The 122,964-nt window shown below is 40.8% G+C and overlaps 5 protein-coding genes across 5 annotated transcripts; 1 reads left to right on the top strand and 4 right to left on the bottom strand.

The window, feature by feature from the left end:
* The first annotated feature begins 34,755 nt into the window (after window positions 1-34,755).
* On the top strand, window positions 34,756-43,828 carry galnt5 (polypeptide N-acetylgalactosaminyltransferase 5). Its single transcript, XM_033618321.2, has 10 exons — window positions 34,756-36,307; window positions 36,386-36,552; window positions 38,663-38,782; window positions 39,761-39,896; window positions 39,999-40,118; window positions 40,209-40,326; window positions 41,466-41,795; window positions 42,115-42,195; window positions 42,559-42,711; window positions 42,937-43,828. The coding sequence occupies exons 1-10, from the start codon at window positions 35,193-35,195 to the stop codon at window positions 43,072-43,074; spliced, it is 2,478 nt and encodes an 825-aa protein (XP_033474212.2). The 5' UTR covers window positions 34,756-35,192; the 3' UTR covers window positions 43,075-43,828.
* On the bottom strand, window positions 43,824-48,298 carry ermn (ermin). The gene is made up of 2 exons (XM_033618322.2): window positions 47,477-48,298; window positions 43,824-44,686 (listed from the first exon to the last, which is right to left on the bottom strand). The coding sequence occupies exons 1-2, from the start codon at window positions 48,012-48,014 to the stop codon at window positions 44,292-44,294; spliced, it is 933 nt and encodes a 310-aa protein (XP_033474213.2). The 5' UTR covers window positions 48,015-48,298; the 3' UTR covers window positions 43,824-44,291.
* A 1,910-nt stretch (window positions 48,299-50,208) lies between these two features.
* On the bottom strand, window positions 50,209-53,857 carry cytip (cytohesin 1 interacting protein). The gene is made up of 8 exons (XM_033617121.2): window positions 53,429-53,857; window positions 53,042-53,091; window positions 52,832-52,886; window positions 52,596-52,698; window positions 52,284-52,377; window positions 52,094-52,160; window positions 51,629-51,695; window positions 50,209-51,405 (listed from the first exon to the last, which is right to left on the bottom strand). Exons 1-8 carry the CDS (start codon window positions 53,594-53,596, stop codon window positions 50,936-50,938), a joined length of 1,074 nt encoding a protein of 357 aa, XP_033473012.2. The 5' UTR covers window positions 53,597-53,857; the 3' UTR covers window positions 50,209-50,935.
* Window positions 53,858-56,935: 3,078 nt separating this feature from the next.
* acvr1c (activin A receptor type 1C) lies at window positions 56,936-78,851 on the bottom strand. The gene is made up of 9 exons (XM_033615406.2): window positions 78,515-78,851; window positions 71,383-71,613; window positions 64,658-64,900; window positions 64,326-64,556; window positions 64,057-64,224; window positions 63,559-63,715; window positions 62,618-62,742; window positions 62,260-62,390; window positions 56,936-60,607 (listed from the first exon to the last, which is right to left on the bottom strand). Exons 1-9 carry the CDS (start codon window positions 78,582-78,584, stop codon window positions 60,482-60,484), a joined length of 1,482 nt encoding a protein of 493 aa, XP_033471297.1. The 5' UTR covers window positions 78,585-78,851; the 3' UTR covers window positions 56,936-60,481.
* Window positions 78,852-82,697: 3,846 nt separating this feature from the next.
* LOC117251361 (activin receptor type-1-like) lies at window positions 82,698-119,187 on the bottom strand. Its single transcript, XM_033617596.2, has 12 exons — window positions 118,845-119,187; window positions 103,135-103,208; window positions 102,400-102,654; window positions 100,476-100,748; window positions 97,612-97,875; window positions 94,908-95,113; window positions 91,758-91,857; window positions 89,076-89,222; window positions 88,236-88,511; window positions 86,507-86,704; window positions 85,835-85,965; window positions 82,698-83,812 (listed from the first exon to the last, which is right to left on the bottom strand). Exons 2-12 carry the CDS (start codon window positions 103,199-103,201, stop codon window positions 83,678-83,680), a joined length of 2,052 nt encoding a protein of 683 aa, XP_033473487.1. The 5' UTR covers window positions 103,202-103,208; window positions 118,845-119,187; the 3' UTR covers window positions 82,698-83,677.
* Between the last annotated feature and the right edge of the window lie 3,777 nt (window positions 119,188-122,964).

Here is a 122,964-nt window from a genome sequence, read left to right on the forward strand (position 1 = left end):
TGATCTAGCTCTGACTGACGACCCTTACGGACTGAAGGAATATGAATAACTTCCAGGGTAACCAAGGAAAGGACACATAATTTGAGGTAGCCAACCACCTGGTTTTATACATACGGAGAACCTCTATAAAAAAAAATGAACTGCTTGGTAACCAGACCAGGCTTCTAATTGAGACAGGCCTTTATTTGTCAAAATGTGTAGCCACACCAGGGTACTGAAAGGGACTTTCAAAGGGCCTTTAATTGGGACCAGGCTTTTAAGTGGTTTTAAGGTATATACAATTGAAGTGGCAAAGATAGGAAACATAATGCAAATTCTGTTTTCTATTAACAAAAATGAGGAAATGTTGCTAATTGACGTGCGTGGCAAGTTGCAAAAATGTTGATTACTGCCAAAAAAGGCAAACTTACATTACAGTATCCACTCACACTGACTGTAGCATTATTTTTTATTAACTTTTTTAATAATATTTAACTGAAATCAGGATCTTTCCCTAACCTTAACCAAGGTGCTTTTGTTGCCTAAACTTAAGACAGGAGTCTGGACACGAACCCAAAGTTCTGGTGTCGAGGTGCTGCACTTCATATGGCTGCCATCCTTCCAAATTACCTCATCATGAAACCTACGAGTTACATGAATGTAGTGTTTCATTACCTTAAAGACATGTTGTCTCTGAGTTTAATCCAGGTAGTGATAACACAACAACATAATTACGAAGACAGTTAAGTAATGTACAAACAATTTCTCTGAGACAGGGTCGCCATGATGCATCATCTGTTGTTTCTAAAAGTCACCTTTGGACAAACATGCACTCTATCTGTAGGGAAATAAAACATAAAAAGAAACAAACAATTATTCTGGAAGTGCTACCAAAGCAATAAATCTCGTAATTATTTTACTGTTTGGCTGAGAGAGCATCTTGTCTCTTAGATAAGGACCCAGAGTCAGAGGCTGGTCCCAACATGAGGGTCCCCAGGGAGGGGATAGTTCTGTGGCCCAGTGGAGCAGTAGAGTGCCTCTGTCTGTGTCTGTCTCTACACCTCCAGTCGCAGACAGAGGACGTGCGTGAGGGATGGGCCTCATCGTCCAGGGGAAACGGCTTGTGTCGGCCGCCCACACTGCGCCTCCTCTGTGTGAAATTGGCTGAGAGGATGTAGACATATTCCACGCACTGATCCATGGCTGAGTATAAACAAGAGAGGATCTCGCTTTCACTCCTAGAAGGTCAGGAAGCTTCCCCGTGAAACAGTAAGTGACACTGCCTGTTCTGCGCTCGCTAACAGTCTGACCGGTGGAACTTGACCCTCCCTTCCCCACCCTCCTCGCCCCCCTCCGCCGTAACCCTCCTCTGCGAGGGTGTCCTGTGCACAACCAATTCTTCCACTCTCAGCGGGGTGCACTGATATTTAGTGGCTGGGTATGCCAACTTAATCAACAATTCCCGGGACAGATACTCAAATTCACATTGAGGGACAGAGCGGCAGACAAAGCGTTGAGCGTGTGACTGAAGATCCATGACCAGCTGGAAACACCTGTAATATCTAACCTCTAAACACCACCCTGAGTCATACATCATGAGCGAAGATAGACAGACAGAAAAAGAAATCTAAAAATCATGTTGGATCCTCATCTCGCCACCAGCAGCGTCCAAACGGTTGAGACAGAGGCATGAGATCCGTGCATGAAATCTGATTGCGGCTGCAGTAAAATGGACTGGGGAAGGCATGAATGTAATTAAAGTGGCTGACACTTTTATGCTGGGTAATGGGAGTCCAGGGCCCAGCTATTCCCTGACGAGCTCCCCTCACAGTATGGAGTACATTTTAATACCACCCTGCACAATGACTTAAATGCAACTCTCTAGGCCTTCATGGAGATATAATATTGATGTGTAAATAGGATAAATGCAAACATCCTGGGGTTTAGGGGACACAGTAAATAAACTCTACCTAATACAAGAAATATATAATACCACTCAGGCATCTAGAAACTGCAGGAATGAATGAGAGGAGAGTGTCTACCTTTAGCACACTACAGAACATTACACACCTACAATATGACATAAATATAATCCTCAATGTAATTAAAACCCGAGATATGACACAATATTTTTGGGATTCACATGCAGGAAAAATCCTGAGCATAAAACTTTGCATTGTTTTTGTGTAGCTGCTGCTGGTTTTACACAAAACCATCTACCTGAGCAAAAGAAACCGAACTTCTCGACGTGAAATTAGGCTTAATGAAATCACAGTCTGCCCTAAGTAGAAGAAACAGATGACTTGTGTTGTACACGGGCACTTATGTTGAGAAACAAATGCAGAGAGTGGAAAAACAGTTAGGCATTGTCTAATCAGTAATGTATTTGTTAACGCAGGTAGGAAGGAGGGAGCTTTTAGATCACAGTGGGGCAGATAATGAAGAAGTTAATAAGAGGAATGGTACTTTGAAATGTTCCTCAACCACCCAGGTCCCACAATTTAATCTGTAATAAATAATCTCGCATCATTGCAAGATGGCATCTCATAATGGCAAATGAAATATGCTGGTATGATAGGTACAATAAATCTGGATTTTCCTATGGTTCCCTCAGGCTAGGACAATATGCAACTATAGTGCTCTCTGTCAGGAAGAGCAGATCTCAGAGCCGTCATAAAATCTAAATGGGCACTAATTAGGCAAGCCTTCCCTCTCACACTTACTATTTCTATTGACATTTTCGGCGCGCCGTCCCCCCTCCCCCTGCACTACCATAAGTCACTGAGAGAAGAACTCCCAGGATTGCAGAGCACAGGGCTGTTAAAGGGAAGTTCAACTTAGTGGTAATGAATAAATTTGCCCTCCCATGCAGTACTGTTTCTTTTGTCTTGGACCCAAGCATATTCATGCATCTAAATGGTAATTTGCTTTGTAACAACCGACCTCACTATGGCAGATATCAGAGCCATAAATATACTTTATAATTGCCTTTGATTAGTAACTCATTGTCATTTTTTTAAAAGATGGCCAGAGGAAAAGAGAATGTTTTAATTGTACGTTCATTTTCTTCAACATAATATCTAGCGAGTTTACATTTTCTGATTATATTAAAATGCAACAACTATAAATATCCTATTACTTATTAAGAAGCATGGCGATATTTTTTCTTGCAGCAAACACCAGTAGAGTCTAGTTAACTTCTAAAGGGAGCACTGGGGTTGAGGGTTGGCGAGGAGTGGTGGGATCACGTAAATATATACGTATGCATTCCTGCCTGCTTCAAATTAATAAAAACCTAATGCGTGCTTGGCACAGGACTGCTTGTTGAACATATGCTGCAAGCATGGCTAAGCCATCTGGCTCAGAGTCAAGTATTCCCACCAACTGTAGTCTTATGCTACCTGACAGTGGAAAAGCTTTATTCCCCTGGCATCAGGGGCACAAATGGAGAAATATTATTGAAATGATTATCTGCATCAAGACTCAGATTTGGGCTGACATTTCGCTGGCTCTGTGTAATCCGAGGGGTTGTCTAGGAGAGGGCGGAGAGGGGGTTTGCCAGTAAGCCTTGGCGGGATGATTAATGAAGCCAGGATACTGGGTGGACCCAGCCCACCTCCACTCAGACCCAGGGGCCGAGCCCCGCATATGAAATTGGCCTATGCTGCTCATCTCCCTGGGAGAGAGCCAGTGATGATCCTCCCGACACCGCTCTATACCTCCAGTCACCAAACAGCACTCCAAAGCCATGCCAGATCCAGGCTTAGGAGATGCTCTCCTCGCACTGTGTGGCTGTAAGGGAGGGCTACGTGGTGAAGAACAGCATCCATACTCCTGCTCTTCTGTCAAGCACATTTCACTCAAGCCATATCGTGCTCTTTTTTTTTTCTTTCAGCATGACAACTTTTCCGCAGTGCTCAATAGGTGTCATTTTAAAGCAGCTTTACATTTAAGTTTTGTGTTTTACAGTAGGTGAAATTTATCTCAGAGGAATAATAACCCCTGTGAACTTTTGCAGAAACAAGTGACGTTTAACGTATTTGGAAAAAAAATACACTGTCACCTTTAGAGATACATCAGAGAGCGTCACATAATGTCACACCGCGTGGCAAGTCTTGCATCTCTATATAAAACCATGCTTACCTTTTAATAACCATGAATCCTTCACTGCTTTACACCACTGCAGCAGCGTTGTCGAGGCTCTCCCTCAACCCCTTAGTCTTGATGGATGGGCCTGTGAAAGCCTCTCAGGACGCTGGTAATCGGATAACAGCAAACCGAATTCTTGACCAAGAAGAAGGGGGGAAAAAAGGCAGCGACTCATGAATGAACACGGACGAAGGGGAAGCAAGTAATTCAAAAAAGCGAGGAACATCTTTAATCATTCTGTGTCGATGATTAGTCATAGACAATGTCGCTTTGTTAAAAGTGTGCAGTAATTAATAACTGGAGCAGGACAGAACAATTGAGGGAGCGAGTGTCATGTGTTGTACAATACTAGAGAGGTGATTTCTAAATAGTGTAAATTAGGTGTTTACCTATTGTGATCCAGCCTGTGACACTGCAGCCTCTTTTTTTTTTCCTTGAGAACAAGACCAAAGAGAATGATTAATTGCGAGCTCACTGGGTTTTACAGCTTCAAGAGTAAATCAACTTCTAAGAAGTGCTAACTTGCTAAAATATAAACTAATTTTAGGCCCCAGATATTAAAATATAATCCATCTTCTTCCTCCACAGGGAAAGCTAATTAGAAAATGTGACTGGCATAAGAGAGGAGAGGTGGAGGAATGGTGGGATTAGGCTCGGGAGCAGAAAATCACAGTCTCTTGCTAAATCTTGGGATTTCTATACACTTCAAATCAACTATTTCTCATTGTGCCTCGCTGCTTGTCACATTTTCAAAACAAAAGCTTGAAAATTATTTTATTCTACAAATAGCACTTTAAAATAATTTATTACCAGAGGATTTCTTTAATTGTGTATCAATAAAAGGATTTTTTTTTTTTTTACCCTCGATTACAGATATTTATGCCTTTTCTCCATCTCTCTGGGTTTTTATTTGAACATCTACCTGACACACTTTCTCTTTAATGCAATAGCCAATAAACAACAGTTGCCCAAGGCAAAGAGGCTACCTGACTGAGGCTCGACTGGCATTCAGCTCCTGTGTTCTTCGCATGTATTGACCTTATGCGGTAAAACATCCACAGCCTATTGTACAATGCAATTCATATGCTTAAGGAACAAAGCAGCTTGAAACTGAGGAATATTGGTCTCATTCAAATGTAATAAAACTGTAGAAATGTTGTGATAACTACACTTGAATAAAAGTCTGATTAACTGATTTTGTAATTTAAAATTTTAAACATGGACAGTTCTTATACAGATATTACAAATGTCAGAGAGGGGGTTTTATGTGTTTTAAATAAGTGGAAAATGAGCAGTATGAGAGTGCATTGCTTCGCAACATGACACAGTAGCAGTGTGCAACAGAGCTGAGTAGTCCCGGCCAGCCGAGCGCTCTCTCGAGTCCCAGAAGACAATCCCCTGAGAGAAGAAATGCTCTGAGTGGTGACAGCTTAAAGGCAATAAGCCAATAATAAAGACCAGCAAAGTGGCCATGGGAGAGAGTTCTGTTCCTGCAAGCTTCAAAACAACAGAGCAAACAAGTGTCACTCAAGAGTCTGCAACCAGGTGTGCAATAACTGATGTCTTTTTTTTTTGCAACTTTCTTCTATTCTTTAATTAATGAAACTGTTGTGTCTTTACAGTTGTGAGCTTTTTTTTTTTTTTTAAATCACCAAGCATGTAATTTTGCCATTTGAGTGGCAAATTGACAATTTATTTTCAGCAGAGCTGTTCTGTTAACTCTTTCAGTATAGGACATAACTTCATAATCCATTTCCAGAGGCACATTACAAGTGTTTTAGTGCTATAATAGCTGTCCAAGTGCTGCCCTGCTGGGTGTCTATTTGGCTGCACCAGATGCATTGAAATGCTTTCCTACTGACTGTAACTACTCAGAAACACTCAGGAGAAAATCTTCTGAGCGCCAAATAGCACTTAACCTAGCTAAACTTAATTTCATAGAGTATGGACATGATATACGAGGTGATGGTAAATGTATTTAAAAGCTGGAGTTGTAAAGGACAAAATAGTTGCTTTATTCATAATTACAGAAATTGCTCTGTGTGATAGAACAAAGTACTCGCAAGACTGAGGAAGAAAAAATTAAATTCTGATAAAAACATGTACCTGAAAACTATAAAGGGAAAATTTCACTAAGAGACAAAGCACTAATTGGATACTAAGTAGCACATGCTATGTGACAGGAGGGAAAAAAGTGCACTCAAAATTCTGTGGCCCAGTTCCTTCAACCTATCACACCCAAACTTTGTCTTTTCATTCGACCTCTGTGTAATCAACTTTTCTGGTTGGAACTTTAGTGGTCGACTCGAGCGTTATTCCTACACTTCAGTGCAGTTGTACCCTGTGAGGATGACGAATTTCTGGGCTAGCTTAGAGGGGAGAGTGCTGCAGGGGAAGGCAGTGGCCAGTCTGCGATGGGGGGCCCACCAGTAGAAAACTCATTTGGAATTCAGCACTGCAACATTGCCATCTTTTGGCCAGACTGTATACTCTGAGAAATCCCAGGGATACTCCATCTCCAAACCCACACTGAGGTCCAAAGGCAGCTTGACACAAAGGTACGTAATGGATTTAATCTTTCATTGCAGACAGAGGAGGAATTATCTTGTGGCTAATAATAAGACAATAAATAAAACAGGATTGATGGATGTTTTATGGGTAAAGCCTAATTATTCTGTTAGAATGACATCAACATCTTTAAAAAATAAATCTACACTCAGTTTCCTCATTCAAGACAATACAACCTTAATATCACATATGAATTAAAATACAGGAGCCAGGATACAACAAAAGTCCTGAAAATAACTTAACATTGACACCACAATTTAAGCTTTAAATTGACAAGATTTCCTGCTTGTAAAAACAAGTGGATACATTTTTTTTTTGCTTTTAATCCATCATCTTCTTCCGGGAGCAAATTTACAAACATGAAGTGAACAGGAAAGCTTGAGTGGGTCTACTTGTCCTCCACCTGAATAAATATTTGTCTGAAGCGCCCGTGCTGTCCTGTTTTCCCACGGTGGTGTATGGGACATCATGGATAAGCGAGAGGATGGGCTCTGACAGAGAGTGACAATTCATCCCTTCATCCCCCCTAACTGACATGTCACATTCTCTGATGACTTTATTGTGCTCCCTGTCACTGCACTTAATCTGTGTGTCAGTCAAGCCGGAGCAGCCCGCACCACCACCTCCAGACAGCAGAGCTAATACCCACCCTTTTAATGACATTAGATTTGGAGTAATGCCATTCAGTATAGCACTGATATTATCTTCTATTTGCATCATTCAGCCAGTGACACAGGCAGAGCTCGGGCCGATAGAGAGCTGGTCATTTCCCCATCCATTTCCACTCGGATGACAGATGTCAAGATGGAAACTGGCTATTATTTACTGTAGCCATGTTTTTATCACAGACAGACATGATGTCTCACTTTACTCCAAGCTGTCAGCCAATGAATCTTTTTTGTGATATTGGGAGAACAGAAGTACAAAGTATACATTTTGTTACTTGTTTTTTTTTTTATATTATAAAAATAACTAACTGTCAGGAGGTGAATTAGAAGCGCTGATTGGCCAAATCAGCAACTGCATGATGAAGTCTACTGCGTTAAACTCAACTTTCTACCTAAAAAGACCATCAGTTTTATCCTGGCAAGAAAGATGCAAAAACACATCATCAGCTTATTACATCTCACACACAACATATTGCTCTATTTGTCAATCTCTTTAACTTGATAATGCATTTTGTATTCTCTGCAAACATCTCAATGAAGGGCGATTAATAATACCTGCTCAGGCCCGCCAAAACCTGCTCAGGAAAATATTCCTTCTCTCAATAATCGTCTGCTCTCTCCTCTTCAGGTGCTATGATGACATTGTAATGAACGTGCCACAAATGATTTTGAGTGATTCAAATTCCCTCCGCAGTGTGTTTGGTCCTCCTGTCATTGAGAATGAGTAAGCAGCATTACCAGCCTATCAGCATTAGAGGTAACAAAATTTTTTTTTTTTTTTTTTTTTTTTAACTGACAGTGCATTTTCTCTCCCATCAGAGCTCCGCTGCCTAATTAAATGTATTTAGCATCATAAATATTCCAGGGGGACAGGTTGACACAATGAATTAATGTCTCGCCTCAATACCAGAGCCTCTCTATTGGCTGTGGAGAGAAAGTTAGCCCGATGCCAGGTAAATGCTGCTGCTTGCATGTCTTGTTATAAATCAGTGCTGCATTTGTTTTCTAATACCGTGGAACTGAAAATACATTGATACTGATTAAATCAAAGGACCAGAATAACCACCAGTGACAAAAACTGTGAGTGGACAGGCACCAACTCATACTAAATGTTTTGTATTGTTGATTGGATAAAGCTTTCTATTTAGTATTTATTTTTTGTTTTATACTGTGGGTATATGCCTTTTCTTTTCTTTCTCATATCTGTCTGATAAATACGGCGCCACTGCAGCTATCAGCCTGTTAGCTTAGCTAGCTTAGCTTAGCATAAAGACTATTAACAGGAGGAAAGAGTACATAGGAGAGGTTTTCCTTGCACCCTTTCCCCCAGAAAGCACTTTCTGATAGAAATCCATTAATTTTAACCCAAACCATGACTTTTTTCCAAACCTTAACCAAGAGATCCTTCTGGTAGAAAGCCTTCAAGGAAAATTTCACTTAACTGCGAGGAAACAACTAGCCTGGCTCCGTCTGAATGTAACAAATTATAACAGCACCTCTAAAGTTAAACACATATCTCATATGTTTAGTCCACACTGAAACCACAGCGACTGTGTCTACATGCACACCGATGTTACGCTATCAATCCAAATATGACAATATTCGGAATTTGAATACGGGTCATGTAAACGACATATTTCAAATTAGGCCTTATTCCAAAAGTAGCATTTTCCGATTAAGACGCGGGATATGTCGGTATTATTCAGGTTTTATGTGCATTCTTTGGACATGTATACAGTGCGTTTGTAACATGCGTTTCAACTGGGGCTTTAATCAAAGCTTGTGACACATGGCCACTGCGTTGATGATAGACAACATGTTAGGGCATGTTATTCGAAGCATGCACCAGGCCCAGAGGAAGTGCACCAGACTATGAAGCCAGTTTGGGATAGTAGTCAAACTGTGTGACTACAATTTCTGGGTCCATCAAAGGATGCCACTGGGCCCAAAAAGATTTACCCATAGAATTACAGCAAAAAAGATGTCTGTAAATCAGCGGATACATTTTTTTTAAGTGTCACAACCCCCTCGAAATGACTCAATTCACTGTTGGGACTTGATTAATTTAGTCTGATAATGTTTTGAAAGTCTTGAAGAGCCACAAGATTAAATCACTTTATCCCTACTCAAGTTAGCAAACGTCTAAACTGCAACTTTGCCACTTGGTCATCTAAGTCTCAGGTAGGCCAACGTTTCAGAAGATCAAGGTCATTTTACACCCACTGAGCAACTTGAATGGGGCCCCACCTCCAACACTGTGTCCAGTTCTCTTTATACATCCATGGTATGTATGGCTGCATGTAAACGGGAATATTAGTGGACCAATCATTTTCATTAGTCATTCAAACAGCTTAGTAGGAATATTACCTTGTTTTGGAATAAGCTGAAATATTATGTGCATGTAAAAGTGATCACTGTCACCATGAGGTTTCCAGGCAACCAGCAGAGACTCCAGGAAGTTATTGTGCCTGAACAATGAATAGTATGGCACAGAACCCCTGGAAACACCACATGATGGTTTTACACTTCCAATGTTTGTGCTAAGCTACGTGCTAAGTGAATAAGTGCTTTTTCCAAAATGCTATACAAATAAATTTATTGGCGATTACAGTGAGCAAGATTAGCTACTCTACGAGATTATCTGAGTCCATCACTAACCTCTTACAGTTTCACACAGAGGAAAGTGACTTGTCCTGGTGGGTTTTTTTATACCAATGTGCACCAGCCATAAGCCGATCACTGCTGCTAGCTTGGTGTTTTTCTGTGGTTGAGCCTCACCTCACCCTGCTGGTACATTCACCAGTGTCCTCTGCTCAACAATGCCCTCCACAAGCCCCTTAGGAAGACAGCAGGGAATTTTGGATGACGTCCTTGGGGTTTGAAGCCCTTCCCAAGTCCTCATCCTTGAAGAGGGAAACGTTTCACAGCTTATTTTCCTTGCATGAGCAGCGAGGAAAAGTGTACTAGTCTGTTAAGCCACCACCAGAACAAATAGGTACAGCTGCCAGACAGGGCTGAGGGGGCTGGAGAGGATAGAATTACACGTTATTATGTTCATTTTAAATCTAGATATTTTTCCTAATTTTCTCACATTTTCTCTTGCCTGTGAAAACGCATAGACATCACTTTTCTCCCCCCAACACGTGTAATTGCAATTTGCAAGAGCTAAACTAATTTTACGACACAGGAACACCTGTATTCATCTCCATATTAATAGAAAACAGGAAGTATAAATCCCAATTTTCCAGCAGCCAGTGTCAGTGAAGATGTTCCTTGAGGGAGAAGGCTGTCTCCTCTCCATTAAAATATTGGTGCTCTCCCCCCGCTTTCCCTCTAGAGCGTCCCTTTTGAGCCGAAATCAGATATCATAATTATGAATGGCACCCAATCTACATCACTGGGCTTGACACTTCTAATATCCATATATGCCAATGCACATTTAAGTTTCCACTGTTAAGGTGTTCTCCACGTTGAGTTATAGTGCTATGTGGCGTCGCTCTAGAATACAGGCCCCTGTGAGTCTCATTTAGCTGTGGAAAGGGGAGGTTTGACTGATAGGCTCATTTGGATTAAGCACAAGGCCTGAAATATCTTTTAGAAAAGAAGAGAACTAACTTTTACACTACTCTCGAAGCCACTAAAAATCTCTTAATCTCACACAGTCAGCCTCAGCTATTAAAAGAGGAACTGGGTGCGATATAAATCAACAGTTAACATATTAATAAAAGAGGACATATAGCACTAAACATGCCCATGCTTCTTTTTGTTTTTAATGATCATTAAATTTACAAATTTAATCATTAATGAGTGCAGGGCTGTGTTCCTGTATCCCTCTCTGTGTATGTCATTACACCATACACAGGAAAGCACAGGAGCCATTGTCAGGTCAGGCACTACAAAGCTATGGCTGATGTAGGTGGTCTACGTCGCCTCATTAGTAACAACATGAGCAGTGGTCTAATGAACTTAAGACAATGCTAATTAATGGAAGAGAACAAAGGCTTAACATTTTTAGAAAGTGTGAAGCACTGAGTCTGCTTGTATGACAGCGTTTAAGCCACCTTAATCCGCTTGTGATGCGGTGCATGGTGCCTCAACCGCGTGGTGCCTCGACCTCGCGGCGGCGGGGCAGGTCAGAGGGAGCAGCTCCATACCTCAGCTGATATAGTCACCTGTGACAATCCTTTATGGGCTGATAAAGTAAGGGAAGTCTCTCAAGGAACGGTGCACTGACTTGGCGGAGGGTCTCCCCAGGGAGCAGGTGTCAGGGTTGTCTATCAGAAGGCTGAAAGGAGAAAAGGGACGTGTTACCGGGCTCTATTGTATCCCGGTTGTCATTGACTGATCGGGTCCATTTAGCTGGCTTTCACAGTGAATGAAACCACCTGAATAGATGAAAGCGAGACAGCCTTCCCGACAAACAAGGAGCCCTGGAATATTCATGGAGGATCTGTGAGGAAAAGATTAATGTATTAGAAATTAAAATGGGGCCCGGACGTATGATCTTGCTCTAACACTTGGCCAGACCTGTGTCACCCGCCGCTAGCGCCTGAAGTCGGCACATGCCGCTGCCAAGGTGGAGAGGAATCATTAAGCACCCTGCCATTGTGTGAGCAGAATAATCAAACTTCACCCCCCCATTCTTTCCCGCAGCACTGACAATGAATAATTCTGGAGCCATTTGCAATGTTAACGGCACCTATCTGGGCCATCCATGCCTTTATGATAAGAGCTCCAAATATGCATTTCAACAGTCTGAACAGAAGCTGCTTCACTGGCATTTCAAAGGACACCTGTCAGTCATCTGAAAGAGCTGTCAGTCTCTGTCACGCAACGGTGCCAGTGAAATGGCCCAAAAGATAATCTTTACTCTCTCTCTTTCTCTCTCTCCACCTCTCTCTTTCATATCAGAGCAGTTACATTTGCAATAGAGTGACAAGTGATTTACACTGGAAAATGGATTGTGTTTAAACTGAAAAAAGAGGGGGGGTTATTCTTTTAGGCTGCGTTATTTTTTGCCGTCATACAGCTGTATCAAATATGCTATCATAAATGTGATCTGGGGTACACTGAATGTCATTATGTTTGATACCATGAGCACTAGACGGGCTACTGAGCTCAAAGGTGACTTTGATAATTCCTATCTCTCTAAACAGAGCTCTGAGAGGAGTAGAAGCTGAGACGTGCTGGCTAAAACAGATTTGTGTTCCAAAAAAGTTTGACCTTCTGTTGTTTTAACTGGAATGGGTTTTAAAATCGAGCTCACATCTGTGTGGTTTACCTACCATGCTGGACAACAGTGCTCTGTCACCTCTATAGATTTTCACTTAATAAAATCTCCCTTTTTTTTTACATGAAAGACAAATTTAGTGGTGTCTAGTGGTAGGGATTTGCAGATTGCAACCAGCTGAAACTTCTTCCTCTCCAAAAAAAATCAGACCTGGTGATTAAAACCAGTAAAAAGCACAGACTAAAGCAGTTTCACATTACAAATTAGTGACTCTGACGCTGTTTGGCTCATTGGAGAGGGGTCTGCCCATCAGTCCGACAGCCCAATATTCCAACATCCCAACATCTGGTTAGGTTTAGGCACAAAAACCACTTGGTTAGGGTTAGGAAAGGATCATGGTGTGGGTTAAAATGAAAAAGAAAGTGGCAAACACATAAGCCGTGAGCCTGCTTCGCCTTAAGCCTTTCCCAGCTGACCCAGAGCCGGTCGCGGAGCCGCTGGGAGCTGTTCAGCACTGCGGAGAGCTCCCCACACAACCCGGACCCCAGAGTCAATAACAGGAGGTTATGGTGTTTCATTCTCTCCTCTCTATGACACTTGTATCTCGACCAGTAGCCTACTTTAGTTGCGTTTGCTGATCCTCTATGGTACACAAATACAGTATAGCCTAGTATAATCACATATCGGAACAACGGGACGTCGGACTAATGGGATGTCGGACCAATGGGCTGTCGGACCAATGACATGGAGCCCATTGGAGACAGGCTGCTAGCCCAGGACCTGCTAATGTGTGCTAACTAAAGATCCAGACATTCAGGAGGTTTTTACCAGGAGCCCCTGATCCACAGACGTCTCTTCCTCTCCAAAACAAACGCTGGTGATTTAAACTGGTAAAAACACTAAATAAAGCAGTTTCACGTTAAAAAAAAATCAGTGTTTTTTCTGGTAGTCATAAAAAGGGGGATGCTAATGCTAATGCTAATGTGAATGACCCTATCTAGAGCCGGTGTTTGGTTTGTCCGTTTTGGGCTAGCGTAGAAACATGGTGGTGCAACATGTAGGTGGATGGGGCCCGCACTCTAGATATAAAGGGCTCATTCTAAGGTAACAAAAACCGAACAATTCTTATTTTCAGGTGATAAAACAATAAAGAAAACATAGTTATTATATTATATTCCATTCCTGCCGATATATCCCTCTAAATCTTACACACTGAACCTTTCACTCCATAAACCAGTTTGTAGCAGATTGTACTTGCATGGCCACTTTATTGGCAAGGAGGCAAGTGAAGCCCCCTGCCCCTCCACATGTAGGCCAGTAATTTGTTAAGCACGACTAACTTGCGTGCCACCAGCTGTTGGTGATATTTACAGCTGAGTGCAGAGGATGTGTTTGGACCGAGGCTTACAGGGCCAGGGCAGCACTAGGCCCGGTCCCACTTCCCTTATGGCCACTCCATGGGCGAGGACAGCCAGCACAGACCACGATACCATATAATCACAATACAGAGGTGTACAGAACGAGACCAAACTAAATTTTACATACCCTGGACAGCTTGCTGGTTCAGCGGAGCAAGGAGTAAGCCATGTGCTTATGATACTGTGAGTCTGAATCTGGAGAATGACCTTTATGACAAGTCATCCTCTCCAAAATCTCCTCCAATATGTCCTATCCAATAAAGCAAAAAAAGGGCCGCTGTATGGGTGGCCCAGTTGTTTCCCCACAGAGCACCACTCTCCCAATCATCAAGAGATCACAGCTAAGTTGTGGAACATTATATCATGCATAGCGGACATCAGTAGTACATTTTGATCACTGAAGTCTGCTACAACTGCCTGAAACTGTCTTCAATGTGCTCCTGGGAACCCTGCCAAGAGCCAGAGTCACTTCAGTTCATCCAGCACAAGCCAATACAAAGCTCTGTGGAAACCCTTATGCTTACCCATCCAAAATTCTTTGTTGTTTTCCAGCAAATCGGGCCATTTTCACACAGAACAAACAGCAATTTAATGAGGAATTTAAATTTTGGGCACTCCTCTTTGTCACATAGTTTCCACACCATGTCCGCTCCTCTAACAATCTCCTCATTGTCGCTCAGGGAGGACATGGTTCAAGAAGTGAGTCACTCGATGAATGTTCACTTTCATTTCAGAGCGCAGTAGGCTGGCATAATCCCTGATACTGAACCCTGACTCACCAGGTCTCTTTTAGATTGAGCGTTCTGTCCTTCTTCCATTGTGAAAAAGGACTTGTGCTCGCACTTTTGACGAGATAAAGTTCATCCGCACGCTCACTGATGAAATTGCATGTGTCAGAAAGACAACAAGGCCGTTGTGAACAAAAACATTGCAAGGAAACCCACCGAAGACAAATGAGCACATGTTCAAATAACTCATGAGTGAATGAAATGTTATGAGTTAATCAAATGAAGTGAATAAAGGAACAAAAGCGAGTAGTTATCTTGTCTGCAGTTTTTTTTTCTCCTCCCCATTTTGAAATCCTCACACAAATGAATGTCAATAGATGTGCTTGTACAACAGCTTTCTTACAAATTATTCAGTGACTACAATTTTGCAGTTGAAAAAGTCACACACAGAAAGCCATTTACCTGAGTCACAAATGAGTATGTAATTGAGTCCTCAGGGAAAATAACTCAGCTTAACTACTGGAAATAATGTGTAAATTCAATACATTTCCTAATGAGCTCATTTGAGTTTGCTGCAATTATATTTGCTAGTCTAGGTGCAGATAGGATTCTGCAGCTGAGTTGAGGTGAATAAAAAAAAAACAAGCTCCCTTGTATTCATTAAAATTAGCATATGGACCTGTCAACACTTCTCAGAGGCACGTTGTAACAATGCCATTTAGCCCTGCATCAAGCAATGCCAATGGAATGAATGCATGTGGTGGGTAAATGCCTCCCCACCCCTAGCGACAGGGGTGGAATAGGACTGGCAATGCTGGCTCTGACGCACAAAAGAGGCTGCGTTTTAACAGCCAGGCCCTGGCCTCTGACCAGGGGCCATCCACATCAACACTGCTTACACTCCACCATACCTCCCAGCTACTGGCCCAGCCAACCAGCTCTATACACACACTGAGACAGACAGGGAGAGGAACAAGGCTGGAGAAATGAAGACCGCGAATATGTGAGCATGCACGTGTGTGTGTTTGGTAGGCGGAGAGCGGTGGGGGCAAGGGGCAAAGATAGAAAAAGGATAGGTAGGTCTCTGCAAAGTGAGTCTTCCCTTTAACAGCTCTCTGTGGATCTTCCTCCCTCTTTTAATCTAAAATAAAACTTTAAAAATAATTATTTTCTATAAATACCCAGAGCCTACAGTATCTCTGGATAAACTTAAAAAGATATTCTTATCAAAAGGTGGCAGGAATGAGAGGCCTGTGGAAAAAAAAGAGCGCCTTTATTGTTGTTTGTCATCATTACACTGAAGCTGCCAGTGAGAGAAGGTATTGTTGCTCAGCGGAGCACACAAGGCCCTAGTTGCATTGTTGTGCCAGGATTTTAAAACAGGCGCGAGTTATCAATAGACCACAGACTATTCGACTCACTCAGCTGTGCCTCTCGATACACTTCAGAACCTCGCACGCTCAACAGCCAGCTATGATCTCACACAATTGGGCTGCTTAACTGACAAACACTTTGTTTCCAGACGGATCCAGGTCTATGTCTAATGGATAGACGGCACCATCACTCCAGAGCTCTCAGATTTCCTTTCAGCTCTTTATTCTTTGTAAAGAATATGAGCTGAATATCATCAGTTGGATGACACTTTTCCAATTAATGAAATCTCATTAGAATTTGCCATTTTGGATATTAGTAGCCACACTGTATTAAGACATAATTAACCTTGCGATTTGCTTATGACAGCAGAAATGGAGTCGGTGAATTCAGCCCCATGAAAAGAGGACAGAGGAATAAAAGACAGGCTGAGGAGAAGACAAGGCCTCAGCTGTGCTCCGCACTGATCTACACACTGTGATTACCTGGAGCAGAAAACCGAATGTAAAGGCCTTGGGCTGGCTTTGATATTTCCATCGTTCGTTTGTCTGCTATGACCTGGACTACATCTAACAGACCCAGACTGGAGGTCAGTAGGAATCAAGGGAGAGGAGAGGAGAGGAGAGGAGAGGAGAGGAGAAATTAAAATTATTCCATTTCTTTTTTTTACCCCAGATGCTGACTCTCGAAATGGCCAAGTACAGACAGGGTTTTCCTCTCCCTGTCCATTTCACACACACACACAGACACACACACAGACACACACACACACACACACACACACACACACACACTCATTACAGTTACCTTTTGTCTAGTATTTGGTGCCATTACCACTCCCACCACAGCACTAAAAGAACCGGGACCAACTTTATTCTGTCAGGACGCTTATTAAAAGTTTACATGTTCACACTTCTGTGACCTTTAATGAGGATGAAAGGAGACTCTTACAGTGTGTCCTCATGTTGTGACAAACTATAGGCAATAAGGTGTAAATGAATTTTAAAAAGCCACCCTATAGTCTGGGCATGACTACTCAAAAATCAGAGAAGGAACATATATCAAGGGTTGGATATTTAGTCTGGTGTCTGGTAGCATTCAGAATAAGGCTGTTTTCTTTTTTTTACTTGGCTGGCATGCTTTTTAAAAGTCACACAGATGTAAAGACAGATAGATTTGCAGATGGGGGGTGGTGGCTGAAGCACACACAGGGACAGGGGGCATTTAAGTCTTGCCCCCACCGGAGGGAAGAACAACTCCTTGCTCTGCACTGACTTATCGCATGATGGTGCCTCCTTGTCATCTGCAAGCAAACAACAACAAAAAAAATCTAAAAGCTGCTCTATGGTGTGATGCACTACCACTATAATAAAGAATCCACAACTAAGTTTTTACAAGCTGCTGAACTGGAAAACTCTGCTTTTAAGCAATAAGACAGGAGGCATCAGCAGGAAGAAAACTGGCATCCTGACACTCAGTCTGCCTACATGCAGCAAGAATGTTGCTAAGTTGGCCAGACAAACTGTAGAGGGTGAAGCTAATGTATGTAATGTGTGGTTTTGATCTTTATTAGGTTAAATAATGATCTTACCTGGTGACTTGATCAAACAGTTGTGAGTATTAACATATTTCACTTTGGCCATTCAGTAGTATCATTTGTCCAAGATAAGCAAAGTAAAGAGAAGGGACACTGAGCTAGACCAACAATAATGCGTTTGGCAATGTAGTTCTTCCTCTCTGACAGACATAAGGTGCTAAATAATCCTTTGACATACTGATATGTTTTAGCTGGCTACAGGTATCTTGTTAGCATTTCAGCCCTTGGTCGCATAGTGTGGTGCTGATATTTTTTACTCTGTCAAATGTCAAATGCAATTGTGCAAAACCTTGCTTTTGTCAATTATTTTTCATGCTTATCTTATTTAAGTGGGTTATAAAGTAAGTAAAACGAACAGGTAGCATTCAGTGAAAAAAAGAATTTCAGCAAAACAAGTGCAGGTGTCTCACAGACTCCCCCAGGCAAAAAGTCTGGTAGATGTGTCTGCCTCATGACAAACCAACTGAGCCAACTATAGGTGACACAGCAAAAAAATACTGTTTGAGACATTGTTCACCAAATATTGTACAGAACCAGGATGCTCTGTGAAATGCTGTATTTATAAGTGCTTAGAAATATCCTCCATGTTATGTTGCTACATCCCACTGAGACAAAGTGGCAACATCCAGTGCTGAAAAATGAAGCCAACATGGACGTGCCAAAAACTGCAGTTCATGTAAAGGCCAGTTGAGGCTGGCTCACCAACTTTACAGCAGAAATAAACATTTTTACAGCCTGGTACAAAAATATGGTTTTGGTCTCTAGAGCTAATTTCCCCACTCATGACAACTGTACATGGGGTGAATTTTTATATAACTCATCTGTTTACATTTTTGATTAAAGGCGGGGCCACTTTACATAACAGGCTGTCTGCTAGCCGTCACCCCAGCTCCACGCTCTTGTCCAAAGATGGTCACTTCTGGCTCTAAAAATCTAAGATGGCAGCGAAAATGCCAAACTCGAGGCTACAAAACAGGAATCCACAAACTAATTGTTGATGTCACAGTGGCTATGTCCATTATTTTTTATACAGACTATGACTGAGATGTGAAAATTAAATGAAAACTAGTCACAAAAATGACCGAGAGGTTTACAATTTTATTCTATTTCATTTTGTTTTATTTTATTTAACCCTTATTAAACCAGGTAAGTCCCATTGAGATCAACAATCTCTTTTACAAGGGAGCCAAGACAGCACAATGACTGTAATGAACTGCAAAAAAAAAATAGCTGACTAAGTGAATGTTAGGACATCTTTATCTTTATTCATACGACATGTTGCCAAAGGGGTAGAAAAAAGAGGTAGCTTGATAGATCGATAGATCAATAGAGATATGATATCATATGATGATTGTATATTTAACTAAGGTTGCAAGATGATGATAAATTCAATAAATGCACTCATTCAAACTTGTACAACAGCAATTTAAACTCTACATTAATAGGAAAAAAGTTATTAAATGGATCAAAGCTGGTTACTTGGTGGGAATTTAACTGCATTTTAAATCCACCATGGCTCCCAATGACAGCTCACAACCGTTTCTCAAAACATGTTTTTGTGTGTAGAGTAATACAGCCGAGCTCAAATTTCTCTCGTCCCTTCAAGCGCAAAATACAAAAGGCCTAGGCTGCCACCACCTGATTCAATCAAGTGTGTTACATTGTATACCCATGGGCAACAAGGCAACTTGTATTTTAATTAATAATGTAATACCCTGGTCTCAATGCCTTGACCCTGTGGCATTCTTGCTGCCTTTTTTTTGTAAATACTCTCAAGATCCCAGCGAAGATGCTGGGAGCATTTTTCAACACACTCCAGCTCATGCAACTGGATTTGATAAATAAAGCTTGAAACTAACACTGTAGCATTTTGAAGCAGCATGTGAGTGTTTCTTTTAGCATTATGTGAAAGCTCAGAAAGGAAAAGTACAATGTTGCACATGCCATTAATTAGAAAAGGAATAATTAAAAGAAGAAATCAACGAAGGACTAATACTGGGGAAGGAAGAGAAAACTGCAGAATAAATGTAATGGCACTTGAAAACAAAAAAGGGATTGGGATATGAAAACATCCCATGTGAGCAGAGTACATGGTGTGAATGAAAGTTAATGTTCAGGGCTATGAAGACAGAGACATGGCCGTGGGTGCTATGTTGTGAGGAATAACATGCACAGTGAAGGGTAAACACACGCTTCTTTGGAGATCCTGGACCGGAAAGAAGCCTGAGGGAGCTCAAGGGCTTGTGGGATACGGGCTGTATTCAACCTTTCTCTGCAGCCACACACACCACAACAAGAAGAGGGAACGATGGCACTTTTACAGTATGCCATGAGAAGCACTGACTCATTCATTCACACATAACAAAAATGTTAACTAAACATATAAAAGTAAACGGCTGACTCATGTGAAGTCATGGGAAAACATCAGACATGAGTGCAGCCATGTTTTTAGCCATGGCATAACAGATTTTTGTGGTCATTTTCACATGCAAAAAAAATAAAAGATCAATCACCTGCCAAGGATTTATATAATTTCTATATATATAGTTTCATATTGTCATTTCATTAGTGTTTTTTTTAAAAATATTCATAATTTTTAAACCACAACTGACAAAATATTACACAAGCAACTATAAAACAAATTTCCAAAATCAAATGTTTTATTTTTAATAGAACAAACATTTTAATTAGCTAACATGAGCTCAGCCACAAGTAAATCTAAAGTGATTATTCCTGCCCTTAGAGAAAGGCTGTCTCCCTGCGCTCTGTCAAAAGGTCAATTATGGCCCCAAACCGGCATGCAGTGACAGTGACCTGGAAGCGCTACTGATGACCCCACATCCAGGGGCCCAAAAGAGTTGATCATCTAACATGCAGGCTGCCCGGAGCCATGGAAATCTGACATTTGTCCTTATTCAAATGAACACAAACAATATGCATCTCATGCCTCTCCCTAACCTGTGCCAAATCTAAGGCATAGGGACCAGCAGTCTTAATGCATTGTCCTCCAATCCAAGTCCATGCCCTTCCCTGTGAATACAGCCACACGGCAATCACACACAGAGCCTGCAGTAAGAGCGGGCTGCAAAAAGGCGTCATCTTCACCAGCGTCTACACTAACACTGGTTATTATTGTTCTAGTCTACAGTAGCGGGGTCACAAAATGGACTGAGGTCATACAGTAAAAGAAAATGTTAAGGGTGAGAACAATTCGAGTTATGCGTACTGAAAAATAAGAAATGACAGATCTTGATGCTGGCTGTCATTGAAACATCTAAAATGTAAAACCTTAAAGAGGCTACAGCTGATATTTTTATAATAACAATAAACCAAATGACACACATGCCCTCAACTCTTTATTGCTCACCTTTTTGCACCGCTTATTGTTTTGGTTTTCCACCATGCAACTTTACTGTTTTGGTTCAGTCTCACTGCTATCTTAAGCTGGAGATACCCTTGCTTTTAACTACTCATTCCAACCTGGTCTCACTTCAAAGTCGTTCAAATCCAGCGCTTAGGCAGTGACTTGCAGGCGAAAAAGACATCCTTTAATGTCGGCATGATACACAGCCGGTCGTCGTTATAGTTTAAGGGTGCTCAGCGGCATCAGGAGGAAACACCGTTTGACACAAATGAAAGTTTAAGAGATGAAAATCCGAGTAGGCCAGGCACAGACTTTCACCATGGAGAGCAGTGTTCTCGTCCCATAAGATTATGAAGCCAAACCATATTCTTTTATTCTAAACCCAACCATATGCTTTTGTTGTTGAAGGCAAAAAAAACGTCAATTCATGGTGCTTTACTGACATAGTGCGTTTATTTTGAAAGAGGCCATATATAAATGGCAAATTTTCTGTGTATTTTGAGAGAAGACAATGCATGTAACAGGCAGAACTTGACATGGCGTCCCAGAAGGTCAACATCCAACTCACCCAGGGTACCTTTCATGTTGTATCGGGATGTAGAAGGTCCATGACTAAACGTTAATATGTGACGAGGTCAGAGTGTAAATGTGTTGCTCATTCACGTGTGCATGATGTCTACCTTGCGTAGCCTGCATCTGTTTGGAGTGTCCACAAGCTGCAATACCCACATAAACAGTAGAGGCAGTAGAGGGCAGCATGGTTATGACGCAATGAGCTGCTTGGAGGGCCTTATGGACCATCTCTGATCACACTGCTGTCACTTTTTCCACTGTGACCTCAGAATTACCAGTACAGTAGCCTCTTCACGTTTTTGGTATGTTTATTGTTTACGTCATGCTAGTCTGATTCAGCAGGTGTAGACTGTGGCTACAGCCTGCCAGTGGGGCGCTGATTTCATCTAGCATTCTCCCTTTCTTTGACTTTTTGTGGAGGGAAGGGATTTGGAAATCCCTCTCGCTACAGGAAACAAAAACAACAACTTCTGAGCTAACAACTTACAACTGAAAATGGCATGACTTGGATTGTGCAATAAGTCATGCCTGCTTTGTTCTTGTGAACGCACTTTGGAAAAGCCCAGACTCCATCTTGCAAGACTTGTGTCCGACGTCGAGCCATTTTCTGACAGTCAGTGGCAATTGCTGAGCCACATCTTTTAACTCTGGCAGTGGCATGCACCAGTGATGGTGACTTCACTAATGTACCAATCCGTTTGACTTCACATGAGCATCTGTGTTATTGTCGTAATAATGTTTTCCTCAATCCACATACAGCCAGCAAATCATCTGGAGTTTTAATGAAACTAGAAAGCTCCTTGAGAGCTTAAGTATAGTCATGCTTCACCTCTATGGCACCAATTATCAAATTATGTTTGCCTTTTTTATCAGTAAAAGTTGAATCATAAAGTGAAGTTTGGCTGTTAATGTTTTTGTGGTGTTTTCTTTCGTGGGACCAATTCAGTTACAGTGTTCGCCTCCCCACATGTAAATGTTCCACCAAAACAAGTTCAGCCTGAACACTATTTTGCAAGAGCACTGTCACTGCATCCTGGGCTTAGTGCTGCCCAAGATGACTGTGATTGTTTTAAAGAAACAAAAAGAGTGTTTTTTTCCCTTATAGCCTTTCCCCAGCGCTGACATTGTTGTGGAGATCCGTCTGGTTACACAGCACTGACATCATGCAAATGTTTTATGTTTTATACAGTTTGAGTTCTTTGGTTAGCCCTCTAGTGGCATCCTCCGGTAATACGCTTAGTATTTGAACATATCTGTTCAATACGCAGCCCTCTGTCGTTGTGAACGCGTGGTTAAAAATCTCCAGCCATAGTGTCTTTTTCAGACGCAAGCTACACACTATCTGCTCAGCAACCAACATTAACAACTAGCTGGGGAATACAGTGCCGTATTAGCAGCCAAAGAGACAGATATTTCCAAACACAGTATTAATTTTGCTCCGTGTCTGCTGGATGTGTAAATAGGCAACAGTTTTCTAACTAGTTTGCCACATTCACTTAAAAGGTGATAATATGTCAGTGCAGTGTTTGTAGCTTGGTTCCGCTGCCCCCTAGTGGCCGAAAAAAATCTGTTACTGTAGATTTTGAATAATGCATCTAAATCTAATTCATATGGCTGGTGTTATACTTTATTTTTCTGACTGTCAGCACACTTTAAGTTTGGTAAGATACACATATCCATAATGGACTGTCTCTTCATGCTAAAGCCAACATGAGGCAGTTTACTATGCTGGAGTAAAAAGCTTTACACAAACACCTCTATAAGAAGGTTATTGCCGTAACACCGGTGTATACACAGTAAATTCCCCCTGAATAGCACTTGCCTGGAGCAACACCTACCATAGTAAATGCTTATCCATGTGGACTTCCCATCTCATGCTGTTTTGTCTGTGTGTGCAGAAGGTAGCAGCCTGGCCTGGAACTGTATGACACAGAGCAAGGACTCTCATGTCTTCAGGGTGTTCCACAGAGCATGATCATGAAAAGCAGAAACATGAAGAAAACGGCAAAAGGTTGAGCCATGGAAACGTCTTTCTTCTGCACGTCAGTTAATTTCCTCTTTTTCCCTTTGGTTCCACATCACTTTTCTATTATGTTTTGAACACAGTGAAAACATAATACAAATCATGCTGCTGGAAAAAAAAAAAATCTAATCATTACGCCCTCAAATGAAAAAATGGATACCAGTGAAAAATGTAAGGGAATTGTTATTTTTCACATTCTAATTCACATCACAAGGAACCGAAAAGAAACACATGCTGTATATCAGATTGGTTTGGTGCCTTTTGCCCCGAGCCATGCAGCACACACTGATATTAGTTTTAAATACAGATTGCTGGCAATAATAGAACAGAAGAGTCCATGCCTGCCACATATAGGCCCGGTCTGGACTGCTTCACATTGCCGGCTTGCCAGGACAGCCTCAATCAAAAAGCTCAAATAAATGTAGTTCTTTGGGCTCTGTCAACTGTAAACTGTTATTGATCCCAACAAATGAAATTTGTTCACGTTGATCGATCAAACACATTATCTGTGTTTTCCAGTCTATTACCAGCAAGTGGAAACTCAGGAGGCATCAATAAATAGAGTTGGGTCACCCCGGGTAGATTCCTTTCAAGCTGGAAGGGCTGTAAAAACAGGCGACCACACATAAGTACTTGTACTTAAAGGTAATGGACCTGCATCCTGACTAAACGCTAAGTGCCTGGGGTGTCTAGATGTGAAAAGCACTTCTCCGGCACCTTCAAGGTCTAGAGACACTTGTGTATGTACTGTATACTTGCCCTACTGTCTTCTGCCCTTGCTAATTCCCCCCCTCCACGCTCATGCACCAACATATGAAAGCCTTCCAGCTGGCATGCGACGCCTGTACTTGGCAGGTCGGGGGGAACATGAGAATTAAACCTATATCGCCCCAGCTACCAGTTCTCAAATATCAGTGGAGTCCAGCACTTCACCAGGGACTGATGAGAGGAAAGCATGTCAATGGAACAAAAAGCTCCTTCTGGCACTTCTCCACTCAACTGCTCCGCTCACTGCTACCACAGGAGTTAAGTTTTCATAAGGAAGTAGGTGCAAATGATCCTGTGAGGAAGGAATCCATCTAACAGTTGGATGATAAAGTGACGCATTTCTGCATCCAACGTCTGTTTCATGGCTGAAATGTAACCAGCCCAAATAATTACAACAATTACCGTCTTCCTTGCTACTTTGGCCTCGGCGTTTTCCACTGAATTATAAGTATTAACTGTGACAGAGAAAAGCAGAGAGTTGGATACACTGTTGCCAGTTTATTAGGTACACCTAGCTGAAACTAATGTTATGCAGTAGGTGATGTTTTAAGTTCAGTTTCTGTTTGAGAGGTTTTGATTCAACATTGGGATCATTTTTGAAGGGTTGAAGCTTGTGGTGCTTGTGGGTTATACAGTGGTGAATGGGTGAATACTTGATTCTGATTGGCTGCAGGGTGTCCATTAATTCCTGATATCGGACATCTAGTTCCACTGAAACGGTCTGTTCACCGTTCTAAATGAATGTGTTGGCCACATAGTATCAGCCTGTGGCCTTGTCTATACTTACACGGGTGTTGAAATTGTAGCCTTTTGGTTTGGCATGCTCTTGACAGCGCTTTAAATGTTTTATGTGTTTTCATTTGGGAGTTTTTTACAGTGTTTGTGTGGACAGGAATTTTTTGGAAAACGGAGGAGGTAAAAAAAAAAAAGTTTTCAAAAATACCTGTGTCCGTGTGGACTAGTCCTGTATGTAAAGTGAGTAACCATAGCAAAAGGGAGACAGTCAAACCCCCCACTTCGAATTTCTTTACAGCACTTAGCATTATCCTTCAATGCCTCATCCTCTGAACGCCACAGGATGGAGACTGTAATACACAGGCTGCAAGCAGTACAAATTGTATCATGTAAGTGATCATTTCACATGCCGTTTGCCATTCGACTCGCTATTTCTGGCTGTGGCCAACAGTAACATTACACGTTGCCTATTTTTTGCTCATGAAAATCCTGATATTGATTTGGGGACATGGGTGGATTGCTAGCTATACTTGTTGTTGAACATATTGTTAAATTATATTTACTTTTTGTCAACCATACGCACTGTTATTGACTTTCTGGGGTTATGGCCATAGCTGAACCAAAGGGTTCTATGAGCAGTATCTGAGATTTGTCCTATTTACGGGAGTAGTGAACAACGTTTCTATTGATAAGAACCTTATGGGATGGTAATGATTGTTGCAGGTTATTCAAACCATCAGGTGTAACCAGAGAAAATGAGTTATGGCTGGTGAAAAACTTTAGGATTTGATTGCAAGACATATGAAAATATAAATTAATAGTCTTAAGTTTCTTTCTTTGGCAAATGACACTGGTATTATTGGAATAATGCTCTTCGAGGTGTCAGGAATCAGGAATTAATAGACTCCATAGGGGCAATCGTTCTGGCCTCCCCATCATCAAATATTTCGTGATAATGCGCACTTCACTGGGCAATATTCTTCACAATAATATCGGCATGTCATCAGTATAGGCAGATATTGGCTTTAAAATGACTTATTGGAATCAGCCAACATGCTGATGATATCGGAACATCATCTGTATCAGCCAATATTGGCTTTATAATTAACTATTAGCATCAGTCAACCTGCTTTTTCTTTTTTCATTTTGCACAATGAATGAATATTACATACATTGAAAAGCATTCAATTTCATGTCTCCATCTGCTGGTGGGCCATTACGATAAGATTATGCATGCATAATATGATGTTAATCTACTACAGAAGAGACTTGATGATCACTTAAATTAGGTGGGGAAAAAAGTGGACATATCAATATCGGTATCGGTTATCAGCCTAATAAGTTGTTACGTATCGGCATATCAGATATCGGTAAAAAAAAAAATTCAATATCATGCATCCCTAGTAAATTGGGTTGACACCTCTGAATAATAAAAATGTCAAACTGGCAACTGCGTTCTTCTCGGGATCTAAAGATGTGTTTCTTCGGGAAATGAAGAACATGAACTCTTTAACCTTGAAACTGAAAATGTTTTAAAACATCTGTATGGAGTAATGTGCTGCTTCAAGAATTGTATAAGATCAGGAACGTAATATCAGACAACTTATTAAAAGAGCTCTGTTATGATGATATGAAGTAAAGTATCTCGCAACTCCTTCCAGGTAGTTATGTATACTTGTTTTATTCTCCCTGTGTGAAGTTCACAAACCTCAGCTGAACTTTGCTCAAACCATCTTCAGGCCTTTTGCATTTCCTCAGACTAACAGGAGAGTGACAGCTTGTCCACAAACCACGGGCAGCCTTACTAGGAAAAGGAATATCCGCCCCTCTACAGTGATAGAGCAGCTCTGATAGCTCCTTTATTATGGAAAATTATTTTAAACAGCATAAAACGGCAGAGGCTCATTTTTTCCATGTTTCTGCCACTATCACTCCAGCTATTGATAAGATGTCTAAATTTATTGCAGAATAATTCTGCAGGAAAAGAGATAAAAGGTTGCTGAATAAAATATGAGGCGAAGGCTGTAAATTGTAGCAATGCATATCATTTCATTCAAATGTAGGACGCAATTACCATCTGCTACACTCATCAGTCCCCTCCTTTATGACTTAATTATATGTTTAATGCTATCAGATCAAGGAAAGGGCAAAACAGATGAATGAGAGAGAAAGAGAAAAGATTCCGCAACAAGACAAAAGGCAGATGAAAAGTAACATAAAAGGATGGAATTGATTTCATTCACCAGGAAATAGAAAAAGTTAATTTAGATACAATGTTCCCTCATCTCCTGCGCCTTTGTAAGATAATAAGCCCAGCGCGTTGCCAATAGGTCTCATACCAGCCAAACAAAAGAAGTCAAGTTCCTCAAAACTGAAAGACTTCCTGCGTTCATGTTGAGAAGACGGTGAGTTGGGGAATTGTTCAAAGTGTTATATGATCATTGCAATAATTTCAGTCCATGACATCAATGTAATATATTCATAAAACTCACAGTTCAGCAGTGGTGAGTCACAGAAGACTATAACCTATTCTCCATTATTTAACTTGTCTTTTAAAAGCAGCTGTGCATTTATATTGTTTTCTATTGTATTTTATATATATTATTATTCATTATCTAGCTTTAATTGAGCACTATAAAACTAAGCGTCTCCTGTTTTAGTGTCTTTTGTGTGACTTCATTGCCAGGGTGAAATGAAACTTCACAATACTGAAACTTTTTGTTTGGATGCAAATCGTGTACGGCAGTGTTCACAAAGAAAACTGGGGTTGTCCAAATGGCTGTGGGCTAAAAAGCTAGCCAGTGGGCATCCCAGGTGCCAGCGGGCACTGTCCTAACTGTGTACCTTTGGCCAGAACTCATTATAGGGTGACATTTAGGACTGCTGCTGTCCATGCCAAGTCAGCCCTCTGGATTGAGACAAATTATGTAGTTATTTTTTATGTCAGACATTAAGTCATGTCCAGTGGGAGCCAAATCAGTATCACCTTCATGTCACCTGGAAAAAAAAAATGATAAAGGCTTTGGACACCTTAAACAGGGGCGTTAGTCAACTTGTTTTGTGAAATATTTGGTCGTACAAAACAAGATTGAATTATGATCTGGGGTGCAGATGCTTCAACGGTAATATGAAATGTTAAATTATCAGCTTTTATTATTTTTAATTTAATTACTTATTCTCACAACATTCATTAAAAACTAAATCACAGTCCTGTTTAACTGTGAAATCCTAATTCTCTCTGTCTGTCTGCGGATCCAAGAAAAATAGAGATACAGTCACATCATAAAGGAAATTTTCTACCTGCAGAAGGTGCAGTGGCTTCCTTTGCTCTGTGGCGAATATTTCTTCCACACCTGAAGAAACGCACAAAATAAAAAGAATTAGTTAGCAGCCTAAAATTTGCTGTAAACGAATTACTAAAGCATCACAGGGGTTTATAACACAAAAAACTTTAATCTCAAGAGGTGCATGCTATGACATAAAATAATGCACATACACTTATCACATCATTGATGACTCTTTTTATGATAATCTTGGCTTTTTACACATTATTAGTATCCATAAAACCATATTTCAGTGGTGCATGTCAACACTTTAAGCCTATTTTACAGCTACTGGATATATTGCAAAGGGAATAAGGCAACATGAGTCCTTGCTGCAGATTCCTCCATGAAGCCAAATGCTCACCATCTCAACATAGTGCATAACATGAACAGAACTAAAGCTCCATCTTGTGGACTAAAACAAGTACAACAAACAGGCCACCCTGAGAGCTTCTCAGGTTTCTACAATTACAGATTTGGCAGCATATGCTTCCATTAAAGTCCTTGAAATTATAAAATATGTGTAAGATGATGTATAAACAGACAAAAACAAGGTGTTTATTAAGTGTGTAAATGAGTGTGAGTGTAATGATGCAGTATCAGTTTGAGGAACAAGTAAAACTCTGCAGTAAAGCGATGCATAAATATTTTATGGTGCGCTCATGTAGCGGGAGAAACATTCTTTATTTGAGGACGCCATAAATACATCAAGCAGGAGACATATAAGTGGCTAAACAGAACAATTAAACACTGATCAAACAGTCACTAAGTGAGCAGTCCGCACTAGCTTGCAGGTACCTCACAAAGCATGAAATGAATCAAAGTCGTTTATTTGCTTTGTATTAGTGGGCAAATTATAGATAATTGCTCATTTGATGTATTCAGAGTAAAGCATTCATATGATGCATATGCTGCGGATATTTTCCACACACACTTCAAGATGTAACAAACAGAAAAGAAAAAAAATGGGATGTAATTGATTATAAGTTAATTGTGCAAAGGTCTCCCTGATGGGAACCATCTGTCAAAACAAGCTATACATTCACTAATTCTAATCATAATTAATTAAATGGCTAACAAATTACATACATCATAGTTAGCACAGGGGGGAAACTACCGCAGGAACTGTTATGAAACAAATTATCTTTAACAATGAAAGAAAATTACATCACATAACTAAATATTATACTCGTTTCCGCAAGCCATATTTCTTAATGAATTCTCTAATTAATTTAATTCACACAATGTGCATAATTTGGAGCTGAAAATGTCAGTGGGTCAGACTTAACCATATTGTTGCTGGCTGTCTATTTCAACGAGTGCCATATTAGCACAACATGACCTCTATGTAAATTACACAGACCAACTGTTGTAATTTTAATTCCAGGGGTCTAATTAACATGTTCTAAAGATATCATACAAGTGCATTTAGCTCATTTTACACATGCCAGCGGTGTCAACGCAAGATTTCCCTTCAACTTAATTCTGTGTAATCCCTTTGATGGGAAACATCAGGACGGTTTATGTTACAGATGTCAATTATGACAGAAAGGCTTTTATATTTTTTTCGTGCCTCTTGTATTAAGCGCTGAACTTTCCAGTCAGGGTGACTCATCACTCTTAAAACTCAAGACTGCTGGAGCTGTGAGCATTTACAGACTCTGTGACTGAGCTCATTCAGAAAACACTTAGATGTATTTCTAACAGAGGTGCATCTTTCTCCCAACAACTCACTCTATCATACTGAGGTCAACAATCAAAATCAGTAACACTGATACTCAAAAGATGACTCTGGAGTGGAAAAACAATACCCCCTAGATCAATATAGTGTGGTTAATGATCATCAGCAGTGAAGAACTGTTGTTTGATTATTTTCTAGTGGTTTTCAAGTGGAACTGCTCCAATAAAAAATACTATTTCTGTATGAGAACCTGTGAAGGACCATTTGTTTCAGGGTGCAGGGACAGCATTCAGGTCAAAATGCATCACACATTTAAATGTACAGGTATTAAATTAAATATAAATCATTTATGGACTGTGGGTGGACATTTAGCAATAGTTGGAATCTGGCAAGTTTACTTACATGTCATGTTAATACTGCTATTTTGATTTACTTATCTCTTTTTTTGTTTTATTTAAGCTATTAGTTTAAGTCCTTATTTATTTTATTTTATTATTTTTTTCTGTCTGGTGTTGTTCAGGGAGCTTGGTTTTTTAGGATGTTTATTTATTTATTTATTTATTTATTTAGAGGTGGTTCGGTATTGTTGAAAAATTTGGAATTCAATAAACTTCACAGTGCACCAGGGCTCCAAATTCTTATTTTCATCACCAATTTATCTGCTGATTATTTTCCTAATTCTCGGTCTGTCAAATGTAAGAAAATGACCTAGTTAAAAATGATAATACAATTTCCAAGCGTCTCAGGTGACGTCTTTGAATTGCTTGTTTTTTCCAACCAACAAATGAAAATTAAAATATGTTCAAACCGTGCAAAACAGCAAATCCCCACATGTGAGAAGCTTAAATGAAAACACTTTAAACAATATATCAATTATGAATATGATTTCCTACTCGTCAATTAATCAACTAATCATTCAGCTCCACACTCAGCTCTATACACCTGTGTGTTTGCACATTGTTTCACCTCAGGTTTTGTCACTATAAATGAAATCCTGTGTAACTCCACACTGCTGATGGACTCTCACTGCTGTATACTCTGTCTCATTGGTGTTTTCTCCTCCAATGCTGTTCCCATTCAGTTTAGAGAAAATACAATCAAATTTACCAAATGATGCCATCACGAGTGCGGATGCAGAAATGGATGAATACATGAATAAATTGCCCAGTGGATGGAACATATAAGCTAACACATGCATTGCAGGGCTCGGGGGCTGTCCTGAGGCCAATCATTTAGCTAACACACTAATGAAAGCGTGTGTAGTGCGGGTAAGGGCAGCCACCATGGGAGGTACCACTCCCCTCCCTCCTCATGTTGGGGAGCATTAATAGGCTGGATGGAGCCAATGGGACTCCCAGGAGAGGCCTGCTGATGAAGAGGAAAACCTGTCATCGCCTTCGCTAATCACTGCATAATGGCTGCAGTAACACAGGTTTTACAAATGTGATTGTGTATCCTTACACACGTGTGTTCATGTGTGCATTGTGTGTGTGAGTGTGTGAGAAATACTGACATTATAGGATATTGGTAATCTCACTGAAATGTTCAATGGGTAATGTATTATGTTTCTGCTTGGTAGTGTGCATGTTTGTTACCAAAGATGTTTGGTAAAACTGCAATTTTATACGACAAATGTACGAAAATTATGAAATATGAAAGCATAAAATATGAAAATGTACCTGTTTGTTTTGTTTCCTGTCATTAAAGATCTAAATATCTTAACATACTGACCTTTATGTATCTATATACAGGAACATAAACTCAATAACATATAAATTAAAGTTGAAACAACACTCAGACTGATCAATAAGTTGATTGTTCTGATAACTGATTAATTGCTGAGTCCTTTTTCAATTTCCAGCTTCTCCGTTGTGATGATTTGCTGCTTGTCTCTGATTTATAACCATCATTATATTGAATATGTGGACTTTCAAGGCCGTGGGTCACAAAACACGTGAATCATATCTTGAAGTATATGTTTGTGGTCATACACAGGGAAGGAAAGGAAGGTAATAAAAGAAGAAGGACACAACAGAAAGAATCCCTATAGACATTCTCTGGACTAGGCCAGCCCAAATGATTATTCACTTCATGGTTGAAACAGTTGCAGCTACATTTAACCATATAAATTGTAATTGTGGCGACTCTGGGTCTCTTAATGTTTTTGCATGTGGTGCACATTGATAAAACTCACCTGCACTGAGTGTGACTGCACACACACATTCTACATCAATCGCAGAGGTAAATCAAGTTGAGCCACATTTTAAGGTGTGTGACCTGCATTGTTGACCGTGCAGGTCTGACTGGTTTGAGACACTGGAATCGAAGTATTAACTTGTGACGTCAGAGCTTTTCTAAACACAGAGTGTACACACACACACACACCATTGACTCAGGAATTTTATCCCCGGCCCTATCAGTCACTGTCAGGCTACACATTCAGCTTTAAATATAGCTTCCAGTTTGACGCCGGTGGCTTTACTTTCTGCCGACGTAATGTCAAGTTTTTAAAACTAACGAGTTAAGAAGTCGCTTCCGGTTTAGACCTACACAGTAAAGTTCTCATTATAGAGACAGGGACACAAAACACTTGCGCTGAAGGTCTCACTGCCTTTATCATTAGGATCCCCCATCTTAATAAAAACATTAAAAGTAGCCATTATAAACGGAAACCTTTTCTCCTATAAACCGATACAAAACAGGCACAAATCAGTGCAGAAAAATTCACTTGGATGCAAGAAATTTAATGTTTGATGCACAAAATTTCTTGGAGACAAACCCCCAGAACATTTCATGTGCCCCCCAAATCTGAAAGACATACCATCACCCATAGTAGAGATTATCAGTATTGTGGAAAGTTTAGATATCTGCATTAGCATGGCAACCAGCAGACTCTCAAGAAGGACCATGTGATTTGCAGTGTAGTTTACTAAACTACTAGCCTAGATATGTCACAATGAGAGGTCATTCAGCTACAACCAAACTACATCACAGGATCACAATCTAAATCTGGAATTACATATTGTTACATGATGATATAACTACTTCGCAAAGTGAAGGTGAGTTTGATTTGGGACTATGGCAGGGCAGTCGTCACCTTGGCAGCCTGAGTATGTGTTTCAAAGAGAGGATAGGGAGCAGTTATTGGGGTGGAAATTTGGGGAGGAAATTCGTGGTATTTATTCACAGACATCTTGGTTGCAAACCAGAGGTGATTTTAATCAAATATCAGGTGGTCATTAAATGACAAGCCTGACCAGTGAGCTAGTATTGTACTGTACTGCATGGCAAAAAAAAATAGTAATTATTAAACTACAGAAAAACTACATGACCCAAAGTAGTTAACTACTAAGCAAATACTAACTAACTGAACTACATGTAGCCTAACTACTCCCCAACACTGATGAGTTGGTCAGAAGCTCCTGACCAAGTTAAAGGTCCCATGTTATGCTCATTTTAAGGTTCATACTTGTATTTCTGGTTTCTACTAGAACATGTTAGCATGATGTAATGTTTAGCAAGCACATTTTTTTTCATACCATCTGCCTGAGTATATCTTTGTTCACCCTCTGTCTGAAATGCTCCAATTTAGCATCTGTCTCTTTGAGCCACCCTTCCCAGTCTGCTCTCTCTTGTCAGTATTTTCAGGTTTTCTACATCTGCATGCTTGGCATCTAGGCACTGTCAGTGTAGCCAGGGAATAACTGTAATGTCACGGTGGCAGCAGTTTCTAGCTTTATATAGTATAGTTGTGATATGAGTCTTAACGGCTCGTTTAAAGGCACAGTTTCTGATTAAGGACTGCGAGCATTTCTCTTTTAATTGAGCATTTTGATACAATCACAGTATTTATGTATCACCTATACCTGCTTTATAATTTTTTTAAAAGAAATCTGACTTTTAATAATGTGGCACCTTTAATGTAAATAGTAAATAGTAAATGGTAAATGGATTGCACTTGTAAAGCACTTTTCTAGTCTTCCAACCACTCAAAGCTCTTTAACACTACATGTGACATTTACCCATTCACACACACAGTCACACACTGGTGGCTGAGGCTACCGTACAAGCTCTCACACACCGATGAAACTGCCATCAGGAGCAATTTGGGGTTCAGTATCTTGCCCAACAAAGTAAGGAAACATCTTCACTAGTTTCACAACACATACACAACATTTAGGATAAATAGACTCCTGCAAATAGAGAAAACACAAGTAGTAGCATAGATGAAAACATAAATCATAAATAGGACACACTAAAAAAGGATGAATATGGCTGAGACACAGTTGTTGTTGCTGCCAATTTGACTCATAAATATATTGAGTGGGGTTGAAAATAAGCTGAAATCATATTTTTTTATGTTATTTAATTTAATTTTTAATTTAATTTCGTTTTTTATTTTATTTATTTATTTATTATTTTGTGGGACAATAAGTGTGTGCTACTTTGAGTGTTGCATATTTCAGATTTGCTACTCCCTAACTGTTTTAATGGCTGCATGTTGAGCGCTTTATTTTGAAGGGTAGACACCAAACTTCCGGTACCGCTCTAGCTTTTTCCGGCTAGCTTGCCGTTAGCTCCGCGTAGGCCGAGATTGTCCTGCCAATCTGTCCAATCAGAGTTTACTGACAGGGTGGAAGTTGGTGGTCGCTACGTCTTCATACAAAACCGTGTGTCAGTCAAAGTTGTGGCGTGGAGACTCTGCGAACAACCTGACAACTTTAGCTAACTTTCTTTTAGTGACGAAGAAGTTTTTGCGGCACGGACACAATGTCCCCCAACGGTTGGAGGTGAATGGAGTGACACGGTATGAGAAAATAACCTCACATTGTACCTTTGTGCTCGGCTACAGTTGTGTCCGACACTGCTGTGATCCATGAATGGCAACACCGACTACCGCTTCTGCTTCGTGTAATATTTCTAGCATGCCACGCAGGCAGCTAACTTCTTCAAAGACAAGAAAACTTTGCCCACAGCTCAGAAGTGGCCCACACAGTATGATACTTTGACGTTTTGTATGTTTTCGCGTGGATTTCCTTTTTTAAAAAAGCCGAGAATGATGAAGGTGAGGAGATACTTGAGGGGGAGTGGGAGGGTACTCGCGTTTGTGTTCATAGCCTCTGTCATTTGGCTGCTGCTCGACATGGCAGCACTCAAGTTATCAATAAACGATGTGAACAGTCAGCTGCTGAAGGAGAAGGTGATAAGAGAGAGGGAGATTTTTAAACAGCAGCAGTTCAGGGTGACCCAGGGGATGAGAAGGGGGTTCAAGCACCCAGTTCAGAGGGTGGACTTTGATGTTACACAAGCTGGGAAAGGACCACTTAGCTCAAGCGTCAAACTGGCCCAAGTATACAGACATGGAGGTAAGATACAGAATCAAATTTTGGAGGTGGACTCTTTTCATAACCAAGGAGATGACCACCCTAAACATGCTGCTAATGAACATAAAGATGGACCTGCCTTACAGCATGTCACATCAAAGCAGGATGTTCCTGCACAGAAAAAAGCCGTAAACCTGGATGTGAATGGGACAAAAGTAGAGAAAAGTAGAGCTATGGATGGCTCTATTAAAGTGGTGTTACCTGTAGTAGTGCCTAATGCAACCCTAGTGCCTCCTGGTGCTCAGGAAAACAAACATGCTCCCCTGCCACCCATCAAAACGGGAGACATTGTACAAAACGCTCAGGACAAAGCTGATTCAAAAGGCAAGGATGACCCTGAGACCAAGATTGAGACGACAGTGAGTCAGCTTCCACACCCTGGTAACACAACATCTAAACCTCAAATCAAGGATGCAGAACAAAAGGTTTTAGATAATAAAACAGAGGAGAAACATGACCTAAAGGCAGCGAAGGAAACCCCCAAACCTGCAATCAAGCTCCAAGCAGCAGAGGGCTCCAAGGATAACGCCACTGCCGTCAGAAAACCAGGTGTCCACAAAGTGCTCGCTTTGGATGTGACGAACGCACCCAGAGATGCCAACGCAGTGGGCCAGTTTGGTCAGGCAGCAGTTGTGGCCTTTAACGAAGATATTGAAGTGAAGAAGAGATGGGACGAAGGGCATTTTAATGTCTACCTGAGCGACAAGATCCCGGTCGACCGTGCCATCCCAGACACCAGGCCTGATATGTGAGTCCTGTTCTGCATATTTTATCTCTCAAAGTGCTTTGACTACCAAACTGAGTTGCTTTTGCTGTGATGTTCCAGGTGTGCGCAGAACCTGGTCCATGATAACCTGCCCTCCACCAGTGTGATTTTCTGTTTTGTGGATGAAGTGTGGTCCACGCTGCTTCGCTCTGTGCACAGTGTGCTCAACAGATCGCCACCACACCTCCTCGAAGAGATCATTCTGGTGGATGATTTCAGCACCAAAGGTAATAATGCTTCACCGGTAGAGTGTGTTACCTTGAATGGGTCTCCTCAGGGGGACAAAAATTGACTACAGCAACAACTAGAGCACCAGAAAACTGATAAAAATGATAACACAGAGCACTAGGCTTTTATTATCAGAGGTGTGTTATTCCTTCTGGCTCGTCTGCGGTGCACAGTGTGCCAAAAAGAGATAGATTTACAGGCATTATGTACAGAAGTTGATACACTTGCTTGTTTATGGCCTAAAACTGAATATATTCAGTATTAATAATCACAATGTGTCTAATGATTAGGCATTATTTTTCTGACTATATTAATTGCTGCTGCCTCTTAAAAATGTCTCTGACTGAAGGTCAGCTGCTTAAAAAACAGGGGATGTTTAGTTAACCTTAACAAGTGTAACGTTACATTAAGATCAATATGTCCATCTGTTGTTGCTTGTTGGGCCTGAGTTTGCCATGATATGTTTTCAGCATATTTTCAAGCATGGATCACCTTTGAGGTTAATCTGGAGAATATTCTGGACGGCATATGTTATTGTTTTGGATTGTTGCAATAATAATAAACACACATTTGTATAAAGCAAGCATATTTGTCCACTCCCACGTCGATAAGAGTATTAAAAACTTAAAAAAATATCCCTTTAAGGTACATTAATTTGCAATTAATCGCGAGTTAACAAGGGACAATAATGCGATTAATCGTGATTAAACATTTTAATCGATTGACAGCCCTGGTATACTTATATAATACTTGTTTTTTATATATTTTTTTTGTTTTTCAAAATTAGAGTCTTGCCAAAACTGGATTTTGTTTTTAGGCAAGATTGATAACAATATACAGAATGTTAGCATTATTATTATTTCACATAAACCCATACATTTCTTACTTTGAGAACACACACGCAGCGAAGTGTAGACCAGTGTAAGCTTCAGTGAAGTTCATTAGTATTAAAAACATAGCACAATTCTGGCGTGTTGGAGATCTGGAGATGTGAGAAGTGTTTTGATTTACTTAAGTACATGGTATAAAACAAATGTTACTAAAAACTATCCCTTATCTTACTATATAATAATGAAAACTTTGTCAATCTGTGTGTCTGTTCCACGTTTTTCTCCTCACTGACTTAGTCAATCCATGTGAAATTTGGCACAGTCGTAGAGGGTCATGGGAGGATGCGAATGAAGCAATATTACATAAATTGGAAACTTTGAATGGTCATATCTCATGCCCCGTATGTCATAGAGACATGAAACTTTGCACAGAGATGCCTCTCCTCATGAGGAACAAATTTGCCTCAAGAACCCATAACTTCCAGTGATATAGATTTTCTGCCATTTTGAATTTTTTGAAAACCACCAACTGGGTGGTGCTATAACCCTGGGTGGCCCAATGTTTTTTGTTTTTCTAATTTTTGGTATGACTAAGTCATGGTATGGTATGCTGTACATAATCATGGAAACTGTGTGTGTCATTCTGTCAGTGTGTCATTCTGTCTGTCCCACATTTCTCTACTCACTGACGTGGTCAATCTATGTGAAACTGCACATAGGCATTGAGGATTGGCATAGGTAGAAGGTGACAAAGCTACCAATGGGTATGGACTAGTTTGTAGCTATTTAAGATAAAGGAGTTGTGACAAAAACACACTGAGCAAGACATTTTACAGCTGATGATAAACTTGACCGCACTCTCTGATGGACAAGCTATTTATTTATGACACTGTTTCAAAATTACTGTAAACAACAATATTTGGTATTTGTGTACTGCAGTTTGATGTCACTTATCAGCCGACTCATGTGCCAGTGCTGATGTGTCTTTGATAAGATGATCAGATCAGGGAGCCAATTTATGAGTCAGGCTCTATTTAATGCACCCAGAACAGCCCTCAGCTGTTTGACTGCTCGTGACATGTTGGAGCTTTTACTTAATACGCAGCAACTAACATTTTAATGCAAATTATTTCAGTTAATATGCCAATAGAAAGTGACTCAAAAAGCCCTCAGCTGTTATTAAAGATCTGCCCATTATTTGGTGTCTGGCTTTCAAGCTGTATGCGCTTTTGTCTGCTGTCAGTGTTGTAAAATCATGTGTAATATTTTCTTCCAACAGACTATCTGAAGGAGCAGTTAGATACATACATGTCCCAGTTTCCCAAAGTGCGAATCATCCGCCTGAAGGAGCGGCAGGGCCTGATCAGGGCCAGGCTGGCCGGAGCCGCTGTAGCCAAAGGTAACTTTTAATGTATAGTTTATATATATATGCACATATGTAGAGAGGGGATGGAGGCATGGATGAAGGGTGTTTACATGAATGTGTCAAATCATGCAGTCAGACACAAACATGTCCTTTGGGGAATGACTAAATGTAATTGCTGCTCCTGTGTTTATTTGACATCTCCCAGTGAGTCATTTTCTCCCATTATCCAAACTGCCGCGTTGCTTCATAATTGTGTGCAAGTTTTGAAAGAACACTGCTGTAATTTGAGGTGTGTGTCTTGCTGCGCAGGATTATAACTGTATGGAGTAGTGTATCATGCTTATTGATATGACATGGATAGAAGTACAGTTTAGAAAAATGACATACTGTTCATATAGGCCATGTTTATTCAGCACTGAGCTAATCAGATAAGAAGAAGCATGTACACAGATCAAGTCTGGAGTTGTAAATGTCCTTTTAACACTCATGTAAAGTAAATTAATCTTGGTTGAGGGATTATGATACTGTTTAATGGGGGGTTAAAAAATGTAGTGGGCTTTAGATAATGTGATAAAAGAGCAATATATAGGTCAAAAGTACACAAAGTCTGTGACCCAGCCTCTGTATCTTGCAAAGCCAAACCGCTTGCGGATTTGATTCACCTCCATTTGCATCACAGCACATGTATTAGTAGACATGTGCATGCACTGACACATAAGAGTGAAAGTTCATCTATGGGATAATAGTCTCGTATCAAATGCAGCACTGAAACATTAGAGCAGGTCCTACTGAGTTGCACTGCACATTATTTACCAGTAGAAACCAACACAAACATGCACCTGCTCTCCTGGGCATTTGCCATGTATTCCTTATGCGTGTTATTTACATATTTAAATGAGCAACTGCATTTCAGAGAGCTCTGGGCTGCTACGCAGGTTACACTGTTAAAATGTAGTTGTGGTTATTTGTTTAACCACAGCAGGATGTTTGCTTTGCTTTTACACACTGTAGGTGAGGTACTCACCTTCCTTGACTCCCACATTGAGTGTAACGTTGGCTGGCTGGAGCCGCTGCTTGAGAGAGTTTATCTGGATCGCAAGAAGGTGCCCTGCCCAGTTATTGAAGTCATCAGTGATAAGGACATGAGGTGACGCACTCAACAAGCAGTACATGTGATGTCATCACGTTTTCTACTGTAATATAGTGGGAAAAGTAATTTTGATGTTCTGTTCCGGCTCTTTCTCCTCAGTTATATGCTGGTTGACAACTTCCAAAGAGGTATTTTCAAATGGCCTTTGGTGTTTGGCTGGAGCGCACTGTCAGACGAGTACATTAAGAAGAACAACATGAGCATCTCAGATCCCATAAAGTACCTAAACAGTCCATTTTCATATTCATATTTTCATATGACTTTATATTACTTCTACGGCATTTTAATTTATTGATTTTTATCTTACAGATGTCCAGTTATGGCCGGAGGCCTGTTCTCCATAGACAAAAAATACTTCTATGAGCTTGGTGCCTATGATTCTGGCCTGGATGTATGGGGTGGGGAGAACATGGAGATTTCTTTTAAGGTATAACACACATCTAGTTGACCTTCCTAAGCCCCTTTTCACTCTTTGATCAATAACAGTTGAGCAAGCACCCAGCAGAACCTTAGTTAGCTCTCCCCTTTCCTGTTACATTTACAGCCAAAATACATGAGGCAATGATGGGATGGGGAGGGGAGTGAGGTTTTTTACCTGCTACACAGAGTCCGCTCTTGCAGCATGTAGCTGCTGCCAGCTTCATTGTGTGTAGAGTGAGTTTTGCCAAGTGGTTATGGAGGGTTTGGAAGCATGCAGACTATATTAATACATACTGAATTAATTAATGGGATCACTGATTTGATTTATGTATTTTAATTTGAAATGAAAAATACCCGTAAGGATGCACTGCTGCATCACATTGCCTTTGGTACAATAAGGTATTCATTATAATCACTTTTACACAGATTGTACTTGTTTTTTATTCAGTTGTATGTAGTTTCACCTGTTGGAGGAAAGCAGAGCCACATGAAAGGAAAAAAAAAACTAGAACAGCCATGTAAAAATAGCGTTGAGCAGCACCCATGGAATAAAGGGCAACTTCCGTGGTCAGTGCAGCAGCTTCAGTTGATTATAATGGTCATGCTCTGCTGCAGGCCTGCAGATGTCTTGTGCCATGTGTTTTGGCCGTGGGATATCCTATGTGTTAGGTGCGTCTCTGTTGAAAAGAAAACCAAATTGTGAAGATGGTTAAAAAATGTGGCTGGAGGGCATGTACAAGCGACACTCTACAAATAACTTAACATTATTCACATCTTAAGTAAGCTGATGTTAGCAAAACACAAGCTAAGTAGCTAGCTAACGTAAAGCTACATCAAAAGGAGTTACCCTAAGGTCACATCACTAACATCAGCCAGGTTTGCTTCCTCCTTATTTCTGTGGTAACGTTAAAGAGATTTGGAAGAAGACCAGTACTGTAGGTAGCACAGTGGTGCAGTGATTAGCATTGACGCTTCACAGCAACCGGTGTCGCCAAGTGTCTTATTGTCAAGCTTATCCAACCCCACTCAGGGGAGTGGGACTTTGAATCAGTCAATTAATACAGGAATATTGTCAACAGGTGTTTGGAAACTCCCCTGAACATCTCTCACATGACTCACTGGTCCTGTATTTTGCCATTTGAACAGATCTGGATGTGTGGAGGGGAAATAGAGATTATCCCCTGCTCTCGAGTGGGACACATCTTCCGTGGACAGAATCCTTACAAGTTCCCCAAAGACAGGCAGAAGACAGTGGAGCGTAACCTGGCGAGGGTGGCAGAGGTCTGGCTGGACGAGTACAAGGACCTCTTCTACGGCCACGGCTACCACCACCTGCTGGATAAAAAGACCATTAACATCGGCAACCTCACCGAGCAGATCGAGCTGAGGAAGAGGCTCAAATGCAAGAGCTTCAAGTGGTACCTGGAGAACGTGTATCCAGAAATGAATGCTCCTTTAGCTAAAGCCGAAGGCCTGGTATGTACATGAATAAGCTTTGTTTGCATTTCACTAAAAGATCTTTTAAAAGTGAACGCTTGTTTGCTTTCCCTCTATGAAGCTATTGTTATCTCTGCTGAGAAGCTCTTAACAGAATCGGCTCAAACACAGACTGTGATTGTGCTCCTTTGGAACAAAGAATAGCTGTCCATTAAAGCTTGTGACAGCTTTCTATCGGGATTCATTGACGGACAGCAACAAGGCTCATTGTCATGTGCGACTCGAATGAGCACCCAAATGTTTGAATTGCTGTTTTTTCTCTCCAGTAAAGTTCTTGTCATCTAATTTGTCCTTGTAGGTTTTTAATCGTGGTTTAAGAAAATGCCTCAGTCTGCAGAAAGGCTCCTTGTCGTTTGAGACATGTGATCTCAGCAAGCAGGTGGGTATTTTATTTCACAGATTATTTGACTGAAAATAAACAGCAAGTGTTTAGTTTTTCACAGGAAAAAATGCAGATAATGAGGAATTTTGGCCTTTGTTGTAATTATGGGTGGGGTCACAACAGAGATATATATCCAGGAATAGACCCAGATTAGGAGGAATGCAATCAAGTTCAAGACAGGAATGACGCCACAATAAACAAGGGTGGAGTCCACGACGGGACCAGGCCTTTCTAAATGCGGTCTTTTTGGATTCAGAGCAGCCCCACTGAGCCATCCTTCAAAATCTGTCAGTTTTCATGGAGCATAATTACACCCTTGTCACTCTCCCGTCTCTGTCTCTCTCTCTCTCTCGTATTCAGAGTCAGCACTTTAATTACACCTGGATGAGGCACGTTCGCCAGCAAGATCTATGTGTCGCTCCCCACGGCAAGGGCGACGGCTTCATTTTACAATTATGTGACAACACCAAGCCCGAACACCGTTGGTTTCACAAATCCTCCAACTCCGCTCTGGTAGGTTGACTTTGGGCGTGCTGTTTGTTTTGGGTACAGTCTTTATTTTCCTTTCCTTTCTCAGCTCTATCATTTTAGAGGCTCTCAGTCTCTGTATTTAAAACAACAGGACACGCCTGCTTCAAAAAGTTGCTCTCAGCTGGGAATTAATGAAGTACAATCAAAGAGTGCTCGGAGGCCATCGCTTTGTTTGCTAATCATGTTTCCTGTTTTGTCTTTGTGAAGGCGGAGCACCTCATAGCAGAGTACGTTTCCAACCACATGTGCCTGGAGGCGGGGCCTCAGGGCGACACTCTCCACCTCAATCCGTGTGAAACCAGAAACGCCTTCCAAAAGTGGCAGTTCACACACTACCACGCTTAGTGATGAGACTGAAACGTGTCAAACATGCACTATAGAGACCTTCAGTGGCCTCACACTACAGCACGGTCTGCGGTCCAGACTCAGCACACGACTGTCCGGAGGAGGTGGGAAGCGTTTTGGTGACAGTGACGTGTGGTGTAACGCACAGGGTGTGGGGATGTGCAATGCTTCTAATTCTCTTTGTATCATATCAGCATGGACTGACCTTGAGTTTTAAGTGCCAGAGGAAAGAGAGTGTCTTCTCTCTGTTTAGGAAGATTTGGACCGGAGTTTGCTAAAGGGATTCAGGTGAACGTCTGCGCAAGAACACTCCAAATTGAGAGCAACATATCGTCTCAATGCCAAAGATTAACTGTGCCTCTTAGATATGAAACGTAAAAAAGTGATTTTTCCTTTTTGTTTTTTCTCTGCTGGGACCGAATCATAAGTTAAATTGCATGTAATGTACATTGTATACATTTGTATTAAACATATCACATATTTTCGGTGAGACATCTATTGTAGGTGTCACATATTTTTACGTTTGAAGAGGCACATGGGTGAAACAGCTGCTTCAATGATTTTAAATGCTGCATAATTTAGGTGTAGGTGTTGTACAGACTGTCTCCTTTGTATGATTTTTTTTCTTGACACTAGAGGGAAGTGTTTGCTCGGAACATAAAATAAACCTGTGCTGTGATATCATGATTTTGTGGCCTGTTATCAAATACATTTTCTTAAGAAAATAAAAATAAAATGACAGATAAAGATTTAATACCATGTTTTTCTTTATTGTTTTTGTCCTTATCCACTAGTCATTGGGACATGTTAGTATGTGTGTTCAGTAAATCACCTGAAAACACTGAAGCTCTAATACCAAACAGCGTCATAGTTATTATAGGATTATAAAGCCCTGAGCGTCTTATTTGTGTAATCTGCTACTCAAATACCTGCCTTACATAACAAGATGCTTTCATCCTCATCAAATGAAAAACATGAAGTACATCCTAGACATGGGATGTTTTTAGGCATCGCTCTCCAATCAGATGCTACACAGAAGATATGAATGGCACTCTTCATTTGAAAGATTTTATGAAACCTGGAGTTACGTCAGAGATTTTCCAATACCATGTACAAGATTTTAGAACAAATAAATATGTAAACTGTAGATGTGCAATCAGTTTCCTGTATGCTCTTTTTTTGTGTTATGGCAGTTTTTATTTTCCTTTAAAACCATCCTACAAATTCATAATCATGTGCTCAAATGCCTCTATCTTCTGGCGGGTGTTGCCTCTGCGGATCCTGCGGTAGGACACGGTGCTGTATTTGGAGGAAGAGAGGTGGTTGAAGGATTTCTGGGAGCTGGCGCTGCCACCGGATTTCTTCGGCAGAGGCAGAGTGGAGTAGCCTGGATTGGGCTTTTGATGAAACCCCACGGAGACATGGAAGTTGTGGTCCTGCTCTGGCTTGTGGTCCACCTGAAGCTGCCTGTCACCTGGTATCTGGAGTTCAGCACTGGACATCTGCTCTGGGATGTCTGCTTCCCCTTTCATTCTTGTGTCACTCTCCTCATTGGTGATGTCAGAGGGTTCAAGGTTTGGTGTCACTTCTTTCTTCTCAGTTGGTAGATTTGCTAAAGAGAAAAGGAAGAGATAAATCTGTTTTGTATTCTGTAAACATCAGAGGTATGGACTCAAGTCACAAATTTGATGACTTTAGACTTGACATGACAAAATCCAAGAAGAGTGCAACTTGACTTGGACTTTAACACCAGTATCACATGACTTCGCTTGAACTTGAGCCTTTTGACTTGAAAAATACTCAAAACCTTCCCCAAACCCAAAGATCTTATTTAAAAGGTGTGCCTCATATCAATTAATTTACCTTATTTTTTTATTTCCTTTAGATGTAAAACACGGGGCAATATTCAATATCACTTTAACCTTTTGAAATCAAATTGACTTGATTTCTTACCAAAACATGGGAAGAAGGCTATGAGCAACGAAAGAAGAAATGATCCCAAATAATTGCAAGAAATTAGTAAAAAGAGAAAATTTAAGACAAGAAAATTAGTTAAGAAAAAACAGAAAACTAAAAGCAATCAAACAAGGAAATTACCTGGAAAAGTGCTTAAAAATTACAATAATTCTATACCATAACTTTATGTAATAATATTCTTTTACCTGTAATTTTCTAAATCTGTTATTTTCTTGCAATTTGTGGGACTTTTCTTACCAAGTTGCCCATTGTCTTTTTACCCATGCTTTTTGAAAGATATTGCACCAGTTTGCTCAGGGTTCAAAGGTTTAAATACTTGCAAAAGGTGTCTGAAAGCTGCTCAAGAAAAGTTTCAAAGGGTTAAAGGAAGAATAGTCTGGCATAAAAATCCTAAATTTGGGAGGTTAAAGATATTTTGCCAATTTAAGATATGATAAATACAACAAGACAGGACAGAAAATTACAAAATTCATTCTGTTGTGCTATTCATTAGTAATGCTACATGGTATGAAGGTGCAGCATCAGAACTCCTTTATTTTACTAAGTTCAGTTGTCCTTGTTTTAATAAACTTGTTTTAACATATAAATACAAATTTTAGAAAGCATTCTTGATTTTTGTACATTTATTGTCTCTCTGTTGTTAAAATGACATTACATTTAGTCAAGAGTTCATTATGACTTTTTTAAGAATTGAAAATCAAAGTTGAGGACCCAAACACTTGACTTGGGACTTGTCAGTCTTGACTTGGAGCTTGACTTGAGACTTGAGTGCGAGGACTTGAATCTTACTTGTGACTTGCAAAGCAATGACTTTGTCCCACCTCTGCTTAAGACCAAAAGAATACCCTCTTGATCAATCAATTTCCCTGCACAATAACAGGTGCAGGGTGGACGGGTGGCTTTGGGGTCTCCAGCCCTGAATGATTTAAAGCCCAGAAACAATGCTATTTCCTAAATACATCTAATATAAACTGATTAATAAATGTTCCTCTGTTGCTCTCTATTCATTTAAGAGCACTGAAAACCACATTTACTTGGCATTGTTAGGGATCCTTGATTTGCAATTAGAGCAGCCCAGATTATTATAGCATGGATTCAAATGAAGCATATTTGTCAACTAAACTTTCACTCTGTGAAGTCTACTCCAGCATAGTATAACAAAAACAGGTCCAAGATAAGTTATCTCTATAAACATATATCTGCATATGTATGCAGAATCTGTAGATGACAGGGAAAGATTCTGGTATCAGAAGTTTAGTATTGACCAGTCACATTTGAACAGCAGGTGAACAGTCTTTCTGGAGAGATGAAATGCATTAGTTGAAATGCAATCTCTGAACCCAGTGGATTTCATCTATTGGCTATTGACAAGTTTGCTTTTTATTAGCTTTTTAAAATTTATCTGCATTCATATGCAAATATCGGGTTATGGAGATGACCAGCACACGGAGGAGGAAATCTTGTTGTGGATATCTGGCTACACCTGATCAGCCAAGAATATTGGCCCTCACCTCCAGAAGCTTTATCATCATCAGACTGATAGCTTATGGGCCCCTATTTAATATAACCTACCTAAAATGCAGTATCATCAGACAATTTTTGCATCTGTTTAGGTGGCATGAGTAAAGTTAATCATCCTCAATAGCCTATTTATTGTGTTACGGTTTCAGAGTGATGGAGACAGTAGGACAGCAATTAGATAAAAAACAGTATGTAGGCTCCACAGGATGTTTTTTTTTTTCTTGGTAACTATCATTTTTCCCAAATGATGTACAGATTTTTAGGAATTCTATTATCTCAGATGTCTTGGATAAAAGCGTTCATATAGCTGCTGTAAATGGGAAAAAAATCTCTCTCGGACCCCCCTAGGTATAGTGGTCACTACAGTGGACAGCTATTTAGAAAGCCATTGGACATACATGGACATACACTGACATACACTGCCACCCACTGGCCAGGTGTTGTTAGTGTAACACAAATCCCTCAAAACCAAGATGGCCGACAGAATGCATGAAATGTTGTGCAGCTCAAGAATATCTTGCAAGCCCCTGTATAATAGGAGACCCTGGCAGGTAAATAAAATCTGGAAAAATCAAGTAACATCTAAGGAGTAATACAGTTGTTACATTTTTCAACTACAATTAATAGTATTCCTGCAACTTTGTTGTTCTTGAAAATACTTCATCTGCAGAGGAAGGAGTTGAATGAGGGAGAGGGGAGGTAGGTACAGAAGGGAGGAGTAGAAAGAGAGGGGAGAAGGTGAGGAGTCAGGAGCAAAGTTCAATGTTTTGCATGGCATTGAACAGTATTAGAGTTTGTTAAAAAAAAAATGTGAACACACTAGTTTAACCGCATTAAAATATATTTGTATAGTTTCATGTGATATATATGTGGAAAAACACCTTGAAAAATGTCCTGCACTTACCTTTTTCTGCTGATATATTCTGCTGTGTTTGCATGTCAGCAGCTGGGCAGTTTCGTGATTTTCCACATGCACTCACAGACGTCTCTGGAGTTATAGCCTGTGCCCGTGGATCTGCAGGATCTGACTGATCCTTAGGCTCAGTTTTAGGTCTCTGGAGCTCTTCCTCTTCTTGTTCAGTCACAGTAACCTGCTGAGTCACTTCTTCCTCCAACTCTGTGACTTCTTCCTCAATAATGGATTCTTCTTCTCCCCCTGTATCATCCTCATCAGCTGCCACACTGTTGACAAGATGCTCACGCTCGTTGGCACCAAATCCGCAAGATGTGTTTGACTTTCTGTCCTGGTGAGCTTGGTCCTCATCACTGTAGAACACAGAGTCATCTCCCTCCTCCATTAGCCACACATCAGGTTCCTCTGGGGTCTGGAGAGCCTCTTGAGTGATCCCACCAATGATCTCCAGCACCTGGGATGCCAGTGCATCTTCGTCTATTGTGGGCCTCGGGTTCCTTGGAGGCATTGTGGTTGTCTCCATCTCCATCTGCCTGTTTTTCTTTCTCCTGTGATACTGAATATAGTCAAGCTTCAATGCGCTTAGTTGTTTTTTGCAAACTGAATTAAAGTTTAAGCAACTTCAGACTTCTCATCGTCAGATCGTCTGCTCCAGTGTGTTACCAGAATACTACTTATCCTACATTGTCAGAGAGTGAAGACAAAATCCATCCTGCGCTTCAGTCAGCAGTGTCAGGTCAAGCTCTCTAGTGTGCTCTCTAGTGCTAGTACCATGTAATTCTGTGTGCGTGTTGAATCACAGAAGAACAGGGGTTTTGTTGTGGCCCCAACAAAGACTCTTTGTGACTCTGGCATCTGTATATGAAGTGATTGTACTCATTCTGTGATAATCTCTGCTGGGTGACCACCTTCATTCTGTTACGTCGTGAGTCTGGATTAACATTCTCCTATAGGTTTTTCTTCTTCAGTGAACATAAATACCATTGCATCTTAAGTAAGATGCTGATATAACAGTTTGGAAGCTTACAGCATTATCAACACACATCAGCACTGTTCGAGCTACAAAGAGGTATCACTTTCCAGTATTTCACAAAAATACAAAGAGTTGTAAAGATTTGTGGATTTTTCCTTCCCCATTACTCATGTCACAACCCCTTAGATTTATTCTGTGATGCTTTGGAGGGGCCTGACCCCTAGGTTGGAAGCCACAAGACTGAACTACATAACTGTGTATGAAGTAGTTTAAGATTGATCCATCTAAAAAAGCTACACCAGTAAAAACCCTGCTAACAGGCTGATGCTTGATAGTGACAATCTAATAATGTGACATAGGACTAATTTTACAGCAGAACCACCTTTTTTTGCATCTTCAGCACCTTTTGCTGGTTGATAATACTTCTGTTCTTTCACTTAAATAGGATTTTGAATGCAGGACCTTTATTTTACGTGTTGTTTTAGTACCATTACTTAATTAAAGGATGTGAATTCTATGGAAGCCCTGAGGGGCAAGTGAGACAAAAAATCTGGCGATCCATTGTCTATGTCTGAGCTAAATTGTTTTCTCTGTCTCACAGTCTTTGTACATGGGGCACCCACTCCACCAGGTGAGCCAGTGGGCACCCAAAGAACTTCGTTTTTAATCGGTTATAACACATGAAAAAAAGTTTTGGTGACCTTTTTTATGTGTTTGTGCTCATTCTGGCCACAAGAGGCTGAAATGCACCACTACCCTATATTCTAAAAAGATACATATATTGTGTGCTAGCAAGTTGGCGTGTGTTTAGAGTGCATGGAGAAATTAAAACTGGAAAAACTAAACCTGGAAAAGAGACGTGACAGCCTTCATAACACAGGATAGGGTGCACTTCAGCCTCTTGTGGCTGAAAGGAGTATTACAACAAGAAACACAGAGAGAAATTATTCAGACAAAAAATAAAATGATAATAATAATGATGTAGCAAACTGTCAAACAACTCTCCCACCTGTTTCACCGATTTTATTTATTTATTGTAAGGAAAGTCAGACAACTTATCCTGGCAAAACCTTGACCTGTTCTTAAGTCATGAACACAATTTAGATCAGACACAGGAAATTGGTCAACGTGTTTTTTTCTTACTGCATTTGCCTCTCAGTGCTTCCATGTAACACTGTCTACATGCAAAATAACTTTTCATAATAATTCTTTTCATAAGAAGCACTGAACCATTTTATTTCCTGTTTCATAACACAAAACAGTAAAATGAGGTGGTGATCTTTTTTACAATGATTTTTCTCCACTCTTTCAGTTTTGCTACTTTAAAATAAAATCATTTTTGTGAATAGTTATCATCGAGTGAGGGAAAACAGTTTACTTTATTATAATGTGCTAATGTGATGATGCCCCTCTGTAGCTCTCTCTCTGCAGCAGTGACAGCAGCAGCAGCAGGAAACCAAAGACGTGAGACTTATTACAGGAAACGTGTGAGGTTTCTATTCTCAAGTGTTGTAGCCTTATATTTACAAGCTAGTGTGCATTACCCAAAATAATATTGTGTGTAAACCTTCATCATAAACAGAAATCCTCAGTGTAGCTCACTCTGACGTAAGAATGAGTGTGTGTTATTATCTGGTGTCTAACAGAAAACACAGGAAGGGTTTGTAAGACTTCACAAGTTTATTATCATTTTTTTTAAGCTTTTTTATACAGATTTTCTTGATTTGATATCAAAAAATAAATCATGACATTCTCCCAAAAAGCTTTATTTTCATGCTTCTGAAATTGAAAAAAACACATTTAAGCACTTTCACAGTTTACAAGAAACAGTGTCAGTGTTTCTGAACCAACACCGAAAGTTGCAGACAGCCTGAAAATAATGATGGAAATGAAAACGGTTAAGTAGTACCTCCTTTGCCCACATCCTGTTTTGAACTGAGCAGACATCTATACTGAGTAGAGCTTTGGTTTTGGTTTTCAGCACCTGAATGTGACAGAGGTACTCTTTAAATGTCTACCTGACCTGAAAAATGAATGGTTGTTGTGTGTTTTAGGTCACGAAGGTCTAAAAACTCAAGGTGCTACACGAATACAGCTACTGCAGTTCAGACTATTCTCATTAATGCTCATCCCACTATGATTATGGCATGGGAAAATGTCAGTTTTAATTCAAGCTAGTAGGATGCATAATCTCATCTATGTACATTACAATCTTGTTCACATACATTCATTCAAACAGTGGAAGATTGTTTTCGTAATGCTTTTGTGCCGGCACCAGTCTGAGCCAAGCAGTGAGCCAGGCTCACCTCTGAGGCTGAGGACCTTCTTGGGTAAACTTTGACCTTGGCAAATGCCAAGTGCCAACATGTCCATTGTCTCTGTGTTCCCATGAAGGCCAAAAGGGTTTACCCAACCTTAAGTGTGGGTATCATTATAGAGTCTTTTTCTTTCTGCAACAAAAGCATGTGAACAAGTCACTAAGTGTTTGTTCCCGTCTCCTCCTCTTCAACTGATCGCTGGAGTCCAGGAATTAACTTCAGGATGTGTTTACGAACGCTGCCTCTCCTGCTCTTACGGGGCAGGGTACCGAACAAGGAGGAGATCCTTGTTTCCTCCCAGGAAGGAGAGAGGGAGCTACTGCTGCCTGCCAAACTGGAGCTGCTGGAGCGGCAGAGGGATTGGTGATGACGGCTGGAGCTGGAGGAGAACCCGCAGTCCTGTGAGGGGAAATCTCTGGAGAAGAAGCAGCCGTCGTCCGTGGTGCTGGCTGCACTGCAGGGGCTGGGAGAGCACAGATCCCCAAACACACTGGCCTGGTCACTGTCATCTGTCATCACGCTCCTGTAGCTACTGTCACTAGAAAAACGCCGGCCACAGCGGCCTGAGGGGGAGTTCAGACTTACTGAGGAGCCCATTGAGAGGTGGAGGCTGCTGTTGTTGAAGTTACCTGAAAACACAACAGAGTCCCTGTTAGAGAAATGCTGCAGCTGGCGAGAAATTTGCAACAGGATGTTCGTCAGTCTGTGTTCATTTCTCTGGGGAACTCCTTTTATCTGATTTATTGGAGTTTACACTTGAATTCACAACATGAACAGTGCCGCTTTAGAAGCATGACCGTGGCTGTGAGAAGGGAAGTGCTGTGGTCTGACAGCTGAGCAAAACCCTCTCACCTCGCACTAGCTGCTTTTCCTGTAATGAGAGGGCTTGCAGCTCCACCAACTTCTCACGAAGCGTTTGCTGTATGGGCAAGAAACAACATGGTTTAACTTCCAGTAAAATTCTTACAGCGTATACACTCATACATATGCTCTGATGAAAGCCTGAAAAGCTCAAAGTGAAATACTGCATAGTCCTTGTGTGGACATCTCTTCTATCAACTCATACATTCAGAACATTTATCTACAGAGTATGAGAGCACACATTTCTACTGCTGTGTGGGTTTAGTTGTGAAATATTTGAGTATAATCTGATTCACACAGTAGGTCAGCCTGTAATTAACAACTGCGTGGCAGTTATGCTCTTTCATTACAAATAGCTGGGTTTGTGTGGTTAAGTAGAGTTGTCTGTACGCTGCAACACAACCACAGAGCTGCTGTATCTCAACAACAAACATGGGCAGGGTTAAAGAGACACACCTTGAGCTGGTTCATCCTCTTCTCCAGCTCTATCTGCTTCACTATGTTTCCACATACAGTCTCCATCCTGAAATCACATAATAACACATAGTTACACACACTTTCAACACCCTTCATTTGTACTGCTATGCAGCTGATTTATCCTCTGCTGTGCTTCGCTGTACAACCAGTTTTAATTAATTTTACTCACTTTAGAGTGTTGGTTGATTCTTTAATCAGATCCAGGATGTGCTGATGAGACGACCCCTCAATGCTGACCCCATTGATAGTGACGATAATGTCTCCTGCGATAAATGAGGATGCAAAAAAGAGGAACTTGATCAATTACGAGAACTCACCATGGCTCTGTGTGGTATTATTGCATCAGTATGGGTGTGTGCGTGTATAAAAAAGTGATGTATCTGTCAATCTATGTGCACCAGAAAGGCATGATAAGGTCTGCCGGTTTCGTGTGTGTATGAAAGCCTGTGCAGGGCCTGTAAAGAAGGCGTAGGTGGTTCACCTGCGGTCAGGCCAGCACTCTCAGCAGCGCTTTCCTCCTGCACTTGGCGCACAAACGTGCACATCTCCACTGCAGAGCTGTCCTTCAGCTGCAGGCCATAGGTCTGCAACAAGAGACCATTTGTTAGGAAAACAATACCTTTCCACAAAAAGATCCTCTTAAACTTGAAGTGAGCATGAAAATTGCTCCAGAATCAGATATTGAAAGGGATTTTAACAATTATAAAAGGTGGTTACCTGAATTTCAAAACCAAATGTTTCATTGTCTTGTTTTTCCAGTACAATTGTGGTCCTGTGCAAAAAAAGAAAAGCAAAAAATACTTCATTTTTTCTGACTTTAATTGTCTTTTAATACAAAATCTATTGCAAAAACATAAAAAAAATGCAATAAATTTGAAACGTAGGAAGGCTGAAGTTGAACTGCACATCAGATTTTGATGTATTTACCTTTGTGGGTCGGCGTAATCAACCAGTGAGTTGGTGCGGCTTGGTTTGGGCTGCAAAAGAAGAATTGCAGAGTTCCTCTTTAAAACAATATAATAAATTCATGGTTTAAACCTCTCCTGGAACTAAAGAGGTCAGTCACTGTTAGAACATGCTGATCCTACAGTGCTAAATAACTCAAAAGATTAAAATTGTTAAAAGGCTTTTAGGCCAGCTGCAGGGAGCTGCTGTACTTAGTTGGTGGTAAATCAGTAAACTGCTTCTCATTATAAAACAGTACTGTGTGAGAGAAATCTCAGCTCCAATCAAGTTTCTATGACAGAGTTTGCAGAAGTGTGTGTGTTTACATGTTATTTTCCAAATATATGTCAACTTGGCTTATTGTCTCACCTTGCAAACTCTGGGCAGAGAGCCTGTGTTGTGCCGGTGTCGATCATTGTTTCCCCTCAGTGAGCGTCTGTACCACAGGGAGCATTTTTTCCTCAGAGTATTATCCAGAATGTAACTCTCTTGGCTGCCCTGGCGTGGAAGTCCATTGAAATTCATGGTGGACTGCATGGTAGAGTAGTCCTCAAAGCACCATCATGTCCTGCTGCAGCAGCTCTTCAGTGATTGTGTGGCCCTGCCCCGCTGTGCAGCCAAAATGTGTCAAAGCGGAAATCCACGTCATGTGATGGTTGTGGTGGACCCGCATCTGCATCACATACCTAATTTCCTGTTCGCCTCTTTTGACTTCTTTCTTGAGAAGGGATGGTCTGCTGTTTTGAGAAGCAAAGGCCGGAGTTTTTCTCTTTTTATTCCCCCTCAAACAGTCCCTTTCCCTTTTTGCAGTCTAAGCGATTCGATTTATGGTCTGTCAGAAATCAGTAATGCATGAGAAACCACCACCTCACGCCTCCACCGGCACCTGCTCCCAGCCTCTCTCACTCTCAGTTTCTCAATGGGCTTAGCCTCAGTCTAAGCCTGAGTCCTGTGTTCTGCCAAGCAGGGAGACTTGTCTTATGAGGACAGACAAAAGGCTGATTTAGCTCGGGGCCAGTGTCACGCTCCCCAAACAGACAGCATGGGTCATTGGATCGAAGGCATCAGACATGGTTGTGTTCAAAAGGGAGATCACACACACACAGGCCGGCAGCCGGGGAGACAATGGCTGATGGGTAAAGAAAACTAAACCACAGTGCACAAGCCTTCTCCCACCACCACACCCATGCCTACAAAAGGTGCACTGTTTAATCTGCAGGGAGGGAGTATCATCTTTGCACAGCAACTGCACTTCTTTGGTGACCAGAATATCAGAGAACATTGTCTTTTCACTTTGAGCCTTCATACTGTATATATGAACCCTGTTGAAACACTCCTTTACGAGCAGATTGCCTCACAGCAATCCCCTCTGCTCCACTGACCCTCAGCACCGCCGTTGGCCAACCGACCACGGGACCGTCTGGAACACAGATATCCCATTTCACCAGGACATTGCAAATTTCTCTACATTGACAGCATGCACGCTTCTTCTGCTTGAGGAAAGTGAGGAGGATAACAGAAAAGCATTGGATGCACGATCATCAATGATTTTGTAATACATGAGGAAACAGAATGCAAATTTCTGCTCGAGTTTTGAGCCTAGATTTATATTTTTTGAACAGTTCTTATGTGTCTATATTAGCTGCCTATGTTTTGAGTTAAAATGCTTTCTAAAGCAGTCCTTACTGATCAGATCAAGGGTTTATCTTCCAGTGTTACAGCCTGTAAATTTCGTCTTTCTGTTCTCATGAGCATCAATTTCTTAAAGAGTAAGTTTGGTATTTTTCAACCCAGTCACAATTTTCCCATGTCCTTGTGTCTAAGTGACTAATGGAGACTATTTTTGAAATTGGTCCAGTATTGAGCAGGATCAAGCTGGAATGTAATGGCTTGTGGCACTTGTGCACCATCATTTATGTCCATTTAAAGTGCTTCTTTTTTCCACTATACAGAGAAGGACCTTTCTGTTAAAAAGTAAGATCTGTTTTGCTTAACCAGAAACAGCCTTGAAGTTGCCAAACGCACCAGACTCTATTCAAATAAATTTTAGCTTGTTTAGAGCCAGAATATTTTCACGTCTAACTGGGTGAATTAAGGGTTTACTTCAACCAAACGAGAGCTGCTGATTATTAGAACAGTAAAAAGACTAACCAAGATGGTGTTTGTGAGTTCTGTTTTGTTTCTGTTGACTTTGATGAAGTGTGTTTTAAAATGATAAAATTACTGTTTATTTAAATGGAGTCTGGTGGGTTTGGTGATAGAGATTTCAAGACTGTGTCTGATTACAGAAACAGAAACACAAACAGGATCCTAATCTTTAACAAAAAGGTCTTTCTCTGCAGGGATCATTTCCATTATGTTGTCAAATACAATATGAGTGTGTCAGTGGCAATAACAAGAACTTTAAGTGGACGTAAATTGATGGTGCAAACATGCCACAAGTGGCTTAAAAGAGAAAAGAGCAATGCTTCTTTGTACACATCTTTCTTTTGAGAGCATGTGGTTTAAACAACAAGCCAGAAAAGTTTCAGTTGCACTGGGAGGGAATATTTAATATCCCATTGCCATGGAGACAGGTATATGATCTAATGTATAAAGCTGTTATAGATTCCAAGTCACAATATTTTCAGTTAAAAATTCTATACAAAATACTGCAGATGAGAAAAATGCTTTGTGGTTGGGGTATGGAGGAGGATGGAAACTGTTGTTTCTGCAAAACTGAAACTGAAGATATGTTGCATTTATTTTGGTTCTGTCCTCACATGGCAACTTTTGGTACAACTATCAAAAGATTGCTTGCATCAAGTTCGATTTTTTTGACCATGTGTCCTCAAGCAATAATGCTCTGTGAATGAAGAAATGGTTGTCCCAGCATTTTAAATACTATTATATCATTAGGAGAGAGATTTATTTTTGAATCAAGAGGAAAACAGCGGTTAACATTCCCATTTTCTTTCCTTTTTTTTAAAAAAAAAAATTCTTTATGTTCAAAGGCATTATTGCTGTAAGGCAGGGGCAGTTAGTTGAGTATGAAAAAAGATGGAATAGATCAAGGCCAAGTTTAGAAGAAGGATGATTATGACATCATTAATTCGCTGTTTTCGGTTGCTTGTTTTTGTTGTTGATTTGTTTGTTTTTTCCTTCCTTTTACTACCATATGTTTATGTCAGTGGTTTATATGTTCTAGTGTTGTTGTGTAATTTGTATTTGTTTTGTTTACATAAAAATACCACAAGTGTTTACATTGCAGCCTGTTTTGCTCAATGCTAGGCCAATTAGAAAAATTGTTGTTCCCATTAGTCACTTAGACACAAAAATGTGAAATGTGAAAATAGAGTCCAGGTTGAAAAATACAGAAGTTACCCTTTCATATGAAGAAATGTGAGTCCATCTTTTAAGTAGTTAAAATAAAAGCTAAAATAATGTTGTGACATTTTGCGCATTCTTTTTTTAAGTGTCCCATAAACCCTTTGTGGGGTACACTGTGACAGACAACACAGTAAAAATCCGTTAAAGCAACTCGAGCACAGTGTTGCGGTGTTGACTCATCTGTGTAGTGCTGATGGCCTCAGAGTTACATTTTTATTTCCTCTGTCTAACGGACTCATCATAAACGGTGTATACAAATAGAGCAGTAGAACAGAAAGCGCAGATGAGTCACGTCAGTTCAGATAAAAGAGTGATGAGGAAGATAAAAAGGACCTGTTTCAGATAAGTCGCTCTGGGAAATTCTGTCCTTGGTGCAGTAATGTGCACAGCTCTGCACAATCAGAGCTTTCAAAATCATAACTGCAATGTGAGACATATATATATATATATATATATATATATATATATAAATATATATATATATATCATGAAAACAAAGCCATTGACTCCATGAAAAACAGTTTATTGACCCACTGATATCACGTATTTCTATATAGAATAAATAGTGCAAGAGAAAAGATACAATGCAATGGCATGAAATCTGAGCATCAACACAAAACAGTTTCACATGAATCAAAAGTATTCATCTAAATAACTGGATGGTTTGAAAATCAAAAAAGCAGGTCTCATTTCATGAAAGCTGCATCACATTAGTTTATATTTAGCAATTTCATATACAAGATATATAAAAAAAGACACCAGTCAGAAATTGCACATGGTGGTCACTCCTCTTTGGAATGATTGATAAGTCTTTTATATGCTCAACTATGAGTCGTGTCGCCTGTCTGATTCTCAGAGAAGCAGATATGACACAATAGACAAAATATAAGCTCAGCTCAGCATCCAACATTAGATAAAAAAACAAATTTATATTACAAGTATTTTCAGTGGGTGCAGGCAGAGCTGGACGCTTTAATACTGCATTTTTAATACTTCATATCTGCGTTCTGTGACGTCGAGTGATTCCATGATTGAAGTCGACTAATCATTTCAGAAAAAGATGATAATGAAGACGTGTACATGAACTGATATTTGTCAAGAGACAAGCGACAGGCTACTGTACATAGCTTATTTATAAGAGGCAACACAGCTGATGCTACATATCGACCAGTAATCATGACACCATCATAACAGGAGAACATCGTATATGAGTCAACACTGAGCAGCTACATGGACGTATGTACCTGGAACTGAAAGCTATGATGGAGGGGAAACACAGATAGAGTTTCTCCACAGCACTACAATGATTAACCAGATTCACAGCTTTAAATACAGGATCACTTCACATGATATGAAACACACACACACATGTGCACACACAGGCACACCTTTGCACATGGTGTACTTGTGTGCACTTTCCCTAATCCTGTTATGACAAGGCTTTACAGGCCTCATCACACAGTGGCATTGGTGATCATATGTGCACTCATCACCCTGACTGTGCTCTGTAAGTACTACCAATGACAATTTGTCTTGTTTTATTTTTTTTAATTGGGTTTATCAAGATCTTCACGAAGATCTGATCTGAGTTTTGCTTTGTCAAATCATCTGGCACATTGGGAAAAACCCCTATAAAACAGCATTGAGCGTGTCAAATGGAGTGTTTTCTAACATATACTGTAAGTAGCTGTTAGACTCCCCCATTAAAAAAAATACTGATGAGCCAATGTTTACAATACTGAAGTTTGGACTTGTGCATTAGGGCAGCCAAAATATTATAATTTGAATAACATGCTTCCAGTGTGAATAAATATATTCCAGAAATATAAAATGTAACTTTTCACATTCATGAATGAGCTTTTGTTTTTCAACAAACTTCCATTCACCTGTCAGAGAGCAGCTCTTTTCAGCAACTGAAAGCTTTACATGTGCAAAATTTATAGCAGGAGCTTATAGCTGTACTTCTCTTTATGTAAAGGATGACACAAAGAAAAGTCTGTAGCTACTCTACTGATCCCATGAGGCTGTTAAAATATGAGGAGACAACCTTATAATTTAAATGTAATTCTTATAACTAGTTGGTCTCAATGTTTAGGGTTTGGCCTGAGGGTGGTGTTAAAGAAAAGGTAGAGTTTTTCACTTAATTGAAAAGGGGGGAAAAGACTTGGTTTGTTAGGCTAAACTCTTATCAGTGTCAGCTCAGCCTCAGTTAAACTTAAAGGGCCAGTTCACCCTAAAATCAAGAATACATATTTTTGCTCTTACCGTAGTGCTGTTTATCAGTTTAGATTGTTTTGGTGTGAGTTGCCGAGTGTTGGAGGTATCAGCTGTAGAGATGCCTTCTCTCAAGTATAATGGAACTAGACGGCACTCGGTTTGTGGTGCTCAAAGCGACAAAACAACGCATTCGAAAAACTCAACAGCAATGTCTCTTTGCGGTAAACCATGACCAGGGGTCTCATTTGTAAACACTGCATATGCACGAACTGAGGCCTGAAAGAGACGCATGCAACTTCCCATGCAAAAGTTGTGATATACAAAAAAGAAACTTAATGGGAGAAAATTTGACCCATGCTTATGAACATTTTGGAGACGGGAAATTTGCGATGGTCAGATGGAAGCCTGATTGTGGAAACTGTCAAATCTTTTTGGTGCACTCCATTTTGGCTTTTGTTTGTACTTACATTTTTAGTATGGATCTTACGCTAGTTTTATAAGGGACCCCTGGTTACTCATGATATCCACAGACCTTGTTGTGAGCAGTTTCATGTAGGAACTATTGTCTTTCTAACAAACTTCAAACATCGACAGTATCACCATGCAGAAGGAAGAGTGCATCCACTGCTAGCTCACCTAGCACCACTGAGCTATGTCAAAGCACATCAGAGGAGGATGCCATTAATGGTTACATCTCACACTGTCACACAAGCACGAATAGATGCACGTTTCCCTTGGAAGAAAGAAACTAGCTCCTAATTTGCTCACAACAAGGTCTGTAGATTATCTTGAGTAACTGGGTCATGATTTCTGGAAAGAGACATTGCTGTTGAGTTTGTTTTTTTTAAAAAAAATTTTTTGTCACTTTGAGCACCACAAGCCGACTGCCATCTAGTTCCATTTTATTCGAAAGCAGGCAGACATGTCTACGGCTGATACCTCCAACACTCTGCAACTCATACCAAAACATTCTAGACTGATAAACAGCACTACAGGTAAGAGGGGAAATACGTGTTTTTGATTTTGTGGTGAATTGTCACTTTGAAGTCAGGGGATCTTTAGAGTTATGAGGGTTCATCCTCTGAGGAGCAGGAATGTTTGTACCAAATGTCATTCTGATCCATTCAATAGGTGTCAAAGTATTTGGACCAACAGAACCAGTGGACCAGCTGTCATTAGTCAGCACTAAATCACAGTGACAACCCACTTGGATATATTCAGCTAAAGGATGTACAGTGTGTACCTGTCAGTGGTACAGTAACCTTTCCACTGAGCTTTCAACAAACCATTTATCTACAATAGTTCTGTAATCACTATTCAAAAGCACTTTAAACGCTTATAAATTCAGATTATCAGGGACAGTCTGTAAGTGTGCCATGTAAAACCAGCCAGAACCATTTTTTTCGGTATCCTTTTGTGGTTGTCAGTAAGCACACTAACTACCCAGCAATACTGTGTTTGCTACAAGATATGGCACAAAAACATCACAATGTGCAACTTCAAGCTTTGGGCACTTAAATGTCTGAGGTAGCAAAATAATCTGTATATACATTATACATTGTCTTATTTCATATGGCTCTTCCTACCAGCTGTTTGGTTCTTTTTTTTTATTAGGTGCCTATGTGCAAAGCAGCCACAGACACCCCCTACAATACTTTGGCACCAACAACAACCTGAAGTTGCTCTCTGAGGGTGAACAGCGTGGCTGCATCCTGCAGAGGGCAGCCTCAGGCCGTTAGAGAGAACAGTTTCTCCCAGTTAGCTCCCAGCATCTCTCAGTCCATCGTGTTGCACCAGTGCCAGCACCAGCGCTGATCTGCAGTGCAACAAATCAAACTAATCTTTGACGTCTTTGATGATGGACAGCTGAGACACGGTTTTCTTGACCCGCAGAGCAGTGAGTCGAGCGGCAGGGTTGGCGTACCAGCACTCTCTCATCAGTTTGCCCATCACACGCAGAGCCTGGGGTATCAACAAGGAGACGGGTTTGTTTATATGAAATGTCACTTTATTACCTAACCCAACTCTAACATAAACATCATGAGCTTCAGGTATATGTGCTTTGAATCCCCCATTGGTAGTTATCAGAAAAGACAAAATCTGGGGTCAATGTGGGTCACAGGACATTGCCTTCGTACATGGGACACCTGCTTTACCCACTAAGCCACCGGGCACCTGTAGTTCATTTCCTTCTAAACTAACAAATCTCAACACACTTCACAGGTGTTTCAGTTCAGTAGTACGTTCAGTCTGTTTCCTGTAAGTTCAGCACAAACTTGGCTGACACTGTTAACAATCTTAAAAGCTCAGGGACCACCGATCTGCAACAAATTTATTGTGTGTTAAGCTTTTGCAGTCTTCCATTAAGTCTTTTTTTTTTTTTTTCCAAGAAATAACATGCTGGACAACTGAGCTGATGATACAACATTACTGACTGGTGAGAGGAGTTCCAATTCTTAAAGGAATACCTCAGCCACAAAATGTCCATTTGTTTATCAATTAATTTCCCAGCATTCTCTTGAATTTGTAAAGAAAACTTTGTTGTTCTTGCATTCCTCCACAGGGACAAAAGAATCTAAAAATGGAGAAAATTCTTGATGAACTTAAGTCACCAGTCAACATTTGTATGTGCAGCCCATGTGGGTTGTAACTGAGCTGAAAAAAGGGCCCTATATGAGATTGTCCATGGGTCCCATAATGGGCCTATCCCAATTGCTCACATGGAGTTTACCCAAGTGGGCCCCACATGGCTTATGCTAAGGCTACCTGGGTACCAAAATGGGCATATTATCCTGGGCCAACTTGGGTACATCCACACGTGTGCATTTGGCATGAGGCCATTATGGGACCCATGGACAATCCCATATAGGGCCCATTTTTCAGCTCATTTACTACCCCACATACAAATGTTGGCTGGGTCATAGAGGGCTGCGTTTAACAACAGCAAAAGTATATCAAAACATCAGTTTACAAAGTCTCACAGCTCCTGCAGTATAATCCAAGTCTCATTTATACAGTCATATGCTCAGTACTTCCCAAACATATGCATTTTTGCTACAACCTTACTATTTAAAAGACTTCTGTATATGAGTAATGCACCTGTGGTTTGAGTTCAGCTCATGCATTACACCGAGCAGAATTCAAATGCACATTCAAATGCGTGGTTTGTATAAGTTTGTAAGCAGATGTTCTGATATTGTTCTGCTATTGTTAAACTTCAACTCCAGTTTTATAAAGATTTTTTTTCATTTTTGGAATCTTTGTCCACAGCTTAACACAGGGTGAGTAACTGATATACAAATGTTCATTTTATAAGTGAAGTATTCCTTTAAAGGGACTTATTCAGTCAGTGAAAATGCTGATTCATGTGTATCCGGTTTAGTTTGTTAATACATTCACTGAACACTTCTGCTGCCAAAAGTACTTGTGGTGTAATAAACCATATTTCTCCTCTAAGCAAATGGCATGTAAGGTCTATTTTTGTTTTGCATCTGACTTTTACAGCTCCATACACACACTTGTGATGAGTGTATCAGAGTTAGTATCACTAGTATCATGGTGTCAGTCATAACTATCTTACATGATGATACATCAGATACATTATCTCGTCTCACCTCACAGCTCTGCCACTGATTGGGAACGTTGGGTCTGAGCTTCTGCTCACACACCACCTTCCTCATGTCCTCTATGGTCGGATCAGAAGGCACCAGGTCGTAATAAGGCAGCTGGAAATCTTCATGTAGTCCTGTGATAAAGGTGAAGATTTTATTTATCATACTTTTCCTCACCCACGTAAATAACACAGTCTGATGACGTACAGTGACTTAATTCCGTGCCACGAACAAATTGACATGACACATATCCACTGACTGTTATTGGCACAATTACAGTCTCATTAGAGGTGTCATGCATGTGCTATTAGTGCCATAGTGTGTTCACTGACTGTATAAGTGTGTGTGTCGTTTAAAGTACCCCTGACAGAGCATCTTCGGGCCAGTTCCCAGAACACCAGGCCCAGCGAGTAGATATCCGCCCTCTTGAATGACTCAAAGTTGTTCATATTGATCGTCTCGTCCAGGATTTCTGGGGCCATGTACCTGCAGAGGACAAAATGATTAAGACCTAATGAAATAAAAAAAAAGCCTAGTAGTTCTTTCCGTAAGCAATTTGTGTGGGGGGTTTGTTGTCCCGTGTTGTCTGAATTGAAAATAAAAAATACAGGAAAAGCAAGTTCAGTTCGTCACTGTCAGTGAAAAGAGGTTCAAACATTATGCTTCCAGGAACCTGACAAACAAATACATCATCTATAAAAACAAAACTGACAGCACTCACTGGTGATTTATGCTGTTTAGCTCCAGGGTACTTTACAATTTGAATCTTGTGAGCTTTTCATAGTACCACTGGGAGTCGCCAAAGTCTAGGAATTTAATCCTACACATACAGGGTTTAAGTTTGGTCTATAGATAAACACACATGTTCATATATGACATGTTGCCTGCATCAGTCCTGTTTGCTGTCTAATACAAACTAACTTGAGGTTTCGTGACTTTTGTCTAGCATTTTTCCCGACAGACCTCCAAGAACACTCATTATATCATTACTGCACTGCGTATACACCCACCCAGCTAACTGTTAACAGACAGCAGTGGGACTGAATGTGCATGACACAGTGGAAACCTACTGAGTTTTTGATTTTGGATTCTGCTTTTCTTGCATAAAACAGTGGGCTGGCTCACTCTGTGTTGGGAGGCTATGACTAGTATTCACCAAAAACCTTTAAATTCAGAGGCTGACAGTAAAAACTCCATGAAAAATCTAGTACATTAATTGAATTTGACAAGGTTTAAAGGCATTTCAGTTTCATTTATGACTGTTTTGTGGGAGTTAATTGTGTGTCATAAGGTCAGTCCAACCTTTTGGTCCCCACTCTGTGGTTGGACGGTATGTCGATGGCGTTGGTACTGGAGTCGTGTTTCACGGCCAAACCTAAATCTGCGATGACTGCCGTGCCATTCTTCTTCACCAGGACATTTTTAGATTTTAGGTCTCTGTGAGCGATGGCAGGTTTCCCTAAAACCAAGAAGGCCACAAATAAGGTTTTAAACTTCATATTTAAAACAAATACTTTTCATCTTTACAGTGATGTGTTAAAATAAGGAAAATTTTTCAGGATTAAAGGAATACTTAACTCCCCAAATGATCATTGGTGTATCAGTTACTCACCCTATGTTACATTTAACTTGTAAAGAAAACTTATTATTCTCACATGCCTACACAATAACCAAAGAAAAAAGTTCAGAAATGTCTTAAAGAATTCAAGTTAAAGGGGTCCACGTTTAATTTTTTGAATCCCACAGTATGAGGTTAATGCCAAAGAATTCAGGCTCTTCATTCACTTAATGCAGCCTTACCCTGTGTCCCAATGATTTCCATGTGCAGATGTGCCAGCCCACTGGCTATGGACAGAGCCAGGACGATCATGCCTTCCAAAGAGACTGTGTACCTGTTCAGGTAGTCGTACAGGGAGCCGTGTTCATGGTACTCTGACACCAACCAGAGCTGAGTCCATGAGCCATTATCTGCAGCACACAGCAAATATTCCTGTCACATGTTGGCACATTTATGTCATAACTGTGATGTGAACTTGATTCACTCTGGATAGTGTTTCTGAATGTGATACCTTTGTTGTCAGCCGCAATGAAGCCCAAGATGTTCTCGTGTCTGAGCATGATTGTCTGATAAATCTCTGCTTCACGAAACCACGACCTCTCATCCCTGGAGGAGAAGATCTTTACTGCCACATCCTCTCCTCGCCACTTGCCCCGCCACACCTCCCCAAATCGGCCTTTCCCAATGGTCTCCTGCAGAACGATAGTTCGAGCTATAGTCCGCTGGACCAGCAGTGGCAGACCTGCAAGATGCCAGCAAGATGACAAGCTGATATTCATGTGTAGCTATTCCATTTTACTTGTTGATCATATCGGTTAAATCGGCTGACGGCGTCTCTCTTACCTGATCCAGAGCCTGAGGTGCTCATGTCATAGATGAGGTCTTTGAGACATTTGTCAGGTGACATCAGCATCTGGTCGTCCAGAGGCTCCTCTGGGTCCTGCTTGTGGGCTCTGCTGTAGGCACAGCGGTGGCCCTGCACAATAAACACACCCAGCAGGATCCCCACACACAACAGGCAGGAGGGCACCAGGATCACCACGGCGAGCTGCAGCCTGCTCCAGCCGGATTCTTCCAAAGGCCTCTCTGTGATAACACAAACACACACTCAGTGTTAACACATGTTTGTTCCCTCAAATTGAACTCTTGAGACAAAGACTCTATAGAGTGAGAGAGAATGTGCACTATGTTATAAATCATTGAGCTCACCATTATTGTTGCACCCTCTAGTGGTCATAATCGATTATTGTGTGTTGTGTACATTACAGTGCATGAGATATTATAAGTGAACTAGGGGCCAGGGCTGCCCATTACGGGCCCAGCAACTTTGGAGGGGCCCATGACAGCCAGCAATTATCATGTTCATCCTAAATATAAGCAATGACAATCAAATTTTATTTTTAATTTAAGTATGCGCTTTTACTTAATAAAACAAGTAAAAGAAACATTGTAATAATTGTTGCTTTAGTAAAATGTTGACTGTTTCAGGATCAAAAAAATAGATATAAAGAAATAAATGGTATGAGTTTATTCCTTTTTTTTGTATGCAACTGTTGGAAAAACAATTGCTGCGCTCACATGGATTTAGGCAGACAGTAGACAGCAGACGGACAATACCTTCTGAACGGCACAAGAAACACAGTCAAATGGAATGGCAGGAGGGTTTAATGCATATCAAATGCGCCCATCTGTGTTTTCACCTTGTGTGAGAGAGCTATGTAATGCCCAGTTGTAAATTCCATTGCAGAGGACAGCAAGAAGTTAAAATATTTTAACTCTGAATGGCAACACCAACCACTGTTACCGTTGCCAGTATTCTCTGCTGGCCTCATTTTACTGTTCTGCTCTCGTCCACTAAAACGATATCTGCTTCACCGTCTATCGTCATAAAGTAGATCTGGGGAGGGCCCATTCACTGGACATTTTCAGGGGCCCAGCCTGTCAGTGATGTTTAACTACTGCTGTGATATGCTTATGTTCTACATTTCAGAGAAACACTTCTCTGACCTTAACTCAAGCTCAGCAAAATTAAACAATCACCCCTGTTGACAGTCTTAAAATTTACAGAGATAAAAATTCTGTATTTGGCAGATGCAAAGTTCTGTCTGCCAAAAAATACATTTTTCCAGAGCACCAGAAAATTTCATCAGTGCCCATAAATGTCATTAATCAAAAGCAATAAGGAGAAAGAGGCAGAAGCTTTTACAGCCATTAAAACTCCAAAAAGTAAAACTTAAAATGCTTTTTATAAATTCTAATGACAAGCTTTTTCATTTAAAATAAGTGGCTGGTCAACAACAGGTGCACCATGGGAATAAACTGTGGGTTTGGGAAAAAAAACCAATGTAACCTGGCTTTTCTATCTCTGACCTTCATTGTGTCTGTGGGTGGACAGAGGAGACCTGGGCACAAACAAAAATAGCAGAGCTGGTGGATGCTGTGATAATATGAGATTTAAACACATGCTGACAACATAATGCACAGAGAACACTGTAACAGCATTGTAGCACACAAAAACCTTTCAATTTCCCCAGATCTATAATTTAACTCTTTAGTATTAAATTATAGGTCTGGGGAGTTTTGTACTAAAATTAACTTTGGACGGTACCAACATGATTTGGCCGACTTAGACTGCTGTGACCTCATTTAACAGGAACTAATAACTCTTTCACATAAACAATACAGACTTGAGAAACCCAAACCTAATCAATGTTTCTTCAGCCTTTTCATCTTCCCAAATCCCCAAAGCATGAAATGTCCTCACCAGGCGTCCCTCAAACATGCAACATCTGCAAATGGCCCAATGTGCAAAGCAACACGTCATGAACTAAACCACAGTTTCCTAAGACATCTTTAGCCTTTTACCTAAATACATATCCTGCAACGTGTCCAACTGGAGCTCCACAGACATGGTGCAAAACAAGACTTTACTCTCCTCTGGCCCAGTGGCAAAAGACCCTCTACAAACTGTAACTGTTTGTTGGATCTTAGGTGACTGTGTGGGTCAAGGAGGTAATCTCAGTAGTCACTTCTCTTTTTAAACTGTCTGACACAAGATCTAAGGCAGGGGTGTCAAACTTATTGTAGGTCATGGGCCACATGCAGCCCAATTTGATGTCAAGTGGACCAGACCAGTAAAACCATTGCATAAGGACCTATAAATAACAACACCCTTTCTTTTACTGCGTAGATCTACATCTTGAAAAAGTTAATTCATTTAGGAAAGTGATGATGAACAGCCTGAGTTAACCTCAGAAAAACAAGTGTAGTTTCAGTAATGTCTCATTTTTTCACATTCAGTCAGTCTGGTCACTGATTTCCACTCCTGTGTATTAATGCTGGCATCACCAAACTAAAGGGGAAGCCACTGAGGAGACATGTTAAGTTACCTCTGCCTTACAAACCATTTCAGTGATCAATATCTTTAAATATGACCACAATAAGTATTCATTGTTTTTTTTTAAGAACTGTTCTTATCAGGAGAAAAGCCTCTGAAGTAGCATTTTGAAGGAAAGGGGAAGAGGAGAGAGAGGGAATGACATGCAGCAAAATGCCATGGGTTGGAAGTGAACCCGTGGCCATTGTGGCAAGGACACAGCCTTTACACATGGGATGCCTGCTCTCACAGGTGAGCTAGTGGGCACCCCAGGAAGGCCATTTACTGTTTAACTTTCACTGAAAACCGGCACCTGTTTCTTGAGTTAAAGCAGGCAACTACTTGCAAAGTGCTGGTCTGCAACGTTCTAAAAACCTGCCAGTTCACCCCAGTGTAACAACATGAGACGGTGTATCATCTCAAATGCTCAACTCCCTGTACTTCTGTTCTGAGTTCCAGTTTTCCAGGCTTATTTTGTGGCTGAATATAATTTGTAGCTTCTTAAAATATGAATGAGGATAGTGATAGTGAGACACTGGCTACAGTTGGATTTGTTGTAGTGATGGAATGGCGAAAAACATAAACAAAACCAGCATCGGATGGACTCGATTTATAATAACTACACCACAATAAAATGAATAACCAGTGCCAATTAATCAGTCAATGAGAATGTGTGGAGGAGCATAAGCACATACAGTGAGCAGCAGCAGTGATCAACCAGAAACAAAGGGCGGGGATGACTGGCTGTAGAAACAGGTTACATGCTTTACGTTCTAAAACCAGCTGTCGGCGATTTCACCAACTGAGATGCAGGTGACATCATCAGCTGGCTTGAGTCAAGCTTAGACCGGCCACTACACGCCGCTGCAACTTTTCTCTGTAACGTTCTGAAACAGTTCCATCTTGTCGCGAATCTTTGGTCTGAGCTGGGCTTTAACCTTCACATTAATTGTGCAAAGTCATCCAGTGGGCCAAATTGGACTCTAGTGGGCTAGTTCTGGACCGTGGGCAATATGTTTTAGGACCCCTGATCTAAGCAAGTGTTTGGAAATTTGGAATTGAGGAATAAGGTGTTGAAGGACAATAGACTAAAATGAAATTACAGCTACACAAAACCACTAACCCCTGCCTATAACTTAACTTTATAACTGTAAATGCATTCTTCCCATCTACTACTTCCTCTCCTGTACAGGAGTCACAGCAGGAGCACTAACAAACATAAAGTCTTTGTGTAAAGACAATAAACACCACTCTGGATGAGCTCACATGCTGATATTTAGCAGAGCAGTGGAGCAGATTGATTCTGGTGTCCTCATTCACAGTCGACACCATCACAGCCTCGGGGTGCTGCCCTGACCCAGCTCATCAACAGTCCGCAGCACTTTACACTTTAAATCGCCCTGGATCACCTCTACAGTTGAGTTGGACTGCTGCCCGACAGTGCCATCTAACATGTAGTTTTCTGAGGTTTTTCTTTCATTGTTATGTTAAAAAATTAAGAACAGTCTAATGTTTATGTCACACTGTGACCAAGAGTAAATATTGTCAAAAGTTTAAAAATGCAAGACCGGGAAATTTAGTCCGTTCTGCTCTTGAATATAGCCACAAAATACAATGGTGTTTCCCTTTAGTATAATGAGTTTGGGTGCCCCACCTCAATACATTTGTTTTATATTTTTGTATTTATAGTTTTATAGTTGTCTGGGGGTGAGATCTAGCTAACCTAGTAGATTGTTTGCAGTTTCAACTCTGAGCTGCAGAGCTTCATTCCCATCTCTCACCCAACTTTCCTGTCTGTCGACAGCTATACTGTCACTGAAGGCAAAACCACCCAAAAAATCTGTCTGCAGAGTAGAGCTGAAACAGTGATTCATCGACTAGTTGATCAACAGATAATTAATCGGCAACAGTTTTGATAATCAGTTCATCATCCAAAATTAATATTCATCCCATATGATGTATGATTATAAACTAAATATCTTTGGGTTTTGGACTGTTGGTTGAACAAAACAAGGCATCTAAAGACCTAACCTCAGCCTGTGGGATAAAGAGACATTTTCACTCTTTTCTGATAATTCATATGAAGCTTAATAAATTAACTGAGGGAAAATAAATAGTATATTAATCGACAATGAAAATAATTGGCCAGGAAGGTGTATTCATGAGCAATCAAATGCACACACTTAAGTAAATATTAATGTAATATGATGTTTTAAAGCTTAACATGCAATCATCATTCCTTCTACATCTGTTTTTTTTTCTTATTTTCTGAGTTTGGGACATTTATAGGTGTGTATCCTGGCAGCGCTCAGGTGAGCTCAGGGCTTTATAAAAAGGTAGCAACAAAGTGCCAGACTATAAGCAGCAGTCATCAGAGAGACACAGCACCGAAAACACCGAACAGGAGTGAATCAAAAATCAATCAATGGACTTTAGAATGTACTGAATTCAGCTGCCAGGCTTTTAACCAGAACCAAAAGACACATCACCTCATCATCTAATTTTAGCCTCTTTACGCTGGCTCCCAGTATGTTTTAGAATAGATTTTAAGATTTTACTGATTACTTTTAAGGCTCTTCATGGACTCTCTCCCAGCTATGTCTCCGACCTCTTAGTGCCACACATGCCAGGACGTACTCTGAGGTCCTTGGGCAGAGATCTTTTGTCTGTTCCAGAGGCCCGGCTGAAAACTAAAGGGAAGAGAGGGCCCCAAGGCTCTGGAGAAGCCTGAGGTCGGCCTAGTCAGTGATCTCTTATAAGTCCCTTCTTAAAACCTACTTTTATCGGAGAGCCTTTCCTGAATTTTACTTAAGTTTAAGTTCATTTAAACTGTTTTAATTTCCTCAGTTTTTATACACTAAAGCGTTTTTATCAGTTTTTTAAAAAAAGTTGTTTTGTCTGTTTTAATTATTGACATGTAAAGCACTTTGTAACTGTTTTGAAAAGCGCTTTATAAATAAAGATTATTAGATATTATTATTATAATCTGGGCTTTGCTTTTACACTCACTTCCGCTTGAAAGCACAACATAAAACACCTTTAAAGCTGCACTGATCAATACTTTCATGAGTCAAATGATTATGTATATTGTGTAAAGGTTATTGCTTGTGGTGCACAGATAATTATCACTCTGCAGTTCTCCTAAGCTCATGGGTGCCTATTTACATTTTTCAGCTTGTTGTTTTGGTTTTACGGCTGGCAACTTTACTGATGATTTTGGTTTAACCGTTCCCGAAATTCCTTATCTAACGGCTGCAAGCTGCGGTTTTCAGCAATAAAAAAAATGCACATGACCTCCTGTTCACCAAAACAGCACACAAACAAAGTCAGAGACTAACTGATGGATGTACTGGAGCATTTAGCCACTCAAAGAGAGATATTTTTCTCAGGAGAAACCAACAACATACTGTAGCTGCAAGGTGAGTGACTATTGGACTTCTGTCTGTGTGTTTTTAGCTCAGTATGAGGTTCTGCCCCAAACTGGCCAAATAAAACTGATTAATGCAGCTTTAACAAATCTGATTTATATTCTTTATGAATGATCCAAGTTACACGGGCCTATACAGTGTTTAATATGCTGGGGATTGATTCTGAATTTTACAAATAAACAGTAAAAAACAATACATTAAACATTAGTGTATGTACTGCGGCAGCGTAACAAAGTAAAACCACGATGAACCCTGATGCTTACTGTATTTTTGACCTCCCAGTGTTTTCCACTAAGTTGTCTATCCACAGGTGTAAGTAATCCCCTCTGCTTTAAGGCCAACTTCCATCCAGCACACCCATGAGAGGCTTTTAACTTGCTGTAGGACTAGATGCCTGACAGAGTATTTATTTATAAATCAGTGGAGGGAGGGGTAGGATCGCTAACCGCCGTCCTTTTGCCTCTGCCAGATTTGTTATGTCACAGGATCTAGTAGGATCAGCATCCACCTCGTCTAGCCGGGGCCAGAATGAGTGGGAAATCCCACTGATTTGAGTGTTGTTGCTGTCGAATGAATACTGTAACTACTGAGCAATGTCACATTGTCTGTGCATCTGTCTGAGGGGATGAGTCCATCTCTCCTCTATTATTTTTGTCTCTTTTTTCTTTCCTAAAGCGGGTAAAATATTTATCTTTCATTAAAAAATGAGCTAAAAGACAACCAGAAATGGAGACATCAGTCTGAACGCATCACTTTGGTTGTACCTGGGTGAAGATGCAGAGTCTCATTGTTACAGAAGTCAGTGAAGCAGCAGTTCCTCTTGGAGACATTTCGGGAGCTGTAGCAGAAGACCTGGCCCTTCATCTCAGAGGGCGACAGGCAGGACTTGACCGTCTCCTCCTTCCCGTCAATCAGCATCACAGAGTTCCAGCAGGCGCCGTCTGCGGTCGTCTCACAGGTGTGGTTGGCGCAAAGCTGGCACACGCACCTCAGACCTGAAACATATTACATCATTCAAGATGATTGGATAACTCTTTTCTCCACAGACACTTCTAGACACCTCTTAAAGGATTGATTTGTGAAATCACTGAGGGGGGAAAAGGACACTAGACAAACAGTTTGATTTCCAGACAGCCATGGCAAGTGGTCTTTAACTCTTTAGAAGCAGGATGCTCCTGTTATGTAAGCAGGCCCATGCTCTTAAAGGTCTGGAGGTGGAAGAACCAACGTAATGCCTCTTAGTTTAACACCCAGATAATCTTGTGTTCCTCTTGGAGCTGCTGTCATGCTTTGTTTGATAAGACTGTGGGTGATTGATAAGCAAGCTTACACTGCCTGCTCACTGGAAAAACCTGAAAATAAACCGTAAGAATATCATACGTCATTCAATTAAACAATTTGTAATATATGGAGGAACTCAAATTTATAACTGCACTATGCAAAATAAGGTAAGTAAAGGTCTCCACAGTGTCCAGGTATAAATAACATTATAAAATTGTAAACATATTTATCATAAACTTCACTGACAGTAATTCTTTTAACATTTTGAGGTATTTTTAAAATTTTGACCATAGACTATTAAAGGTCCAGTGTGTAGGATTTAGTGGGATCTAGTGATAAGGTTGCACAACTGAAATTAATATCTTTTGCCAAAGGTGTAGAAACAGTACAGTGGCTGACACGAAAACATGAATGGCCCTATCTAGAGCCAGTCATTGTTTTGTCCATTCTGGGCTACTGTAGAAACAAAATGGCGGGCTCCATAGGAGAGGACCCATGTATGTAGATATAAGTTGGTTACAAAGTTCCGAATACACAGTGATTTTTATTTTTAGGTTATTATAAACTAATAAAAGCATAGTATGAATATTATTTACCATGTCTGCCAATACATAAAACACCAAATTCTACACCCTTTAAGTAACCTCTTTGTGTGTTTAGTTTGTTCTGGAAACAAAAACCTTAAGTTTGATTGTTATTTGTCGGTTTATATACACTCACGGGCCACCTGTACAATCTAATGCAATCCAATACAACAGCTCTGATATGAATTTCACTTTTATGATGTTTATAGTTTCAAATTTGTTGACATTTTTTCCCTCATCCATGAAAATGGTGTGGGCAAAATATTAGAGATACCTTTTAATATAATGCAGTCCAGCACAACAACAACACCCACTACAAACCGCAAAACAAAGATAAAGTAAAATCATACCTTCTCTGCCAGTTTCAACAAAACTTTAAAATGTATCAGCTTGTAAAAGCAGCCTGAGGGAAGAGTTTCAAACTCCAATTGAAGAGGGTGGTTTGTGCAGTCTAATTTAGATTTGGCCTTGTGGAGAACCTGCTGGTTAAAGATAGCCAGATTGCATTACTTTGTACAGGTGTACCAATTAACAGGACAAGCAAATGTACATTTTTATGAAAAGGGTGGACGGTGAATTTTATGTCCTGTGTGCAGTTAGTGGTCTGCGTGCCAGCTCAGCCATGTAGCAACAAAATGATTCCCTAAAGATATTACTGTCAGGAGGAGGAGTATGCTGCTTCTTTATACCAAGGAATTCCTGTCAGTTTCACATCACCTGTATTTGTTATGTATGAACAAATGTGAGGATTGCTTCAGGTAATATAACTGGTAAAGAACTCTCTGGCTGACATGAAACTAGAAAATCTAGATACAGGTCATCCCTTACATGTTTTGAGAGGGACTCTTTCTGGCCCACTGTAAACCTCCATGCATTACTCTGACATGATTGTATTTTAAATTGGTGCTGTGTTTTGTATGTAGTGTGAAGCCCATCTGACCAATACTCAACAAGTCATTGTGAGTAGCAATAATTATGGTAGTAAATTAATAATGAAATAATAGCCACCATTATCTACTGGTTTGTGGACTCCCATTTTTAAGCCACGAGTTTGCCATTTTGGCTGTCACCATCTTGGATGTTTAAGGCCAGAAGTGACCTGAGGTGACCATATTTGGACATATTTAAATGGGTAAGTTATGTAAAAATTCACCCCCGTACAGTTTTCATAAACAGGAAAATTAGCCATTGAAACCAAATGTTTTTGTAGCCAATTTTTCAGCCCTGGACGCATGTGCATAATAGTGCATGTGAGTTCCTGTGTATGAATTCCACTGGTGTTATTTTTTTCCCAAAAGTGTTTTGTCTGACCCGACACGCGCTTGGGAAGAAAATTGTGCATTCCACTGGCTAGCTAATACCAGCCTTACTACTAGACACCACTTGCTGGAAGAAAATGTTCGCAATGTACATTTCTGCAAGCCACAAAGATGGTACATTTGCACATTTCGTACGTACCATATAAACATTCCTATGATGATGTAATATATAAGCTGTTTACATTGGGAGGGGATGGTGGATGGCGTGTCACCTAGGCAAGACACCTCCCAAGCTGCGGACCACTGTTCGAAACCAACAAACAACAACACCAAATGTGTTTTAGCCACTGTTTGTTGCGTTTTCGCCAGTGCTGTGGCACTGAATCTGGGTGCTTTTAGCAGCACCCTGTGGAACTATTTGTAGCACCAAGCTAAGCCAAGTGTTTTATACTGACACATTGCTGTGTTTATCAGTGGTGTTTGAGCAACCAAACATTGGGGTTTTAAACCAACCATAACCAAGAGGTTTTTGTGCTTAAACCTAATCATACCTTCACCGCAGTGTTGTTGAGATACGTCAAGTTTCAACGTATCCAATACAAAATAATAAACAAATGTAATGTTTTGGTGGTTTGCAGAAATGTTAAATACGCACATTTATCCTACTGATTGGGTTGGGTAATGCCGTTCAGACCCATTATAACAGGGCATGGTCACCATGAAAGTGTAATACCAAACCTCCTATTCCCCCCAGGTTAACACCGTCAGCTCTGTCAACACTATTGCTGTTGTTACCTATGTTCACACTGTTAATTGTTTGTGCTGTGAGCACCATTAACTGCTAGCCGCTGGCTCAGCCACTTCTCTGCTGACAGTTGTGTGCAGACAATACTCCACACAGATTCAGATGCTCTGAATGTCTTATAGCTCCTTTTAGGTTTTTAAGGAGGCAACTCCAAAACAACAAACACTCTGATTTTAACCCTGAACTTGGGAAATATTTGTGCTAAACCTCGTACTATTTCAGAACACTACAGACAATCAGTGTTGAAAAGGCATAATCAGAGTTATCTATGAACTGTGTGAGGATTTTCTTCCCAAGTGAAAAAAACCCCACATTATTAAATATTTTCCAGACCTTGATAAGAAAAAACATTAAACTAAATACATATTTCACAACTGAAAGAATCTGGTCAAGATGATGATGGTCAAGGTTCATGCTATGAACACAAGTGACTTTTTCTTTTGTTACTGGGGTTAGAATTAGGATTCCTAGTTCTTCAGAGTTGCTAGACAACTCAGTAAGAAGGACATATTGTTAAGGACATAAGATACAGCTATGTGTCATCCATGTGGCAGTTATTAAAAAAAGTTTGAAACAAGGTTAATGTTATAAAAAGAGAACAGAGGGGGACCAAGGATTGATCCCTGAGGTGCACCGCTATTTTCATATTGAACTGAAATGAAGAAAAACATTTGAAGGTTGCCCCTGAAATACCCAGCCGGTGTCAACAAAGATTAGTGATTAATATTTCAAAAGAAAAGGCTGGCATTGTGCTATGTTTTTCTTAAAATTGACAAATCCAATGAAAAAAACAAACAAACAAAAAAAAAACCATGAGCAATGTGTTAGTCCATCTCTCAATATCATCTGACTTCCATATTTCCCTGGAGAACTGAATGCAATTTGTTTCACTTTATACTAAGTACTATATGTTACCTTAAGGCACTCTAAGTGCACTCATACCTACAAAATATATGTAATTGTTTACAAATGGGGCACATATATATAGCTTTCATTTATAAATTGATGTGACTCATAAAGGAATAAACAGTGCATTCTTGGGGACTATTTTCAGCCACAGATTATATCAGCAACTATTTTCAGCACCAAGATGTTGTATGATTGATTTAAGATAAATAACAGTGTTTACTGTAATGAAGGAACATGTCACCCAGCTTAGCAGTGCATTGTGCATTTCAGCAGATAAAGTCATCATGACTTTTGGTCTTTTAATTTATTGACACTTAGAAAAATAGTGAATATACAACCTCATATTTTAAGGTACTTTTTAAAGGATCCTCCAGTAGTAAGACAGGCATCTTGAAAAAATCACCCACCAACAAAAGAGATCAGGAGTTCAGTTCCTGACAGGAATATGACAAAAATGTCTCTAAAATAACACCTGGGAGTTGCTTGGCAACAACTTTCTCAAGGACAATGATTATTTAAGTTTGAATCTACTCTCTGTAAATCAGACATAACAAGGCTGATCCTTTTTAAAGCTGTTTTTAAGTAAATGACTGACTGACTGACTGACTGACTGAGCACTGGTGAGTTTAATGTGTTGAATGGTGTCTTGGATCCTGTATATCTTGCAGGGACGTAATATATTACAATTTTTTCCCATTGTTTATTGTTATTAGCAAGAAAATGACTGGTTTGGAGAAATAGGTGCCATGAAAACCAAAACTGGACTGAATTTGTAAAACAAAAAATACTGAAAAAAAATTGCTCAAAACAATGCTGTGCTCCTAAAACATAACAATCACCAAAAATCAAATACCGTTTGCTTAAAAAATGCAGGAACAAAACTCCACACCATGTACAGCAAAAAGTAAAATGACTGCCTTTTTCAACACAATATATCAAATTAATTTCATGGTGAAAAATAAAATTAAGACAGTGTTTTAGTCTGTTTACTGCTCCACATCTTACCTGTCATTTACATCACTTCATAGATCTTAAGTCACATCAGATCTACTGAAATATTTTCCATAAATAAGACATCTGGTGTGACAGGCGACTTCATATTGATTATGGATTAAAACATTTTGAACTGCATATTTTAACAAAGTATCTGAGCCGTAACAAACAAAGCATTTATGTATGTATGTATGTAGTGTAGTGTTTGGTTGTGGGTGAGCTGTGTGTAGGCGTATGTTATGTATATACATATGTAGGTCTGGGCATCATATTCATTTGCATCCATTACAGTGCCTTAATGTGACTCCATATGTGTGCTGTTTGTGGGTCTGTCATGTTATTTTTACATCTTACTGATCAGTCCATATAAATATAGTGTTTTGTTTCTATTACCTTTATTCACTGCTGTACAGCTGATGGTATTTCTACATCTCTTTGGCTCAAATAATTATATAGACAATCATGAATAGAAATACAGGACTATAGCGCTGAGAGGATTGTACTTGAAGAACCTTTAATCACAGAGATCCTCAGCATGGATTGATTGTTATATAAAGTGCCACTCGAGCTTCATATTGCAAATAAAGCTATTATATAGAGAGACAGAGTGCAGCAACCTTCATTTGAGCTCTGTATTTTTAATGGATCTACATTATGCAGCCTGTTACCTGAAGTTGGGGCATCTTAGAGAGAAAAACACTCTGCTCTTTTGCTGAATTTGTGTGTTCAATTACATTTAACGAAATAAAATGCACACGTGGGCTTCTATTATTGACTGTGAAGAAAACAAGAAATGCCAGATGACTGACAGAAACTGCGAAACATTTATCTCTTCCACTATTAACCCACCTCCCTGCTGGCCTATTGGAACAGCTCCAAAACACCTTCCTGTCAAACATGCACATGTTCCACTTTTCTCAAGTTAATGTTTATGTCCTGGTCTAAGCCTGGGCAATTAGTAGCCAACAACAATGGGAAAAGGTCCGCACACTGCAGCCTTTGCTGTCTTTAACTATATAAGACAGACAAGTGTTCAGTCACACACCCATTTATCAGGACACACACCAGGACAAACACAGACAGCAGTAGGTAAGAGTCAGGTATGGCATGTGAGTGGGAGGAGGTAAATGTGAGTGTATCACTTTGGGTGGCAACTAATAATTATTTTCATTATTATTATCATTAATCGTCCAGACTATAAAGAATAAGGAAATTATGAAACATGCAAATCACATCCTGCTTCAAATTGCCCAGGTAAAACGCCAAAAAATATTCACTTAACTATCATATATGACAAGAAAAGGCTGCAAATCCTCACACTTATGAAACTGAAACCTGAGAATGATTGATATTTTTTCTTGGTTTGTCTCTTGAATGAATTTAGTCAAACAAATTGTTGTTCTATTATAAAACAACTTTCATTCTTGATACACAAACAGGTAAGAGTTTCCAGAAAAGACGTGCAAATGAAACAATCCTGGTGTATTAAACTAATAAATCTGAAGTATAAAACTGACAGCCTGAATGTTTCGCTTAAATCACAGGTCTGCCAAACTATTTTGCCCAAGCACTCTGTGTTTTAATTTCTATTTAAAGCTATTTGGGACAAAACACATAGTCTATATAAGGTTAGGTGTTCAGTTACATGTGACTGGAAAAACAAGTTGCTTATAGGAGCTCTTTATTTTATTTAAATACCTGTTTTTTGCATTCAGACTTTTATAACAGCAGAAATTGAGCCTAATAAAAATAAATTACATGTATTTTTTGTATTTTTTTTTAATTACATAGGTGTGTTTTGATTGAACATTTACAGGTATAAAAATGGTGTCTTCAAAGTTAAATAAACTTAATTCATAGTGGTTGGAGACATAACAGCTTTCTGAGGACACAATATGGGCGATTTTTAAAGTCAGCTGAATTATTTATCCTAGTTAGACAACAATTTATCTGAAAATCACTTTAATAACTCCCATAAAACCTTGAAATAATGTACTTTACTGAATGAATGCATGTGATTAACGTAATGCAAACTGTGTAAGTGAGGATCTGTCAGCTACTGTACCTGCAGTCAGCTGGGCGACAGACAGAAAGATCAACGCCGCTTGAAAGCTCTGCTTCCCGGGACGAATCATGGCAAGAGCCGCATCTGCTCCGTCTCCTTAACGCACCGTGTACACAGCTACTCTACAGAAAAACACAACATTATTCATTGCGGTAAAGTCCGTCGGCTATGCAACCGCGCACAAATCGCCACAGTAAATCGCGGGGAGGAAACTGTAAAACGCAGTGAGAGGTTTGCTCCGCCTCTGTTGACTGGAATTTAAGAGGATTAGCGCTGCAGACCTCTGATAAAGACATGTGAATGAGAGCCAGAGAGAAAGTGTGTTGCACATCCATTTAACTGCTGCAGGTCCAGTGCAACACCACCTCCTGCCTGCATGCTGAACACAGAGATTTCTTCAATGCACGGAGGTGTGTGAATCCTTACTGGGGAAGGAAACCAGGTCAAGCAAATCACACTGAATATGTTAATGTAATCCTGAATTTATATCAGGACACTATAAAAATTACAAAGTAAAAAAATCATCACACATCACTGACACAATATGAACATGAGTGATTGTTTTAGGAAGTGCACTGACTCTTCTTTAACTGCATGTGTACATACCAATGTGCCAGTAAAAGGTCTGTACTGACATGCAGGTTTATGAACCTGCTTGTGGGCCCTGAGCCAAAGATAATTGCTGTTGTGCTGCTATTGTGTAACATATCTCCTCTAAATGCACATCAAGTACAGTGCACACAGCAGATTATAGTTGGCAGCCTTATCGTACACCCAACCAGTACTCCTACATGGTGGAGCAGTACCCGCTGTGAGTTTTCTGGGTCAGTTAGTTTCTCATAACTTGACTAAACACAACTTCATGTGGGGATAAGCACCATGTGAGTGCAATTTAAACTTAAAATAATGAAGGTCTTAAATCTAGATGTTCACTCAGGGCCCCTCTGCTAAACAGGGCCGCAAGATTAGGTAATAAAGCAGGACCCACCTGTTTTGGTTGTGTGTGTGTGAGAGGTGCAACTTTCCCAGGTAAATTGGCACTTAATTAAACTACCAAAACCAGTCCACAAGTTTGTGGCCCCTGAGGGACTGGCAGTTGTCTGCTTGGCCTGGTTGGTAATCCGGTCTATGTTGCACCCCTGTGGCCATTACATTTCCTCTCCCTGGATGTGAGCTGAATTCAGGTCAGCAGAACTGGAGAAACCAGCCTGGACAGATACCACTGCTAACATCCAGTCTACACAGGCGGAGAGTAAACACTGTCAGTTAGTCTACGCTGTACATTAAACGCGGTGCAAAGGTTACAACTCAACGCTCCTGTGTGCAAGAAGTTATTTACTGCGGGCCATATGTGACTGAGTTGTGTTCCTGCTGCCTGGGCTCCATAGCAACAGCAGGTGCCAATGTCACTAAGGAGAGTGAATGAGTGAGCTGACTTTACATGAGCAAAACAAGCACATAATGTACTTTTTACTATATATTCACAGTTAAGTTATGCACTGTTGTAAATCCAGGGACCTCCACTCTATTATGGGTTCTGCAAACAACTAGTACTGTAGTCTCTTCTCCTACTGTACCAATTGTGATTGTTGAAGCGTTAAAGAAGTTAGCCATGCAAATACAATTTTGGCAGGCAATCATCAACAGATTACCACTCTCCCTCCCAGCTGTAAGTACACCGAAGTAAACAGCATGTATATAAACCCAGTACAGAACCTGAGGGATATTCAGTGGGATTTTGAAACCGGTGGAGTCAAACTTCTGTGCTCCGTGGGTGCAGGGTAGATCAAATGACACTGAATATAAAGACAGACTGCATAGAAGGTCTGACAGCTGTTGATACATGCAAGCAGGGCGTCTCAGCACTGTCAGACATCCACTGTTAGTGTTTCTATCATCTGGCCCATAACTCCTGTGGCATATTAATCAGTCTGAGAAGCATCATGGGCGCAGATTCTATTTGACATCTGCCAAGATATCTGCTGGTCACGCAGGTTCACTTTACAGCTGGCAAGGAAAAAGCCCGGGTTTTCGACCTTTTGCAAATGAATATAAATTAATTTGTTGCATTATTAGTGTAGATGTCGAGCTTTTTGTGACACGGAAATAGATTATTGTGTAGAAATAAATGTCTATTAGTGAATGAATCCAGAGTAAACTAACATTTTACAAAAATAGAGACAGTCACTGGAATATGAAAGTTGGGTTTTAGCTGCAAAGCTGGTGGCTGCAATAGTCCACATCATTACTTCCACCAAGGAAGTAATGTTTTCAGTTTGGTTTGTTTGTCTGTAAGCAAGATTACAGAAAATGGCACGGTTTTTAAAAGACTTGGTGGAAAGGTGTAGCATAAGCCAAGGAAGAACCATTACATTTTGGCAAGGACCTGAATACCAGGGCAGATACACTAATTATTTTTCACTTTTGATAAGACTGTGTGATGGAGCATTCGGCCTTGGTGGAGGTTTAAGCTCTGAGTGCCATTTGAGTTTAGAAAGGTAAATGACTTGGCCCATAGAATATACTGTAGTTTCCTATTGTGCTTATAAAGCACAAGAGAACAGTTAGATGGGAAACAGATTCAGTTTGACTACCACCATGGATGGTACAGATAAAACACAAAAAATAAAGGACCAGAATTACTGGATATTGGAGATACTGAATGAACAGATTCACTACTAGTCACAACTGTAACTAACTAAACAGGAAGATCAAAATTAAAATAAGCAGAGAAAATAAAAATGTTCTCAGTAACACAAAGTAAAACAAGACGAGTCAACAGCCATGCTAAAATTCTTGTGAGGCTGCACTAACCTTAAAAACAAACTGCAGCTGAGAATGATGGGAAAGTCAGTAGCTCTGCAGGTATTTGATCACAAATATAAACTGAATAAAAATAATGAATGTAGCCACAGTAACGTCATCCATTGGTTTGTGGACTCTAGCTCTGGTTTGTGTGAAGTGATTCCCTCTTGTCCATATTTGGATGAGAGGGTGGAGCTGTGAAGGAGCTAGGGGTAGATGTGACTCACAGACTTTGGTGACACCTTGCAGACAGCCTGTCACTCAAAGAGGCTGCTCCCTTAATTAGAAAGGATGACATATATAATATTCACCCCCTGTACAGCTGTCATGAATGTTAAAATTAGCTACACAGACTAAAACTGCTTTATGCATCAGGCTGTAAACATGTTTATGTAAAGTTCTGTACTTGAACATGGGGGTATATGGGGATTGTCTTGCTTCTGGAGAAAGCCTCAAGTGGCCATTTGAGGAACTGCAGTTTTTGGTACTTCAGCTGTGGCTTTATGTCTCAGCCCTGGGGGTTGCTGCTAGCCCATGAAACATAAGAATTGGAAATATTAAAAGTCTGACCTGATTAAGGGGCAAGAATGCAAGTATCAAATTTAATGGCAATAGTTGAGAGTCCTCAGAGAATCGCCACCTTAATGTGGTGGAGGGGTTTGCCTGTCCCTGTGAACCTGAGAGCTGTGTTGTCTGGGGCTAATAGACTCTGGTAGGGTCTCCCATGGCAATGTGGTCCCAGAGGAGGGGCCAGACTAAGAGAAATTCACAAAGACCTTGATGAATCAGAACATTCAGACTGGTATGGGGACACCACCCAGAAATCAGGGTTCAGTGAATTGTGCGCTGGATGGCAGGCAGGAGTGGGGCCCTGGGCGTACTGATCCCTGGTGTCGTGGATTGCCCCCTTGGCACCTCCCATTGGAGGTGTTCTGGGCACATCCCACTTGTAGGAGGCCCCGGGGCAGACCCAGAACATGCTGGAGAGATTACATATCTCATCTGGCCTGGGAATGCCTTGGGGTCCCCCAGGAGGCGATGCTAGGGAGACGGACGTCTTGGGTGTTTTGGTCTACTGCCCCTACGACCCTGCCCCAGATAAGCGGATGAAAATGGATAGATGGACGGATGGATAGAAAGTTGAGACATTACACTTAAAACTTAAAATGTAAACATAGTTGGGCACAAGAGGAAAAGTCAGGGGATTACTAAAGTCAATAGGATTCATCCTCTGGGGACAGTGAATGTCTGCATAATTCAAGATTTTTTAATCCTGGACCGAAGTGGTTTACCAACTGACTCACTGACATTTCGACGCCGCTACAGCATGGCTAAATAAATCTACTAGATACAGCATCAAGACAAATGAGACAGATAAAACACATTTTTTCTATTTAATTAATATAAATCACTAATTGATATAAAATGTTAAAGAAATAAAAAAGGCTGAAGTTTGACTTCATTTACTTGACAATGCACGCATTAAGACAACAATGCACGCGTTAAGACAGTATACAGGCTTTACAGGCTTACTTACAGGCCTCTGGAGGAATAGAGTTCAGTATCTAGCAGATATTTTATTTGTTCTTTTAGCATTTGTATCTGTAAAGCTGAAGAAACCAAACATAGAACAGGTACATAATTCGATGTAAAATCCATGGTGATATACAAAAGGTTTGCAACAGAGTACCTTCAACTGGACGATATTTCAGGAAAAGAACAGTACCATCGATGCAGCTGTACAACTAAAAGTTACGGGGTTGGTGAGATCCCAAGATACTTGTTCTGACAGCATTGTAAACAGAGGTGCATGACACGCAAAGTAAAACATAACACTGCTCACTGTGAACACCGTTGAAAGTATGCATATTAAATTGGCAAGTTCAATTGGCAAGTTGACATCTTTTTAAATGAATCCACCGTGATGCAAATGAACAATGCCTTACAATTAAAGAGTAAAGTGAAGTTGCTAATATGTTCAGACATTTTTTTTCCCAAACTAAAAAATGTGTCAAACAAAATCTGCAGTTCTAACAAAAGCGAGCCTACTCAAATGCCCAGGTAACAGTTTCTTCCTTGAAGAACATTGCTGCTAACAGTCCAGCTCCTATGTCGTTAAGTTGAATAGATAATTTCCTATTTCCAAGACCGCTGGCAGTCTCAGAAATGCCCGGTAAGCCATCTTTGGATGCCAAAATGTGTCCCGCCAAGTGTTTTAAAATAAATACTGGTTTGTGCCACTATAAGGGCACTGAACCCATCAAGTCTCTTGTCTTGTCAGTTTTGTCTGGGATGGTCCACCCTCTGGATGTCTTCAAAGGCCTTTAGGTATGTCTGCCTCTTCTTCTCAAGGCAGGCTCAAATGTCTGTTTTGATTTTGTCCAGAGAGTTGTCGATCTTTGTGAGAGTCTTTTTTATGCGTAACGCTGTTAATCTGGCTGATGGATTCTGGTACCAGCACTCCTTCATGAGTTTAGCCATGGAGGTTAAAGTCTGAAATTAAAAGGAGAAATCATTCAATAAGCATGTGCCTTGTCAAGATTAGAACATAATTAAAATATTTCTGAATATCAAAAGCACATAGACTTGAATTATGTGCTATTTTCAGATGGATTAATTTTGTGTCTAAATAATGGGAACTTCAATTTTTGAAATTGGTCCAGAGGGCTGCAGTCAGCAGCCACGAAAAAGGCTGCAACGCAACCACTTGGGGCATGAGCACACCGTCAAGTTAAGTCCACTAAAAGTGCTTGTTTTTGCCACTGACATTTATTCATGCTGTCATCATTCATCCTGTTAGGGGTCGCAGGGAGGCTGGAGCCTATCCCAGCTGACATTGGGCGAGAGGCGGGGTACACCCTGGACAGGTCGCCAGACTATCACAGGGCTGGCACATAGAGACAGACAACCATTAACACCTATGGGCAATTTATAGTCACCAATCAACCTAATCTGCATGTCTTTGGACATGGAGAAAACACACACTGAGAGAACATGCAGGCTCCACACAGCTCCCCCACCCCAGGGTTTGAACCAGGAACCCTCTTGCTTTGAGGTGACAATGCTAACCACTGCACCACAGAACCGCCGCCACTGACATCTTCAAATTATTATTCTAAGTGTCTGACAACATTATGGAAAGGATCCCTACAGAGACGGTCATTTTTGTTAAAAAGTGAGAACCTTTTTGTTCAAACAGAAACAGCCCCGAAATCACTATTGCCAAACACATCAGACTCCATTTAAATAAACCGTAATTCTACCATTGTAAAATACAATTCATCCAAAGTCGACAGTAACAAAGTAAAACTCAATAAAACTGTCTTGGTTCATTTTTTCACTTTTCCATCAATCATCACTCTGATTTGCTTGAAATAACCCCTTAATTCACCCAGTTACATATGAAAATATGCTGCCTCTTTATACGCTAAAATTACAGTTTATTTAAAAGGAGTCTGGTGGGTTTGGTGATGGCACTTTCAGGGCTGTTTCTTGTTAAGCTATAATTACCACCTCGCGGTTGTCTGCCTTTGTGAAACACTGTCTGTCTGTGAGAACAAAGATGCTTCACACGCATCTTTTTCAAGGTGGACGCTGAAGATAAGCGTCACAAATTCAGTATATTCAGTATGTCTCCCCACCTGTTCTTGAGTTATGACGTCGAATAATGGCTGAAAAAGTGTTTTTGGAGAACATTAGCATGTCACTGTGAAGATGACCTTTGACCTTTCAGATATAGAATGGCAACACTTCATCATTTTATCCTATTAGATGTTTTTGTGAAATACTGTCATAATTAGCATATTCATTCCTGAGTTGTGATCAAAAACATGTTTCATGATGTCACAGTGACCTTGGCCTTTGGCCACCAAATTCTCATCAGTTCACTCTTGAGTCCAAGTGAACATCTGTGCCAAATTCAAAGAAACTACCTCAAGGCATTCTTGAGACTGAGATGGACAAGTTCACAGTGACCTTGACCTTTGACCACAAAAATCAAATCACTTTATAGTTAAGTCCAAGTGGATGTTTGAGCCAAATTTGAGAAAAAAAAAAAAAAAAAAATAAATCCCTGAAGATGTTCCTGAAATATAGCATTTATGAGAATGAGACAGCCAAGGTCACAGTGACAGTCACAAGAATGGGACAAACAGATGGACAACCTGGAAACATAATGCCTCCGGCCACGGCTTTTACCAGAATGGAGGCATCACAATAAGGATATTACTCTGTCTATCTCAGTAGGGACATAGACAGTAAGGTTGTCAGACACTTAAACTCTGAACCTTCCAGTGGGAAAAACAAGCACTTGTAGGGGACATGAAATGACAGTGCAAACATCCCCGAGTGGTCTCACTGCAGCCTGTTTTGCAGCTGCTGCCTGCAGCCCTCTTGCTCAATACTTGACCAATTTCAAAAATTGTTGTTTCCACTTAGAAACAGAAACATGGGAAAATAGTGTCCAGGTTTAAAACCACAGTTGACCTTTAATAACAGTATGAATATCACTCTTACCGGGTCTGAAAACCATCTGTTTGGGATGTTGGGCCTCTGCTGATCCACACACACAACCTTCTTCATATCCTCAAAACTGGGATCACTTGGGACCACGTCATGAAACGGTGGCTTGTAGTCTTCCACGATGCCTGCAGGTAGAGCAAAGCACGCAGCAAATCACTCTCAAGATCACATCACTCAAAAGTGTTGAAAAGTTATATTGACAAATGACAGGCACATAAAGCACATATAAATAAAAAAATCATGTTGTGGTATGGCTATTTTATCCATAACTTGCTCTCAAGTGCAGCCGTGGGACAAAACAGAGGTATGAGGTTACTGTGTCGGGGTTAAATCAATATCTTAAGTGCTGCTGAAAGCCCAGTTCCTACTATAAAGTGATAAACCCATTTGACAGTGGATGGAGGAAGCAGGTTTTATTTCACAAAAGATGCCTCTGGCAGACCACAGACAGTGGATGTTGAAGTGTGTATCGAGGCCAAATCTATCTGTCAATAGCAGAGGAGCTTTTACTTAGTCCGAGTTAACGCAATGGTTCCGTTAATTCTGAAAATAACCACATGTTCACGACGATATCTTATTGCTGTAAATGTAAAGAACACATCAACAACACCATCTTTAAAAAGACAACAATGAAACAGGACTATGTTGTGTAAAACATGCACTGACCATTGCTGACTGTCCTCCTGGCGATCTCCCACAGGACGAGGCCCAGGGCCCAGATGTCCACTCTCTTGTAGGACTCAAAACAGTCCATCTGGATGGAGTCGTCAAGCACTTCAGGGGCCATGTAGCGCTTTGTGCCCACTTTAGGGTTGTTCCCCACATCTAACTCGTTGGTGTCTTGAAAATGCATGACCGCCAGACCTAGCATGAAAACACAATGCACGTATGAAAATACATGCAAATACATATTGATACGTGTCTTAAACTCAGATTTAAGTTGAGCACTGAGAAACTTTTGTATATGAAAACAGCCTTCTGGTGTCAAACTCTGCACATACATTATCCTGCACAGTGAATCTCAGACACCTATAGTGAAAACAAAATACCAGACTCACTCTATCAGCTGATTTAAATGCTGAAAAACACTACTTGTTTGACGTAAACAACCCTGTTGCCACATGATGTACCTCTAACATAGGAACAACTCGCTTGGGAGACAAACAACTGCTACTGTTTGTCAAGACACCAAAATGCGTCATCCGGAGCAGAATGTATCACATCGAGCCCGTAAACATGCCAGGCCAGTCACCAGGTTATGGCCCGTACCTGAATTAGTTTTTACTCAAGCATCTGCAAATGGAACATTGGTGTATTAGATAAAGTGGCTCGAGTTCTTCTAAATATGTTTTTGATTAAGGACCTGGAGGTACATCTAAGCAGCGATGGTTCTTCTCAAATTAACGACAAATGTGGCTTAGTGGATAGATGTGAGGGGAGTGATATTACTGCAGATGCACCTCTTATGCAATACCCATGAACAACAACTTTCGTTCCACCCCTTCACTCCTGAGCTCTTTGTTAAAACCTTGTGTACACAGAGGAAAAGATTCAAACCCAAGACTCAGGCTGTGTCCGAAATTCCATGCTAGCATGCTATTTAGAATGCTAAAGTGTGTCCAAAACCTTAGTATGATACAAACAGTACATTTATTACATGCTATTTCCAGTAAAATATCACGATATGCAAACACTGGTGTGTATGCTGGCATAAATATCCCAAAATGCAATGCAGTAGACAACAACGTTCATAACAGACAATGGTAGACAGCAACCACGACAGCTCTGTAACATCATTAATGCTTCATTTCCAGTGTATGTATAGACCTTTTTGTTGCTACTCTGTTGCTAAGGCAACAGCTTTGGGCCCTGTTAACTTCCTGTCAGCCTCTGCATTAACAAACATCCCAACAGGAAATACAAAGGGACCCATGTAGAATGTTTATGTTGTCAAGTTTGAAATGGTCCATAAGATTTCACTTTGCAAAGTGCAGTAATAAAAAGTTGAGGTTGGCATGAGTTACCATGGTTACATGTCTTCAACAGGCAAAAAGGCTTTTAGGGAAGTGACATGAGAATTACAGCTCGATATGTCCGAAAAAATGCATACTCCTGTTCGTTCACACAAGAGTATGTTGAATGATAGCACACATATTGGGTATGTGACTTAGGCCACAGCCTCAGTGCTTATAGTAGCTGCACTATTCAATTTGATATTCTAATTGTTTTATGCTGATATTAATACACATTTCAGCAAAATTCTGCCTGATATTCTGTATCTTTAGAAACTCTGGAATCTCCAGTAGATGTTAAAATACATTTTACTATCTACAATCTAGAGAAATAGACACAAATAGAAACTGCGTATTGATAATATACATGTCGGTCTCCTTACCGAGGTCAGCAATGCAGCACTGTCCGTTCTTTTTAACCAGTATGTTTTTGCTCTTGAGGTCTCGGTGGGCGATGGCCGGTTTGCCCTGAGTGCCGAAGATCTCAACATGGAGGTGTGCCAGGCCGCTTGCAATGGAGAGCGCCATGCGGAGGCAGTTGGATGCATCGAGGGTACTGAGTTGAAGGTAGTCGTACAAGGAGCCCATCTCGTGGAAGTGAGTGATCAGCCACAACTGGGTGCTGGAGTTCCTCGAGGTCATGTCTGAAGCTATGAAGCCTGAATCAAGAGTATCAATGCAATTAATAAAAAAGCCTTGACATGCACACACACTGTAGTATGTGTTTGAAATGTCTGCAGTATTTCTTAAAAGGACAGATGAATATATTATAATCTTTAAATAGATAAATACTTTAAAGGGACAGTTCACCCCAAATCAAAAATATATTTTCCCTCTTGGCTGTAGTGCTTTTTATTAATGTAGACTGTTTTAGTGTGGCCGCCCAATGTTGGAGATATCGACCATAAAGATGTCAGCCATCTCTTTAATATAGAGCTAAAGAAGGCCGATATCCCCAACACTTGGCAACTCACACCAAAACATCCCAGACTGATAAAAGGCACTACATGTGATAGGAAGGGTTAGTTAGGGTTAATATGTTTAATTTTGGGGTGAAATGTCCCTTTTAGCTTCAGAGCCTCTTGATTTTTTTTGTCATATGTTATGTCCTGCTGTAATCAATGGAATTATAGAAAGCAATTAGGAATATAAAAACACATAGTATGGTCCAGTAGCCATTCTCACAGTTCACTGAGCCTTTATACATGACATATGGTACATACCCAGGATGTTCTCGTGTCTCAGCAGCACTGTGTTGTAGATTTCAGTCTCTCTGAACCAGGACTTCTCGTCTCTGGAGGAAAAGATTTTCACGGCGACACTCTCTCCCTGCCACTGACCCCTCCACACTTCACCATAACGGCCCTTACCTGGCGGGCGAAAAAAAGATGGGAGAAATGACCAAACAGCATACAGAAATTGAGTTCAAAAAAATCAGCCTGTGACGATGTGCTGCTTTACTAAATAATTTTGATACTATCATGTCAGAATTAGCATTAGTTAATCTGAGCTAGTCTTTCTGTGGGGACTTTCCAGCAACAACAAATTGTAATAAGGTTCACTGCATGCTGGCTGGCAGACAGCAGATAAAGCTACTGAGTGGCAGGTGTAGAAAGTCAAACATTTTGCAGTTTTAGCCCCACAACAAAGCTGGAAATAATGTGGGTACTGAAATTACATTTATCTGATGGCCAATAAAGTAATCCTATATAAATGCTAATGTCGCTGTGGCTTTTTGATGTGTAGACAGACAAAAACTTTGTAAACTGGTAATGTGTTGGTGTCTCTGTAAATGTCCGATTTTTTTTGCTGCCCCCTACTGGCCACAAATTATTTCATGCACATTTAATTTGATTTTCTTGGATAGTTTAAATCCAAATCCTCAAGAGGAATGAGTTGAGTTTTTATTTCAACTTAGGTGACTTAATCCTCAACACTGATAGTTGCGGCAACATGTTTGTCAATATGGTCCAAATAGGTCTGCTGTTGATCATATTTTCCTGACACTTAACATACTACAATCTCAAAACTAACATTTGTGCAATATTTTGGCTCCAGGGACTTGAACTGCTGGAACATTCATTCTTGCTCAATCTCAGAATATCCTCACAGCACTGGCTGGTTTTGCAACCCAGATATTTATTTCAAATGGATTTATTCCTTGTGGATAAAGTACTTGTATTGCATGTTTTGTACAGTCTCTGAAAATTTTCAGGTCAGAAAAGAGAGTGTATTAGTATTGGTAAAAAATATGAACCAGGAGGTCCAGTTTGACGGGTTTTTAGACAACAAGATGCTACACAGTGAGTTATGGCTCTGGCACACCAAGCGGAGGTCCACCTTCAGTCAATGTCAGGCCAATGGAGAGTATCTGTCACCCTAGTTTTGGGATGTGTCCTGCACCCTTTGCACTAGTCAGGCCTTATTGACTTTTTTTGGGTAATCTGACATGTTGAACTGGCGTTTGAAATTGGCAGAGCCGATCAGCGAATGAAATCACTCTAACTGGCAGACAAACGACTTAACTCAAGAGGAAGTGAGACTGAAACACACTTGACATATGAGGTAAGTTTGTTTTTTTTTTTTTGCCCTGACTTCTTTAACAGAATGGGTTCATAGCAATTTGTGTTGTTGTTCATGAGCACACAGTAAAAACACTTTGTTCTTTTAACATCAGGTTGTGTTGTTAATGTGCTAACTGGCTAACTAGCATCCTGTCCGCCTTCCGGTTGCCCCTTTTTAATGACAAACACAGATTACTGCCACCTGCTGGTGTGGAGAGTTATTTCCTCTCATGCAAGTCTAGAATGTACATACTAGTTGGCAGTTCACTGTAGTCTTTGTGGTGTGTTCAAGTGCAGCTTTTTGCAACAGTCGATCGTCATTGCCACTAGTTCTTTGGCGTTGGTTTGCTGTGGGTTTTTACCCTCCTTCAAGGGACAATTTACAACTCTGGTAAGTTATTAAAGCATTAATAATTTACACTTCTGTCAACACATGTGAGGTAAACAATGCTACAAAGTATTCTATCTGATATATATGTCCTTAAACATACTGTATTTGTCCAGCGCAAGCCCCTTTTACACTGTCTCTTTAAGGCAGGAATATCACACTGTTGTGCTGCCTCGCCATTCTCTATGTAAGGTATGATCGTGAAATGGGGGGACAGAGATGTCTCGCCACTGAGCTGGGAACAGAGGTGGGAACAGACAGAAGCAATATCTGTATAAATGAAACAGCCAGCAGAACAGGATCACGGGCTGCACAGGTGTGACGTGACTATAGCCTCTTTTTCCACCGCAGGATCTTTTATCATTTACCCAGGATTTTGAAAAACCTTGGGGCATTTCCACCGAAATTACCCGGGGAAATTTTTTTTCCTCACCCCCCAAACTTTCCCTGAAAAAAGAACCTAGTAGGGGGGTAGGACTTTTCAGATTCCACAGAATTCTTGAGGGGCAGGGCTGTCTGCTGAAGAACGCTGATTGGTGAAACACACTTGCAGCCTTCCGCACTTCTGTGTCAGTGTGGCTGTAAACTTTATTTCATTTCAACAAACTTCACTTCGTTTGTGTTTTGATTAAGAGTGGGTACCAAAACCCGGTACGAAATAGTAGTATTGTGTACCATAGTACACAAACCACACAGATTTCCAGGAATTCTTTTACCCAGGTAAATAAATTCCTGGAAATAAAAGTTCCTGGAAATGTTGGTGGAAAAGGGGCTATTGTGTAAGATGAGCTGCAGTGTGTTGCCAAAAGGTGTACGGCTGCACTTAACTTGAACCAGTGCCCCCCTGTGTCAGCACAGTGTGAGTTCCTCATTGAAATGAATGAGGAGGCAAAGTTTTCTGAGGCGGTGCTATTGTCAATATGAAAATGACCTTTAACAGGGCACTTACTTACCCACACACTCATTCAGTGTGATCTGTCGTGCAACAGTTCTCTGGACGAGGAAAGGGAGTCCTGAGCCACTTCCTGACGTACAGGAATGATCCAGAAGATCCTGGCAGAGAGAAAAACAGAAACAAAGAGTAAAGGGTTTGTATATTTACATGTGTGTTTATATTTTCAAGTGAGCTGGCTGAATGAAAACCTTCCCAAAGGAATCCTGTGGCTGCAGCCTAAAAATGATGAAATACGGAGCATCTGGGACTCAGATGGAGACTAATACAAGCAGGCCGCCTTTGATGTGGCACCCACATGGGATAGAGGGGGGCACGCAGTGTGTGTACGAGGATATTGTGTGTGTGCGTGTTTGTGTGTGGGTGTGTGTCTGTGCTGGAGGTGCAGGGTGCCCCCTGCTGAGTAAACAACAGAAGTGCCACCCCCTCCCTGATGACTGGTGTGGGTGCTGGAGATTTTATCTAATCCGAGGGCCAGACTCCAAAACAGGCGCAATGCTGCTAAGCCTTTTATTTTTATCTCAGCAATAAGACGTGCAGCGTCCCGGCGCTGACACAGGAGGGCAGTGCGCAGCAACAGAGCCGGCAGCTGCTGAGCAAAACAAACGACTAAACTGGGAGGGGAGGATGAGGATTGAAAACAACAGAGAAGAGTGATGCCTCAGATAAACAGATGCATAATGCAAGAGCTGCCTGAGAGACAATTTGGAATCACAACACAGGAATGCAAGACAGAGGCCATAAAATGAATGATGAGTTGCTCTGCGGAGAGTTTAAATCCCTCTCTTTGGTACAGGAGGATTGTTTTTAGCAGGGTATATTTGGGCCAGGCCGTTAAGCAGCAGAATGCAATCAGAACGATGCAATATCATCATAATCAGAGACGACTTCTGGGCAGCAGGCTGCAGAGGGACGACCACATGTGTTTCAGTCCGATTTGCTTTTCACAGCCACACCACTGTTCATAATATCCTTTCTCATGGCGCTGCCAAGCACTTTTTAATTATGCTGAAACAAACATTCTGTGGCTCCATATTTGGGCTTTCCATTGCCAAGTGCATTGATGGACTTTGGAAATGGCTTGAAAGAGAGCCAAAATCAACTATTTCTTTTTCTCTCACACATAAACACACAAATGATCACACTTTAACAGTTGGACATGTTATTTACAAGTTTTATAATTAAAGATAAATGAGATAATGTGGGGTTTAGAGTTTAAACATGCTTATGGGAAGAGATTCTACGCTCCATAACAGCTGAAAACCTTAACTACAGATGTGAAATGAATGTATTCAATAAAAAATAAACACAGTAATGTATCTTTATGTACAATGTTTGTTTGTGTGAGGATATAGAATCACAAAAGCGACAGTAACAGCCGTGTATTTTGTCGGAGTTAAAGCTCGACCATGAACAGTTTCTGCAGAACTTGATTATACAGTGTGTGAGCCAGTGACTGTGCAGGGTTGTCTCTCAGGCTGAACACTAACCACAGGACTCCACCTAAACTCTGGGATCAGTTTAGCGGGCCTCAAAAACACCAACTGCTCTGCAGAAAACTTAAAATCCACGCTTGAGCGGAGAGGAAAATAAATAGCAAAAGACATTCCTCTAACAGACGGGGAAAATCACTGAGAAGATTCAAAACAAGTTTCAGAGTTGAGTTCCAGCAACAGCACCACCCACCTACACACACTCACAAACACACACACACATTTCATTTCATGAATATGTAGCCACTATGCATTGTTTTAAATGTTTTTACATAAGAATTACCCAATACTCTTGAGATTACGATCTGGGAGGTACACAAAGGAGTGAATTTAATCATTTTTGGAGACAGGCGTTGCACATGTTGACCTGACAATGACACTAAGCACTATAATATATTAAGGCTTAAACTTTACCTGTGTGTTTATACAGTGCATCTATCCATACTTTCATGAAAAAAAAGGTTTTGGGGATTTTTTGTGCCCCCCCTTTTTTTATTTATTCCTTAAATGTTTTTGCTCCCGTCATAAAGTGAGTGCTTTGTCCATGAGGTGTGATGGTTGATGCTGAAGGAGAAAAAAATGCTTTCTTTGAACTTTGAACCCCCATGCTGTCTTCAATTCAGTGTTTGTGCCATGTTTGGGTTAATCACAGCATATAAGACTTAAACCCTTGATTACAGTGCCACCACATGACCGCCTTGATCACAAATCTGGATTAAAAAGAGGCAAACAAGGTTTATCGAGCCATCCTGTCTCTATTGTATATCAACTTGTGATAATGGCACAAATGTGTACAAAGACGAGGTGGAAGTCCCCGCTAATCCCACAGCGTTTGAACTCATCAGCTGAATCAACTCAGGTTAGTTAGTACAATACATCATTTTGGAAAGGGATTTTCCCATCTCTGTTGTTGGTATACATTCGCACTGCTGTGTGACTTTAAAAACTCTGTGATTCAAGAAAGAGCCACCAGACCGCCCATGATAAATAAACAAGCTTGGATCATCTATCATTCTCAAAATGTTCTTTAAAACACATTTTTAATGTTTTGTTTTGCTGTAAAATGTTTGATTATACTGAACTAACGTTTTAATTTTGCTCAAGTTCACATCCATATTGTATCGTATGTATTGTATTGTGAAAATACTTGTACTGCATATGGTGAATAATTACACATATTGGGCCTTCGCCTGCTCTGTAAAAAGGCAGATGTCTTGTTAAGTATTCTAAAAGCTTTTTTTCCTGATCCCGATACAAGTGATTTAATATTATATAATCTTTCACCAAGCATTGAACTTACATAATACAGCTGTGCTCACACCACATGTCAGATACATCAAGGTAATAAAGCCAACACATTTAAGCTATCTATTGTTTCCCTCATAAGTGCCCTAATGACACTGTTTTTAACTAACTCTGCAAGTCGGCGTTATTTACTTATTAAAACTTCTTTCACACAGCAGACTTTTTCACTAGAGGTCAATTAAAACACCTACAGTATATTGCGCAGAGCAAAAGAAGTGGGTTAAAATAAAGGACTGGAATTCCATTTTAATATTCAACATACTACTCAATTAAATTGTGCCTCGAGCAGCTCTTATGCCGCTCTTTCTAATGATGTTGGGAGGCATCCTCCTACATGGTCTCCACCTACTCACCGCCAGAGTGCTCTCCCCCACGTTGGATGCTATGAGGCCATCTATAGTTCCGTATTCTGCGTCTCGTGATGTTAGTCTCTCCATTTGGTTGTTGTGGATGCGTCTGAACACCAGGATAGCGATAGCCGAGAAGATGATGAGGACGATGATGGGTGCCACGATGACAATAGCCAGTGTGGTCACGCTGTAGCTGGACAGCTCATCGGCTGTGAGGGGAGAGAAAAATCAACAACGTGAGACTTTTCTTCAGAATATTAGGTCATCATTTTTGGATATGTTTTAGAACACAAAATAAAGCTTGCTTTTTAAGGATTAAATTTGGCTTGTATTTGTCAGAAGATTTGAGAGCTTCAGTAAACAACAGATGGGAGCGTCCACTGAAGCAATGATTCAAGAAAAGGTGATCCTAACTATGTAAGTTGGAGGGAAAACTTTTTCTTTGCTGTGGGTTTTTCCTCTGACTGGACCACACACACACAGACACCGACACAAATCACAGGTTTGCAGCTCTCTGCAGACCTTCAGAAGAAACCAGTTGAGGGTGGGGGTGCACGTAGAGCACACATGCGCTTAAGCATTCGCTCTCTCACACACACAAAGTGGATCTCATCAAGGCAGCAGAGGCGAGCCTGAATAAGTGACCACCATTCACACTTTCCAAACATTCCAAGGGAAAGACTGCTCAGCTCTGCCGGCAGCACAGACAATGATCCCCTTTTCTCAACTCGAATAATGGCCCGTTTCTCCCAAATACACATAACCAGCAACACATTCTGGGAGCTCACTAGACTCAAACCAAACACACAGGCTGAGGTGCATTTAGCTAGACTTAAAAGATCCAGTGTGTAGGATTAATGGCATCTAGCAGTGAGGTTGCCAAACTTAAACTCATGTATGAAGCGTGTAGGAGAACTACAGTGGCCGATGCGAAAATGCGAATGACCCTTTCTACAGTCAGTGTTTGGTTTGTCTGTTCTGGGCTACTGTAGAACAAAATGGCGGACTCCGTGGAAGAGGATCTGCTCTGTATGTAGGTATAAATGGCTCATTTTAACAAGAGATGGATGCAGCTCGACATGTCTGCTGCAGAGGGCATCTGTTATAATCAATAGAAGCTGCTGTACTGACCATGAAAGCCATGCTTACATCCAAACCCCTGATGTCTGCTGTAAGGTAATGAAAACATAACAATTCCTTTTTTTACATACCACGAGAACATTAATTCCGCTATCAGCAGTTCATTACCGCTAACAGCTAACGTTAATTAGCTTTCCTCCCATGTCAACACGGATTCGTTTCTCACGATGTAGCTTTATTAGGGTAACATGAAGGTGCGTCTTCTGTCATGTTGATAGTGAGTTTACTGCAGTTTACTTGCTGCTGTCCCGACAGCATCTTGGGGAAGATCACTGTTCATCCCAAATATGTTTCCTATTGTCCCCGAGATGACTGGACACTGTTAGTGTCGAGCCCTGCTTTTTAGCCTGAACAAGATTGATGTCATACAGCGGAAAAACATCCGCCACTGACGTTGGTGAATGTCATCTTGTTTTGACAGTCAACAAGGCAAATACCGGCAGATAGTGAAGTGGGGTTGATAAATCTGTGCATCCCTAGAAAACATATGAAAATTATATACCACTTCTGCCAACAGATGCCCCTAAATCCTACAAACTGGACCTTTAAATATTGTATTTGTGACAGTATAGGTCTGCAACACTGTGAAAATGGTTGTGCTTCCAGTTAATCCGGGTAAACATAAATATTTATAATTTTCTAATTTTATCTATCTCTGATCTAATCCCCAAATGCAAAGTCTTAGGTTTTGTTTCAGACCTGAATAGGGAAACAAGGGGTTTGGGGGTCTTCTGTCAGAAAATTTTGAGCATCAAACATGTAATCTTTTTATCTATCTATCTATTTGTGCATCTTCTGCAGTAATTTGTGGTGTAAATGTCTTCCATTTTGTTAAAACAAATTTCCTCAGTTACTTAAATGTCTTCATTGGAGGTGACAAATGCACGCTCTAAATTTTGAGGTAGACATGTCCCCTGTGTCCCCCCAAAATCTACGCCTATGTCCAAATGTACAATCAAAAGATACAGCTAAGGTGTTTTAGGCATAAATATTAATCCATAAAATATAATCTAAAAGACTGCTGTAGAGAGAAAGTCAAGGTGAAAGAAACAAAAAGGGCAACAACAACAACAACAACAACAACAACAGCTCTGTGTATAGATGCCTGCCTCTCCTTTCATTCCCAGGTGGCTTCACCCTCTGGGCTCTTGTCAGCCAGCTCTGACAGCCTCCAAGAGGACAGAGGGGAAGTGGACCGTGACTAAATAATATTCAAAACCTCCCTTTGGTTGCCCACTGTCTCCCCCATTTCTGTTTCATAAGGTGCCAGGAGTGTGACCACACAGAGGTGTAACCCAGGCCAACAGAAACCATCCAGAACAGCCGTGGCAGATGATTTCACAGTGGCTGACGTTGTCCTCTCAGTGGAGAATGATAGAGAGGAATAAATGTGTGTTAATTTATCTAAAACAGTCATAACTAACCCACATGGTCATTCCTATTCTGAGTAGATGAAATCTAGGCAGCACTGGTACACAGTTCAATTCTGAAATCAACAGATGGAGCTCTTGAGCATCTTTGACAGAAATGTACAGAACACAGCATTCTGGGTACAACAGCAGCGTACCTTTAACAGGCAGCTCCACAGTGCTGTTCATGTTACACAGGTGCCCCTGGCAGCACTCCACAATCTGGTCTCGGGAAGGTGGGGTCTTGCAGGTCATCGTGCTCTGCTCGTAGATCTTGAAGCAGCCTTTTTGGTACACCAGGGAGCCGGCGCTGACTGCTAGAGAGGAGAAACACTGGTGGCCTGTGCAGTGATTCTTTTCACATGAGCTGCCCTCACACACACACAGATGCTCCTCCTTGATCAGGGGCTTCACTTCCTCCTCTGCAAAAGATTTGGGAAGAGGACATGGCTGGTAAATAAGAGATCAATAAAGGTCTGATATTACGCTCATTTTCAGGATCATACTTGTATTTTGAGTTTCTACTAGCAGTGTTGAAAGGCTTACTTTTTAAACATATTCCACTGCAGATTACTGACTACATGCCCCAAAACGTAATTAGTAACATATTCCATTAGATTAGTCAAACTAAGAAAAGTAATACTTTGGATTACGTCAAAATCATCTTGCTGAATTCATTGGTCTGGGTCTCATATTTTCATTTCAAAACAAACAACGGTGTCCTCGCTGTGCATCTACTTGTCCATTGTCATGTGGCAGGTGCGCTGCACACACATTAAAAATCTGTTCATGGAAAATTTTACACCTTGTCCACAGCAAGTGAGCGGCGCTCTCACAATGAATCTGTTAAATATGCACTTCTGATACATCATGTACACAAACCACCAAGGCAACCTATCAGCTGTGCACTCGACTGGAGACGTAACCACTTAAAAATGGAATTGAGCTTTCTATGTCTTCATATTTGTACTTTTTAAACAGTAAACACACATTTTATATTCTGATATTTACTGGAAATGACTTACAATACAGCCAACAGGAAGTAGCCTGTTATTAGCGATGGTGATTTACCAGAAACTTTCAGCTCCCTGGTGATCTCTCTCCAGCCTGCTGCCACTTTACTAAGGATTTTTTAAATGTAATGAAGGGATGTTGTGTAGATAATTCCTCATTTTAACTTCATGAATCAGCGGTTCCCTGTCCATTGTGGAGGTTTCAAAGCGAGAGACAGGAATAAATAGAAAAAGGGTGTCCTACTACAGATCAGCTCAAAACCGCGGCGCAGAAACTGACGCTTCCTCACGCTGCATTCAGGTAGGACATGATGGTAAAATATTAAAAAAAAACCAACAACAACAACAAAGTAATCCCTTCAAGTAATCAATTTTTAAAGACATTAACTGTATTCAGAATACCACCAATTTAAAGTGTTTCTGTACCAGAAAACAGTTACTCATATGGTTAAAGAAAAACACTTTATTTTCCTCATACTGTCTTTGCTGAACACCTGTATTCACCCTCTGTCTGAAACGCTCCGTATTAGCACCTGTCTCTTTAAGCCCCTCCCCTATTGAAAAAGCCCAGTCTGCTCTGATTTGTCAGTGTTTCTGGGTGTGCCGCATCTGCACTCTCTGTGTCTCTGCACCATCATGAAACCACCACCTTCTACCTTTATAGCCCATTTCACTGGAACCGCATAGGCAACAGCTTGGGTTCATGTCCGCTCAGCTGAAGTAATTTACATATGCTGCATTCCAATAACTTCGGAAGTCAGATGTCTGAGCTGGGAATGACATCACACCCAAGTTGACTGCATTCAAGTACAGGTTAGAAAACCAAGATGTCGTTGGTAATACCTTTTCTAGCCACTATAACGGCATGTCCACAAATAGAATGCCCATGTGCTAATGAACAGTACATTACTACAATTCGCTACTGTTGATGTGCAGAGCAGCCATGTTGGATTTTGAGATAGGGGTTGGTGAGGTTCCTCAGAGACAGACATCCGACTTTAGGGGCGTTACAGTTGAAATTTGTGACTGGGAACTCGGAAATTCTGACTTCCCAGTGCGAGTGGAGCGCACAAATATAATGCAAATCATTCCAACAAGTAACACATGGGGACTCATTAAAGGGAAATTTTGGTTTATTTCAACCCGTCTCCTATCGTCCTAAATTTGTTTCAAGTGACTAGTGACATAAAAATAATAGTTAGCATGTTAGCCGTTAGCCTAGATACAGCCGGGGCGCATAGTAGCGTCAGACCTGTTAAAATGTAAGTGAACGGGCATACTTCAAGTGCAAAGTTAGTCCACTAAACAAGCTTTTTTTTTTCCACAAAACATGGCACCACACCGGTAAGGTAAGACAACACGTTTACATGTCGTTTTCTATATGTTCTCTGACATTTATCCTAACGATATGAGGCGGTCTTTGTGGGAAAAAAGCTTGTTTAGTGGACTAACTTTGCACTTGAAGTATGCCCGTTCACTTACATTTTAACAGGTCTGACATTACTATGCACCCCAGCTGTATCTAGGCTAACGGCTAACATGCTAACTATTATTTTTATGTCACTAGTCACTTGAAACAAATTTAGGACGATAGGAGACAGGTTGAAATAAACCAAAATTTCCCTTTAAGAATGTTTATGTTTTAAGTTTAAAACAGTCTCTATAGTATAGTTGTGACATCACAACTTCACAAAAGTCCTGATTGCTCATTTGAAGGCACAGTTTCTGAATATGGACTGTGTGCATGTCTCTGTAGATTGAGTGTTTTGATAATTTCACAGTATTAATATAACACCTACACCTGCTTTATATTAAAAAAGACATGGAAATCCAACTTTTATAAAATGGGACCTTTAAAGCTGTTCTTGCATCACTATTAACATACATACAAGCTTTTTATGGTGTTTTAAAAATCAACATTTCTGTCATAAAACAAAATTATCTTGAGTGACATAAGGTCTATGGTGAACGGCAGCCAAGAAAAATGTGTACAATGTGTACAAAGTCACCTTTCCCTGGAGCTTGCACAGTGACGTTCATGTTACACAGATGGCCCTGGCAGCACTTGACAACATGGGCCGATGAGGGTGGCATGGCACAGGTGGCTCTGCCCTCCTCGTCGTCCCTCAGGCAGCCCTTCTGTTGGACGGCCACCCCATCAATCATCTTGAGAGAGGAAAAACAGTGCTGGCCTGCGCAGCGATGGTCATGCTCACACACGCCGCCCTCGCAAACACACTCCTGGTCTCTGAGGACTGGTCTGCCAGCAGACAGTTCTGTATCTGATAAGAGGAAATAGAGATATGGGGAAACCCATTAGAGCAATACCATTAGTATCCCATTAAATTAAATGGCATTCACTCAGATCAGAAAACATGAAAATGTATCTGTGTTGGCTGGCTGAGGAGGCTGAGTGCAGAATGAGTTTTGACAGAAAATATATGACACTTTCCTCATATTTCATGACAAAGCTGTGGCTATGGAGTCAACATCGGGGGAGGGGGGGACCAAATCTGCCAGACGCTTTGTTCTCCCACACCAAAAACAACAACAACTAATTTACTTCCACTCAAAAATATTCAAAAAATCACTAACACATGGATTGACTTTTTTAAATTTCTTTTTACAATAATAATAATATAATGTATTACAATGCTGTTTTTTCTTTTCTTTTTTTGTCTAACCTTTTCTTGTTTCATTGTACCCAGCTGGCCATCAACACTGATACTGGGTTGATTTTTGGTTGTGACGTGAGGTGACCAAAATTCAATACCTAGACAGCATCTAATGCCAACGCCAATTTAAGGTAGAATACTGACAACAGATGACACTGATATTTTCTTGGTTTTAAGTTGTTTAAAAAACAGTACTAAAGCTATTTATCATGACATCACTCTCAAGCAGAAACCCTGTAATGTACTCTATAGCCCTGTTTCCACCAAGGGACTCTTGGTGGAAACAGGGCTATAGACTTACATAGCAAAAGAGGTGTCTGCAAATCAGCGGATACATTTTTTTGAAGTGTCACAACCCCCGCAAAATGACTCCTTTTACTATCAGGATTTGATTCATGTCGTCCAACAACATTTGGAAAATCTAGAAGAGCCACAAGCTTCAACATTTTTATCCCCATTCAAGTTAGTGGAGTGGTTAACCGTAAGTTAGCCATTTGGTCACACTTGGCAGAGTTCGGCCGCCATAAGTCCCTAGTGCACCTGCTCTATGGGCTGCATAGTGCAGAAGTAGTGCTGATAATCCCCAGATAATCCAGGAGTTTCATTTTATACGTAGCAATTGAACCATTTTGGCTTCATATGTCACAGAGCAAGTTTCATAGGAATACACAGGGCTCCACATTCAATGCTATATATATATATATATATATATATATATACACTATTTCTATAGGAAGAGAATGTCAGGCAGCAGCCCTGGAGACAGTTGTTCTTGCAGTTCACGGCTGTGCTAGCAACTAGAATTCAGCCTAGTACGTAACACCCATATTACAATAGATTCTAGTTTTCACCTTTTTTGATACATTTGAAAGTAATGAGAGAAACAGTGCAGCGTTGTGCCTTGTTGCCACAAGCAATCAAGTACTGCTTCGTCTGAGGTATGGCAGCACTACATGGACAGACCAAACGCTGAACTGCAGAAGCCTACACCGTAAAACTAAAACCAGTGATAAAAAATAATGGCGATTTGTTAAGTTGATTTATGATGATTGTATTGGCTAATGATTATATTAGAAGGTGTAGCATGATTGCCTGTCATAGCATGTCAACAAATATTGGGGTAGGTTGGGCATTTTGAGCATATGTGAATACTGGGCGGGATGTGTGCCCCTAATATAGCATTACGGCCTAGTTTTATAATAATGAAAATCCTACAGAGGTTTGGATTTCACACCCTGTTATAATGCAAACACCTCACCTTTCACCGGTGACTGCAAGGAGATGTTCATGTTACACAAATTCCCATAGCAGCACTCCACCACCAGCTCAGGAGTTGGCAGGCTTCCACATCGCGAAGACCCTTCCTCATTACCCACAATGCAGCCCTTTTGAAGGACCAATGTCCCGTTCAGCGTGGAGAGGGAGGTGAAGCACTGCTGGCCGAAACACCGGTCCCCATTGCTGCAGGATGCGCCGTCACACACACATTCAGACTTTCTCGCATTGACATCACCTACAAAGGAAAACGATTACAGAACAGGTCAGAATTCATCACTGAAAGAAGACTAAGTGCAGGACTTTAATCTCTAATATGCTCCCAAATGTTTTGTGACAACAGATGATCAGTGCTTATCCCTCTTGTAAGGGTGCATGTGCGTCGTCGATTGTAAGTATGGGGACAAGTGTGGATTGCCGCCCTGAAAAAGCTCCACTTTCCACTGCATTCCACCGCCACTGCAGTTGTTTAAAATAACACTGCGAGACAGCAGATGAGACGGAGACAGACTGGGGAGGGGTGGTGAAAGGGGAAAAAAAATTGTGAATTTTTGGTCTATGCATGTGAGAGACTAGAGGGGGGGCAGAGAAAAGACACAGAGGCTGAGAGATTGTGTGTATGTTTAACCAGAGTAAAAGAGAATAGAGGAACGGAGACACACCCTTCCAGCTACTGCATGTACTCGGGACAAGCTGTGTTTTGTGACCGCACACTTACCTTCCAAGCTCGAACAGGGAAGGACCAGGATGATCAAAACCAAAAGAAGCATATCCCCAATCGTCATTGTAGACCTAGAGGGGAAAAAAACAGGCAAAACACAAAAATGAGGGCTGCACTCCAATGAATGTGTGTGCCAGGAAAAAAATGGTCTGACAGTGTTTTCAAAGTGAAGGATGGTGATTTTCATGCTGATGCACGAGAATATCTTTGGTATTTTTGCAAAACATCTTTCTGGGGAACATTCGGCGAGACAGACAGGACCACGAGGGACAGGCTGATAACGACAGGATTTGCCGTCGACCTAAGAGTATTAGAGGGAGCAATTTTACAGAGGGAGACCTTTTCTTGTTTTCAGAAAAAGAGTCAACACCAAGTTTAAAATGCTCAAGTAAAGTGGGTCTCATGCCTTCCTGTTGTCCTGGCAACAAGGCATTGAGTGGCAAGCAATGGGGAGACTGGTGCTCTCCTATTGGCTGCCTCTGTGCGTGCGTGTGCGTGCGTGTGTGCGTGAGTAGTGATGTGTGTGTGTGTGTGTGTTGGAGGGACAGGCTGCTTGGCAGTGAGGGGAGAGGAGCAGACAGACGAGAGAGGAGGAGGAGGAGAAAGAGGAGAGGAGCACAGCGGGGAGAACGAGTGTGGGTGCCCAAATACTATCGTTTAGAGACCTGGAGACAATCTAATCCTTCAATATTTAATGCGTCTGTGGAAACGTCCACATACGCCGTGCTTGTTATGTTTGTTTGTTTTATCCAGTGACAGATTTTTTAAACAGACCACCAGTTTAACTCACACTGTAAACTCAAGGGGAAAGAAATCACCCCCCCCAGCTACCCATTTTATAAAGATGATATGTGAGTTTTGCAGAGACATCGTAGCCTGCAGCGTGCCCCGTTTATGCCATACTAAGCACCGGGGCCGTTATCTTGGAAGCATGTGTGTGTGCGCCTGAGTGCATCTGTGCCACTGATAAATACCCAAGCACCCCCCCGTACCTCCATCCCCTCCAAGCCTTTGTGCCCGTCTCCCAGACATAAATGATTAAGCACGTAATGTTAGCATTAGCCCAACGGCGGCGTCTGTACGGGCCGCTCACACACAGACCACATGCTGCTCCTTTAATCAGAGCACAAAACAGAGGCTGCCACACAGAGATAATCAGGAGCTCTGTCTGCTCCCTTTGGACCAGGGGAGTGTGGGGAGCAGCGATGGGGGCAGGGAACGGGCAGGAGGGCATGAAGAGGCGAGGGAGGTATGGCCAGGGGGCAACTGGGGGACAGTGGGTCAGAGAAGGGCAGAGAACGGGGCCAATGTGGGAGAGAGCTGTGTGGGCTGCGACAGCGAGGTAAAGGGAGGGAGAAGTGGGACAAGGAGGTGTCTGGTGTCAGCGCCCAGGGGGACAGCGGGAAGAAGGGCACCATGCTGGTGGGGGGACGGCTGGCTGGGCTGTGGTGAAGCCAGGGGGGCGGGAGAAAACAGGATAAAGAGATAAGCAGAGGGGTAAAAGACAATAGTCTGGAGCCTAGAAAAAAAGGTGATTCTGTCTGACTGGTTATCTTGATATTGACTCATATATCACTCATGTAGAAAGACGACAAAGCGCACAGTATCCTGACTCACACGCTGCTGACAGATCAATAACTCACCTCAATTAACTAAGTAGAGCATGTCATGAGGCTCCGTTTAATGGCTTCAATTAGTGTAGGTAAATGATTTGCAGCATTTTTGTTTACATTTACTGCTGAAAGACCCTCAACGGGGCACTGAAATTATCTCTGTCTCAATTCATCTCTCCCACGCAGACACTTTATCTTAAATAAGCTATCATGAGCAGCGAGCCACATGCTGACGACCAAGCACCTAAGTGGTTCCTGTTATGTGTTTGCCGTTATGTACACAACAAAAATCTCAGTCTAGGCGCTGCAAAACCTGAGGGCCTTCTGCCTGCTCTCCAGCACATCTGTGTGTATGCATTTGGACACATGCATTACTGTATGCGTATCTATCTGCACAGTTTATTCTGCATAAGCACAGACGCCACATCTATCCACACATGAGGCAAAGCTAGCTGGTAACATATCACGAAGCCAGCTAACAGCTTTGCTTGATGAATACACACCCAGGAGTAGTCCTCCTGATATTGGAAACCTCAGAAGGGATTCTTGGAAAGGAGAGAGGCAGGGCTAGCATCTGCAGAACCGATTGCGATCTGAGCAGACAACTTCATGGCGCTATGCGTGTGTGTGTGTGTTGCAGCTCTCTATCCTTGCGTATTGAATTCACTGGCAGTGTTCTGCACTGTGTGTTCACAGAGCTGACATCCTGCCAAGGGTGTGCTCTCATCCCCCCCCCTCTATCTGTCTCAACCCCCTTCTTTCCTTTGACTCCTTCTTCCTATATCCTCTGATGTGGTGTTGTAATAGGAAACCAGTATAAATACCACATGGTAATTATAACTTATGATATATATTCACATGTTCACTGCTGCTGGAACTAATAATCTAATGGGTCTCACTATAGCGCAGAGCAACCTTTAATGAAAGCTTAAAAAGGCACCCAAATGCTATTTATACATATAATACTGTGAGTAATCTGTTTGTTTTAAAATGCACGATGATGATTCTTCTCTTTTACTGCCTCCTTCAATCTGTGAAAGGTCAGGCAGTTTATACTGATGGCCATTTCTGAGTGTCTTGGGCTCACGTTTTACAATAGTGTGAAGCAAATCCACTACTGTACTTGACACTGTTTATGTAATAGTACTTTACTTAGGTATTTTCACTAAATGCTAGTACAAAATTCTGCTCCATTACATTTCCAGAGGTGTCTCCAAATCCACGATTCAATTTGACTTTTGATTTTAAGGTCACAATTCAACTCAATTTAAACTTTAATTTCGGCACTGAGGGCTGTGCCATTGTTAGACTTTTGAGTCTTGATTCATAACCGTCAACAGATCATTAGTTTTATGCCCTGACAACTTTCATTTACATGTCAATTCTTCTTTAAAAAGATAGGCTACATGGTATCAAATGTGATATCACTTCACTGCTGTGAAAGCTACACTGAGAGCACAACTTTGCTAATTGGCAATTACTTCACACTGTACGACGTTGAACAACAGCAAAGCAATCCTAGGGAGAAATCTAGTTTGGTTATCTAAAGCTACTAAAAAGAAGCAGTTCATACTAGTTTCTTAAAAGGATATCAATTTGACAATGTGCATACGAAATTAAAACAAAATTTAGTCACATTCCAGAAGAAAATTGCCGAAGATGTTTGCAGCTGACTACCAGCAAGATACTGCAAAAACACTTTACAACATTTCCTAACCTGCAAAAAGCCACCTTGTATTAATTCACTTAAGTAGCATAGCCTACAAACTGTAGTCTTTATGTCAACAACACTTAAGCTGTTAACTCATTGGGAAGGCAAAATGTTAGTACATGGGTAACTTCAGTAAAGCAGTGGGATTTTCCAGTTCTGTTATTTTTCCGTGATCTCCGACTTCAACAGTGGGCATGGCGCCTGGAAAAAGTGCAGCTGCTCGGGGTGGGAATCACCAGAGTCCACGTTACAATATTATCATGATACTTAAGTCAAGATACAATATTATTGTGATTTTAAACATGTTGCGATATGCTGTGATTTATTAGCAGTTTTCAACTGTAAATCATGTCCCCAAAGGAAAACTTTGTCAGCATCTGTTTTATCTAATAAGATAGTTTTCAGTCTGTTCATCCCAGTTCAGCCATTTTTTTTGCAGCAGCAAAATGTATCTAGTGGACTGAAAAAAGCAACTGATTCTATTATTCTAGTAGGCTACCTGATTTTTTGTTTTGTATTTGTAATAATAATAATTTAGGCTATATGATAAAGAAAATCACTACTTATGATATTGCCACACAAAAAAATTGCGATACTATGCTGTTTCAGTTTTTTACCCCACCCCTAGCAGCTGCAGGCCACCAGTAAGTTACGCTGTGTTGTTTTTCTGTTATTTTTTGTGTGTTTGCTTTGAAATCAAAGATTGAAATTGAAAGCTCATTTCAATCAACTTTGGATTTAGAATTGAAATCATGATGTTACTTTCTAGTTACGCTACAGGTTGAGACTTAACATACAAAACTTGTATGACCATCTTGTTAAATATGGTACATAGTTAAGGATTTAACTAGCCAACTGTATCAAAAGTAGGTAGAAATAGCTTATTTTTCACCATGCTGTGACTTTAAAAGCTACCTGCACAACACTGTACAGTGTTCTCATTCTTAAAACAGCTTTATTTGTTGTTTAATTCCTCTTGATGTTCATTGTATGCACCAAACATCAAAGTAAATTCCTTGAAAGTGGTAACAAATGGTATTGCGAGTCTCCTGATTCAGTAGTAATAACTAAATTATATGTTTAATAATATATGAAAGGGTCATTCTTCTTAATCTGTACTTTTATTTTGGATTTTTAAGTATTTTTTAGCTGATAATGCTTCTGCTGTTTTATTTAAGAAAAATCCAGAATGCAACACTATTACTTGAATTTGTGCCTTTACTTGAGTAAATAATCGGAATGCTTTTCCCACCACAGATAGCTTGTATGATGATATCAACGCCTCTGAGATACGCAAGCACTGACCTTGCACAGAAACCACATTGAGCTCAACACAAGGTACCCAAAGAGTGTACAACACACTTGGCCTCAGTGAAAAGTATGTTAGGGTAGACTCCCGCTGAGCGCTGCTGGAGGGACATGAAAGTGATCCTACATATCAAGGCTCCCATTTTATGACGCCACGTTTCCTTCCCAGACTCTTTCCAGTGATCCCACTCCAGAGGGCCATCTTGATAAGCACTTCTCTAAGATGTTGAGCAGAGCTTAAAGTGATTAGATGGAGATGATTAAACATGCCACTCAAACGCTTTGATTGGTACAACTGAACCCCATATGAGAAGCTTGCAGGCAGTTATGCGGATTTAAATGCATTTGAAGAGTTGGTACACATTCTCGCTTACACGACCGCATCCTTAAGTGCCATTTTAAACCGAATGTTTTATTAACATTTCCAGGTGACATTTTAAACTGATTGTTACGCAGCTTTCAACAAACACAAATATTAGTCGTGTTAGCTGCTTTATTATTTTGGTGTGTTCTGTATTCGGGTCAAGACGAAGGAGAGAATGACAAAACACTACTTTGTCTGATGAGCATGGTGTGTATCACTGAGGTTGAGGAGGGAGGAGGCTGGAAGCCCTGCAGGAGCTGCTGAGTCATCATGCTGGCAAAGAGGGAGACGAGAGGTGGAATCTGTGTCTGAGCTGGCAGGCTGGCACAGTTACCATGGCACAAATAGCCCCGGCACCGAGGAAACTGCAGCAAACTGCGGGGTGGCGAGGGAAGAAACAGGCAGAGACTGGGGCAATGCGGAGCCTGCTGTTCGTGTCCCTGTCCCCGTCCCCGACCCAGACCCAGACGGCCAAAGTGCCAGCATGCCATCAGGGACACACAGATGGTTTGCTCCTAGGTGGACGTGGGTGTAACGCAGACCTGAGGGCGAAAGTCGTCCTCTTTGCAGCAGCCCACATTCATATTCACACTACAGCTCGGCAAATCAACACATTCACCTCAGTCTAAAAACCATTCTCTGCCTACAGTCAAATACAACACTTTGGATGACTAAAACTAAGTTAAAAGAATACACAACCTTAACTTTTCAGTAGGTGATGAGGGAATACACACTCACGCTTGATACAACTGTGCTTACCACCTGGGTAGAATATAAGACTGCAATGAATGCTGTCTAAAAAAAGAAAGGTGCGCACTACTGATGTAAACATCAAATGCATTTTGAATGTGCCAACAATTTAAATAAGGCACACTGGTAATGAAAACCAATTTAGGACAAATTTGATGGGCCTTGTCATCTTGTGGAAGGCTTGTCATGTAGTTGGCTTTTGGCTTTAGGCCCCTACACACTGTGTGATATTGGCAATCTTGCAGGGTCATTGCACGTCACGCTGTGCAAGATGGGTCTCATAAAATCTTTGTCTCAAATCTGTGTCAGGCTGAACAATATCAACTTTAACGAATGCCTGATGAAATGTAGAGCTATAGAAAAAAAAGCAAACATGTCATGAAGTCAAATCATCCATCTGCGCTACGAAAATGCTGCATAACAACAAACAAGGTATGGCCTTACTTTGTTCAAAGTTCCATACAGAATACGGAGTGGTTGGTTTGTAGACTTGGCTCACAACATTGTGAGAATTCAGTCCTAAATTTTCTGAAACTGTCAGAGTTTGGAAACAGCCTGGCTGTGTCTCTCAGTGTGATTCTAGGACCAGTGTTTTACTGTCAACTTTTGTCAGGAACAGCCCAAAATCGTGCAGTGTGTAGGTGTCGTTGGTGCAAGCATCCACAAGACAACAAGATGGCAGCTGAGTTTCAAGGATCTGTTGGTCATTATAGCAGCAGGATCAGGGAATTGATAGCATTTTGTGGATACCGGCACCAGTATTGATTCTGCTCATCGGTCCGATTCCTTTATTGATTTCCGATCAGTTTTCTATGAGGAAAAAAGCAGATCTGCAAAGAGTTTTCAGTGTCAATGCTACTGTTTTACTCATCACCTAAAATGGATGCAATGAGAGAAGATTTGTACAGCATTCCTTTAGGTTTTCTATGTCAAAGAAAAAAATCTGCTAAGCCTGCTTGCATGGTGCCAAGGTTATTACATCATGAAATATTTACCCTCCTGAAATGGACATGCTGCCCTGTTGGGAAGAAGTGGCACTTGTGCACAGAGTGTCTAATAGATGCCATTCCTTGAATTTAAGCCCATGTTGCACAGACAGATGTTTCAGGATATTCTGGTGTTTCCACTTTTACTTGAAATGATCATTTTACATAACTACAAGCAGCATTTTTGTCATCTTTCTTATGAGATAAAGGCTTGCTTTGGACCTTCCTTGCCACCATGACTCCTCCATGATGAGTTTGACATCGTTGTTTTACAACATACAACTGCATCCACAAAAGAAATCAATAAGCTCATAGGGCATACATTTCGGATAGATTGGACAATTTGCAACCGGTTCTCAATCCTCATAGCTTTTTTGCTTGATGATGTGAAATATTCTCTGACATAATAACATCAAGCGAGCAGCTGGTTTGAGTGATGAAGTATCCAGCCATGAGATCTCTACTTCCAAGTTAATTCATTACAGCATGTTTCTGGTCTAACTGGGCTTCAATCTGCATGCTAGTCAAACAAAACAGGCGCTAGCTCATCAAAACGTTGCTTCATGGAACCAAAAGTAGACCAAACTCCACAGCTTTATATACTTATTTATTTTGGAAATATCAGTGGAACCAAACTCAGGTGTTGTAGGTGTAGCAGTAGGATTAAAAATTGATTTCAATGCGATGCTGTGACCTTGTCTGGTGTATGTGTGAAAGGCAAGTTGAGCCCTTCTTGATATCCTGTGTCATACACTGAGGCTGTGCGTGGAAGGCATTTGGCTCTGCTGAATACAAAGCAAAGCTCATTAACCTTTGGAAACACACCTCGCTGGCCAAGGGCCTCATCAAACGAGGAGATGAATGAGGAACTTCTGTGGCCCCCTTGGAAGAGCTTGTGGAATCTGCAGTGACCCATCAGGTCGAGCCAGGCTCCATCTCTCAGGGCCCTACAGGATCTCAGCAGCTGCCTCCTTTCACAGTGTGAGGAATGTAATCAAATGCAAATGCCCCCCTGCGTATGTTCAGTTCTCACTCACACATTCATTGTAGTGGGCAACGGCATAGTAAGTTCTTGTTCCTTGGATACAGTGTAACCCAGGGTGTGTGCACACACACACACTCATAGTGTATTCGGCGTAGATCAAATGTAATCAGAGACAATGGTCGCCTTTTCTTCCTGCTGTGGTTCCACCCTACCTTCCACCTCTGCGCCCACACTGACACACTCTGCCGGGCCCCCATCACAAAACAGAGAAGCATTTTTATTACACCTCTGTTTGTAATTCATGACAAAGTTTGATTTGTTTAGACGTAGCACCCCAGGGCAAAAGCTGGGGAAGAAGCAGAGGTCAACAGAAGACAGGTACAAAGAGTGAAGGTCTGAGAGAGTTTAGCATACTGCCAATACGGACAACAGTTGTTAAAGTTCATTATTACAAGACAAAACAATACAATGAACCAAAACACACTTAAATTTCTACACAATTCAAGTAGCTTTAGTGGTTCCACAAGGTTTTATTATGGTTTTGTCTTGTGTGACGTCTCATGTGACACAACTTGGAAGATTTTACAGCATTGTGAAGACACTGTTAACAGGTCTTCTACGCAATGGTCACCATAGCAATTAGACATTCATTTTCACACAGCCATCAAAACATCTGAAACGGCCAATTCAAACACCATCTTTATGGCCCTCAGCTATATTTGCCAACAGAGGAATGCACAAACACTCTCCCTCCAAATGACCATCTCACAAAGTTCACTGCCCTGGGGTGGTACTATTCTCAAAAGGACACCTTGATTTGTATCACGGTGCACCCTTTTAACACATTTTCTTTCTTGTGAAACAAGTAAATCAGGCCAACAGACCACAGAGCTGTGCGTACAGCTTGTCAAAGCTCAGAAAATATTTAGCCTTGATTGATTCTGTGCCCTGCCTGGAAGAGGCTGAGCTCCAGGAGTCAGTGGGCTAACATGATAACCCTCGCTGTGTGACCCACAAACTACGACCAAACCATTCACCACCATGCTGATAATCACCCGGCAAACAACTTGCATCAAAACAATGAATGTTCCATAGCCATTACATCCTGCTGCCAATGGAGCCTTTATGGCCGGGAGTTTCCTGGCCTTCCGGAGAGGAAGGACTTCTAAGGGGAAAAGACCAGTAGTAAAAAGCTGCTGAACTTTAATGATAAAGTCAGAAATAGGAAATGAAGATGTAAAGGGTACTTGCATGCAGGGCTGGGTGATAATTCAATATAAGCGCCCAATCAATTTCCAGTGGAACTGAATTGTGATTTGGTTCAACATGGCTCACTACACTTAACAAACTTTTATTTTTTTAGATTATTTTGCTGGAGCAAACTGATTAGCAGAGCTGTACCTGACTCAGAATTATGCCGGTCGATTCAGAATTTGCTGTTCAATACGAATATTGGACTATTCACTCCTTTTTTGAATAGGGTTTAGACATCAAACAAATTAAGTTGCTGTGAGCTGCAAATTCACCACTTCTGAGCAAAGCCTCTCGTCCTCAAGGCAGCTGCCTCCGTCTCACTCGGACTCTTCCTGGTCTGGGTCCCCAGTCGCCTGCACTGGAGGCGAATTTGCAAATCCTACGATAGCGAAGGACTGACCCATCTTACTCTGCCTATGGTTGGCTTACCTGACATTCATTCATTCATTCATTCATTCATTCATTCATTCATCCATCTTCTAACCGCTCCTCTTGAGGGTCGCGGGGGGGCTGGAGCCTATCCCAGCTGGCATCAGGCGAGAGGCAGGGTACACCCTGGACAGGTCGCCAGACTATCGCAAGGCTGACACATAGAGACAAACAACCATTCATGCTCACATTCACACCTACGGACAATTTAGAGTTATCAATTAACCTAGTCCCCAATCTGCATGTCTTTGGACTGTGGGAGGAAGCCGGAATGCCCGGAGAGAACCCACGCTGACATGGGGAGAACATGCAAACTCCGCACAGAAGGGCTCCCACACCCGGGATTGAACCGGCAACAGTGCTAACCACCACACCACGGTGCCGCCCCCTTACCTGACATATTTATCCTAACTAACTGATTCCACTAATCTTGCCTAAACCTAACCAATCTAACCAACAAAGGCAACAAGTACTAGCCAACCATAGGGAGAGTAGGGTGGGTCATTCCTTAACTATCCTAGGATTCGCAAATATGCGTACCAGAGAGCAGCATGAAAGCCAAGAGCGCTCTCTCTGCATCTAAATATGGGGATCAAATGTCCCCAGAAGTTAAGTGCACACTGACTAACAAAAACAAAACGACCGCTCAATTTCAGGAACCTCAGTCGACTGAGAGGTCTCTTAAGCCCCGTTTCCACCGAGCAGTACAATACGGTTCAATTCAGTTCGGTATGATTTTTTCCATTTCCACTGTGAAAAGTTGTGGATGGTACCAATGCAACCGTTCCATACCGTCCCCATTTTCGGTCCCCCTTCTGTTGGGGTACCTGACACACAGATCTGGTACTAAAAAGTAGAGCTGTGAACACTGCAGTCCATGCAACCTCGTTCTGTGGACGATAAATGAGGCGCAGACTGATAAATGAGGAAATACAGTGAGCGGTGAGTGACAACAGCCCCGTCCACATGAAAGAGTACTGTTTGCAGTGCAAACACTAGGGTCTAGGTACCATGTCTGAAGGGTTGCTTTTGGTTCCAAGGGTACCATACCTAAAGTGTTTGGTGGAAACAGGGATTTAGTGATGACTTGAATCTTCAGCTTTCAGAAGGCAGCCCTACTGAGCAGTTGATTCACTGATCAAGTTGATCTCAGAAATCTGATAAGCATTGTGTCATTTCCAAATTACTTAATTCAGCTAAAACATGAATTCGTTTTGAGTTTTTATTTTAAACTACCTAGTCGATTATGTGAGAAAATAATTGTCCGATTCATATTAAAAATAAATGCAAATTGCAGCCTTAGATTTTGCACGAATACATTGCACCACATGACAATATACGTAAATGCAGGCATCCTAAAAATATTTCTATCATATTGTCCTATTGATTTCAGCCACACTGCCCAGCCCTACTTGCTTGTCAAAATGAATGAATGACTAAAACATTGTAAATGCCCCCATTTGGCTCAAGCATGGCGAAAGGACCAGACTAATTCAAGCCCCCATCAATGTGATGCTGATGTACTGCCATCACAACAGAACTACTTCAGTCTATGACCCCATGACCCGAGAGATGAAACACAGATTATTCTCAAAGTTGTAGACAAAGTGCCCACACCAAATAAGAGCCCAAGCTCAGGACTGGAGAATGAGATCAGAGAGAGGCAGCAACTGAAACAAAGCCATAACTTTTCCCACTAACAGCTGAGCGATAAGACAAGAGCACTGAAGCGAGTGAAGGGCTCATAAAATGTGTATTGCAGACTGTCTCCAGTGCAGTCTGGGGTTAGTGTAGAGAGAGGAGAGGAGCCACGAGCACTGCAGATATATGTGCGTGTGCATCTGTGCAGACAGCAGTCTCATGTCTCCCTTCCCTCTGTCTCCACTGGTCCTCATCCACATTTGAACACAGAATGAGAGAAATCAATAAGTCTGTGCAGAGCCACCAGAACAAGAGGAGAGTGAACTCCCAAACAGCAAACAGGGACAAGACTAAAATCTGGCATATACACAGGCGGTCTTTTATCTTATTCTCTTTTCCCCCCTCTAACTTCCCGTGTCATGCTGATACTGCAGTACCCGCAAGTCCCAGACAGCTCCTCTCATCGTGATATGTTTGGGCTACATAAGGCTGATGATTATTAAAAGGCTCAAGGATTTTTTGACTAAAAATAACACTGCAGACAGAGGGGCCCTTTCTAAAAAGCTGGACACAAGCACAGAGCAGAGGCAAATGCAACCCACATGCTGTGTTCCTCTGCAGCCTGCTGCCTCATCTGATGCCAGGTTTGTTGCTAGTCAAACTTTCTAGTAAGTCAGCATATACAGTACACACACACACACACACACACACACACACACACAGAGGACATACACATGGCTAAAAGCTGAAGCAAGATAGCTGAAGGTTGCTGCTTTGAGCGAGACTCCGAGCCAAATCCTGCCCCCTTTCTATCCTCCAGCCACCGCCTCCCAGCCGCATTCACACACACAATCATATACTGTCTCACACACACACACACAAGCAGACGTACATTATCCCCTCCCGCCTCCTCCCTCCCTCGCTTCCCCAAGTTGAGAGCCACCTACATGGAAGAGCGATGAGCCTCAGACTCTTGCTCAGACTTGAAGCAATCTATCTTGGTCTCATAACTGCAGTTCCCTTGTTAATGACAGACTGTGTAACCTGATTCCACACACACACATATGCATATATACACACACACACCCAACCCCCCAACACACACTCAGGATTTTTGGGAGCTAGCGCTTCCCTCTCCCTCCACTTGCATATTGTTCCAACCCAAACTGCCAGCTGCTTCTGACAGCCAAATTACTGTGCACAGAGAAATGATTGCTATCAGAGGCCTACACCCCCCCCCACCCCACCCCAACAACAACCCCCCCACCCATACTCGCCTCATACTTTCAATGCTCAGACCTCTGTGGGCAAATTACACACTTTATGTCCATCAGACAGAACCACTACAGCAGTGCACTGATGTAGAGGCCAACATATCTGCAGCCAAAGAATTTAGGAGTCGCAATGTGGAAATGAAAAGTTGAATGAGGCCTGTGTGTAGGAGAGGCAGAACTTTCAGATGGCAATCAAAAGCCTAATTTCTGATAGTTTGTTCAAAGTAGTGCTGAAACAAATCACTTTCTTTATCAGTTAATCTGAGTAATATTTTTTGATTAGTCATTTAGTCTATAAAATGTTAAAAAGCTATTAAAAAGCCAATTTCCCAGAGTCCAGGATGTTGGCAGTTGGAGCCAACACAGCACATTTGACAATTATGTCTTCTTGATAAATTAATTTAGAGCCAAAACAATTAGTTGATCAATTGCTCAATCGTCAGCAACTCTTCTGACAACTGATTATGTCAATTCTCAAACAAAAACACCAACACCAAGCATTTTGTGCTTACAGCTTGTGAATATTCACATAATTTCTTTGTCTTCTGTGATAGTAAAATGAATATCTTTGGGGTTCAGATAGGCTAGACCTAATGGGAGGATGTCACCTTGGGCTCTGGGAAATTCTAACTTCACTATTTTCTGACATTCTATTACTGCCTGACCAGTCTATTGGCCGGCCGAGGTTATCAGCCAATATGAGCATATCACAAATATATCGATATCAGTGTACCTGTTTTACAATAATTTACAATATGTTTCGGGGGGGGGGTTCAACCACATCACCCCCAACCTCCACTGGCGCCCCATCCTCCAGTGTATCCACTTCAAACTCGTCATCATCACTTACAAAGCTCTCCAAACATCTTCATTCGTCGTTAGCTTCCTCTTCAGGTCAACCAGAACTAGTTCAATACGCACTATATTATAATGGACACAGCACCGCCTATCGAGGCGGAGTCAGATGTACTTGGTCAGAAATTCGATTTTCTCTTCTGCATGTATACTTAGACAAGATAAGAAGTCTGACTTGACTGATTAGCCGAGCTATGAGCTTAGCTCCACTACTAAGTGCATGTAAACGTACCGAGCGCTTTGTTCTGTTGTTTTTTTTATTGCTGTTGTTGTTCTTTGTAATTGGCTTTAGGTATCCTGAAAAGCGCTATATAAATCCAATGTATTATTATTATTATTAGTTAAAGAAAGCAGCCTTCTGAGTACTTTTGTGTGGCTATATCAGTACAAAGTCATAAAACTATCCATAAGAAAACGTCTTGTCATTCCAGCTCAGAAAGTCACTATATTGGCAATCTGTGTTTTTTTTTCTGCTACAACATATAAACTATATGTTTCAAAAATCCCATACATCCCATCGGAAAATGGGCATTTTCCGTTACAGCCCCACAGCTGCAGAACTCCCTACGTGAGGATCTTTGGTTGGCAAACTCAGCATCTTCGTTTAAAACACTCCTCAAAACCTACTTTTACAGTCAGGCTTTTTTACAGCAAATCTGCAGTGTGTCTAGTTCAATCTATCTTTTTATCAATTTTATTATTTATTTATTTCTATTACACACTCGGATTTATTTGGTGTTAGCCTATGTTCAATGTTTTTATCTTGATTGTTTGTCTGTCCCATAAAGCACTTTGGAACTGTGTTTTGAAAAGCGCCATACAAATACAAAATCTGAGCAAGTTGTTGGCAGTACCATAGAGCATCATAAATCAGACACATATAAGGCCTCTTTACATCAAATTCAACATTTCAAGGCACCTCCAAAACCAGTCCTATTGTTGGGAATGTCTTGTTAGTCTCAGACAGACCGATAACCTCCAGCTGGTTGAGGACTACGTTACCACAGATAGGCAGTTTGAAACAGTGACACTGGCCTGAAGCCAAACAATAACATTGTTGAGAAGAAGGAGAGGACTAATCACAATGGCAGGCTGAGTGACCACAGCCAGGCTGGTGCCCAGCCGAACAGAACAGGACCCCGACAATCCCCCTGGAGTTGAAGCATATCTCTGCCTCAGACTGCCTGCCGTCCTTTTATCAGACCACTATCAGCCAGACTCCACAATGCAAGCCACTACAGCGGGCGCCCACACAGAGGCCCAACTTCTGTGACTGGTCAGCTATGGGGTTACATTCTCCAGATCATCAACCAACCACACAAACACACACCCACTGACCATGACAAATAACCTCAGCTGAACTGCGATTCGTCTAATGCGATCATTAGCGTTCAAATTCATTTTGAGTTGCTAATCCATGTTGATTAAACAATAAGTCATCTTCCATTCCAGACACTATCACTGCATGTGTGGCTGTCAGAGAGTCATATGTATATATTATGTCACCTTAAACGCAACACAGTTAAATGGAGCTTGGCTGGGACAGGCTACAACAGCAAACACAAATGCACAATCAAGTGCTCCCCAGACATTTGGGGGCTACTAGTGAAGAAAGGCCTGATTAGTATGTGGGAATGTAATTTGGTGAGAGTGAAGGATCTAGCACAGTGAGTTGATTCTGAGGAGGAACACTTCAGTGTGAGACATTCCCATTCACACATCTTTTAATCTGCACAATTATCTCTGGATGTTTCCAGCTAGCATTAACACCTTGGTAATGAAGTTTGCACCCTCTCATCAGCAGGTCTACTGCCTTTACATTTAATTGCCCCTGCTATCACACAATAGTTCCTGTTCTGTTCCTCAGCAGGGAAAAGCATGACAACAAATACTTCAGCATCTTGTACAAGAGCTATATTGGGGATATTCAAGTGTTTCTCCATTGCTAAGTAGTTCAGAATTAAATCAAAGACTACTGCAAGGAATGCTGTATGTTTTTGGCTGCTCTCCCCTCCTCCAGGACTGCGATTGTGATGTTAAAGTGCTCAGCATGGGATGATGAGCCACACGATCAAGGACCCTCCCAAGGATTGTTTGCATGACAAAAAACTCTTAACAAAGTCACAACTAGTTGCAATGTGGCGAGGTTGATTTGATTGTGAAATTGCAAGTCGCAATGGTGAAGCTGAGACGTTTATATTCTGTCTTTTGGCCTGGGGCTCATCTCCATTTATCAACAACTACCAAAAAAAATCTCTGACGCCGGCTATGATGCGTTCAGGTTCCCTGTCTGCTAAATCATATTTAATATTTGTTCACAACACACAAGATGAAGAAGGTGAATAAAATATGTGGCTGCAATGACAAAACAGGCCAAGATTTTACGAAGAAAAGCTCCAAGGGTTTTCCACACAGAGAGCACGTCACGAAACCCTTTCCTGTAGATACGCAAACTTCTCCACGTCTGCCCAAATGTCCACAGCCACGACACAACACACATTAATGTTACATTAAATGTTCGTCATGATTGAACTTACCTTGCGGGGTGTTTTTCAAAGTGCTTTATGAGGGCTCCGTCACTGGCGCAGGTCGAACTACTCTGCCATCTCCCGAGAATTCACCGACAATACGCGATTTGTTTTCCAAAGTCTGAAAAGCAGAGCCTACATGACGCCAACATGATCGTCCGTCACTCGCGCGGTGAGGGGAAAAAAGTGGCAAATTCACGCGATATTCAGGAGAGAGGAAAAATGAAGATACATTTTGTAGCGTTGCAGCCCTTCATACATGAGCGCTGTCTGGGGCTTCACAACTCGCACTTGGATCCACGAAGGCAAAAAGCCAAGGATTGGAGGAGGAAGTTACCTTGGAACAACTCACTGTAATTAACCAGCGGCAAGCGAGAGGATAAACACAAGCACTTCCGGTGAGGCGTTTCAAAATAAAAGTATCAATTAGTCTTTCTCAATTTTATGTTTCTCCCAGGGCTCTAAGTGTATTTATTTTTTATTTTATTTTATTTTTTTGCAAAATCCTAAGGCACAGAATTGAGGTAGCCTGTTTGTATTTAACTCAAGTATTTCTATTTGATATAAACCTTCTGCCCCATTACATTTCAGACTTTTTAAGACCTTTTTAATACCACCTTATAGGAAGACCAAATCTGCAATGGAAATACACATTATATATTTATATGTGTGTAAGTAGTCTTTCCAAGTAAACATACTGATGTCAGTTCAAAATTACAGCAAGTTTAGTGTAATGTGTTTAAGACCCATTGAATCTGAATCTGAATTTAAGGCATTTTAAGACTTTTTAAGGGGGGGGGGGGGGGGGGGGGTCATGGTATGTGCCGCCTCGGTTGAAAACGCCGTGCTAAAGTGCCCTCTTGAGTGGCGAAAATGAGAGGATGTGCCCTATCAGCTGCCCTCTTGAATGATGAAAACGAGCAGACTTGCCCTTTTGGCTGCCGTCTTGAGTGATCAAAAAGAGACGATGTGCCCTATTGGATGAAAAAGAGCAGATGTGCCCTTTTGGCTGCCCTCTTGTCCCATGTCATGCAGTAGGTGCCCTTTTTTCCTTTTCGCCCCTGCCCTTCAAACATCCGTCACTGCATGACCCCATAAAATGTTTTAGCTTAAGCTACCAATACTCATTTATTTATTTATTCCTTTACCTACTCAAACAGTACAATACTAATTACCCTACATACGAAAGCATCAGTAAGAGTAATCTGATAACATAATGTATAATAGCATATAAAATTGCAATACTACTCGCAATACTTTACATATATTTGGCTTATAATACTAACATACTTTTACTTTATTAATATTTTCAATACAGGACTTTCACATTTAAAGGAGTGTTTTTACATTATAGTATTGCTACTTTTACGAAAAAATAAGACCTGAATACTTACTACCACTCCTACATAAGTATTTAAAGTAAAAGTATCAAATATGAAGAATGGTCACTTGCACATTCTATGTATTTATAATATACAGTAATGATATCATAATATTGTCACTTATGCCTTAGTTTGTAGGGAGCGTTCTTAAGTTGTAGCTGGTGGGGGTGAAGCTCATTTAACTATTTTACAAAGGCTACTATTAGGAATGACTGGATTAGGCTGCAAGGGGCCCCAGAGCAAAAATGAGCCTCAGGGCTTCCATTAATCCCACACACCTTTCACACTCCTTTCATTAGAAGATGATGAACAAGAAGATATACTTTATTATTAATCCCTGAGGGGAAATTTAATTTTTTAAACTCTGTTGTCATATACACACAGGCCTGAAATACACACACATGCACAAACAGAACCTATACATGCATTAAATGGAGAGATGTCAGGGTAAGGGGGCTGCCCATGGACAGACGCCCTGAGAAGTTGGGTGTGCAGTGCCTTGCTCAAGGGAACTTCGGCAGTGCCCAAGAGGTGAGCTGGCACCTCTTCAGCTACCAGTCCATACTCCATGTTTGGTCCAGATGGGGACATGAGCCAGTGACCCTATGGATCCCAACCCATGTCTCTATGGACTGAGCTACTGCCTCCTCTGAATTATTTTAGAATACTGCCAAGGGCCCTGTGCTGTAATTTAATTCAACACAAATTCATTTAGAAATATGCAACATGTGAGCTCCAAACTGAAATAACAAAGCAATTCAAACTACATTTTGACACAGGTATCTTCAGTTATAGGTAGTAAAACAGAATCAACATTAAGATCCTCATCATGTCAGCAAATATTTTGCTTAAGTCGTGGATATTTCCAAATAAAATTTCAACTAAATTACTACAAACCAGGTGACACACATTAGCTTTAAGGGCCCCTGGACTTAAGGTAAAATTACCTCGAAGTTGTAGGCTACTTGTAGGGAGAGTAAGTATTTTAATAATGAAATATTCAACCGGCATCCAAAATGTTATCAAGTGTTAGGCCGATAGTTTTTCCCTATCTTCTGATTACAAGTGATACACTGTGCTGTGCTTTTATTCTGACACATTAAGTACATTTCCGGTCACAGACCTGTTCTCTCTGGCGAACTTGACGTGCGCGGCAATTAAAGGACCATTGCTATTTGGTGCTCTCTGCGCATGTTCCCCACTCAGCATTCAGGGAGTGAAGGGTTCAATCTTTTAGGCACAAGGGAGAAAAATGATCGGTATGTTGTCAAACAAACATGCAGAAGAGCAGAAGAAATGTATGAAATCACATACAAATATGTTTCCTAGCATTGTGTTTATAGGTAAAACAGGCTATTAAGAGATCATTTTATTCTTCTACTGTCAGACCTTGTCATTAGTTATTTCTAGAAAGTTTTATTGGTTATTATAGCCGTAGGTTTGAATATAGTGATATACTCAGTTTAATAACAGAGGCAAATCATGAAGCAGTAAGTCACAGTTGCAGTACCTGTGGAGAAAGGCTGCTAAAAGGCAATTAAAAGCCAACTGTGGTACCACTGAGAAGACATCGTGATTTATTGAACATCTTTTCAAATAGCTGGGCACATTTGTCCTAAAACGAGATGTCTAATTTCATTGTAACTCTTTCAACACAGACCTCCCGAAGATTCAAACATCACTGGATACTGTCAGAACCTTTAAGTTTCCACATTACAACTCTTCAATCATCATTGTATATACAATACAGCACATATGGGCCCACAAACATAGAGTAACTCTCAGTGGTGAAAAGGACGATTATGTCAGTAGCCTACTGCACTTGAGACAGCCTGTTTGTAGCCTTTACTTCAGTGCTTTATACCTCTGCTCCACTATATTTTATGGCTGGTACAAATTACTCTTGCAGATTTAGATTACCAATACCAATACAGGCCTAATCAACAAATGCAATAATGACATAGGCCACTGACATAGATTGAGCTACCCACAAGTAGCTATATAGGCTACTTGGCTTAAGCTTTATAGTTAAAATCAACTCCTCCTGTATCTGCTGCAACATTTAAGTGATGTTCACATTAATGCATCAATAATTTTGGATAATCCAAAACAAAAACAGGCTATATATTCTGGAATATTCCATTCTGCACAATGAGTAGCTACTTTTACTTTGGGTAATCTATAAGTAGGATATATTTGATACTAATACTTGATTTGAATGCATTGGCTTTATTACAACTTTTAACTTAGGGACAGTTCTTTAATTATCGGAGGAGGGGAGTGGCTGGGTTTGGGGAGCCTATAAGTAGGCTATATTTAATGCTAAGACTTCTGTAACTATACTTAAGTAAAACTTGGAATGGATTGCCGTTTACAAACTTCTACACTGTGTGAATACAACTTTTAATTTAGGGACTGTACATTAATTATCAGAGGAGGGGGTGGCTGGGGTGAGAGTTTTTTGTTTGTTTGTTTGTTTTACCCTCTTTAATGCTACAAATACTTTCCCTTCAGCCTCCCTGTGTAACTTGGCTGTCCCTCCACCATAAATTAGTATTTAGATTTTTAAAAAGTACTCTCTGATGTTTAAAAGTTAAAAGTTGAAGCTGAACTCCTGGAGTTGAAAAAGTTTCATTCTTTTCGTGCAGGCTGTGTAGTTAGTGTGGTTTATTTTTGTCAGAATTTTACAAGAGACGAATAAAGTGATTTTACTGAAATACCACAATTTTATTAAGCTTAGATCTGGT

Source organism: Epinephelus lanceolatus, chromosome 14, assembly GCF_041903045.1.
Source record: "Epinephelus lanceolatus isolate andai-2023 chromosome 14, ASM4190304v1, whole genome shotgun sequence".
Taxonomy (NCBI): Eukaryota; Metazoa; Chordata; class Actinopteri; order Perciformes; family Serranidae; genus Epinephelus; species Epinephelus lanceolatus.

Coding starts and splice junctions, on each gene's coding strand:
- ermn (XM_033618322.2), bottom strand. CDS start 48,014: ATGGAGATGGAGACAACCACAATGCCTCCAAGGAACCCGAGGCCCACA. Junction 44,687..47,476: donor GAATATATCAGCAGAAAAAG/GTAAGTGCAGGA, acceptor TTTTCTCTTTAG/CAAATCTACCAACTGAGAAG.
- galnt5 (XM_033618321.2), top strand. CDS start 35,193: ATGTTTTCGCGTGGATTTCCTTTTTTAAAAAAGCCGAGAATGATGAAG. Junction 36,308..36,385: donor CCAGACACCAGGCCTGATAT/GTGAGTCCTGTT, acceptor GTGATGTTCCAG/GTGTGCGCAGAACCTGGTCC. Junction 38,783..39,760: donor CGGAGCCGCTGTAGCCAAAG/GTAACTTTTAAT, acceptor TACACACTGTAG/GTGAGGTACTCACCTTCCTT.
- cytip (XM_033617121.2), bottom strand. CDS start 53,596: ATGCAGTCCACCATGAATTTCAATGGACTTCCACGCCAGGGCAGCCAA. Junction 52,699..52,831: donor CATTTGGTTTTGAAATTCAG/GTAACCACCTTT, acceptor CTCTTGTTGCAG/ACCTATGGCCTGCAGCTGAA. Junction 51,406..51,628: donor GGAAAAGCAGCTAGTGCGAG/GTGAGAGGGTTT, acceptor TTGTGTTTTCAG/GTAACTTCAACAACAGCAGC.
- LOC117251361 (XM_033617596.2), bottom strand. CDS start 103,201: ATGACGATTGGGGATATGCTTCTTTTGGTTTTGATCATCCTGGTCCTT. Junction 97,876..100,475: donor TGTGCAAGCTCCAGGGAAAG/GTGACTTTGTAC, acceptor AATCTTTTGCAG/AGGAGGAAGTGAAGCCCCTG. Junction 86,705..88,235: donor GTGCTGCATTGCTGACCTCG/GTAAGGAGACCG, acceptor TTTTCATGCTAG/GTCTGGCGGTCATGCATTTT.
- acvr1c (XM_033615406.2), bottom strand. CDS start 78,584: ATGATTCGTCCCGGGAAGCAGAGCTTTCAAGCGGCGTTGATCTTTCTG. Junction 64,557..64,657: donor CACCTCAGGCTCTGGATCAG/GTAAGAGAGACG, acceptor GGCATCTTGCAG/GTCTGCCACTGCTGGTCCAG. Junction 62,743..63,558: donor CACAGAGTGGGGACCAAAAG/GTTGGACTGACC, acceptor TGTCCTCTGCAG/GTACATGGCCCCAGAAATCC.